Raw genomic sequence first — 144179 nt, 5'->3', positions numbered from 1 at the left:
TACTGTCAAGTATCGGAACAGGATAAGATAAATTATATCTACATTAATTACCTTTAACCCCCTTTAATTTATTGATATCTCACGAGGTGGACGGATTTCGGTGCTGTATGGATTTCGGTCCCACACGATAATCACATCGAAGACGCTCATTGTAATCATGGTAAATTCTCCGCTGAAATTGACATCCCTAGTTGAAAACATATTCAAATGAGTTTGATACTTAAATAGCTAGAGTGTATTGCCAACAAAATTGCTACCCCTTATACGATATCATGAATAAGATCGCAAAATTTGACTGACAGTCACAAAACGCCATTTATATTCAAAAGTGGACTAGACAGTTTTATATGGCTTGACACGTTATTGCCCTATTTAAATCATAGAAATATTCGATGTAAAGTACCTAGAACCCACTCTCAAATAAGTCAAGTACGCAGAAACATTTTTGAATAAACTGATTAGGTTTGGCACAGTGAAGCGATTTTGATAAAACTTGTACCGATATAATAAACCATGCAGTGAATATTCAAAACGCAAGTGTGCTTTCCAGCACAAGAAAATCTGAACATTTCTAGATTGTGTAGTTTGTCAACGAGCAATCGCGCATTCCTTCCACGAACCTGCATCCCGATTCGCTTTGCATATCGTTTACCAGTAGTGAAACAAAACATTCCCCGATTGCCAATAGTTAGCGTATGTATATAGAACCAAGCGAGGCAGTTTACATTTCCAATCGACCGGTTGAAGGTGACGTAAATACTGCAAACATTGCATTGTGTCGCTATGAGATCTCCGTTTCCAGAAGGTGCAGTTTGGGTTCGAAAGAAGTACCATAAACGTCGCACTTCATCGCCGTGATCCTCGCTGCGATTGGAATGCAACGAAATGTGCGCATGATTCATTACCGTCATCTCGTTGCAATGTACATACATTGCTTTATATTGTTTTTTTTGCCACTAAGTACGTACGACGCTGGTGATGAGGTTTTTATTGCTTTCGTTCGTCCAACTTTTCCGTGCCGTCTGTATCGCCTCGGAGTTTGAAAGTTCATTTTACGCTAGTGATCGATGGTCATCCACATCCAGTTGGCACTTGGCACATATAGGCACTACCATACACCGCCGACGAAGAAGTGAAAGATCCTCAACGTTATGCAAATGTGCATTCAATATCTACCTCTAAGCTCGGCAGCATCGCATCATTCCGCATTGCCAGCGGTTGTAGTGCCTAAACGTGCAAACTGTGTTTAGACTACGATTGTGTGATTGGTTGTGGCTAGCTTGAAACACGGGCAAAAAGTCGATCACCTATCCTACAGAATGTAAGACCATTGATTTTGGATTGGCACTGCTGGCCAGCGACGTGGCTCTGTCCGCGAGATAATGATCAGAGCGTGATTGCGGGTAGGACGGAATAAGCACGGAAACAGTTTAGCTCCAGGGCACCGGTATATTCTTGAACTTGAAGTTCAGAATGATAGTTCATGGGATACATGACGAGGGATGAGCAATATCATCCGCTTTGGCGGTGGTGATTTTCTGTTGGAATATACGTTTGGGTTCAATATCTACTTCCCCACAAATAGAATGTGTTCTGACTATCGAAACCTGCTATATAAGTCTAGATTAATTAGTCGGAATGAATCTCTCGAGCATAACGACGGAAGAAGTTAGACAGACATTGTATCGTTTTATGTAGTTTCTGCTACGAAATACCGTATGGGCTCGAGAACCATCGACCTTATGACTGTTATGTTATGTTAGATATATTTTTTTTACATTTTGGTCTTTCAAGTCCGAAAACTAATAACAAAAATCATTAAAGAAATCGGCATCCAGTCGACAATTGAAAGTGAATCGCTACAGGGCAAGGGACGGTCATGTTTTTGTTTCACATTCGAGTTCTACTGCAGATATCGAAGTGCTGCTTAGGTGTGCGGATGTGGATACCCCACGGTACTTAGCTTCGCATTCGAAGTAACGAAGCGTGATTTCCTCTTTTGACTGTTTTCGTCTGAAAATCGCCTTTGTAGACCGGCAATCAGCGAGCGCCTTTCTACCCTTGGGGTAAACTGCGCAGATAACACCAAACTATTTTTAACGATGACACCAACGCGATGGATGCCTGAAAAGAATGATAATTATCGAGGAGAAGAGCCGAAGAACACACGGCGGCGCTCGTTTGACTCGTTCTGAATTTAAATTCTTAACCGTTGTGTAGCTCTTTAGTTGTTTTTAATCCATATTTTATGATCTTTGATGGATTTTTTTTGTATTTGTGATGAATATTCACTACTTATTATTGAGCCATCGTTAAGAAAACGTTGGTACAAGGAGCATCCAGTCCAAGATGAATACACTACTAGGTGCTCCAATCTGCCCAGTTTATGGAACAGAAGACGGCGGGGTGAAAAGTTCAATTTCAGTGCAAAACGAAAACAAACCGGCTGGCTCTCCCATACTAAAATCCAAGATGGCTGAATCGTGAATTTGGCAGATTGGAACACCTAGTGGTGTATTCATCTTGATCCAGTCGATGTCGTGCAGTGCAATGTCAAAGAGTAATTTTCGTTAACCGCCAAACTCGATTTACAATTTTAATTTGCCTGCGGTAAAACATTATTTCTAATCCGATCGATTAGGTTGGATTTTCCCAATAGCACTACAATATGGCAAGGCTTGTTTGTCCAATGAGTGCAGGTAATAATTGTCTGTCATATTCTGTCAATACCGGAAAAAGAAACAAGTTTGATTTACCTGTTGTTTATTGCCTTTCGAAAGAAAAGGGCGTTGAAAAGTAAAAACTCGAATAGGAAGTGTTGAGTTTTAATTGACAAATGTTCAATAAAAAACGGAAATATGAATCCCTTTTTTTAAAATTGCAACCAATTTGCATATTTTTTTCCCGAAAGTCTCTGGAAATCCTCACTTGGAGCAGCATAGCGTAATAAACAAAAATCGTCATCATCATTCATATCTACATACCTACTCATCATTTTTGCAACAACCCTCTGAATAAAAAAAAAACAACTATGAAGCTCTATTATTTTATCACGAAATTCCCATCGTTAGACGAGCCGAGGAGAATTTATGGGAACGAAATGAATAATTAAGTAGTTAGAACCCAATTGATGTGTGCTTGCTTACTCGGGTACTTGTGTTGTTGTTAACTGCTTCCATAGATATGTACCTGTTTGCACATAGCTGTATTCTTCGTCCAAAGCATCGAAACAGTCAGAGGAAAAAGGTCATTCTTGAATGGAGTCATTCTTCGTGGACTGAGGTCTATGTGTACCACCCTTCAACAACATGACTACGTGGGGGAAGCACCTGCTTGCTCACTCATTTGGTTGCTTTTGCTTTTGTGACTTCTGTTTCAGAATGAATTTAAGCACAAGAGGAGGGAACCAGACTAGCAAGAGAATGTACCTCAGCAGGAACCTTTGGGGTGACGGCATTTAAGTTCCTACAAGAAGGTTGCTAACGATAATCAAGCAGAGCGAGACGTTTTATGAAAGGTAGAAAACGGAACGGAAGAGGGCTCGAGCGATTGACGAAATGCCGTAAACACTTCCTTCCATTTAATTTGCTAAAAAATGACTCATTGTCGTATCTGGTTGTTTTGTTTTAAATTCGATGAAAGCAGTGAATCTTTCCGCATGAGAGAGATTCGGGATGTGATTACAAAAAAGCAAGGTAGATGCCGTTGGATATGCAATCGTTACCTGATACCGTATTACTTTTTTAATTGCTTATTATGTCAAAGGGATGTTATTGTTATTGTTATTGAACGACATCATACTTTAATCAAAAGCAGACGTAAACGGTTATGGCGGAAAATTAAATTTGTGGTGAGCTTGATATTATCACATTAATAAAGTGATTAATTAAAATAGTAATTAATTTAGTTACAAAATAAAACTTTCAAAGATAAACATTAAGGTATTTCTCTAGGAAAAAGCATGTAGAACAAACAAAACAAAAATAAAAAGATCCAGTCGATTAATCAATAAGAAATCTATCTTTAGTCTCTGCCTGACTTGAAAAATGTGATTTCGAGGAAAACACCATTATTTTTTTTTTTTGTTTGCCTCAAAATATTGCGAAAGAAAGTGTTCCCAGATATAAAACAGATTGTCCCGTATTTTTCAAATTATAAGCCAAAATAAAAAAAATAAAACTGTATAGCTACCCCATACAGTAGACTTACCCCTTCACATCAATGATGTGTACATTCTAGATTTTTCTAAATTTACAACTGTTCCATAGATGGAGTCAATTACATTTCATGATCTTCATTCACCTGTAGAACCTGCCTTGGGATGAAAATCTCTTAAATAAAGGGTAAAAAAAAATCTATCCATGCAAAATTGATCTTCAAATTGTAGTCAAACTACATGCTTCTCATCCTTTTTACGGAGTGCTTGCTAGATTCACTAGATCAACCATGTCTACCTCTCATTTTTATAGGGTTAAGGCAGGCATTTTCGTCTTTTCGTCATAGTCTCGAAAACCAATAAAAGAGACACTTTTTTGACAAACTTATCCGTATCAAATTGTAAGCTCAGGAGATACGTTCTGCTATAGTGAAGTTCTAGCAAATGGACGTTGCTTTCGATGGTTTTAGCCCCTATGACGATGGACGGAAATACCTGCCGTGTCCCTATCCGTCGTACTATCAAGAGTCATATTATCGGGTCGTTGTCATCCGTCATCATTATGGCACATGTCCGACCCACTACTGCACAAGTCGTTCGGTTTTGCGATTCTGATATCAGTCAAATGAACATTTTGTAGATAGTTAATTTGGTACGATGAGGAACCCTATTCGATCGGAGAGTTTTGCAGAGTCCAGAGTAAATTGAGCAATTCTTTGCCACAATGCGTCTTCGTATTTTTTTTATGCTTACGTCGTTTTTGGTGGTCAATAGTGGGTCCAAGTGCGTACGCCTCAACTTTCCTGGTACTTCGCATGCACCACATGTACCCCAAGACTCTGCTGATTATGCCACTCGAATGATTGCAAGAGTCTTACAGGTACCCTGCAGAAGGTACCCCATGCTGCCATCTCACAACATAAACAGTCCTCATTCAGTATGGTGTTCACCCTGTCGTGCAACAAGGTGGCACCAATTGCCTACCAAGCCGCAGGCGATCCTGGGTTGGTGGCTCCAATGCCGCTTCTATCTCAGCTACGAGGCAGACCTTTTTCTGTCGCATATTTCTGAGGTTCCGCAGAAGCATCAACCCCCGACTAGGGGTTCCATTTTTCCCGGAAATCAACTTACCGGGAAACGGGAAATTAAATATTAACATCCCGAGATTTCCCCGGATCCCGGAAAATAAAACAATTATACGGAAATGACTAAAAGGATAAAAATATACATTTGACCTAAAGAGATTGATGCTTGCAAACATTGTCTTCATATGATCAGTGAACTGTTGAAAATTCTGAGAACGTTTTCTGATCAGTTCTGAAAAACGTTCGCCATGTCATGAGTATCAGTTGGCGAAGATTTGGTATCTGCTCTCGTTCAAGAATAAAATATGCTGTGTCCGGATGAGCTCCGCTATGTGCTACATTTGCATAATGTTCGCATTCATCCTTGATATGAAGAAAACGACGACATTGTGAGGATTTGTTCTATTATTGCCGGAGAGTTTCTAGCATCAACCATTCTGAAACTCGATCAACGGGCTTGGTAGTCATATGGCTACTGATTCTGCCTCATACGCAGCAGGTCGTGGGTTCAATCCCAGGTCCGTTCCATTATCCTACTTTATTTTTATCTTTATCTATATTTCTCATGTCCTAGCAATCGCTAGAACTGGAAATGGACTCCTATACCGTTTCCATTACTATCCATAATACCTTTAGCTTAACTATTCTAGCAGTAGCTGCTAGAATTGGAAATGAACTAAAAATCTCGTTTCCTACATCCAATTAAAAATTCCATCAGTTGCTTTCTCCTATCTTTTATCACATTGGCAGCACGTTAACCAAGACGGACCTATGCCTCTCGAACCTATTCCGTAAATTCCAATAATTCTGTATGAACTCGTGACAAGTGCAGAGGTATATTCGGCTTGCAGTGGGCGAGCCTGGTTCGTCGAGTAAGTAAGTAAGGATGTGATCCCTCTTTAAAAGTAGACGTGATATTTTAAGAGGGATCACATCTTTACTTACTTATTTAAAGGTTCCTTTACAATTCCGAGTGATGCCAAGGGCCGACTTGAAAGATCTTCATCTTGGACGATTTCCACATTCAACCAGCGGATGGCAATTTCAATACAGTTCTGCAAACGAACCTTGCCGAACCGAACCAAACGAACCATTTTCACCGGGTTATTTTCCGACATTCTGGCTACGTGCCCGGCCCACCGCAGTCGTCCGATTTTCGCGGTGTGAACGATGGATGGTTCTCCCAACAGCTGATGCAACTCGTGGTTCATTCGCCTCCTCCACGTACCGTCCGCCATCTGCACCTCACCATAGATGGTATGCAGCACATTCCTTTTGAAAACTCCGAGTGCGCGTTGGTCCTCCACGAGCATCGTCCAGGTCTCGTGTCCGTAGAGGACTACCGGTCTAATGAGTGTTTTGTAGATTGTCAGTTTGGTACGGCGGCGAACTCTATTCGATCGGAGCGTCTTGCGGAGTCCAAAGTACGTATGATTTCCAGCCACTATGCGTCTCCGAATTTCTCTGCTGGTGTCATTTTCGGCAGTCACCAGGGAGCCCAAGTACACAAATTCTTCTACCACCTCGATTTCGTCACCACCGATGCAAACTCGCGGTGGGTGGCTCACATTGTCGTCTCTTGAACCTCTTCCTATCATGCACTTTGTCTTCGACGTGTTGATGACTAGTCCGATCCGCTAGGCTTCCCTCTTCAGTCTGATGTAGGCTTCCTCCATTTTCTCAAAGTTACGTGCCATAATATCTATGTCGTCGGCGAACCAAATAGCTGGACGGACTTTTCGAAAATTGTACCACTCGTGTTAATCCCTGCTCTTCGTATTACCCCTTCCAAAGCGATGTTGAATAGCAGACACGAAAGATCATCACCTTGCCGTAACCCTCTGCGGGTTTCGAAGGGACTCGAGAATGCCCCTGAAACTCGAACTACGCACATCACCCGATCCATCGTCGCTTTGATCAACCGTGTCAGTTTATCCGGAAATCCGTTTTCGTGCATTAGCTGCCATAGCTGGTCCCGATCGATTGTATCATATGCGGCTTTGAAGTCGATGAATAGATGATGTGTGGGCACGTTGTTTTCGCGGCATTTCTGCAGTACTTGGCGAATGGCGAACACCTGGTCCGTGGTGGAGCGTTCGCCCATAAAACCCGCCTGGCACTGCCCCACGAACTCCCCTGCAATTGGTGCTAGTCGACGGCATAAAATTTGAGAGAGTACCTTGTAGGCGGCGTTAACCGTCAGCAATGTGATTGCGCGGTAGTTGCTACAATCCAGCTTATCGCCCTTTTTGTATATGGGACACACGACACCTTCCATCCACTCCTGCGGCAAAACTCCCTCCTCCCAACTCTTGGTAATGACCCAGTGCAGCGCTCTAGCCATTGCCTCACCACCGTGTTTAAATAGCTCTCCTGGTAGTTGGTCAACTCCAGGGGCTTTGTTGTTCTTCAGCCGGCCAATCTCCTCCTGGATTTCCTGGAGATCCGGAGCCGGTAGAATTATGTCCTGCGTGCGTTCCCCCAGGTCCATCACCATACCGCCATCTTCGTCTGCCACATCGCCATTCAGGTGCTCTTCGTAGTGCTGCCGCCACCTTTTGATCACCTCACGCTCGTTCGTAAGAAGGTTGCCGTTTATGTCCTTACACATATCAGGCTGTGGCACGTTACCCTTACGTGAACGGTTCAACTTCTCTTAGAACTTTTGTGTTCTAGCAGTTGCGGTGCTACCAATGGCGGATCGAATATCTCTCCAGCCATCTTCAAGAGACGCTGCGCCTAGCTGCTCTTCCGTTGGAAGTGCCACTTCCAGCTGCTGCGCGTATTCTTGGGCTAGTCTACCGTCTTGTAGCCGCCCAATGTTAAGCCGCGGCGTCCAACTTCGACGCGTGTTGTACACCGTCGAGAGTTTTGAGCGCAGGCATACTGCAACGAGGTAGTGGTCGGATTCAATATTCGCACTGCGGTAAGTGCGGACGTTCGTGATGTCGGAGAAGAATTTACCGTCGATTAGAACGTGGGCGATTTGGTTTTCCGTTTCTTGGTTAGGTGATCTCCATGTGGCCTTGTGGATATTTTTGCGGGGAAAGAAGGTGCTTCCCGAGTAGCACACTTGTCATATACCAGTGACTGTGACTTATATGCAACCAAATCCAGTCACATTTGAGTTGCTGCAACAAAATCTATCTGAATTGTGCTACTAGGGTTCGGACTACCATTCCGCGGGAGGCTGTGAAGTTTATGCATCGTTGGCCGTTGTCATTCGATACGGTGTGCAGGCTATCCGGTCCGATGACCGGTCTATACATTTCCTCCCTTCCTACCTGCGCGTTCATGTCACCGATGACGATTTTGACGTCCCACAGTAGGCATCCAGCTGTGCGTAGAACGCTTCTTTCTCGTCGTCGGGTCTCCCTTCGTGTGGGCAGTGCACGTTGATGATGCTATAGTTGAAGAAACGGCCTTTAATCCTCAGCTTGTACATCCTTGCGTTGATTGGCTGCCACCCAATCACGCGTTGGTGCATCTTACCCAGCACTATGATGCTGGTTCCCAGCTCGTTGGTGGTGCCACAGCTTTGGTAGAAGGTAGCAGCCCGATGCCCGCTGTTCCACACTTTCTGTCCTGTCCAGCAAATCTCCTGCAGCGCCACGACGTCGAAGTTGCGGGGATGTAATTCATCGTAGATCATCCTGTCGCAACCTGCGAAATCTAGCGACTTGCAGTTCCATGTTCCAAGCCTCCAATCGTGATCCTTTATTCGTCGCCTAGGTCTTTGCCGATTATATCGAGTCGCATTATCTCTTATATTGTTCGTAATTATTGGTTTTCCAGGCGGCTTATTGGGCCTGCGCAAACCTCCTGTCTCGCCGGAGGGCCGTCGTGTCAGGGATGTTTAGCGTCCCACCTAACACCAGGACTTGGGCTTGTGCGCTTTGAGCGGCACACGGTCGCTTTGGCGGAGCCTACTTGCGGATACATCCAGCTTTTTATAAAGGTTTAACAGGGCACACTGTCAACAGGGACATAGTCCCTGCTGCACATTAACCATCGCCTAATTCCGGAAAAACGCCTATGTACTTTCAAAAACGAAATCGCATCCTCTTCTTCTTCTTATTGGCTTTACAACCCCCATTGGGATATTTTCGCATTGCAGCTTAGTGTTTATTCAGCATTTCCACAGTTATTAACTCCGAGGTAGCTAAGTCAAGTTACCATTTTTGCATTCGTATACCATCAGGCTTTTATGACCTGAGAAGTCGAGAAAATTTCCAACCAGAAAATTTCCTAGATCGGGCCAGAAATCGAAACCAGTTACCTTCAGCATGGTCTTGCTTTGTAGCCACGATGCAAATTTGTAGAAGTACGCGTATTTTCCGTGGAAATTCCACTGGAGTGTCCGTTTAATTTCCTTATTGATAGGGATCAGTGTTGCTAGAATCATACTCAAATCTCAATCATCGAGGCTTCATTCACGAGTTAACTCGCTTGCAACTATGTACGGAGAGCATCGCGTTTGAGTTTCTCTGACAGAATCGCATCACTGCGCCCGTTCATCAAAAAATGATTTTGCTCTAAAAAGCGTTTAAGTGCACAATTCGGAAAATTTCGGGAAATTTGCCCGAAATGGACATACGTCGATAGCGTCGTCTGGCCGAACTGGTCACTTTATCGAAAAAGTTGTTCGGCCGAAATGGTCGTTTGGCAAAAACGGCCATCTGGCCAGACGGGTCGACAATTGTTGGCCATATGACCCAAACGATATTTATAACTAAACGACCATTTCGACTAAACGGCATTTTCGGCGTAATGATCTGTTAGGGCGAACGACAATTTCGGCCAAATTATCGGTCCGTATGTCGCTTTCAGCCAAATGACATTTTCGGTCAAACAATTTCCGACCTAATAACCCGAGTAACACACATGCTGTAATTAGATTTATGATACTCATATATAACCATTTTTGTTTATATATACGTTACTAGCGAAAAATACAAAGAACGTTACTAGCGAAAAATGCAAATGTCACATACTGAACTATTTGCAGCACCGCACTCTAGATCAATTTCCTTGCTATTGTTTTGTTTCCCTCAACCACTAGCACTGACCCAAAGTTGCATTCTACTGATTTTTCACATTTCCCCGTTAAATTAACCAACTTTTTGTACATACAAACCTTAAGGATCTCAAGACGAATCGATTACGGAGAAAATTTTGCGAACCGGTTAAACCGTTTGTGATTTAAATCATCAGGAAGGGAACTTAAACTAATTTTTATTTATATAGATTAGAATAAAATCTACGCGTATTGTGCTGCTATAGTGATCGTTTCGGCCAAATGGTTAGACATTCGTTTTCCCGTGTTATTCGGCCAAATAACATGTGAAAAAATGGCTTTCCGCTGAATGACTTTCGGCGAAACGATGGGAAGGACAGTTTGGCCGAAATTCATTCGTTTGCAGGCCATTTGGCCTGAAGTTGTTTGGCCTAATATATCATATGGCCGAACAAATCATTAGACCAAAATCCATCTGGCCGAAAATGTCATTCGGCCGAAATAGACAACTGGTCATTTGGCCGAAATGGTCGACTGACAGATAAGGATATTTGGCCGAATGAGTCTACAATTTTGGCCACATGGCTCGGCCAAATTACCAGTACAGTCATATTTCCTTTTGGGCCGTTTGTCGCCTTCGGCCAAACCTAATAACCGTTTCGACCAAATGGAATTCGGCTAGATGACTTTCGGTTTAACATGTTAATCGGATAAGTAGCATTCGGCAAACCGGCTTTTCGCCGAATGACTTTCGGCCAAACGACCCTCTTTAAGTAAAAATTAGCACTATACACATAGGTTTTTTATACACGGTTTGGTTTTAGTCGTTTAAGAGCTTTCCCTAGTAGTACAGTTCAGATCGATTTGGTTGCAGCAACTCCAATGTGACTGGATTTGATCGCATATGAGTCACAGTGACTGATATGGGACAAGTGTGCTACTCGGGTTAGCGTCAACGAAACAATGAGTTAACCCCATGAAAAAAATTACAAAAAATCAAAGAAAATTCATGGAGTATTTAAAAAGCTGTAAAAGTTTAGGTTAACCGAGAAATAAATGAACTCAACCGCGTAAAAAAAACATTAACATTTGAAATTTATTTCGTAACCACAGTTCTAAGCATAATTGTTTAATTAGCACCCGTCGCAATAAAATTGAAATCGTTGCATGAACATTTTTTTGTATAAAATCGACCAACATCGAAAAATTGAAACAAAATTTACAAAAAAATGAGTATTTTTTGTACTACACTTTCTGTGCCTTTTGTACAAGTTACTTTCGATTGGGAATTTATTCTATTTTCGCCAAGTAGTTTGCTCCGCTTTAAATGTAAAATAAGACAGCTAAGCGTTCAACGGTCGAACTGTTCCGCAAACCCAAATCACAGTTCGAAAACTTTCGATTTTTTGTATGGCCAAACCTCCATCCATGGTAACGAGGTCCGCCGTGTGGTAGCGACGCGGTGGCCGCGTCTCCGGGCAGGTTGTTTATAGTTGGCAAATATTTTAGCGCGCGCGTTCAATGGCCCCTGGCATGCGTGATTTTTTCCATCAGGTTGCGATTATGTAGTTTTCATCATCGTCGCGACGCGATGCCGCCGCCATAAATCATTTGACGAAATTTTTGAACCGATCGAATCGGGACTCTGCTGTCGTAGGTCAGAGCGATTTTTGTTTTCGTTCACAGTCAGTGGAAAGATGTGAAGTGATTCCAATCGGTTAGGTAATTGTCTGCAAGTTGAAAAGTGCGACTCATTAGGTGCATTTATATCGTTTTGCTGCGACTGTCTGTCTCGAAGTTTTATGTCGATTGCCGTCTGCGTAGATTATCAGTGAACAGCCTGTGTTGAGTCGTGTGTAGCAATTCGCTTCCTGATCCATATTTCTGCTGACCGCATTCCACGGTCGGTTTTCTTGTCGACCGTACAGCAGACTACAAAGTGAAACCATTCCCGTGTGAGATGGCGGTTGTAAGTAAGATTTAACACAAGATTGTTCATTGCATACGGAAGCAATGGAAGCTCACTAAAAGTCCGATTATTGTGGTTCTGATTTATCATTGTATGTAGGGAAGGGGAAAGAAATGATGAAGCAATCTCACTCTCCCAGTGCAAGCCGAATATACCACCTCTGCACTTGCTACGAGTTCATGCGGAATTTATTGGATTTTTTTTTGGGTTAGGTTCGGTTCTTGAAGATCGAGCCGTTAAAGTGATAGGAGAAATTTATTTTTGATTAAATTCTAATTGGAATCCATGACCTCCTGCGTATAAAGCAGAAGTATTAGTCATTTGACCACAAGGCCCTTTATAATTTTAGCACGGTATCAGAATCTTATTTTTTTATATTTAGAAAATTTGGAAGTTAGTTAGTTCGAAGTTAGTTCGAAGTTACCATTCTAAAAATATCAAGTTTGTATTCATAATTAAAGATTCACATTTGTAACGTTTTCTCAGCATAGTAAAAAATGATAAAATCTAGTAAAAAAGTTACTCAAATTTTAGAATTGCATATTCCGTAGCTCTCCAAACGTTTTAAGACAAAATAAGCAAAATCTTATGAAACGCAAAAATAAATAAGTTTTCTTACTTGTGATTATGGGCTTGTCTCATTCGCAACGCCAATGCATACATATCGCCTTCGCAACCGACCGAAACCATGAAACTCGAATTACAAAACGCTCATTCCTTCGCGCCCGAAAAAAGCAAAAGAATGAACCTACTCCAACATCAAGCAAGCACACAACAGGTTCCTCGCCCTTCCAGTGTGCGGCGAATTGAAATCCCTCAACTCAGTCTAGCAGCAAGAACCTGTCCCTCTGGCAGAAACTGAAAAAAGCAAACCACTAACAGTTTTCGTGTCGATGTGTGAGAGCGGCACAACATAATATGTTATTGTTATGATGCCTCCCCACTTCTCTTTCCTTCGTGAAAGTGCGGTTCCAGCAACTTGTTGCACCAAAGAGGATTCACGTCTTTTCATCTGCGAAGTCTGGATCGTTTCCAAGATTCCACTGCCGTAGCGTCATCATCAGTCATCATCGTTGATTGTTGTTATTATCAACGCTGGCTGGTGCCCTTTTTCTCCATCCCATCCCATGGTTGACCTCGCTCTGTGCCGATCCGTCGCACCGGAGTTTATTCTCTCCGGGAGTTGAAAGGTGTCCCCCGCAGTCCCACTAAACCATTCCACGCAGAAACTTCGACCGAAAACCAGTTCTGCCGATTCCCGTCGTCTGCAGTGTAAGTAATTGCACCGCGCCGTCGCTGCCTGGTAATTTACTCCGTCGCCGTTGTCCCATGCCCATTCACATGTTGCTAAGGCCCAGCCGACCAAGCCGGTTTTAGCCGCCGTCGTCGTCGTCGTTGATGGTTTAGGGGTGCCGGCAGCCACGCCGTCGAACCCACCTACAGTCAGTAAGTCAGTCAGCCAAAGTGCACCTGGCATGACTGCAGGCAGCCGAACTGTGTGCGAATGCGGAGATGATGGTACATAGAAAGAGTGGTTTAGTAATTGGCAATCACTAAAGATAGGGTGACCTGGGTGACAACTGATTGAAGCATGTTTTTGAACTCTAAGCTCATAAAGAAATAACGGCTTTGGCAGGATTTGACATGTTATTGTTAGGAGTTTTTAAGATCAATAGACTTATGCAGGGGTTCATCGAATTCACTCACCCGACGGATTTTGACATTTGAGCGGGTCGTCTTCTCGAACAAAAGTTCATTTTGCGTTCATTATGCGACCCGCTCAAACGTCATAATTTCTTGGGGGAGTTCATTTTGCGTTAGTCTATCATGAAAGAATTGAAAATAGAAAAACGATGCTTTATTTTAATAATAAACTGAACAATAAAAAATACTGTTGATATTTTAATAATATATTTAAAACATTCAAAATGTATTCTACTGGTCGAATTTTTTTTCACCTTGTGGGAAGCACCTTATTGCTTTTGGAACACACAGACACACGACCAACTCTCCGCGAATAGCGAGATATGATTGGTTCGTTCGGTTGATGGTTTGACTTTGTGGCTTAGAAAGGTAGCATACCAGCACTGTCGGGAATACTACTTAAGGTGGGTTCGAATGGTATGCTGTTTTGGAGAATGTCGTGCTGGTGTTGGTCTATTGAATGATTGAAGAAAAGTATTGTGATCAGTCTTTTTGCTGTAATTGACTATTTCGGTTTATTCACTGAAAACTTTACAAACAGAATAGAAAGCGATTCTCACTGAATGTACATGCTTTGGAGTTTTTATTAGTTCAAGACCAATAACGATGCCGGCCACATCCTCACAGTCAATTAGGATATTGTTAAGCTTGTACAACACGGCAGACTACCGTGGTTCTACACGTTGTTCGTATGCCGTTGTGAGTATGTATACTTAATTGATACTTGATGGGCTAAAGCTCCTCGACGAGCATACGCCGAATGATGTATACTTCTCCACTGGATTTGAGCCTAGGCCAATCGTTTCCAGTCGCCCCGAACGTTTAGCGCCCTCAGACCCTTTTTACTGCAAAAGCCATCGCGGCCTTTCACGAAGCCTCCGGCCTCTTGCGGGTTTTCTACTGAATATTATCTTCGTTTGAGGTATTTTCAGCATACGAACAACGTGTGCAGCACATAGTAGTCTGCCGTGTTGTATAAGCTTAACAATATCCAGCCCACTTTACACCTGGTATAACTCGTGATTCATGCGACGCCGCCAGATGCCATTCTCCTGTTTATCGCCGAGTATTGTCTGTACTTCCCGTGGCACCTATGAGAGGTCATAGAGCTCTCTGTCTCTTTCGCAAATAGTTGTAAAACTAACCACCCTTCCCCTTCACCAGCATTCACAAGGACGTGGCTGTAGAGTGTAGATAAAGAGACTTGATAAACTAAAAATAAAATATCTCGTCATATCAGCAGGTAGTTCAAAATTACTGGCATGCATGGATGAGATTTGAGAATTTGCGTTTTTACCAACACTGTTCCTCGGTAATTTTTGCACTCCAGTCTGTTTCTCCAGTCCATATTTTCGATATAATGTAGTGCAGGACTTCATAAAGCTGATAACTTTCATGTTTGAGAAGTTCAGCCAGGAGCTGGTCCTTCCCCGCAACATTATTGCTTTTCAGCTCTTTAATGGATTTTTAAGAGGTTAGCTCTTCTGATGTAGGCGGTCCAGTGCCCAGTCCATCGTCGCTAATATTTATTCTGTTCACCGTTCAACAAAGTCTCGAAGTGTTGCTTCCACCTGGCGGCCACCACTGCCTTATCTGTCAGCGAATTCTCTTCTTGGTCGTTGCACATGGCGGGAAATGGCACAGTCTTCCGCCGCAATGCATTGATTCTCATTAAACCTCCGCATAACACTCCGGTCCATTCTTTTCTTCGCCTCACTAATCATTTGTTATTCGTACTGATCTTCTTTCGTGCGATGGGTTCGTTTTTCGACTGTTCGACACCAACATTCGAAAGAATTTCATTCCCGTGAAAATTCGAAGGAATTTCTTGTGGGAATTCGAAGGAATTTCCCGTGGAAATTTGAAAGGGAAATTTGAAGAAATTTTCCGTGGAAATTTGAAGCTAATGCTGAAGAAGATTGTGAATCCGTTGAAGATTATGTTGACCAGTTGGTTACGGCGGCGGAAAATGATTTAGGAGAAATGTGTTTTCAAGTCAAAGACAAGTGGTTGGAAATTCGAAGCAATTTCCCGTAAAAATTCGAAGCAATTTCCCGTGGAAATTCAAAGGAATTTTCCATAGAAATTCGAATGAATTTCTCGTGGAAATTCGAAGGAATTTCCCGTGGAAATTCGAAGGAATTTCCCATGGAAATTCGAAGGAATTTCTCGTGGAAATTCGAAGGAATTTCCCGTGGAAATTCGAAGGAATTTTCCGTGGAAATTCGAAGGAATTTCCCGTGGAAATTCGAAGGAATTTCCCGTGGAAATTCGAAGGAATTTCCCGTGGAAATTCGAAGGAATTTCCCGTGGAAATTCGAAGGAATTTCCCGTGGAAATTCGAAGGAATTTCCGTGGAAATTCGAAGGAATTTCCGTGGAAATTCGAAGGAATTTCCCGTGGAAATCGAAGGAATTTCCGTGGAAATTCGAAGGAATTTCGAGGAAATTCGAAGGAATTTCGAGGAAATTCGAAGGAATTTTGAGGAAATTCGAAGGAATTTTCGAGGAAATTCGAAGGAATTTCCCGAGGAAATTCGAAGGAATTTCCCGAGGAAATTCGAAGGAATTTCCCGAGGAAATTCGAAGGAATTTCCCGAGGAAATTCGAAGGAATTTCCCGAGGAAATTCGAAGGAATTTCCCGTGGAAATTCGAAGGAAATTCCCGAGGAAATTCGAAGGAAATTCCCGAGGAAATTCGAAGGAATTTCCCGAGGAATTTCGAAGGAAGTTCCCGAGGAAATTCGAAGGAATTTCCCGAGGAAATTCGAAGGAATTTCCCGAGGAAATTCGAAGGAATTTCCCGAGGAAATTCGAAGAAATTAACTGAGGAAATTCGAAGGAATTTCCCGAGGAAATTCGAAGGAATTTCCCGAGGAAATTCGAAGGAATTTCCCGAGGAAATTTGAAGGAACTTCCCGAGGAAATTTGAAGGAATTTCCCGAGAAAATTCGAAGGAATTTCCCGAGGAAATTCGAAGGAATTTCCCGAAGAAATTCGAAGGAATTTCCCGAGGAAATTCGAAGGAATTTCCTGAGGAAATTCGAAGGAATTTCCTGAGGAAATTCGAAGGAATTTCCCGAGGAATTTCCCGAGGAAATTCGAAGGAATTTCCCGAGGAAATTCGAAGGAATTTCCCGAGGAAATTCGAAGGAATTTCCTGAGGAAATTCGAAGGAATTTCCCGAGGAAATTCGAAGGAATATCCCTAGGAAATTCGAAGGAATATCCCTAGGAAATTCGAAGGAATTTCCCGAGGAAATTCGAAGGAATTTCCCGAGGAAATTCGAAGGAATTTCCCGAGGAAATTCGAAGGAATTTCCCGAGGAAATTCGAAGGAATTTCCCGAGGAAATTCGAAGGAATTTTCCAAAGGAAATTTCGAAGGAATTTCCCGAGGAAATTCGAAGGAATTTCGCAGAGGAAATTCGAAGAAATTTCCCGAGGAAACTAGAAAACATTTCCCGTGGAAATTCGAAGGAATTTCCCGAGGAAATTTGAAGGAATTTCCCGAGGAAATTTGAAGGAATTTCCCGAGGAAATTTGAAGGAATTTCCCGAGGAAATTCGAAGGAATTTCCCTAGGAAACTAGAAAACATTTCCCGTGGAAATTCGAAGGAATTTCCCGAGGAAATTTGAAGGAATTTCCCGAGGAAATTTGAAGGAATTTCCCAGAGGAAATTCGAAGGAATTTTCCAAAGGAAATTCGAAGGAATTTTCCGAGGAAATTCGAAGAAATTTTCCGAGGAAATTCGAAGGAAGTTCGAGGAAATTCGGAATTTCGAGGAAATTCGAAGGAATATCCGAGGAAATTCGAAGGAATTTCCCGAGGAAATTCGAAGGAATTTCGAGGAATTCGAAGGAATTTCGAGGAAATTCGAAGGAATTTCGAGGAATTCGAAGGAATTTCCCGAGGAAATTCGAAGGAATTTCGAGGAATTCGAAGGAATTTCGAGGAATTCGAAGGAATTTCCTGAGGAAATTGGAAGGAATTTCCCGAGGAATTGAAGGAATTTCCTGAGGAATTGAAGGAATTTCCCGAGGAATTGAAGGAATTTCCCTGAGGAAATTCGAAGAAATTTCGAGGAATTCGAAGGAATTTCCCGAGGAAATTCGAAGGAATTTCCCGAGGAAATTTGAAGGAATTTTCCGAGGACATTCGATGGAATTTCAAAGGAATTTCGCGAGGAAATTCGAAGGAATCTCCCGAGGAAATTCGAAGGAATCTCCCGAAGAAATTCGAAGGAATTTCCCGAGGAAATTCGAAGCAATTTCCCGAAGAAACTCGAAGCAATTTCCCGAGGAAATTCGATGGAAATTCCCGAGGAAATTCGATGGAATTTTCCAAGGAAATTCGAAGGAATTTCCCGAGGAAATTCGAAGGAATTTCCCGAGGAAATTCGAAGGAATTTTCCGAGGAAATTCGAAGGAATTTCCCGAGGAAATTCGAAGGAATTTCCCGAGGAAACTCGAAGGAATTTCCCGAGGAAATTCGAAGGAATTTCCCGAGGAAATTCGAAGGAATTTCCCGAGGAAATTCGAAGGAATTTCCCGAGGAAATTCGAAGGAATTTCCCGAGGAAATTCGATGGAATTTTCCGAGGAAATTCGATGGAATTTCCCGAGGAAATTCGATGGAATTTCCCGAGGAAATTCGATGGAATTTCCCGAGGAAATTCGATGGAATTTCCCGAGGAAATTCGATGGAATTTCCCGAGGAAATTCGATGGAATTTCCCGAGGAAATTCGATGGAATTTCCCGAGGAAATTCGATGGAATTTCCCGAGGAAATTCGAAGGAATTTCCCGAGGAAATTCGAAGGAATTTCCCGAGGAAATTCGAAGGAATTTCTCGAGGAAATTCGAAGGAATTTCTCGAAGAAATTCGAAGGAATTTCCCGAGGAAATTCGAAGGAATTTCCCGAGGAAATTCGTAGGAATTTCCCGAGGAAATTCGAAGGAATTTCCCGAGGAAATTCGAAGGAATTTCCCGAGGAAATTCGAAGGAATTTCCCGAGGAAATTCGAAGGAATTTCCCGAGGAAATTCGAAGGAATTTCCCGAGGAAATTCGAAGGAATTTCCCGAGGAAATTCGAAGGAATTTCCCGAGGAAATTCGAAGGAATTTCTCGAGGAAATTCGAAGGAATTTCCCGAGGAAATTCGAAGGAATTTCCCGAGGAAATTCGAAGGAATTTCCCGAGGAAATTCGAAGGAATTTCCCGAGGAAATTCGAAGGAATTTCCCGAGGAAATTCGAAGGAATTTCCCGAGGAAATTCGAAGGAATTTCCCGAGGAAATTCGAAGGAATTTCCCGAGGAAATTCGAAGTTTTTTGGCATGCAGTCTTAGAAGGGAAGCTGAATGATGACCATTTAATCATCGCCGACGTTTCGATGTGGGATTTACACCTTCTTCAGGGCCTATTTATTGCATGAAAAAATCCTCAGAATTTTCAAAAGAGATTCCTACGATTTTTTGCAAGCGATTCATTCGAATTTCCAAGGAAATTTTATTTGCTAATTTTCCTTAGAAACTCAAATTCATTCGAATTTTCACAGGAAATTCCTTCGAATTTCCACGGGAAATTCCTTCGAATTTCCACGGAAAATTCCTTCGAATTTCCACGGGAAACCCCTTCGAATATCCAAGGAGAATTTCTTCTAATTTCCACGGGAAATTTCTTCAAATTTCCACGGGAAATTTCTCGTTTCTCGTTCGGTTTTCTTCGGGAAATTTCTTCGAATTTCCTCGGGAAATTTCTTCGAAATTCCTCGAAAAATTCCTTTGATTTTCCTCGGAAAATTCCTTCAAATTCCCTCGAGAAATACATTCGAAATTCCTCGGGAAATTCCTTCGAGTTTCCTCGGGAAATTCTTTCGAGTTTCCTCGGGAAATTCCTTCGAATTTCCTCGAGAAATTCCTTCGAATTTCCTCGGGAAATTCCTTCGATCAAAATCAGTCGATTACAATCATGGTTTTTCATGAAAGTTCGAAGAAATTTCCCGCAGCGGAAATTCATACAAATTTTATCATGGAACCCTAAATTTTTTTACGAACAAATATATTATTTATTCATAGAGTCTCGTTTCGACCGTCTTCCAGTGCGGTTGGTTTTTGCGCTCTACTTTTGTGCGGTGATTCGCCTAAAAGTAGAACAATAGAACCAGTGCAGTGACCGCGGTCGAAACAAATGTGTAGTGTATAAAAAAGTGCTGCAGATCCGGAAGACGTGCGCATGTTTGTGCTTGCAAGGGCTGATCGATTGTTATCAAGGGCAATGCCCTTGCTAATATTGCGATCAAGGCTATGTAAATGCTCAAACATGTTCAGCGTCAGATTTATTGAGGAGAGGTAAGGTTTTGATGATCCGTAAATTTAACACGCACGCACTCACACAAACGCACACACACATTCACATTATACACACATACATATACACAAATACATACATATACTGATGGACATGAGTGTTCGTCATGTTTTCATAGTAGCTCTATTAAAACATGACGAATACTTTTGTCTATCAGTGTAGACATAGAAACACACATACACACTCATATACACACATACACGCTCATATACATCATACAAAAAACACGTACACGATTTTTATCATATATTAGGTAACTATATTATTGGAAGCGTTTGGTACGGAAGGTCCACGCTTTCTTCCTTTCCCCTCGATTCCAAGCTATTGAGTGACTTTAGGTATTCCTGAAGTTGCTCAATATCTAGGAGTCATCTCTGCGGTACATACTGCGTAGTTGGCCTGGCCATATGAAAAGAAAAATGACGGAAATCAGAAACCGTCATTTTCCAGGATGCTTTCAAGTATTGGCTACGCATGTATGAGATTAGATTAGATTAGAACAAATATATTATTTATTCATAGCAAAGAGTATTAAAAATTCAACTGTATATAGGTGCTGTTTCCAACATACAAGTAAACATTCGTTATTCAATTGAATTTAATTTTTTAAGCTAGCCCAGTTTGAATTCATTTTTATTTGAATAAATGTTGTGTTTGGTTACATGCTTCAAAATATATTGTGCATGAAGATATAATTAAAACCACTGAATATTTTTATCCTTGTTTGTTATTTTCTACTACATATTGCCTCTCAACCACTAGTGTTAAGACATAATTTACAAAAAAAAAACTATTTGTACGATCTCACATAAGCGGAAATTACTTTGCCTCTATTTTCGAGATGCACGCAGGATCACGTGTAGGTGAATCGATCCTCCTCTCGGCCATTCTTTGCTCAACTCTCGTTCTTTCGCACCTTTTCCGCACTGTTGATCTTGGTGTTGTGTACATATCTACCGTCCACACAAGACACTACACCTTGTTGCTGTATGGCCACCTTCTTTGTCGTCGTTGTCGCCATTCACATTGCCCTATACCGAATAAGCCACCTTCGGGGCTGAACGCTCACAACAAGGCAGGCGCGCTGGAGAGCCAAAGCACCTACCCCGCTTGTTAATGGTGCTGCAGAAAATGAAGGAGAGCAGAAAAGAGCGCAACCTTTCGCAAGTCTTTCCCATTCCTTTCCGGGCGAGCGGGCGCAGATCAGTTTGGGGCGCGCACCGAAGAACATATTATTAGTCATCCGCGTTGATCGTTTCAAAGTCGACCAGTCGGATCAGGATTGGAATTTTTGGAGCTGGAACGGTGGTGAAGTGACGTCACACGATTGATCAATCCCTGGTGATCGGTGACCTGTGAGTGAAGGGTTATTTCCTAACATGTGTGGTTGGGTGAATTGAAGAAGCTTTTGGTTCAAACGGATATGCAAAGCAGCAACGTGATCGTCGTATAAGGTATCTTAGTTCGGGCTATTGTGTTACCACTTCCTTATAGACTGCCGTGCGAAACAAGTACCGGTTTGATTGACGGTCTTGGGTCGGTGATTCATATTCATAAGAGTGCATTCTTGGTGTACATTTTATTGACTGCCGTTTCTGTTTTGTTCTCCGTCTCCTACGCAGATTCAAAGTGTTGGTCACCGAGTAGTGCTTAGCGATCGAGATGGACGAGACTACGTCGTCCAGTAATGACCACTCGGCCATGGGGGATGGTTACGCATTCAAAAATGAGATATCGCTTTCAATTGGTGAAGACGATCACAACTCGGGCACAAATAGCACAGCGATCCCAACGCCTTCGCCGCGACACGTAGAAGTGCCAGTATCCACAGACGATAACGAATATACTGCGCTGAAAAATAGCCACCCGAACGGTAACGGAATGGCGGGACTAGATAATCCGGCATTCGAACCGGAAAAAGAGAAACGACCACTAAGTTCCTTCGGGCACTCGGGGGAAAAGTCATTAGGAGCTACCTCAATGAACGGGAAAGCCAACGGAGAGAAGCCCGTAGCGGAAGCAGTCAACTTGGAGCTGCTGAACATGTCGAAGCCTGCGAACGGACACCAGAACGGGTCAAATGCCCTTCCAGTAAAAAAAGACACTGAAGTGGACATCGGGGATCCGTACGATGAGTATTTTGTACCGGTGAACGAACACCGAAAGTTTATGAGGTAAGTCATTTTATCGGTTTCATGGTTACTTCAGGATACTATCCACCAGGTTTCCCGTTTCTGGACTTAATTTCCTTCAATTTGAACTCGTTCCTAATCTGTTCGTCTATGTCGACACATTGCAATCCAATCATACTACGGTCATCACCACTACCACCGCCACTACCACTACTACCATCATTACTACCGCCATCATCGCCGACTTCTTGAAATTGTGGTTTCCGTCGAATGCCTTAATATCTTTTACATGTATCGTAAACAATCTAGCGTCTCGTTCCAAAAACCTCGTCGGCACGCGTACAACCATCAAGACCGGGGTGTAGACTACACCGGTCACTCCGTCAATGAACCGGTGCAAGGAACTGTGGATTATAAACAGTGGACCAAGATTACGAGGTACCCCCTTGTTCCTTTTCCTCATTGTCTCAAAATTAGGGAACAACATGCATTAACCACCATCAATATAACGCAAACATATTTACCAAAAATTACTCCAAAACATCCTTCTAATATCGGAGGTATCCAAAAGGCCAAGGAACTGTGGCTAACACTCATAGAAAATCAGCCGCGTCACCGCACTAATCGTGGTCAAGAATCTTCGCTGTGCCGTTGGGGCGCGTGAAGTTTTCTTATCCAAAAACAGCTGTGTCATCTTTATGTATCGATAATGCCGGGGTGTACCTCGCCACCAATCTCCACCACAAATTCGTACGCTCTAACTCATGATATATAGATCGCTTAATCATGACAGGTAACGTCTCCACTCGCCTTTGAATGGCTTAGTTTCCAAGTGCATCCAATAGCGAGTATATATCAATAATGCTTCTTTGGTTCGCTGGAATTTGCAAGTACCGCATGTATGCACTTCCCTAAACGTATTTTTTTATATACATCGACGACGTACTAACCTCCGTAGATCGTTCCGTTCCAATTAGCAGTGATTTGAGTTCACAGCCTTTTTGGGACCCGCCTTTAACTACGACTCAAAATTTTCAAAACTCCTCGGGGTCATTCGAAAAATTGGAACATTCGATGCTCAATAAGGTTCCCAAAAAGGCCTGTTTAATGTACATACCATTGTCTCTGACCACATGTTAGTCGAAAATTGTAAATATCATTTGTAAATCAATTCAAATTTCGAACTTCACCGTCGTTCAATGCTAATCGAATGCTTTGCGGTTTATAGAGGCGAAAAGCTATATGTGACCAAGGACAAACGTGACAAGAAAAAGAAAAATTGGCTCTGCTGGGTGCTGGGTCTGGCCGTCCTGCTGGCGGTGATCATCGTTGCCATCCTGGCCGGATCGGGCAAAATTTTCAACGAGGACCCCACTCCGGTAGAATCGCGACATTTTGCCAAAGATAATCAGATTGCAACAGCTGGAGTCTTTGGTTCGGGATCACCAGACAACTCGGTTACGCGACCGCAGAACAAAACAATCGCTACGGAGTATCCTTCAACGATGTCCCCTCCTGGATCTACGGTGCCACCGATTCCACCAACCACCGATGAGAACATTGTGTACGTACCGAACACCTTGGAAGGACAGATTACGCTAACGAACCTAGAATTTCTGGACGACTATCGCGATCCGAATAGCTCAGCATATAAGGTGCTGGCAGCTGAGTTGGAAGAGGAAATTCGGGACAGCTTGGACGCTCCCGGATCACTCGACCAAATCTTCGTTAAGATCATGAGTTTGAAGTAAGATACTTATTGTAGAAGTCGAATATGTTCGTTAATCCTTTTCTGTTGCATTGTAGACCTGGATCCGTAGTAGTTGATTACCGTGTAAGCTGGACCGAAACCAATTCACTGAACGTCGACAGTATGAAGGAACGGTTGACCAATTATTTGGACGACAACCATAATTATTTGGCTACTTATATTGTACCAGCTAACACAATTCGCGTAGCTAGGCTTCCTGATCTTTGCTACACTGGTCCAGCCGAGATGGGGTATGATTTTAAATGAACTATTTTGCTAGACTAAGTTTAATAATGGTGTATTTCATGATTTCAGATGTGAACATGCCTGTGAGTTCAATGCCCGAGTTGGTGATTTCGTTTGTGTTTGCCCTGCTGGAATGTTGTTAAACAATGATGACGGAAAATCATGTTATCATCCGGTTCCTGCACCACAACCTGAGCCAACAGCTGAGTCGAAGCCGACTAGTGGATTGAATCCAGATAGTGAGCCAGAATCTGCTAGTGAACCTGAACCCGCTGGTGAGCCATCTAGCTCTCCTGAACCTGTTAGTGAACCTGAACCTGCCAGTGAGCCATCCAGCTCACCTGAACCTGCTAGTGAGCCATCCAGCTCACCTGAACCTGCTAGTGAGCCATCCAGCTCACCTGAACCTGCTAGTGAGCCATCCAGCTCACCTGAACCTGCTAGTGAGCCATCCAGCTCACCTGAACCTGCTAGTGAACCTGAACCTACAAGTTCCGCTGAACCAGAACCATCCAGTGAGCCAGAACCAGCAAGTGAACCAGAACCAGCGGGTGAACCCGAACCAACTAGTAAACCTGAGCCTGCCAGCGAACCAGAACCTGCTAGTGAACCTGAGCCTTCCAGTGAACCTGAAGCTATTACTGAATCTTTGAGCTCATATAAACATAATCCTTCTAGCGAAGCATCTTACATTAAGGAATCTTCCACCGCGTCTGCTCCATCTGGAAAATTAATCCAAGACCCTACTCCTTCAAGTGAACCTGAACCTACTAGTGAACCAGAGACTGCTAGTGAACCAGAACCAACAAGTGAACCCGAACCGGTAAGTGAGCCAGAACCAACCAGCAAATCAGATTCGTCCACAACAGAACAAACCAAATCGTCTTCACATTACTCGAGTGAACTCCAATTCGCACACTTACTGACATCCACTTCAGAACCCGAGCCAAAGAGCGAACCAGAGCCTACAAGTGAACCAGAACCAAGCAGTGAACCAGAACCAAAAAGTGAGCCTGAACCAAGCAGTGAACCAGAACCAAGCAGTGAACCAGAGCCAAGCAGTGAACCCGAGCAGACAAGCAGATCCAACCCAAAGAATGAAGTCGAACAGATAAAAGCCACTACCCTGAACCCGGCTAGTACTGCTGAACCCTCCGCGGAACCTGAACCATCTGGCGATGACGTATACCACTCTTTTACTGAATCGAGCCTAGGCAAGTTGCAATCCACCACGCAACTCGTCCACCATTCAACCGAAGAGCACACCATGCCAGATTTCATGATTGTTGATCAGGATGCAACCAGACATTCGACCAGCACCGAAACCATTTCTTCAACTTCGCCGCACTCGACAGCAGCAGAAACTCCGGCTCCTGTAACGGAAACTATCGAGGATGACGTTCCGCAGCCCACTGTGGGTAGTTATTTGATCACTTCCAAAACCACCCCCACCACTGAACCGATGAACGTATTCGATGCCCGATCACTGGAACATAACGCATCGACCACTGCCGCCGAAAATACCGTCTACGCAACGTCTAGCCCCATCTCCCTCGAACACTGGAGATCATCCACTAGCTTTTCGACATCAACGGAAGCGCTGCCACAACCAAAGGAGCACGATGAAGATATGTCACCCTTCTTACCCAACATTGAAACGTCCAGCGCCAAGGCTCGAGGAACTTATGCCGTAACAGAAACTGTTTTGGAAACGGAAACAACTCCGTCTCTGCTCACTCACGCAGATCAGTCCCCATTCTTACCATTCGACCAAAATACGAACTTGGTAAAGATCCTCCACGAGGGATTGGATCGTCAAGTTGATGGTGATGAAAGCGATTCGCAGCAGCAATATTTAGAAGTATTGCCATTATCTAAGGAAAATGACCGCAATGACTATAAAAAGCAACTGGATACTGTCACCAAGACTGTTTTCGTAGCAACAACTATACGCACATATATACCAACAACCGATTCGCTAGAAGATCTCATTACGGCCGCCAGTTCGAGAAACATTGTGGAACAAACTACAACCGTAGGCGATGACAAAGAAGAGATTACTACAGATTCCCTAAAAGACGTGGAGGAAACAACACTTGGAAAACTGAGAACCCTTGTGGCTACAACTGAAAAGGCGAGTGCACACCTTGAGCAATCTAAGGAACATGTTGAAGAGAAATCGTCTACTGACGCGGTGCTACTGCACGAACTAGTGGATGCGACACCGAAAGGGGAAGTTGACGAAATCACCACAACTGAAAGTGATTTGGAAGAGGTGACGACTGTAAAGATGCAAAAGATCAAAGAAGATTCTCCCAAAGGGGATGTTGAATATGTGGCGACAAATGATACAGCGGAAAAATTAACAGCAACGGAAGCAGAAGAACGAACAACCGAGAGGAATCTTGTGGAAACTACTATGGCCAACGCAAAGCTGGAATTGGAAGAAGAACGCGTAACTGCATCCAATGACGCACTCGAAGAAGTGACCGACGCAGTACGGGAAGATACAACCGAGAAGCAAGCAAGGGTACTTGCTGAATCCACAACCAAGAAAGACATCGAGGAAACTACTATCCACGCTAGTACGAATACTTCGACCACATCTACGGAAACAACCGCGAATGCAAAGCTAGTGGAACAGTCCACCGTTGAAACGAGAGAACCACCAACAACCAGCCGCTCAACGACGACAACATCTGTTGCTGCGAATGAGCCAACGACGTCAAACGCTGCCACCACTACCACCGTCGCAACCTCCAGCGTAGAAGCGGTCACCAAATCAACACTTCGACCGACAACTGACACAACCAAAGTAGACTTCTTGGAGAAAACTCTGCAGGACTTGGACCAAGATAATGACATTTCAGAAAACGACCTGAAAGTTCTTCCATTGGACCGAAAGCCGGACAAGTTGGAGGAATCGCCGCCACCACCAGACCCGTCAGCAAGCGCTCCGAAAACAACCGTTGACCAGGAGTCCAACTTCGAAACGACTACCGGTCATTTTTTAGGAGAAACGACGTTTCATTCGATTAGATCAGAGCGATTGAATGAAACGTCGTTAATTATGTCCAGATTTTCTGATGAAGACGACTTGAGCGAGTTGGTGGCTAGTGCCGGTGGAATGTTTACGAAGTGTGCAGTAGGGCAATTTGAGTGCGTGAATGGAACATCGATCAAGGACGGTAGCTCGTGCATTCAGAAATCGGAACGGTGCGATTCTGTGTCCCACTGTTCGGACAATTCCGATGAGCAAGATTGCGAACGTTTGGGCTGTCCTGGACATTTCCAATGTAAGGACGGTTTTTGTCTAGCGAGGCAGCATGTTTGTGATGGAATCGCACATTGCAATGACGGAAGCGATGAGACTGAGTGCGAGCAGTGGCAATGCAATTTCGATGAGATATCATGTGACCCGGACGGTCGGAAGGGGCCTTGCTTACCAGCTCAGTGGAAATGCGACGGCTTGGAACAATGCGCCAGTGGGTCCGATGAGAGTAACTGTCCGGATACGTGTACAAACGATGAGTACTTCTGCGTAGGTCAGCGTAAATGTATTCCCGAAGCTTGGCGATGTGACGGTAAATCGGATTGTACAAATGATGAAGACGAGCGGCTGTGCGACTGCCCGATGGACAATTTCCGGTGCAATACGGGTGGATGCGTTTCAAACGCTTATGTATGTGACGGCCAACCACAGTGTCCAGATCTGTCAGATGAGTGGGGTTGTTTTAAACTTGAAAAGGGTGAGCTGAAGGTTCGCATGGGATCGGAGAAACTGAATCCAGTTTGTGCAGATAATTGGACTGAGGAGGTATCGGATTCCGTTTGTGCCGAATTGGGCTATTCAAAGGCTAAGTCATTTTCGATCTCAAACGAAACGGATGGCGATGCGTTCTATCTATTCACGGGCTCGAATAGTACTAATCTGCTCAGCATGTTGTCATTAAACAACAGTTGCTCCACAGGTTTGGTGAGCATCGATTGTGAATTGTATCGTAAGTATCTGATTTAGCAGCTTTGGGACGTTGAACTAATGACTTGGACTCTACAGGTTGTGGTAGCGACAGTATTACGCCAATATCGGAACAACGGATCGACGGTGGACTTCAAACGGATTCAAATCAACTTCCTAGTCTAGCCTTAGCCTACAGCAATAAGGCAGCCATTAAATGTACTGCTAACATATGTAAGATTATTTTAAAATGATTAAGAAGCTGTTCTCGTGAATATAATCGAATTTATTCTAATTGCAGTGTCTCCACGATGGGCGCTTGCCAGTTATTCTTGTATGATGGGCAAAACCGAATTCATCGATAACCGAAACATTGCTGAAACAAATTGGATGTTGTTTGCTGGAACTACCCAGTTCAATTACACCAAGATCAACGGAAATAGTCATAACAGCTCGTTTCAAATAGCTGAAATTCAGAGAATTGTTCCCTATCCTCAGGTAGATGAAAGATTATATCACAGATAACAGATATTTAGACTAGTATCCGATACGTGTGTAAACACCCGCAACCGTTGATTCAAATGTATTGAAGATTATTAATTTATTTGGCAATCGATTAGAGATGGCGTGGCGATAATTATTGTGTAGAACGCAGCCGGAATGCGACTATCAAACGTATTGGCTACGTTGGACGGTTGCTAATCAGCTGTGTCCGTTATGTACTGCCAGCTAAGTAATTGGAAGTAATGAGTCAAGATTTTCAATAAAATTTGTTCTAGCCTCAATATCTGTTATATGTGATTATATTAACGAATTGAGCGTATTCTAATATAATTATCCAACAGGCGAAATACAAACAGTTCCTCTATTCTGGGGATGTCGTACTACTGCGGTTGGCACAGCCCCTGCAGTTTAACGAACGGGTAGGCAGTGCCTGCCTGGCGGATGATGTCAAAATCGAAGAGGATCAATTGTGTCTGACGGCCGGGTGGGGTGCGGATCCTTCGGCTATGACCAACACCGAGCAGTACCTCAAATATCTACCAGTGCCAACCATACCGGCTGCAAAGTGCAACTCTAGCGTGCACTACAACGGCTCCCTTACGGACGACGCCATCTGTGCGGGCTACCTCAGCAGTGGCAAAGCGACTTGCTATGTAAGTTTATTCCCTTTTCAATAGGATAGCAAATATTCTCTTTATTCCGCTGTATTACAGAACGATGAAGGGGCTCCACTGATGTGCCACGCCGAAACAACCGGTCAATGGCTGCTGAAGGGCGTTCTCAGTTACCATGGTAATTGTGGTAAGCGGCCACATCCAGCCATCTACAACTCGGTCACCTCAGGCATCTCGAGCTGGATTCGCAATACAGTGGGCAATGATCTGATGTTCATGAGCAGCAGTCGTGGTAGCGGTAGTCAACGCAACGGTACTGAGCCAAGCAGCACGCAGCCAACTACTCGGTAGGCGTTCCGAGTTTGACGGTTTTACCTGGCTGCGGGCATGCTTGTTTAAATGTAAATACTACGTGTAATATATGCGGAACTGGACTTGAATGATAGATTATGAGAAGAAATCGTCGCCGAGTGGGGATGAGTTTTGAAAAAATGTATTTATAGATAGATTGTAGTAGGTGTTTAGAAATCAGAGAGACAGAAATAATTCTGTTGTCTCTTCTCTGTTTTCGATTCATAAAAGAATGTCAAATGGAGAAAAACCTAGTCACAAAAGCCGATTGTTTTGTGCCAATACCTTAATGTGAAAATGAATAATATTTGCTTTTCATGTAATGAAAACCGCAATCGGAGCTAACACAAGCCCCATAATAATCATACATTTTCCCTTTATAAATTATAAGTTTGAATCGATGACTGTTTCATTTTTTATCGTTACCAAGCTGTTTAGTGGAAAATCCAAACAAATCATAGAGCACCCTTTCGGATTTTTTTGTTTGATTTTTAAATGTTTTTATATGTGTGTGTATGTATATAAACCATATGGTAAAATGATAAATACTTAAATTGCTAATAGAATATAATTTGCAATTGATGTGAAGAATAATCAAAACCGATGTAATTAGTATTTTTAGAATAAACAAGTGTAGATCTTTTGAAATTACAATTTTCAAACATAGAAAGGCAGAAACATTTTCAAATTAAATAGGTCATTCAATTGAGATGCATATTGAATGGACCATTTCAATGAAAAATGTGTCACACCATTAATTAGCACCCGGTAATATCCTTCTTTCAATAAGTGTATTGTGTTGTGTTTTTCCTCTTCATTTCAACAATACTCAATTAGGGAAGATGGGACCGAACGAAAGTCGATTTGTCATGGTAACATGAGAGCAGTGATAGAAGATCAATAAAAGTCGACAAATCGATATATTTTTACCCTATTCGTATATGTACTTTTCAATGTCTTCTTCGAAAACAGCCCTCAATCTATATTTGATTTTTCGTGTGCGGAGACGAGCCAGCCTAGGGCTGAAAGATAATAGAGATAATAAAAAACAAAAATTGTGTGCTCACCCACGTGATTCGAGATACACATTTAATATGTATAATCATTGCGATTCCAACGGTGTTTGGCATTCAAGTCACCAATTTTGAAAAATTTGGATTTGGGACTGCCCATTTCATTGAAAAAGCAAGCAGGTAGCAATCGTAGCAATAAATGAGAATCGTCTAAAAATTTGTTCTAACAGAAACTCCCAAACAGTGTCGTGCTGAATCATTATCAGACGATAATGATTGCAATATTCATGTCACAACTTTTCACGTGAAAAAGTAGGCGAGTTTTCGCCTGCGACAACTTCTCAAATTATGTACTCAAATGATAATAAACACAAAATTTTAATTTAAAGATTAATCTTTACTATGATCAGCTAATTGTCAACAGTTCCGTTATATCTTCTATTTGGCGTTATGGTTTCATGGTAGGGGAAGGAGGGGCAATATGCCCTAGCTAAGCATAGACTGAGTTTATGCCTTAGCTATAATGATTTTCATGGGTGTTTCTACCACACGCAACAGTTGAACAATATAGCTAGCTGATGCCATGTTAAAATTAGAAAAAATCTCAATCATATTGATAATATTCACATTTCAAAAAAGTGGTGATATTCTGTTGCCGGAAAACTCATGAGGCAAAACGCCTTTTAGCTGGCGGCTCCTAGGGAACAAAGTACCACGCGTCGGCGAATCAGCATTCTAGTATGGATAGTCCGTGGAGACGCAAGTACTTTGTAGGTTATTGCCACTAGGGCGTTTTGCCTCGCCAAAATGTTAGATGTTTCTTCAAAATGTGGAAATTTTCGGTTTTTCCGACCTTCCCATGCACTATTTTAAAACTTTCTTCGCCTATCCTACATAATTTTAGATCTAGTTTTGTTACGGACATCTTAAGGACGGCAAATATGAGGCAAACCACAAAAGGCGTTTTGCATCGGGGGGGCGTTTTGGGGCCTCTTCCCCTAGTAAAGAAAAAGTGTTCAAAATGTAACGGCAAGTGCTTCAAATCAAGATACGATTTTCAAACGACTCCTAATCACTGGCGAGTTTTTATCACTTTATAATTTAAAAGTAAGATCGCGGGTGAGTTTGATCATCCTAAATGTTTTGAAAATTTGATTTTTCCCAACCCTGCTCCCAAAGGTTCGAAAACTCTGATTTCAATTGAAGTATATTTTATTATTGTTTTGTTTATCGGCTTTATCAGTCAATCCTACTCAAAATATGAGAGAGTAGATAATCGAAAGATAATTGGAAATCAACAGATTGGAAGCCGTTCGCTAGAGCGTGAACAAGTATGAAGCGACAGAATGTGAAAGGGAGGAGAGACCATCTATTGAACAGAACAAGGGTATCAATATTCGAGCATCGCTTAACAATATACCCTTCGTCATCAGCAGACAAACTGACAAACGCACCTCGCCACAAGCCAGAGCCCGAACACAAAATGACAAGAATCATTTATCTTGCATGCTCTGATATTTCCGAGAATACGATGCTATTTTTTGTAAAGCAGTAACTGCGATAGCATAAAACCGAAGTTTGCTGTATGTTGCGGACAAAATTTTTCGGATCTTGGTCATTATTATCTCCGACAGGCAGGGTCAGTCCATCATGGCCGACGACCTGAATCAAGCCTGGGGCAACAGTCGCGGCAATCGAAACGGCACCATCTGGATCAACGACATGGAGGAAGGCCACTATACGATTCTGAGCACGGATTCCCACACTCGTCCGAGGTGGTCCGGAGTGCATGATACAATCGACCTGTTTATCACTAATATGTACGATCACATTTTGCAGCCAGTTGTCCACAAGGAGCTAAGCTCGGATCACTATCCGGAGGTGGCGGAAGTGGGCACCTTGGTCAATCGGCGTTAGCAGTCCCGGCGAAATTACCACCAAGCAAACTGGGAACGGTTCCAGCAGGTCTTCGATTCCAACATCCACTACGAGGCGCTTCTGGAAACTTCGAAGGATATATCGACTTGCGGCCGTGCTGCATCGAACAGGCGATTTCGATCATTGGCGGTCATCGATGGTGGAGCTACAAACCATGGGCGGCTGATCATCGTCCGAGTGACAGCGAGGGACTCTAAGTGAAACTGTGCACCATGGTTCACCGGGAATAAGGAGGAATGGTCCCCCGGAAATTTAGGGGGTTTGGTGTCAGGCCCTGCAAGCCAGCCTTAAAAAAAAGCAACGAACAATCAACAAGAGAGTACGGACCGGAACCATCGGCGAAGACCACTGCGACGAAATGGGACTAGCGATTGGAAACTCGGTTCGTGGAACTGCAAATCTCTCAACTTCACCGGGAGCACACGCATACTCGCCGATGTGCTCAAGGACCGTGGATTCGGCATCGTAGCGCTGCAGGAGGTTCGTTGGAAGGGATCAATGGTGCGAACGTTTAGAGGTAATAATACCATCTACCAGAGCTGCGACAACACACACGAGCTAGGAACAGCTTCCATAGTGATGGGCGATATGCAAAGGCGCGTGATCAGGTGGTGGCCGATCAATGAAAGAATGTGCAGGTTGAGGATCAAAGGCCGGTTCTTCAACTTCAGCATAATCAACGTCCATAGCTCACACTCCGGAAGCACTGATGATGATAAGGACGCATTCTACGCGTAGCTCGAACGTGAGTACAACAGCTGCCCAAGCCACGACGTCGAAATCATCATAGGAGATTTGAACGCTCAGGTTGGCCAAAAGGAGGAGTTTAGACCGATTATTGGAAAGTTCAGCGCTCACCGGCTGACGAAGGAAAACGGCCTACGACTAATTGATTTCGCCGCCTCCAAGAACATGGCCATTCGCAGCACCTACTTCCAACACAGCCTTCCGTATCGGTACACCTGGAGATCACCACTGCAGACAGAATCACAAATCGACCGACGTTCTGATTGATGGACGGCACTTCTCCGATATTATCGACGTCAGGACATATCGTGGCGCTAACATCGACTCTGACCACTATATGATGATGGTTAAACTGCGCCCAAAACTATCCGTCATCAAAAATGTTCGGTACCGACGACCGCCGCGGTACGACCTAGAGCGACTGAAGCAACCTGATGTCGCCACTGCATACGCGCAGCATCTCGAGGCAGCGTTGCCGGAAGAGGGTAAGCTCGATGGGGCCCCTCTTGAGGAATGCTGGAATACAGTTAAAGCAGCCATTAACGTCGCAGCGGAGAACAACGTCGGGTATATGGAACGAAGTCGACGGAACGATTGGTTCGACGAAGAGTGCAGACATATTTTGGAGGAGAAGGACGCAGCGCGGGCGGTCGCGCTGCAGCAAGGTACCCGGTAGAACGTGGAACGTTATAGACGGAAGCGGAGACAGCAGAACCGCCTTTTCAGGAGAAGAAACGCCGCCTTGAAGAAGCGGAGTGCGAGGAGATGGAACAGCTGTGCCGTTCTCAAGAAACACGCAAGTTCTACCAGAAGCTCAACGCAACCCGCAAAGGCTTCTTGCCGCGAGCCGAAATGTGCAGGGATAAGGATGGGAGCATCTTGACGGACGAACGTGTGGTGATCGAAAGGTGGAAGCAGTACTACGAGGAACATTTGAATGGCGCTGAGAGTACAGGCAGTGAAAGTCAAGGCAGCGGAGGAGATGACTACGTCAGTTCAGCGGACGATGGAAGCCAACCAGCCCCCACCTTGAGGGAAGTTAAGGATGCCATCCAACAGCTTAAGACCAATAAATCAGCTGGTAAGGATGGTATCGGAGCTGAGCTCATCAAGATGGGCCCGGAAAAGCTAGCCACTTGCCTGCACAAATTGATAGTCAGAATCTGGGAAACTGAACAGCTACCAGAGGAGTGGAAGGAAGGGGTTATGTGCCCCATCTACAAGAAAGGCGACAAGCTGGAGTGTGAGAACTTTCGAGCGATCACCATCCTTAATGCAGCTTACAAAGTGATATCCCAGATCATCTTCCGTCGTCTGTCACCATTAGTGAATGAGTTCGTGGGAAGTTATGAAGCTGGCTTCGTTGACGGCCGCTCGACAACGGACCAGATCTTTACTGTACGGCAAATCCTTCAAAAATGCCGTGAATACCAGGTCCCAACGCATCATCTGTTCGTTGATTTCAAGGCGGCATACGACAGTATAGACCGCGTAGAGCTATGGAAAATTATGGACGAGAACAGCTTCCCTGGGAAGCTTACCAGACTGATCAAAGCAACGGTGGATGGTGTGCAAAACTGTGTGAAGATTTCGAGCGAACACTCCAGTTCGTTCGAATCGCGCCGGGGACTAAGACAAGGTGATGGACTTTCGTGCCTGTTGTTCAACATTGCGCTAGAAGGTGTCATGCGGAAAGCCGGGTGTAACAGCCGTGGTACGATTTTCAACAGATCCAGTCAATTTATTTGTTTCGCTGATGACATGGACATTGTCGGCCGAACATTTGCAAAGGTGGCAGAACTGTACACCCGCCTGAAACGTGAAGCAGCAAAAGTTGGACTAGTGGTGAATGAGTCAAAGACAAAGTACATGCTTGTGGGCGGAACCGAGCGCGACAGGGCCCACCAGGGAAGCAGTGTTACGATAGACGGGGATACTTTATAGTTTAATTGGAGGGGTTTTAGTTAGATTAATTTGTTTATGACAAATAGATATAAAAGCTTTAATTGCCTATTCTTCAGTTGCTCATATAGGTACGAGGTGGTCGAGGAATTCGTCTGCTTCGAATCCTTGCTAACGGCTGATAACAATGCTAGTCGTGAAATACGAAGGCGCATCATCTGTGGAAGTCGGGCCTACTACGGGCTCCAGAAGAAACTACGGTCAAAAAAGATTCGCCACCGCACCAAATGTGTCATGTACAAGACGTTAATAAGACCGGTAGTCCTCTACGGACATGAAACATGGGCAATGCTCGAGGAGGAGCTAAAGCCGAAAGGGTACGATGGGCAGGGCATGTTGTAAGAATGCCGGACAGCAACCCTGCAAAGATGGTGTTCGCTTCCGATTCGGCAGGGACGAGACGGCGTGGAGCGCAGCGAGCGAGATGGGCAGACCAGGTGCAAAACGACTTGGCGAGCGTGGGGCGTATTCGAGGATGGAGAGATGCGGCCTGTTTTTATGTAGACTGAATAAATGAAATGGATGAAATGAAATCCGAGGTCCATTCACTTTGCAGAATAGTTGCCGTTAAACATAGCGTGCGACTTGTAGCCATGGACCGAGCCGAATGGAGAAAACTCTTATATACCGCACAGGCCACTTCGGCCTTAGTCAGGATAAATAAATAATAATCGAACTTGTTGCAAATTGTCAAGTACAAGTAATACAGATTTTTTCGATTTTTGCCGATTACTTTCAATTTGTAAAAATAATGTAACAAATAATGAAATGTTGAGAAACCAACTTGAAAAACATGAATGTTTAAAAAAAATACATTCCTGTTCTGACATGCAATTCTTATTAGATTTAAACGAAGCTGGAACATTTCCGACCAGATATTAATAATAAATAAGTATCGTGATTATCTAATTGCAATTTTGTTTTAATTCAAAATATGATTTTTATTTAAGTGGAGCGAAAATAACCGACGTCCTTCTTTTTCCGTTAGCCCTAATTAGTGCACGGCCCGCGCATCCTTCAAAATGCTCTCAAAAATCGGAATAACATACAATTATCATGAAATTGGGAAGAAAGTACCGCCCCTTTATTTAAATGTTTTTGAAGCTTTCCGCATATCATACAAACGTAAATAAAGAGATCCAAAAATTGCAAATCTGATTTAGAAAACCTTGTGCATAATTCATGAAAATACAATGAAATACACTCAAACAAAATACTATTAACGGACATCGCGATCAAGAATTCTAAGTCTACATCACTTCCCACAGGTGAACCAGTTAAGGGCTGAAAACCTCTATAATGAGGAATAAAAAAAAGTCCGTAGTCCGTACCACGCATCCCGGGGTTGGAAATGCGGATTCCAAAACGAATCGATTAGGGAGAAAATCTCGCAAATCAGTCAACCCGTTCGCGAGTTAAATCGTCAGCAAGAAAATCTCAACTTATTTTTATTATAATAGATACAATGAATATAAAAAATTGACACATATTGACTAACTACGTCGATTACAAAAAAACCGTTTAATTTTTCGTATATTGAGTGAATAAAGGTAATAAACTATAGAGGACTATACAACTATTGTGAACAATTGATTCAATGCATTGAACTATTGAAAAATTCAATTTCGCCGGCCAATGTTAAAATTGCACTTCACCAGTAAATTGCCTACAATTCGGAAATTAGCCATCCGACATGAACGAACAGGTGCCCTCTTTAGCCGTGCGGTATGACGTGCGACTACAAAGCAAGACCATGTTGAGGGTGGCTGGGTTCGATTCCTGGTGCCGGTCTAGGCAATTTTCGGATTTGAAATTGTCTCGAATTTCCTGGGCATCGTGTTAGCCTCCTGATATACGAATGCAAAAATGGTAACCTGCACACTTAGTTCAGCTCGGCATTATTTGATTCTTTTACCGAGATCCGCACAGCCGAGCGCTCGGTTCGTGACTTTCTGCTGATATCTCAGCTGAAAAAGCAATTTGTTTACTGCGGCACTCAAAGGAACCGCCGTAATCATACGTCCATTCAACCGATATATCAGCTAACGATCTTTAACCGAGATTTGCACAGCCGAGATCGGTGGAAAATTTTAAGTGTGTGGCTTAGAAACCTCGAAGTTAATAACTGTGGAAGTGCTTAAGGTCTGAGGGAAGGGTTTTCCGTTAAAAAAGCACGTGGTAGCACTCTCTGAGAGAGAAAATTGCCCAATTCAGCCCGCCAGAATGACGCTGGCAGTGTCGCCAAAATTAGTTCATCATTATGCAGTTTACAATTGCTTGAGAATTTGTCGTAAACGGAGAACAAAAGGAATTGGCAACAATGTGAATTGGAATTGGAAGAAATTTATCACTCATGCAGTGGTTCGGTGAGAGAACAGCAGCAGCGCCGACCAATCACGCAATGAGGAATTCAAAATAAACAAACTCCAGCTGGTTTTGGAAAATGAAAACATGAGCCGTTTCTAGAACAACTTTAGAAAATATCGTCAGAGGATTTTTGTACAAGGTTTCCACACAAGCTTTCAAAAGTATTTGGATGATAACAATGGTGCTGGTGTAAGTAAGACAAATAAGACAAATAAGACAAATACGACAAATAAGACAAATAAGACAAATAAGACAAATAAGACAAATAAGACAAATAAAACAAATAAGACAAATAAGACAAATAAGACAAATAAGGCAAATAAGACAAATAAGACAAATAAGACAAATAAGACAAATAAGACAAATAAGACAAATAAGACAAATAAGGCAAATAAGACAAACAAGACAAATAAGACAAATAAGACAAATAAGACAAATGAGACAAATAAGACAAATAAGACAAATAAGACAAATAAGACAAATAAGACAAATAAGACAAATAAGACAAATAAGACGAATAATACAAATAAGACAAATAAGACAAATAAGATAGATGAGACTAAGAAGAAAAATAAAGGAATTCCTTCCGAAGAGGAACTTCCGGAGGAATTCTTGGAGGAACTTCCGGAGGAATTCCTGGAGGCACTTCCGAAGAAATTCCTGGAGGAATTCCGGAGGAATTCCTTGAGGAACTTCTGGAGGAATTCCTGGAGGAACTTCTGGAGGAATTCCTGGAGGAACTTCCGGAGGAATTTTTGGAGGAACTTTCGGAGGAATTCCTGGAGGAATTTCCGGAGGAATTCCTGGAGGAACTTCCGGAGGAGTTCCTGGAGGAACTTCCGGAGGAGTTCCTGGAGGAACTTCCGGAGGAATTCCTGGAGGAACTTCCGGAGGAATTCCTGGAGGAACTTCCGGAGGAATTCCTGGAGGAACTTCCGGAGGAATTCCTGGAGGAACTTCCGGAGGAATTCCTGGAGGAACTTCCGGAGAAATTCCTGGAGGAACTTCCGGAGAAATTCCTGGAGGAACTTCCGGAGGAATTCCTGGAGGAACTTCCGGAGGAATTCCTGGAGGAACTTCCGGAGGAATTCCTGGAGGAACTTCCGGAGGAATTCCTGGAGGAACTTCCGGAGGAATTCCTGGAGGAACTTCCGGAGGAATTCCTGGAGGAACTTCCGGAGGAATTCCTGGAGGAACTTCCGGAGGAATTCCTGGAGGAACTTCCGGAGGAACTTCCGGAGGAATTCCTGGAGGAACTTCCGGAGGAATTCCTGGAGGAACTTCCGTAGGAATTCCTGGAGGAACTTCTGGAGGAATTCCTGGAGGAACTTCCGGAGGGATTCCTGGAGGAACTTCCGGAGGAATTCCTGGAGGAACTTCCGGAGGAATTCCTGGAGGAACTTCCGGAGGAATTCCTGGAGGAACTTCCGGAGGAATTCCTGGAGGAACTTCCGGAGGAATTCCTGAAGGAACTTCCGGAGGAACTCCTGGAGGAACTTCCGGAGGAATTCTTGGAGGAACTTCCGGAGGAATTCCTGGAGGAACTTCCGGAGGAATTTCTGGAGGAATTTCCAGAGGAACTTCTGGAGGGACTTCCGTAGGAATCTGTCTTATTTGTCTTAATTGCTTTATTTGTCTTATTTGTTTTATTTGTTTTATTTGTCTTATTTAACTTATTTATTATCAATTGTTTATCTTATCTCATTCCTATATTTGATTTCAATTTATATATTTGGTATCCTCGTGTTCACAAATAGGAATACGCTTCTTTCTTGTGTCACGCTAGATACAAAGTTGACAGACTTTCTATCGCTCTTATCGCTCCTTTCCTGCCGTGCGCCACAAGAAAATATGCTGTTGGCTGCTCTCCCGAAATGGTAACTTTTGTATGGAATTTAAAAAACTTGGTTGCAGTAAAAAGAGCTTCCTTCAAAATTTATTGCGGTGACATGTACTTTTTATTACATCAAAATGATCGTTGGAAAAATTGAAAACTTTTGTCAGTTGGGTTTTGCGAAATTCGATTCCTTTGTGCCTCAAATCATCGGAGAGAGGTACTGAGAAGCGAAAATTTCAGTTGTACAATAGTTTAGTATTTAGAGCTTTATTCAAATTTGGGAAATAGTAGGTCCATAAAATTTTGTAGGAACATTCCTTGATAAATTTCAAAGAGATTGTCAGTTGGGATTAGCGAAATTCGTTTCCAATTCCGAGTTATAGACATTTTAGTACGAAAATAGCGCTCTACCGCGAGAGAGCTTCCCTCAGACCTTAAGAGCCAGTTCGCGAGAAGCGCCACCCCTCTTGTATCGATATTCTCCGATTTGGATGAATTTTTCAGGGTTTGGGGAAGTGGGGTAAAACGGCCTTTCAAAACTTATTGTTCAAAAATCGCCAAAACCAAAAAATGCAATAACTTTGGCAATGACTGACCGATTTTGTTTAAATTTTGCACGCTTCTTCTACTCAATTAGTAATTTATACCAAGTGGTTTATATGGTTATAAAGTTGTTTACTTTAGGAGAAAATGGACTTTTTTGATAAAAAATGGTCGTTTTTCCAAAGGGAATATTTTTCACCAACAGATCTAGGATAAAAAACTAAACCCACAAGGCAATTAAGGAACTAAAGAGCTTTCATCTCATACCTATATAATTCGGAAGCGCCAACTCAAAAATTTCTAAGAAAATCGCAGTTTTCTGCAACACTGTTTATTCAAAAGCAAGTTCGCACAAATTTTGACCCTACTTATGTTGATGTGTTGATGAAGAAGAAGAATGAACGAACATACATAAAATGTTGATTATATTTTGCGTCCACTATCGCACTATACGTAATTCTACGTTCAATTGGGTCCTTAAATGAATATTCGATATTTGATTTTCCTTCAGGGAACGATGAAGCTAATCATCCTGAACGCGTCGTTTTTTCTTCTGACTCAAAAATCGAAAGGAACATCCTTCAATTTGGAATTTAAAAATAGATGGAAAATGCTTCTTCGGCATTTTCGGTCTTGTTTGACGTACGGAATAATATGATTCAAACGCACTAGCAAAACACCGCAGGGCACTTGACTAAACCTTTGACAGTTAATATACACTGTAAACCCAGCAATACTCATTAAAGAGTGAAAAAAGAACATTTTTTACCGATGTATGGAGCTGTCAAAATAAAGAGTAATTTATTTTTGATAATAATGCTTATTTTGTGCCCACTTTCATGTTCCTTGTTTTTACCCATTAATGAGTGAAAAATAAGTTAAGTTTCTAACAAACGTTTGGAGGAGCTGTTGGCAGAATGGTAAGTTTTTATTTTTACTTTTAATATTTGAAATAATCAAATAATCTATATTTCTATTCCAGTTAGAAAACGAGAAAGCAGATGCCTATTCGCCGACAACGTATTTGAAACACCCTGTGGCGCAGCATAAGGCTAGTAAACTGGTCCATCCTCGAATCAATTTTTGGTCGTATACATCAAGGCGAGCATCAAGGCTGGTGGGGATCATTTGGGGCCGAATCAGGAGATCCTGCACAGTGCTCAGTCGGCTGCCGTGGCTGCCAGTGGTCTACTACCGGAGAGGAATTTTATACGGTAATTTTGATACTTCCAGATAAATGCCTTTTTCAACTAACCGGTTCTTTTCCGCAGTAATCGAATAACGTCGGGACCGCCACTGCTGTATAGCCATCGATTCCAGGAATTAGAAGGACGTCCTTTGACTGATGGCGATAGGACCGGGAAAATATAATAAATGCAATATGATGTGCGATCCGGCGAGGCTAAACAGGCCAAAACAACAAATTTTTATCGAGTGTCAATTTTCACTGCTAATATTTGAAATATTAATAAAGATTTTTTCCATAAACCCCATATTAACGCGTTGCTTGTTTTAACTAAATTGAAATAATAAATGCTTTTTTAATTGCCAGCAAGAGTAAAAAACACCCATTTTCGTCAATTTCTAATTTCGAATAATGAGTAAAAGTTACTCTTGAATTTGACGTACAGTTACTTTACCCATTAATGAGTAAACGCTGTTTACTCTTTTAATGAGTTGAACTATTTAACTTCATAGTGGGTATTTTTTTACCCATTAAAGAGTACTTTGGTGGCACAGTGTATGGACCTGACGTTTTGGGCTGATGGTTCATTCTTTCTGATGTGTTGCCTTTTCAGCAACAGACGTTGCTCAGCCCAAAACATGTCTTAAAAAGTGTCAAACACAAAAATATCATTTCCACTGACTTAGACTATTATTAGAATTTATATAACATCGGTTCATGCATTCTTGACCGATGCACTTTTGTTTGCAACTATAAACAAAGTAGAGCTTTAGGACCCAATTTGCGGTCGTATCTTTAGTACAACCCTCTACTTTTTATGTTAACATAAACCACAAAAACAAAATATATAAGAATTACTGCACCAAAATCGGCCTGAGTGGATGTAAGGCGCATCAAGAAGCATAAATCGTTTTTTTTTTCAGGTAAGAGAGTTGATTTGAGACGATGTTTCTTCAAAGTAACAGCAAATTCAATGGCAATGATGGCGCTGATAGTGGTCAATTTATTCGCCGCAGTAGCGTCTGAGGCAATTCAGCGGTAGATATTTTCTATAAAATTTGGACAATCGTTTGTTTGCTGTTAATCATCAAGAAGCGTAAACTAAAACAAGCGGCTCTTATCAGGATATTTGTTTTCCCCCTAATAGTTATTGATAAAATTGTAGATTGTTAAAGTTCTTTAATCATAAGTAATGGCTTATATTATTATCACAGACGATTATTTCTTACTTATATTACAATCGTAAGTATTATACAATACAATTTTGGGACATATTCACACAGTTTATCACAATGATTGCACGTTTGTAATATAATTATCAACCGATTCCGCATGATAAAAATAAGTTTTTGTTGCTCTATTTATGATGATACATTTTTCTATGTGCTCCTTGGAATTTTTAAACAAACTTGATAGAACAATAATTAAATTGCAGTTTATTCATTTGAATAATATTTTTATATCCCTAGGTAAAGGGGCCTTAACAATTTGAAAAGTATATGTTACTACAGTTATGAGATTCCTAAACCATATTTCTGAACTTTTACTTTGTATGATCCTCTACGGACATGAAACATGGGCAATGCTCGAGGAGGAGCTAAAGCCGAAAGGGTACGATGGGCAGGGCATGTTGAGAATGCCGGACAGCAACCTGCAAAGATGGTGTTCGCTTCCGATTCGGCAGGGACGAGACGGCGTGGAGCGCAGCGAGCGAGATGGGGACCAGGTGCAAAACGACTTGGCGAGCGTGGGCGTATTCGAGGATGGAGAGATCGCCTGTTTTATGTAGACTGAATAAATGAAATGGATGAAATGAGAAGGTCCATTCACTTTGCAGAATAGTTGCCGTTAAACATAGCGTGCGACTTGTAGCCATGACCGAGCCGAATGGAGAAAACTCTTATACCCACAGGCCACTTCGGCCTTAGTCAGGATAAATAAATAATAATCGAACTTGACAATGTCAATACAAGTAATACAGATTTTTCGATTTTTGATTACAATTTGTAAAAATAATGTAACAAATAATAAAATGAGAAACCAACTTGAAAAACATGAATGTTTAAAAAATACATTCCTGTTCTGACATGCAATTCTTATTAGATTTAAAGCAAGCTGGAACATTTCCGACCAGATATTAATAATAAATAAGTATCGTGATTATCTAATTGCAATTTTGTTTTAATTCAAAATATGATTTTTATTTAAGTGGGCGAAAAACCGACGTCCTTCTTTTCCGTTAGCCCTAATTAGTGCACGGCCCGCGCATCCTTCAAAATGCTCTCAAAATCGGAATAACATACAATTATCATGAAATTGGAAGAAAGTACCGCCCTTTATTTAAATGTTTTTGAAGCTTTCCCTACTTAAACGTAAATAAAGAGATCCAAAATTGCAAATCATTTAGAAAACCTTGTGCATAATTCATGAAAATACAATGAAATACACTCAAACAAAATACTATTAACGGACATCGCGATCAAGAATTCTAAGTCTACATCACTTCCACAGGTGAACGTTAAGGGCTGAAAACCTCTTAATGAGGAATAAAAAAGTCCGTAGTCCGTACCACGCATCCGGGGTTGGAAATGCGGATTCCAAAACGAATCGATTAGGGAGAAAATCTCGCAATCATCAACCCGTTCGCGAGTTAAATCGTCAGCAAGAAAATCTCAACTTATTTTATTATAATAGATATGAATATAAAAATTGACACATATTGACTAACTACGTCGATTACAAAAAACCGTTTAATTTTTCATTATTGAGTGAATAAAGGTAATAAACTATAGAGGACTATACACTATGGAACAATTGATTCAATGCATTGAACTTTGAAAATTCAATTTCGCAATGTTAAATTGCACTTCACCAGTAAATTGCCTACAATTCGAAATTAGCCATCCGACATGAACGAACAGGTGCCCTCTTTAGCCGTGCGGTATGACGTGCGACTACAAAGCAAGACCATGTTGAGGGTGGCTGGGTTCGATTCCTGGTGCCGGTCTGGCAATTTTCGGATTTGAAATTGTCTCGAATTTCCTGGGCATCGTGTTACTCTGATATGAGATGCAAAAATGGTAACCTGCACATTAGTTCAGCTCGGCATTTTGATTCTTTACCGAGATCCGCACAGCCGAGCGCTCGGTTCGTGACTTTCTGCTGATATCTCAGCTGAAAAAGCAATTTTTTACTGCGGCACTCAAAGGAACCGCCGTTATCATACGTCCATTCAACCGATATATCAGCTAACGATCTTCAACCGAGATTTGCACAGCCGAGATCGGTGGAAAATTTTAAGTTTGGCTTAGAAACCTCGAAGTTAATAACTGTGGAAGTGCTTAAGGTCTGAGGAAGGGTTTTCCGTTAAAAAGCACGTGGTAGCACTCTGAGAGAGAAAATTGCCCAATTCAGCCCGCCAGAATGACGCTGGCAGTGTCGCCAAAATTAGTTCATCATTATGCGTTTACTGAGAATTTGTCGTAAACGGAGAACAAAAGAATTGGCAACAATGTGAATTGGAATTGGAAGAAATTTATCACTCATGCAGTGGTTCGGTGAGAGAACAACGGCGCACCAATCACGCAATGAGGAATTCAAAATAAACAAACTCACTGGTTTTGGAAAATGAAAACATGACGTTTCTAGAACAACTTTAGAAAATATCGTCAGAGGATTTTACAAGGTTTCCACACAAGCTTTAAAAGTATTTGGATGATAACAATGTGTTGGTGTAATAAGACAAATAAGACAAATAAGACAAATACGACAAATAAGACAAATAAGACAAATAAGACAAATAAGACAAATAAGACAAATAAAACAAATAAGACAAATAAGACAAATAAGACAAATAAGGCAAATAAGACAAATAAGACAAATAAGACAAATAAGACAAATAAGACAAATAAGACAAATAAGACAAATAAGGCAAAAAGACAAACAAGACAAATAAGACAAATAAAATAAGACAAATGACAAATAAGACAAATGAAATAAGAAATGACAAATAAGACAAATAAGACAAATAAGACATAAGACTAAGACAATAATAAAAGACAAATACAAATAAGATAGATGAGACTAAGAAGAAAAATAAAATTCCTTCCGAAGAGGAACCCGGAGGAATTCTTGGAGGAACTCGGAGAATTCTGAGGCACTTCGAAGAAATTCTGGAGGAATTCGGAGAATTCTTGAGAACTTCTGGAGGAATTCCTGGAAATCTGGAGGAATTCCTGGAGGAACTTCGGAGAATTTTGGAGAACTTTCGGAGATTCTGGAGGAATTTCCGGAGGAATTCCTGGAGGAACTCGGAGGTTCCTGGAGGAACTTCGGAGTTCCTGGAGGAACTTCGGAGGAATTCCTGGAGAACTTCGGAGGAATTCCTGGAGAACTTCGGAGGAATTCCTGGAGAACTTCGGAGGAATTCCTGGAGAGACTCAGATTCGGGAGATTCGGAGAATTCCTGGAGGACTTCCGGAGAAATTCCTGGAGGAACTTCCGGAGAATTCCTGGAGGAACTTCGGAGGAATTCCTGGAGGAACTTCCGGAGGAATTCCTGGAGAACTGAGAATTCCTGGAGGAACTCCGGAGGAATTCCTGGAACTTCGGAGGAATTCCTGGAGGAACTTCCGGAGGAATTCCTGGAGGAACTTCGGAGGAATTCCTGGAGGAACTCGGAGGAATTCCTGGAGAACTTCCGGAGGAACTTCCGGAGGAATTCCTGGAGGAACTTCCGGAGGAATTCTGGAGGAACTTCCGTAGGAATTCCTGGAGAAGACTTCTGGAGGAATTCCTGGAGGAACTTCCGGAGGGATTCCTGGAGGAACTTCCGGAGGAATTCCTGGAGGAACTTCCGGAGGAATTCCTGGAGGAACTTCGGAGGAATTCCTGGAGGAACTTCGGAGGAATTCGATTCGGAGCGAGGAACTTCCGGAGAATTCCTGGAGAGGAATTCTGAGAACTTCCGGAGGAACTCCTGGAGGAACTTCCGGAGGAATTCTTGGAGGAACTTCGGAGAATTCCTGGAGGAACTTGGAGGAATTTCTGGAGGAATTTCAGAGGAACTTCTGGAGGACTTCCGTAGAATCTGTCTTATTGTCTTAATTGCTTTTGTCTTATTTGTTTTATTTGTTTTATTTGTCTTATTCTTATTTATTATCAATTGTTTATCTTATCTCATTCCTATTTTGATTTCAATTTATATATTTGTATCCTCGTGTTCACAAATAAGATACGCTTCTTTCTTGTTCACCTAGATACAAAGTTGACAGACTTTCTATCGCTCTTATCGCTCCTTTCCTGCCGTGCGCCACAAAAGAAATATGCTGTTGGCTGCTCTCCCGAAATGGTTAACTTTTGTATGGAATTTAAAAACTTGGTTGCAGTAAAAGAGCTTCCTTCAAAATTGTGCGGTGACATGTACTTTTATTACATCAAAATGATCGTTGGAAAAATTGAAAACTTTTCAGTTGGGTTTTCGAAATTCGATTCGCCTCAAATCATCGGAGAGAGGTACTGAGAAGCGAAAATTTCAGTTATACAATAGTTTAGTATTTAGAGCTTTATTCAAATTTGGGAAAGTAGAGTCCATAAAATTTTGGGAACATTCCTTGATAAATTTCAAGAGATTGTCAGTTGGGATTACGAAATTCGTTTCCAATTCCAGTTATAGACATTTTAGTACGAAAATAGCGCCTCTGCAGAGAGCTTCCTCAGACCTAAGAGCCAGTTCGCGAGAAGCGCCACCCTCTTTATCGATATTCTCCGATTTGGATGAATTTTCGAGGTTTGGGAAGTGGGGTAAAACGGCCTTTCAAAACTTATTGTTCAAAAATCGCAAAACCAAAAATGCAATAACTTTGGCAATGACCGATTTGTTTAAATTTTACGCTTCTTCTACTCAATTAGTAATTTATACCAAGTGGTTTATATGGTTATAAAGTTGTTTACTTTGGAGAAAATGGCTTTTGATAAAAATGGTCGTTTTCCAAAGGAATATTTTCAAACAGATCTAGGATAAAAACTAAACCCACAAGGCAATTAAGTGATGGGCGATATGCAAAGGCGCGTGATCGGGTGAGTAGCCGATCAATGGAAAAATATTGCAGGTTGAGGGATCAAAAGTTGCCGGTTCTTCAACTTCAGCATAATCAACGTCGCATAGCCCACGGCCTCCAGGAAAGCACTGATGATGATAAGTGACGCATTCTACGCGCAGCTGGAACATGAGTACGACAGCTGCCCAAGCCACGAGACGTCAAAATCATCATAAGGAGATTTGAACGCTTCCGGGTTGGGCCAAAAAGGAGGAGTTTAGACCGATTATTGGAAAGTTCAGCGCTCATCCGGCGTGACGAACGAAAACAGCCATCGACGACTAATGTGATTTCCACTGCTGCTCCTGGGGAAGAATACCAGCGGCCGCAGTTCGCAGCACCTACTTCAACACAGCCTTCCGTATTGGGTACAATCCTGGAGATCACCACTGCAGACAGAATCCACAAATCGACCACGTTCTATGGAGTTTCCGATGGACGGCACTTCTTCCCGACATTATCGGCACGGCAGGACATATCGTGGCGCTTAAGCATCGACTCTGACCCGCACTATCTGGTGATGGTTACAACTGCGCCCAAAACTATCCAAATCATCAAAAACATGTTCGGTACCGACGACGCAGGTGACGCGAGTACGACCTAGAAGCGACTGAAGCAACTTGATGTCGCCACTGCATACAGCGCAGCATCTCGAGGAGCAGCGTTGCCGGAAGAGGGTGGAGCTCGATGGGGCCCCTCTTGAAGAATGCTGGAGATACCAGTTAAAGCAGCCAGTAACGAAGCTAAAGCAGAGAACAACGTCGGGTATATGGGGGACGAAGTCCAGACGGAACGATTGGTTTCGACGTAAAGGAGTGCAGACAAGATTCTGGAGGAGAAGCACGCAGCGCGGGCGGTCGCGCTGCAACAAGGTACCCAGTAGAACATTAAGAGACGTTATAGACGGAAGCAGAGACAGCAGAACCGCCTTTTCAGGAGAAGAAACGCCGCCTTGAAGAAGCGGGAGTGCGAGGAGATGGAACAGCTGTGCCATGTTCTCAAAGATACACGCAAGTTCTATCAGAAGCTCAACGCATCCCGCAAAGGCGTTTTCTCGTGCCGCATGAGCCGAAATGTGTCAGGATAAGGATGGGAGCATCTTTGACGGATGAACGATGTGGTGATCGAGAAGGTGAAACAGCGCTACGAGAGAACATTTGAATGGCGCTTTGAGAGTACAGGCAGCGGTGAAAAGCCAAAGGCAAAGCGACGGAGATGAATACGTCAGTTCAGCCCGGACGATGGAATGCCAACCAGCCCCCCACCTTGAGGGAAGTTAAGGGATGCCATCCAACAGCTAAAGACCAATACAGCAGCCTGGTAAGGATGGTATCGGAGCTGGAAGCTCATCAAGATGGGCCCGGAAAAGCTGGCCACTTGCACTGCACAAACTGATAGTCAGAATCTGGGAAACCGAACAGCTACCTGCGGAGGAGTGGAAGGAAGAGCGTTACTATGCCCCCATCTACCAAGAAAGGCGACGACAAGCTGGAGTGTGAGAACTTTCGAGCGATCCACCATCTTATAATGCCGCCTACTAAATTGATATCCCAAATAATCTTCCGTCGTCTGTCACCATTAGTAGAAGACGAGTTCGTGGAGAAGTTATCAAAGCTTCGGCTTCGTTGACCAGATCTTTACTGTACGGCAAATGACCTAGTATAGACCGCGTAGAAGCTATGGAAGATTATGGACGGAGAACAGCTTCCCTGGAAGCTTACGCAGATCTGATCAAAGCAACGGTGGATGATGTGCAAACTGTAACGCAGAAGATTTCAGGCGTAAACACTCCAGATTCGTTCAGATCGCGCCGGGGACTAAGACAAGGTGATGGACTTTCGTGCCTGTTTGTTCAACATTGCGCTAGAAGGTGTGCTCATACGGAAAGCCAGATGTAACAGCCGGGGGTACGATTTTTCAATAGACCCAGTCAATTTATTTGGTTTCGCGGATGACACTTGGATATCGTTGTTGTCGGACCCGAACATTAGCTTACCGGTAAAGGTGTCAGGAGACGCTGGGTAATACACCCGCACTGAAAACGTCGAAGCAGCAAAAGTTGGACTAGTGGTGAATGCGTCCAAAGACAAAGTACATGCTTGTAGGCGGGAACCGAGCGCGACAGGAGCCCAACCAGGGAAGCAAGTGTTACGATAGACGGGGATACTTTATAGTTTAATTGTTGGGTTTTAGTTAGACTAATTTTGTTTATGCAGCAACATGGATATAAAAGCTTTAATTGCCTATTCTTCAGTTGCTCATATAGGTACGAGGTGGTCGAGGAATTCGTCTGCCTCGGATCCTGATAACAATGCTAGTCGTGAAATACGAAGGCATATCATCTGTGGAAGTCGGGCCTACTACGGGCTCCAGAAGAAACTGCGGTCAAAAAAGATTCGCCACCGCACCAAATGTGTCATGTACAAGACGCTAATAAGACCGGTTGTGCTCTACGGACATGAAACATGGACAATGCTCGAGGAGGAGCTAAAGCCGGAAGGTTACGATGGGCAGGGCATGTTGCAAGAATGCCGGACAGCAACCCTGCAAGCGAACACTTCCAATCCGGCAGGGACGAGACGACGTGGAGCGCAGCGAGCGAGATGGACAGACCAGGTGCAAAACGACTTATCAGCAAAGTATCGACGTCATTTGTTACCTTAGATGGATTAAAGCAGGGTGATGCACTCTCGAACCTACTGTTCAATATAGCGCTCGAGGGAGCGATTAGGAAGCTGGTGTGCAAAGAAGCGGTACCATTATCACAAAATCGCATATGCTTCTGGGATTTGCGGACGATATCGTTTTTATCGGAATTGATCGCCGTGTCGTGGAAGAGGCTTTTATGCCTTTTAAGAGGGAGACAGCGAGGATTGGACTCACGATCAATACCAGCAAAACGAAGTACATGGTGGTGGTAGCGAAATGGTGCTAGATGGTGAAAAATTTGAAGTGGTAGAAGAATTTGTGTATCTTGGAACATTAGTGACGTGCGATAATGATGTTACCCGCGAGGTGAAAAGGCGTCTTGCAGCTGCAAATAGGGCTTATTACGGACTTCGTAACCAGCTTAAGTCCCGTAGTCTGCAAACGAAAACAAAACTCGCGCTGTATACTACTCTGATTCTTCCGGTGGCTTTATACGGCCGCCATGAGACATGGACGTTAAAGGAGGCTGATCGGAGAGCTCTCGGAGTGTTTGAGCGTAAGGTGCTGCGGACAATACTCGGCGGTAAACAGGAGAACGGTATCTGGCGGCGTCGCATGAATCACGAATTGTACCAGGTGTATAAAGGGCTGGATATTGATTAAGCTTATACAATGCGGCAGACTACGGTGGGCTGGTCACGTTTTTCGTATGCCGGAAGAACGTCAAACGAAGATAATATTTAGTAGAGAACCGGAAGAGGCCGCAGCCTTCGTGGAAGGCCGCGTACACGATGGCTTTGCAGTTGAAGAGGACCTGAGGGGCGCTCAATGTTCAGGGCAACTGGAAGCGATTGGCCCAGGATCAGAGTACAGTGGAGAAGGATACTCCATTCAGCGTAGGTTCATCGAAGAGCTGTAGCCCATCAAGTATCAAGTAAGCTACTCGGGAGAAGCGGTGTGCGAGGTGATGGAACAGTTATTGCCATTTTCAAGAAACGAGTTCTACGAAGCTTAACGCATCCCGCAAAGACTTCGTGCTGCGAGCCGAGATGTGCAGGGATAAGGATGGGAGCATCATCTGGGTGCGACTACAAAGCAAGACCATGTTGAGGGTGGCTGGGTTCGATTCCTGGTACCGGTCTAGGCAATTTTCGGATTTGAAATTGTCTCGACTTTCCTGGGCATCGTGTTAGCCTCCTGATATACGAATGCAAAAATGGTAACCTGGCTTAGAAATCTCGAAGTTAATAACTGTGGAAGTACTTAATGAACACTAAGCTGCGAGGCGGCTTTGTCCCAGTGTGGGGATGTAATGCCAATAAGTAGAAGAGGAAGAATGAACGAACATGCATAAAATGTTGATCATATTTTGCGTCCACTATCGCACTATACGTAATTCTACGTTCAATTGGGTCCTTAAATGAAGATTCGATATTCGATTTTCTTTCAGGAACGATGAAGCCAATCATCCCTGAACGCGTCGTTTTTTCTTCTGACTCAAAAATCGAAAGGAACATCCTTCAATTTGGAATTTAAAAATAGATGGAAAATGCTTATTCGGCATTTTCGGTCTTGTTTGACGTACGGAATAATATGATTCAAACGCAGGGCGCTTGACTAAACCTTTGACAGTTAATATATGGACCTGACGTTTTGGGCTGATGGTTCATTCTGATATGTTGCCTTTTCAGCAACAGACGTTGCTCAGCCCATAACATGTCTTAAAAAGTGTCAAACACAAAAATATCTTGATAAGAAAATTATTTTGAGCTTTTTAGTGGAATGTTTTCACCTGTCATAAGAGGAGTTAATACAATCCCATTGAATTCCACCACTTAATTGTATCTTGACAGATACGTATTTCGACCTCAACAGTAAGGTGGAATTCAATGGGATTGGGATTGTATAAACTCGTCTTAAGGTGAATCGCGTTAAAGTCCAATTAAAAATCGACACCCAAGCGCTCGTAAACGACAGGCAAAAGCGGAAGTAGTTTCACCTTTGCTCACTTGCAGCATACACGAAAAAAAATGGTTTACAGATGTGCTAACCGCTTACAAATATTCACATTTGTGCGAGCAAAAACGCGAGGTGAGGAATGCTGACGGCATTGTATTTTTGAACGCCGCCGTAACTTCTTAAGCGGGCTGTAATTGGTAAATTACCAACCGGTAATCATTACAGCGCCGTGAATATCAGCATTCGGACAGAGCATCATCCATCCCCGTACGACGACGTTCGTGAAGCACCTACAAAGGCAGAAACAAAACGGCTAAGTACCTATTCGCTTTGTATTGTTTGCATGCGGTGGAGTTGGGTACACTTTTCTCGACAGAAAGAATCGGACAGTGCAGAAAGAGTGGGCATTAGCCTGGTCCAAAAAATATTTTTTTCTTAAATAAATTTATTCAAGTTTTTTATCTTTGATACATGGACGAAGTGAGTGGAGGCGGAGCGCCTCCCAAAGACAATGTCGTTCGCACGCGATTTTACCAGGCCACATCACCTGGTCCATGGGTTGTTTACTTTCGGCAGAAAGTGAAAAGTATTGATTTTTAGGAATCAAACGTGACTTGACGCGTCGTTTTCCGAAAACTGATTTCATCAGATCAATCGGAACAAACTACGTGTAACTGCACCTACATACCAGGATGCAAATGCTATCGCAAAAGACCAGAACTATAATTTGGAATATTTGGTTTATGTCCCCTCGCGGGAGGTGGAGATTGAAGGCGTAATTAACGCCCCGAGCCTGACTTGCAAGGATGTACTTGCAGGAAAAGGCCGTTTAAAGAATGCTCTGCAGTCTACCGTGGATATTCTGGACTGCAAGGAATTGTATTCAGCTACTATGGTAGATGGTAAAAAAGTATATTCGAAGTCAGGTTCGCTACGGGTAACGTTTGCCGGTTCGATACTCCCCAAAAATATGTAGATATCGAAAATATGTTGTTTCCGGTGCGTCTTTTTGTACCCAGAATTTTCAATTGTACCAACTGCAAACAGTCGAGTCGAGTCAAGTACGAGACACTGAAGACGGCCTTACTGTTGAGGTCGAAATACGTATCTGTCAAGATACAGAATTAAGTGGTGGAATTCAATGGGATGGTATAAACTCGTCTTAGGACAAGTGAACTGCAAACAGTTGGGGCACACTGCCGAGTTTTGCGACAACAAGCCCCGTTGTGACAAATGTTTTGAAAAGCATAGGGAGGTCCTGCCAACAACAAGTTACAAAGTGCGCTTATTGTGGCATGGACCCTCCCATGGTTTGCAAGAATGCCCGGTGTACAAAAATCGCACCCAAAAAGTTAAGCGCTCGTTAGTGCAGCGCTCTAAGCAGTCGTATGCAGAAATGGTGAAGTCGCAAGACACATCCGCAACTGCCAACGCAACGGCTGCTATTTCAGCTGCCGTTCAAGTAAGTGATTTTATGATGTCATTTCCATAGACGAATCCGGACTCTGACGTAGCCGATATGGATGATTCTGCGGAGGTACACGTACCCGAAAAGAGGAAGAAACTGTCTTCCCAGGATTGCGCCGTAAGAAAACAAAAATCATCCCTAGAAGCTTGCCTAAATCTGATGGTAATGGGGATTATTTAAAATTCCGAAGCAACCTGTCTATACTGCTCCTTTTGACCCATGTTGCAGTAAGACATTCCGCCATTGCCTAAAACTGATGTTACAAAGAAACATCAGTAAAGGAATATCTCTGAGCAGAAAACTGCTACCCGCACTTCCAAGAAAATAATCTCGTCCAAGCGAGGATTGATATCGCTTCAAGGACCTTGTGGATCGTATTTTGAACTTATTCAATATTCCCGAATTCATTGAGGTCAATCATTGACCTCTTTATTCCAACAGTTGAAAGTTATCTGAAGCAATTGACTGTTTCATGGCCCCTTCTTTTGCAGGACTTGTATCTTTCGATGGATAATACGGCCGCATACAAGATACAATCACTGTGCTCTGATGGAACTGTCATAGTCTGAAACATAAATTTGACGTGTTTAAGTTTTAATTCGCAACTCCGATTGCGATATATTTACACTTTGTGAAACATGGCTTTCTTCTGAAGATGAAATCAACTACGATTTTAACATTATTCGCCAAGATCGGAATGATCATTATGGTGGCGTTCTTTTGGGAATCAAAAATGTCACACTTTCTACAGAATTCCCATTCCGACTGTTAATGGTTTAGAAATCGTCGCTTGCCAAGTAAATGTAAAGAATAAAGACCTTTGCATAGCTTCAGTGTATATTCCCCAAATGCCTCACTTAATCGTCGGCATCTTTGGGCGCAGTTCATCCCAGTTTTAATACTGGGTGATATGAATGCACATGGTATTGCATGGGGCGAAACTAGAGACGATAGCAGAGCGCCTATTTTTTATGATTTGTGCGACGATTTCAACTTGAATATTTTGAACACAGGCGAAGTAAATCGAGGTCCTACCTCAAGATCAGGAAAGTCGAATAGATCTGTCTTTATGCTCTAATTCACTATCAATAGATTGCACGTGGAAGGTAATCCAAGATCCCCATGGTAGTGACCACATGCCGATAGTCACCACAATCAAAAGCGGCTGTCAACGATCAGTGCCAGTTAATGTTCCTTTCGACCTCACGAAAAACATCAACTGGCAAATATTTGCATCGGCGGTAAAAATTGGTATTGAATCAACTGATACTCTTCCACCTTTGGATGAATATCGATTCCTTACTGAGTTAATTCATAAAAGCGCACTAGAAGCTCAGAAACGACGCGTTCTAAGTACGTCTATCATAAGAAGACCAGCCACCCGTGGATGGGATGATGAATGTACTAAGTTGTATTCCGAGAAATCTGATGCCTTCAAGGCTTTCCGTAAACACGGAAGGTCCGAGCTTTTCGAAGAGTATTTCAGGCTTGAAAGAAAGCTCAAAAATCTTCTCAAGGCTAAAAAACGTAGCTACTGGCGACGTTTTGTTGAGGGACTTTCACGAGAAACCTCAATGAGAACACTTTGGAAAACGGCCCGCAACATGCGGAACCGCATTTCCACCAATGAGAGTGAAGAATACTCCAATCGATGGGTATTCAACTTCGCAAAAAAGGTCTGCCCAGATTCCGTACCAGCAGAACCGCTATTTCGAGAATCAGTCACTGATCCCGGTTCTTTGGGTGGACCATTCTCAATGCTGGAACTTTCTATGTCTCTTCTTCTCCAGGATCTTCTCCGGGATGCGATAATATCAAATTCAATCTTCTAAAAAACCTCCCAGATATCGCTAAAAGACGATTACTTGACCTGTACAATTGTTTCATGGAGTACAACATCGTACCACCAGAATGGCGACAGGTCAAGTAATAGCTATTCAAAAGCCTGAAACCAGTGTCTGATCACAATTCCTTACCGACCGATTGCCATGCTATCGTGCATGAGAAATTATTGGAGAAAATGATCCTTTCAAGAATTGACCATTGGGTCGAAGCAAAATGCATTACTGTCAAATACTCAATTCGGGTTTCGAAAAGGTAAAGGAACAAATGACTGTCTAGCGTTGCTCTCTTCAGATATACAGCTGGCCTATGCGCACAAAGACAACTGGCTTCAGTTTTCTTGGATATTAAGGGCGCTTTTGATTCTGTTTCCATGAAGTACTGTCGGAAAATTTGCACAGTAGTGGATTACCCGTTATTTTGAATAATTTCTTGTACAATTTGTTGTCAGTAAAACATATGAACTTTACTCTCGGCACTCTGACAACTCTCAGAAATAGCTACATGGACCTTCCCCAAGGTTCATGTTTAAGTCCCTTGCTTTACAATTTCTATGTTAAAGATATTGACAATTGTTTGGAAGGACAATGCACGCTTAGACAACTTGCAGATGATGCCGTGATGTCCCTAAGAGGTTCATGTGCAAATGTCCTGCAAAGACCATTGCAAAATTCCCTAAATAACGTGACTGTTTGGGCCAGACATTTAGGGATCGAGTTCTCTCCGCAAAAAACTCAATTGGTAGTGTTTACTAAGAAGCGGTACCCAGCTCAACTGAAACTAAAGCTGTTGAAAGATGACATAAACCAATCTTTAACTTCTAAATACCTTGGGGTCTGGTTTGATTCCAAGTGTACCTGGAAAACCCATATTGATTATTTGTTAGAGAAATGCCGAAAAGGATCCATTTTCTCCGTTCTATCTCTGGAACTTGGTGGGGCGCTCACCGGAAGACCTCATCAAACTATATAAAACGACTATTCTCTCTGTTTTAGAGTATGGCTCTTTCTGCTTCCTCTCAGCAGCTGATTGCCACCTGATCAAATTGGAACGAATTCAATATCGTTGTTTGCGTATTGCCCTTGGCTGTGCATTCAACGCATAACATGAGCCTGGAGGTGCTTGCTGGAGTCACTCCTTTAAAGCACCGTTACTGGGAGCTCTCACTTAGAATACTGATTAAATGTGGAAAAAGTAACACACTTGTATTAGAAAACTTCGATAATATGCTTGAACTGGCTCATCGTTCAAGATACCTGCGAGTCTATCTCAACTACATATCGACAGATCTCTGTCTTCTATGTTATAATCCACCTCGAGTTCACTTCGTCAACGACAGTTCCTCAATTGAATACGATCTGTCCATGAAACACGCTATTCAAGGAATACCAGATCATCTTCGACAAATATCTATCCCTTCCATTTTTCTGAAAAATATGAACATGTCAATTGCAATAACAGATATTTCACTGATGGTACTCACATTAACGGATCCACTGGCTTCGGTGTTTTCAACGTAAGTTCAACCACCTTCCGAAAACTTCAGGAACCGTGTTCGGTTTATGTTGCTGAGCTGGCAATTAACTTCGCTTTGGGATAATTTCCAATCAGCCCGTAGACCATTATTTCATCTTCTCGGATAGTCTTAGTTCTATCGAACCACTCCGGTCGATGAAACCTGTTCAGCACGCATCTTATTTTTATAAGAGAACAGATGCGTGATTTGGTCGAAAGATCATTCAAGATTACCTTTGTATGGGTCCCATCCCATTGCCTAATCTATGGCAATGAGAAGGCGGACTCGCTAGCAAAGAGTGGGCGCACAGGAAGGTGAAGTTTAAGATAGACAAATCTCGAATTACGAGTTTTACCCATTAATCCGTCAGAGTACTCTTCAAAATTGGCAAATGATTTGGTCACACAATGAACTTGGACGGTGGCTATTTTCCATAGTTCCTAAAGTTTCTGCGCGAGCGTGGTTCAGAGGTGAGGACTTAAGTCGAGGCTTCATTCGCACGATGTCGAGGCTTATGTCCAATCACTATTCACTAAACGCACATCTCTACAGAATAAACCTGGTCGATAGCAACCTATGTAGGTGCGGAGCCGGTTACGATGACATCGATCACGTAGTTTGGTATTGCTCGGAAAATGACGCCTCCAGAGAGCAACTATTGGATACCCTTGTGGCCCGAGGTAAACAACCCTTCCGATATAAGAGGTGTTTTGGGAGATCGCGATGTGATATATATGCAGGCCATCTATACCTTCCTTTGCTTGGCTGACATCAAAGTTTAATGCCTATATTCTTCTCTTTCTCAGTTTTTTTTTCTTGTCCGATTCTGTTCCTCTGTACCATGTACCCCTAAGCTCTGGCCATCCGGAAGATGCTCCCTGACGAACCAAAATCGAGCACGACGCCACGCAAAACCGTTTTCAGCGTTCAACGTCAAACACCCGGATGAGCAGCTGAAATAACCTAAACCCAAATCCCTACCCCGTCCGTTCTGTGTTAAGTAATTTTTAACCTTGAGTCGCCACGAGTATTATGGTCTATGTCCCCTCCCAACTAACTGTTAAGATAAGATGATATACCAAGTAAAAATATCATACTTGAGAATTACGGCTCCGCAAAGTGTCACACACGACTGAGCCTACCAAATAAATGAACCGGTAAAAAAAAAAAACTCGTCTTATGACAGGACAAATATATCATTTTCACTGACTTAGACTATTATTAGAATTTATATAACATCGGTTCATGCATTCTTGACCAATGCACTTTTGTTTGCAACTATAAACAAAGTAGAGCTTTAGGACCCAACTTGCGGTCGTATCTTTAATACAACCCTCTACTTTTTATGTTAGCATAAACCACAAAAACTAAATATATAAGAATTACTGCACCAAAATCGGCCTGAGTGGATGTAAGGCGTATCAAGAAGCATAAATCGGTTTTTTTTTCAGGGAAGAGAGTTGATTTGAGACGATGTTTGTTCAAAGTAACAGCAAATTCAATGGCAATGATGGCGCTGATAGTGGTCTCAGCGGCATCAGTGATGGCAGTCTTCGGTGGTTGCTGTAGACAATTTATTCGCCGCAGTAGCGTCTGAGGCAATTCAGTGGCAGATATTTTCTATAAAATTTGGACAATCGTTTGTTTGCTGTTATTCATCAAGAAGCGTAAACTAAAACAAGCGGCTCAGGATATTTGTTTTCCCCCTAATAATTATTGATAAAATTGTAGATTGTTAAAGTTCTTTAATCATAAGTAATGGCTTATATTATTATCACAGACGATTATTTCTTACTTATATTACAATAGTAAGTATTATACAATACAAATTTGGGACATATTCACACAATTTATCACAATGATGATTGCACGTTTGTAATAAAATTATCAACCGATTCCGCATGAAAAAAATAAGTTTTTGTTGCTCTATTTATGATGATACATTTTTCTATGTGCTCCTTGGAATTTTTAAACAAACTTGATAGAACAATAATTAAATTGCAGTTTATTCATTTGAATAATATTTTTTTATCCTTAGGTGGAGGGGCCTTAATAATTTGAAAAGTATATGTTACTACAGTTGGCACGGCAAATGCTGGGTAAAGCGTACCATTGGTACTTCGCGTACCTGAAGGAATAAAATAGACCCCATCTCGCGGTCCTTAGCCTCTTACCCAGCAACTTCTATCCCTACCTCCCCGCGGTGCTGGCCGGGATACGAGCAACCTTAGGGAAGATCGGGTAACCAACCCCGGTGGGAACTATGGTCGTATGCTGACAGGGAAGGGGGGTTTGCTCCTCTCCGGAGGTGCAAATCTTATTGAGCGTCTGTTCTCCATGTCAGGATCGGCTCACAACAGCGTCTGTTCTCCATGTTAGGGGCGGCTGATCATCGTCCGAGTGCCAGCGAGGGACTCTAAGTGAAACTGTGCACCATGGTCCACCGGAAATAAGGAGGAATGGTCCTCCGGAAATTTGGGGGGTTTGGGGGCAGGTCGTGCAAGCCAGCCCTTAAAAATCATAAGCAACGAACAATCAACAAGAGAGTACGGACCGGAACCATCGGAGAAGGCCACTGCGACGAAAAGGGACTAGCGATTGGAAACTCAGTTCGTGGAACTGCAAATCTCTCAACTTCATCGGAGCACACGCATACTCGCCGATGTGCTCAGGACCGTGGATTCGGCATCGTAGCGCTGCAGGAGGTTTGTTGGAAGGGATCAATGGTGCGAACGTTTAGAGGCAATCATACCATCTACCAGAGCTGCGGCAACACACATGAGCTGGGAACAGCTTTCATAGTGATGGGCGATATGCAAAGGCGCGTGATTTGGTGGTGGCCGATCAATGAAAGAATGTGCAGGTTGAGGATCAAAAGCCGGGTTTTCAACCATGGCATAATCAACGTCCATAGCCCACACTCAGGAAGCATTCAGTACGATTAGGACGCATTCTACGCGCAGCTCAAACGTGTGTACAATAGCTACCCAAGCCACGACATCAAAATCATCATAGAAGATTTGAACGCTCAGGTTGGCCAAGAGGAGGAGTTTAGACCGACTATTGGAAAGTTCAGCGCTCACCGGCTGACGAACGAAAACGGCCTACGACTAATTGATTTCGCCGCCTCCAAGAATATGGCCATTCGTAGCACCTACTTCCAACACAGCCTCCCGTATCGGTACACCTGGAGATCACCACTGCAGACAGAATCACAAATCGACCACGTTCTGATTGATGGACGGCACTTCTCCGACATTATCGACGTCAGGACATATCGTGGCGCTAACATCGACTCTGACCACTATCTGGTGATAGTTAAACTGCGCCCAAAACTATCCGTCATCAACAATGTTCGGTACCGACGACCGCCGCGGTACGACCTAGAGCGACTGAAGCAACCTGATGTCGCCACTGCATACGCGCAGCATCTCGAGGCAGCGTTGCCGGAAGAGGGTGAGCTCGATGGGGCCCCTCTTGAGGACTGCTGGAGTACAGTTAAAGCAGCCATTAACGACGCAGCGGAGAACAACGTCGGGTATATGGGTAGAAGTCGACGGAACGATTGGTTCGACGAAGAGTGCAGACAGATTCTGGAGGAGAAGGACGCAGCGCGGGCGGTCGCGCTGCAGCAAAGGTACCGGCAGAACGTGGAACGTTATAGACGGAAGCGGAGACAACAGACCCGCCTTTTTCAGGAGAAGAAACGCCGCCTGGAAGAAGCGGAGTGCGAGGAGATGGAACAGCTGTGCCGTTCTCAAGATACACGCAAGTTCTATCAGAAGCTCAACGCATCCCGCAAAGGCTTCGTGCCGCGAGCCGAAATGTGCCGGGATAAGGATGGGAGCATCTTGACGGACGAACGTGTGGTGATCGAAAGGTGGAAGCAGCACTACGAGGAACATCTGAATGGCGCTGAGAGTACAGGCAGTGAAAGTCAAGGCAGCGGAGGAGATGACTACGTCAGTTCAGCGGACGATGGAAGCCAACCAGCCCCCACCTTGAGGGAAGTTAAGGATGCCATTAAACAGCTAAAGACCAATAAAACAGCTGGTAAGGATGGTATTGAAGCTGAGCTCATCAAGATGGGCCCGGAAAAGCTGGCCACTTGCCTGCACAAACTGATAGTCAGAATCTGGGAAACCGAACAGCTACCGGAGGAGTGGAAGGAAGGGGTTATATGCCCCATCTACAAGAAAGGCGACAAACTGGAGTGTGAGAACTTTCGAGCGATCACCATCCTTAATGCCGCCTACAAAGTGATATCCCAGATCATCTTCCGTCGTCTGTCACCATTAGTGAACGAGTTCGTGGGAAGTTATCAAGCCGGCTTCGTTGATGCCCGCTCGACAACGGACCAGATCTTTACTGTACAGCAAATCCTTCAGAAATGCCGTGAATACCAGGTCCCAACGCACCATCTGTTCGTTGATTTCAAGGCGGCATACGACAGTATAGACCGCGTAGAGCTATGGAAAATTATGGACGAGAATAGCTTCCCTGGGAAGCTTGCCAGACTGATCAAAGCAACGGTGGATGGTGTGCAAAACTGTGTGAAGATTTCAGGCGAACACTCCAGTTCTTTCGAATCGCGCCGGGGACTAAGACAAGGTGATGGACTTTCGTTCCTGTTGTTCAACATTGCGCTAGAAGGTGTTATGCGGAGAACCGGGTGTAACAGCCGGTACGATTTTCAACAGATCCAGTCAATTTATTTGTTTCGCGGATGACATGGACATTGTCGGCCGAACATTTGCAAAGGTGGCAGAACTGTACACCCGCCTGAAACGTGAAGCAACAAAAGTTGGACTGGTGGTGAATACGTCAAAGACAAAGTACATGCTTGTGGGCGGAACCGAGCGCGACAGGGCCCGCCTGGGAAGCAGTGTTACGATAGACGGGGATACCTTCGAGGTGGTCGAGGAATTCGTCTACCTCGGATCCTTGCTAACGGCTGACAACAACGTTAGTCGTGAAATACGAAGGCGCATCATCTGTGGAAGTCGGGCCTACTACGGGCTCCAGAAGAAACTGCGGTCGAAAAAGATTCGCCACCGCACCAAATGTGTCATGTACAAGACGTTAATAAGACCGGTAGTCCTCTACGGACATGAAACATGGACAATGCTCGAGGAGGACTTGCAAGCACTCAGAATATTCGAGAGACGGGTGCTTAGGACCATCTTTGGCGGTGTGCAAGAAGACGGTGTGTGGCGGCGAAGAATGAACCATGAGCTCGCCCAACTCTACGGCGAACCCAGTATCCAGAAGGTAGCTAAAGCCGGAAGGGTACGATGGGCAGGACATGTTGCAAGAATGCCGGACAGCAGCCCTGCAAAGATGGTGTTCGCTTCCGATCCGGCAGGTACGCGACGGCGTGGAGCGCAGCGAGCGAGATGGGCAGACCAGGTGCAGAACGACTTGGCGAGCGTGGGGCGTATCCGAGGATGGAGAGATGCGGCCTCGAACCGTGCATTGTGGCGTCAAATTGTTGATTCAGTGTTATCTGTTTAGATGTTAACTAAATAAATGAAAATGAAATGAATGAATGTTACTACAGTTATGAGATTCCTAAACCATATTTCTGAACTTTTACTTTGTATGTCATTTGGCTGACAAGATATACCCTACTCGCAGGAGATTCGGGTATTTATTTTTTTTTGATAGCAAGCCAAATAGGCCTTGGCCAATGTAGTCAACGATAAAACGTTCCTGGCAAAAGATAAGCAAAATAACAACGGCATTGCTGAAATGCTCATTCTTGCAAACCTTCTGCCAAATTTCTATTACAGTTAAACCTTTCCAAGATTTCAGGTTTTATTGCAAAGATCTAATTTCCTATATTGGTATTTCTTCAGGCTGCTGGTTTTTTGGAAGCATAATTTTAAGATAGCTGATGCAACTTTGAGTTTGTGCTAATTGACTAAACGTCAATAAATCTATCACAGATTCATCACTTCTAATGGCTGTCCTTTACTGTAATTTGAACCCTAATGTTTGGTTATTTACATTTCTCAACCTATATCTTCTGATGATAAGCAATCTTCATCTAAAGGTTCTCCTTGCATTGGAATGCACCCTAGCCAACCTTCAAGCACATTTTCTAAATATTCTTCATCTTCATAGCTGTCACGATTATTTGCTTCATCAACGTTGGATACATAGAAAGAGTTAATATCTACTGCTACATTAGAGTAACTACAGATATTTCCATAATTACCAGGCCATGTGAAACTGGTCTGCCTTTTCCCTATAACATGCATCAACTTTACTGAAGCATGTTGTTCAGTTTTAGCTATTTTCCTAATCCTTACACTTACAGTTAAACTAAGCTGTTCCTCCTCGTTACAGCATTGGTCGCTAATCTTGTCAGGAAGCCGGCAGTTCACGTTAAATATTTGAGTACCTCTGAGAAATCTGACCGGGTGATCTGCTGAGAATTCAAACTGAATCAATATCCCATTATAAAACTCACTAACAATTTCGTTACCGTTATTACCAAGAAGATCTATATTGGTTTTAAATTCGGACACACCGGTGCTACCTTGTTTGCTATCGTTGTCCGTTTCGTCCTGATCATAAATGTACCTTCCGTACTCATCGGCCGGTTCGTGTCCAGCATTCTGGCAGTGAACACACAATTCGACCCCTATAAGCATATCAATTTCGCAATATTACATGCCAACTTGCCATCAACGATTTCGAGTCTTACCTCTGATTTCAACCGTCTTGGTGCACCGAAACTCAACCGACAGTTGTAGCCGTTCTCCGCAGTAGAATTCGCGATTCCAGTTGTATGGAAATCTAATATCACAGCTCAAATCACGCATTTTTGTTACTTTTTTGGTGTAAAATAGTCACTGAAATTGTTGTGAAATTTTTTACTCAACAGAAGAACGCGGCTTTCCCGAACTGACACGTTCGTTTGCAATCACCTACAGTGGATGACTAAACGCCTCGGTGTGGCTAAATAACCGGCCGGCGCGTCGGCAGCATGGGATTTACTTTAACTCTAGAAAGGCATTGATCACAGACTGACAGACATAGTTCTGTATTCAAACGAACACTAATTTTACAAATAGTTCAAACATTCATGATTACCACCTCATCTCCATTTGTTTAGTGGTGTGCCATAGTTTTTCTCAATTGTTTCGTGACAGTCATCGATAAATGCTCAATCGTGCGTTGTGGATGTTTGCCTGTGGTACACGTGCATAATGCGAAGATGGAATTCAAAATAAAAGCATGAACGCATGCGCCAGTTTTAAAAAAAGAGAATGAAGAGAGCGCAGGAAAGTCCCATTCATAAACCTCGGAGATGTGTTAATGGCACCATGCTTGTAAACAAGCTTAGCGCGCAATTGCGTGCAAGATATCTTGCACAGAACAAAAGTAGTCGCTTAATTGCATTACGAAGTTCAAGCTTTTGAACTTATATGAAAAAGTGTATATTTACCGTAAATGGGGGTATCTTTGATCAAGGAGCTAGACTTTACTAAGGTGGCGCAGATCAGCGCTGCGTGTCACTAGTTATCTCTTTTACTCTGCCGTTGGTCTTATGCAACGCAATTAGTGACGTCGCTATTTGCGTTGCATAATATAAACGGGTGAGTAAAAGAGACAACTATAGTGGCACCCAGTGCTGATCTGCGCCACCAAGTCTAGCTCATTAATCTTTGATAACTCTGTATGAATTGTGTATTTAGTCCAAGTGAATCATTTGTTTGAGAAACTGCATAAGTCCATTTTACATTATTTCGAGAAAACAACAAAAAACTGTTTTTGAACAAACTTGCACCGAATCTTTTGATTTCTTCGATACAGATCAATAGTTTTTGGCAAAACTCAACACCCTGGGGCACTTTCAGTGCAAAAAATAAAAGCAGTACGCCACAATTGCGCTTCAAAGTACGTGGACAGATGTAGTTTCTCAAACAAACGAAATTTTTCCTACACTCCCGAACAAAATTTTTTTTCGTATTTTTTTCCAGAATACGTATTTTTGGACGAGGATTCAGAATATATAAAAATCTTATTTGGCCAAAAATGTTACATATGCAGTTTCTCAAACAAACGGTTCAAGTTTGTTTGCATGATGCTGATGACCTGGCAGCAAAGCCCACTTCCGACTAGATTCATTCGGATAATAAATTATGTACCACTGCACGGTGTCTTCTTCTTCTTCTTCATTGGCTCAACATTCCAACTGTAGCTCGGCCTGCTTTTCGACTTTCGTATTCTTATTAGCAATTCCTCAGTTATTTATTGAAAGCTTTCCTATGCACGCCATTGGATAAGTATTAAGGCCTATTCTTATTTTTATGCTGGGATTTTTGCTAGTTCACATTGCGCCGGGTTATCCCGGCCGGGTTAATGATTGATTACACGGATTACACACACGCTAATGTACGAATAGAAACGTCAAATTATATAAAACAAAAACAATACAGCACTCGTCGCACAGAAAGTTATTTATTTCGGTCCGCATCAGGTGAATTTAATAGCGTAAAATATAATAAAATATTTGTTTTAAGTGATTTAAACTTTCATTTAAGTTGATGTCTGCATGTTCTTCGAGATCGTCGTGGAAAAATATTATGGATTCGAAAACCCCACGAAGGCTATAGGCGTACGGAACGTCTTCGAAGGAGAACGTATAATTGCTGAAACAATTTTGCAGCCAAGACAGCCAACAGCCAAGAAATACCAGTGATTGACCGGATAATATTTACTATTTCTTCTCCTCCGTGGCATCTAAGTTGCAGTACCACCTAGTGTCTACTGCCGTAATCTGGAAAAGTGACGTAACAGCCATTTTACAACATGCATGTTTGCCATTTTTCTGTTAAAGAGCTCGATGAGTAGTACTCGTTAACACCATTTTTGGAAAATGGCGTATAGGTCACTTTTCTTCCAGATTACGGTAGTCTACTGGTCGTGTTGAGATGTACAAAATTCAGGATCTGAAACTCTATCCAGTTTTCCACGAGCGGTAATGGCCGCCAGATTGCCTGCGGGTCAGTCTCTGATTTGACGTTTCTGGAGGTCAACTGCACCCACCGCTCCGAGAATTTTGACCAATGTTGCATATAAGAAGGTGCTGATTCAGTGCACAATGGTCCCAGAGTCAAATCTAGCAAGACAAAAATGTTTGCGCCAAAACTATTAGTTTTCGATATATAGTGTCGTTGGGAAAAAAAAATTCATATTTTTTGACAACTTTCTTCCATGTAGTGAAATTAGGGTGGTACCTATATTTCATAAGTTCATAATATCAACTTTTTAATTTTTGACTTGTGCAATGTTCCACAAAGTTGTAGAGCAATTAATTTTGAGCAACTTTGCCGAAGAAACCATTTTTCTATTACTTATGGTTCACAGTTATGAGCTTTTTCAATAAATACGTTTGGGCGGTCCCCTAAAATCGGTATTCTTCACATAACTTTTTATACAATCATTTCTCGCATACATTTTGTTCCGAGCACTTTTTGAAGACGCACATTTTTGTTAAAAAGTTATTCGAGTTTTTGTATGAAAAACATGCTTTTTTCATATGCGTATATTTCAAAATGGAGCAAACCGATTTTCAATCTATTGGTTCTATTCAGCTCGCATTTTCTGCGTTTATGGTGCGAAAACTGAGAGAGCGTTTTTTGTTTAAAGCGTTTTATTTCATTTTGAAAAAAATATGTTTTTTTATCGAAAAACGGCTATAACGAGATAGGTCTATGGGTCTTCAACAAAAAGATGTGTCTTTAGAAGCTCTAAATGTGGTCCATACAAAGTATCCCTCAAAAATCAATACATAAAAATATATTTAAAAAACGGTTTTCGTAAGGAAATAAACGTTAGATCGATCAAAGTAGGCTGGTCGACAGAGAGTATGATTTTTTTTACGTACTTGTGCCTTGCAACAAAATTACAACTTTTGTGATAATTTTCCAAAGCTCTCATAGATGTGAAAAATTTCTCCGCAGTACAAATAGCACGTGCTATCCAAGCATTCACCGCCAGGATGCACAACGTGGCGGCCAAATTTTAAAAATATTGAAGTAGCTTTTTTATGTGGAGGTATGATTTTCTTAGGCGACTATCTGGCGCGTATTTTCCGTTGCGACAAAAAATGAGCGGAAGAGTTGTTTTTTTTTGTGAGCGGTACAGTAAATTCATTTACAAATTACATAATGCCGAAAAAGGCAATTTTCAACCCCTACCCACCCCTTTTTACAACTTTGATCTCTTCCATAACATTTCGAACTTTAATGCAACCACTGAGATTTTCCCACCTGATGAAGATTTGCTTTTAACCTAATAGTAATAAAAACATTTCAGTAGCTAACCACTGGTTATCTTCGCTTTCTACCACTGGCGATACCGAAAAAAAAAATAATCAAAACAAGGTAGGCTTGTAACAAAGACTATACTTCAAAAGTGACGTACTTATAACGCTACATATCAAACAGAAAACTAGGCCACTACCAACAATATGCATAGTAGCCTGATTTTCTGTTTGATGTTGAGCATGGCACACAAAAGATATGGCAGCCTCAACGCGTATGTAAACATTCAGTATGAATGAACCGGTGAACCGAGAAAATGCGCTATCTAGTTCAGCCTACTTTGATCGATTTAATGTTTATTTCCTTACGAAAACCGTTTTTTTAAAATATATTTTTATGTATTGATTTTTGATACTTTGTATGGACCACATTTAGAACTTCTAAAGACTCATCTTTTTGTTGAAGACCCATGGACCTATCTCGTTTATTTATCAAGTTATAGCCGTTTTTCGATTAAAAACTTTTGTTTTTTAAAATGAAATAAAACGCCTTTAACAAAAAACGCTTTCTCAGTTTTCCCACCATAAACGCAGAAAAGTGCGAGCTTTCGAATAGAACCAATAGATTGGAAATCGGTTTGCTCCATTTTGAAATATACGCATATGAAAAAAAACATGTTTTTCATACAAAATTCGAATAACTTGTTTGTTATAAGAGATAGATTCATGGTTTTTTAACCAAAATGTGCGTCTTCAAAAGCCCTAAAAGTGCTCGGAACAAAATTTATGAAGAATACCGATTTTTAGGGACCGTATTTATTGAAAAACCTCAGTGATAGAAAAATGGTTTCTTCGGCAAAGTTGCTCAAAATTAATTGCTCTATAACTTTGTGGAACATTGCACAAGTCTTTACCGAAAAATTAAAAAGTTGATATTATGAACTTTTGAAATATAGGTACCACCCTAATTTCACTACATGGAAAAAAATTGTCAAAAAATATGAATTTTTTTTCCCAAAGACACTATATATCGAAAACTAATAGTTTTGGCGCAAACATTTTTGTCTTGCTAGATTCGACCATTGTCGACCATTGTGCAGTAAATTCAAGTCGTCTTATATACCACATTGATCAAAATTCTCGAATGGTGGGTGCAGTTGACCTTCAGAAACGTCAAATCAGAGACTAACGCGCAGGCAAGCTGGCGGCCATTGCCACTCGCGGAAAACTGAATAGGAAATTAATTTCTGTTTGGGCAAATGAGCTGGATGTCGGTTTGAACCGTTACGTGTTGAGCACCAAGAAAGCGATCGAGAATGAAGATTCTGAAATGCCATCCGAGGGCGAAAAAACCGTAGTCCGAGTACACCGTTAGTGATTTATATGTTCACAAAACATGATAGTAGACTAATAAATGCTAAGTGTTATAAATAAATCTTCTACAGGAATTTATGAGGAATGGAGGAATTCTCGTAGGGATTCCAGAGGTATTTCCCGAAAGGATTTTTGTAGGAATTCTCGAAAAGATTCCTGGAGGAATTCCCGGTGTAATTCCCGACAGAACTTCCGGAGGGAATCCTGGAGGACTTTCCTGGAAGAATCCTGAAGCAAATCACGGAGCATTCCCTGGAGAAATTACCAAAGTAATTCCATGCGAAATTCTTGGAGGAATTTATGAAGAGATTCCTGGAGGAATTCCCTTAGAGATTTCTGCAGTAATCCCCGGAGAGACTTTTGGAGGAATTCTCAAAGAGATCTCTAAAGGAATTCCTGGAGTAATTCCCGGAGTAATGGAGTAATTGTGGGGCCCTCCTTAGCCGTGTGGTAAAACGCGCGGCTACAAAGCAAGACCATGCTGAGGGTGGCTGGGTTCGATTCCCGGTGCCGGTCTAGGCAATTTTCGGATTGGAAATTGTCTCGACTTCCCTGGGCATAAAAGTATCATCGTGTTAGCCTCATGATATACGAATGCAAAAATGGTAACTTGGCTTAGAAACCTCGCAGTTAATAACTGTGGAAGTGCTTAATGAACACTAAGCTGCGAGGCGGCTCTGTCCCAGTGTGGGGATGTAATGCCAATAAGAAGAAGAAGAAGAAGAATTCGGAAGAGATTTCTTGAAAAATTTCCGTAGGGATTCCTGGAGGAAGTCCCGCAGGAACTTCCTTCGGGAATTCCTCCAGGAATTCCTTCGAAAATTCCTCCGGGAATTACTTCGAAAATTCCTCCTGGAATTCTTCCAGGAATTCCTCCGGGAATTCTTCCAGGAATTCCACCGGGAATTCTTCCAGGAATTCCTCCGGGAATTCCTCCGGAAATTATTCCAAATAACTTATATTCATTGGCGTAACTACCTCCGATGCCTAGGGGGGGCTATAGCCCCTTTACATTTCTTCTCGTAGTTGACCCTCTTATTTGAAAATTCTCGAACATTTTAACATCTCATCAAGTTATCAGCGGTAATGTGACAACTGCAGTCCAACCACCTAAAGCAATTGCGGATCCATCACACTCATTCACAACTCACAGTCTATGTTTAATTGCGCTCGACTAGCGTCAGGCAGTGGATATATTTGCATACTGTGTGTGTGCTTCATCCTCTATCCCTCACCCAGCTGGGGTGTTGGACAAGCAGTACTGCGAATAATTCGATCAAATCTCATGCTCCGTAATGGTGCTCTTTTTGTTAATAACGCTAGTAATATAAAAGGATTCACTTCTGAAGCAAGAAAAGTGTCTTCAGAATGTGTAGGGGATTGGGATGTACTAGCTGTTCATAACAGGTACAGCAAAACATCACAAGGACGCCCTTATTCGCACTAACTACTCAGGGAATAGAAGGTCGAGAAGAGCCACCGTTGCCAACTAAAGCGTGAACCGGATACCTGGGACTCCCACAATATCCGCGGCGATAGCAGCAAACGATGCCCTGTACGTATTTAGTTGTTAATAATATTTTAGTTTATAAGCATCTGGAGCATAGGTTCCCATACCGTTGGTCGTAGGCAGATCGTTAATGAGTCACGAAAAACAAATTATCATTTGTTGTTTTATGGCTTCGAAGTGCCACATTCGATACTTTCTTCGACAGAACATGAGTTTCAGTTCAAGACTTATACATAAAGTTATCCTAAAATCATATCAAAATGTTTAAATAGAGTAATGCCTTTCAGTATAACTTCAACCTTAGAAACAGGATCAAACATTTATGAGGGTCAGTGAGCACAAGGTATGAAGCAGTTCATTATGATTTACTCAATCTAACGCGAATTCATGCCATATAACTCGAAATTTTGGGAACCTTTGATCAAGATGATGCACGAGAAAATAATTGGAACTTTCTCACCAATTTTATCGGCACATTTCGAGTCAGCTACAATCCTTAGAATTTTCCATGGGGGACCATCAGCGGAAACAAACGGAAACATGTCAACCATCACTGGGTAATAATTTCGCGTTCGTCAAAATCTTGCCAACATTCGGTAAAATAAAAAGAAGATCCCTTCGTTTCTTTATCACTTCTCACTAGAAACATTTTTTCACTAGAGGTTCGCCCACCCGTACCTTTCATGACAATAACTTCCAATAACCAACATCCGCCGCGGCGACACTCGGCCAAATTAAAGCCTATTTTAACTGGAATAAATACCGTTCACATTCGCACAACACGCAAGAGCGCCTTTTTTTGTTAAAAACTTAGCTCAAATCGCGTCTTTCAAACAAAATTCATGAAAATTCGGGAAAATTAAAAAAATTGAGACAGGAAAAACAGATTATGTCAACCGCACCCCAGCAGTGGATATATTTGCATACTTCATAAATATTCTATCTATCTCAAATGAAAAAAAAATAGTGCAACTTTCCATGGATTCCGCCGAGAATCTTCCAAGAATTCTGATGAGAATCCTTTAGTGATCCTGACTGGAATGTTCCAGGGACTCCGACAAGAATCTCTAGATATTTATTTCGACATGAATCCTTCAAGAATATCGATGGGAGCCTCCAGGGATCATGAAGGGAATCCACCAGAGATTTCAGAGGGAATGTTTCAGGAATTCCAACAGAAAAATTTCAAGGATTCCGACGAGAATGTACCAGGGATCCTTCACCATTCAGGAATTTTGACGGGAATATTTCCGGAATTTGAAGAGGAATATTCCAGGGATTTCGTCGAAAACCCTCCAGGAATTCCAATATGATGGTTCCAGGTATTTCATGAGCAATGTTCCAGGGATGAAGACGCATATCGTCGAAGGATTCCGAAGCAATCCGTCGAAGGACTTCGAAGCAAATCGTTGAGCGACTCCGAATTAATCCTTCAGTTATTTCGAAAAGAATCCTCCAGCGATCCCGAAGAAAATCCTCCAAGGATGTTGAAGCAAATCGTTGATGGATTCCGATGCAAATCATCAAAAGATTTCGAAGCAAATCGTCGAATGGTTCCAAAAAAAATCGTTAAGCTAAACAAAATCTATGAGAAATTCTGAAGCAAACCGTCGATATATTCCAAACGAATCGTCGAATGATTCCGAAGCAATTCTTCGCGGGATTCCGAAGCTAATCGTCAGCCGGATTCCTCATCGGCTAGAGATCCCAACGCAGATCAATTGTAAAACGTTGAGAGACTCCGAATTAAATCTTCAAAGGATTACGAAGCAAATCGCCGAAGAATTCTGATTTGTCAAGCAATTCCTAAACCAATCTTAAAAAGAATCTGGAGATATTCCGGAGCAAATCAACGAGAGATTCTAAAGCAAATCTTCCATTGATTTTAAAAGGTATTTTCACAGATTCCCAAGGGTATTGCTTAACAATACTGGAAAGAATCCAGTGGGAATTCTTCTGGATTACGTTTGGAATACTTCAATGAATCCGAAAAGAATTCTTTAAAGATTGAAGTGATAATTCTTCTCGGATTCTGATGAGAATCCATCTCGGATGCTGATGGGAATCTTTCTCAGAATTCAGAAACAAGCTAATTTTTCTTCCACTCATTTCAAGTATGATAGAGTGAATATGAGAGATAAATCTTTAGTCTTCAAACTTTTTCGGTAATTCATTATGCTATATGTTGAAAACTGATATCACTGCTAACTAACTTTTCAAATCCTAGGGGGGGCTAATTTTTTGACGTAAACTACGTCTAAGGGGAAGACTCAGATACAGGGTGTAAAACCGAAATTTCCAAATTCGAGACCGTCACGAAATTAGGATAGATTTCAAACGCTAGTAGCGTCTTTATCTTTCGATGGATTTTCGACATTTGCTTATCAATCGATTCAGAAACTCTCCAGCAATTTGCCAATTATATTGATACTATTGATTATCAACGTTAAATTATTGAAAATGTTGTTTCTTTCCAAACTGGGTGAAAAATTCAATTCCGTTCATAAATCTCCAACACGGACATCAGATTACAGTACGGTACGGGCCTTTTGATACACTGCTTCGTTTTCCTGTGTATAGAAAGCCCCGTGTTTCGCGTGCGCGTCATTTTCATTCTGGATGTCACGGAGAACGGACCAGGGTGTCCAGAAGCGGTCCCAGTGACAACGGCTGTCTCAGCGGATGAAAGGTTTTCGGGGGGTGGGGGTGGCGGTCGTGGAAGCAGCAGCACATCATTTTCATCCGTGTCCCATCTTCGGCGGATCTGGCAATCGACGGCGTTCGTTGAGTCGAATCATCGGATGGCGGTCGCGCAGCCCAGTGGCTGCTGTTAATAAGGCACATAAGTGGCAATTAATCGGTTCTTTTCAGGACCATCATTATATTTGGGAGGAAGGTTAAGTTGAAATAATTTTCCCAAAGTGCAAGTGCAATTCTTCGGTGAAATTTTCTAGCGTAATTCGGAGTTATATGATTTTAGTGATTGAGAATGTTGATATTAGACGAACTTTCTTCATAGAACAAAGCATAATTTGTTTGGCATCGTTAGCGGAATCATAGCATTAGTGCCGGTCCGAGCATAGGCTGTCATCGGAAGATTGCTACAGCAATTTATTCACTAATGTGGCGTTTGCAATGATTTGGATGTTGTCGGTACAACATGAAATTTCCCGCGAGACTCTAATTTTTTATTTTTCCTGTTGATGATTGAAAAAGAAATCGGTTCCGAGATGAACTTTATTCAAAGCGCAACGCTAACGTCGGTAGTTGAATCCCAAGCAAGTATCGGAAGAAGACCATGCAAACAATTGAATCGCATTATTACTGAAGAAAATTGTATGGCGTCAGTATTGATGCTTGCTACAGATTTTTGACGTAAACTACGTCTAAGGGGAAGACTCAGATACAGGGCTTAAAACGGAAATTTCCAAATTCGAGACTGTCACAAAAATTAGGATAGATTTCAAACGCTAATAGCGTCTTTATCTTATTTTCGACATTTGCTTATCAATCGATTCGGAAACCCTTCAGCAATTTGCCAATTCTATTGATACTATTCATTATCATTAATGCTTAATTTTTTTTCTACAACAAAAATGATTTTGAAAAAGTATCACTGGCGCGTGCTTACTCGCAATCTACATGCTGATACATTTACAGTTACATCAAACAACTGAAAACCGAAATACGCCACTCCAAAATTATGAGGTGACAATGTTAGAAATAGACAAAAGATAGGAAAAATAACACGGTGTGTAGTGCCTCCCCGAGTCACCTTAACGGAAGATATTTTAATTACGTAACGCAAAAATTGGGCATTTTCAACCCCCTCTCCCCCTTATGTCACACTTTTTGTATGAAGCATCTAAAAATTATGTATGGGTCGTCACACTTCGCCCAAACCCCCCCCCCCACTTTCATTGATGGTAGCCGATCGTTAGTACCTCATTTCAAATATCATATCATATCATAGCACATCAAAGAATATTGTGGCCAAATTTCATAAAATTTGGTCAACAAAAACCCCCCGAACAATAATAGAACGAAACCTGCCAAAACCGTCATTCCCCCTTTTTCGGACAAGAAAATTTAATCTGAACGCTGCTAATGTTGATGACGACGACCGCGCGACCCACACCATCGCCGGGAATAAAATTTCCGGTAGGAGCTCCGCCGATGCCGAAGGTGGTACCACGGTCTGCTCGTCTGCTCACCGCGACATCTCGAACGAAATGGCTCGCGCGCGCGGAAGAGCTGCTTTCTTGTAATCAATAAAGTTGAACCTGTAGCCACGCCCCTTTGGGGGGTGTGTGACGGTTACACAATATTTGCAGTCATACCGGACAACAAATAGGCGGGACTAATGAGCCATCTTTATTGATTATAAGAAAACCTCTCTCCCGCGCGCGCGTGGCATTTCAGCACCTAAAAACTCATGCATGAGTTTAATCATCGTATGTTTTCTGTATGTATGTAGAATCACGAGCGCACGTCAAACGGAGAAGCTGCAAAAATGTATTCGCATGGATGGCTATCTACTAAAATAATGTCTTTCTCTGAATCGTGATCTCGTGATTCAACAACCGACGGAAAACAATCTGACATCACCAAGCAATTAAGTTTTACTTTGATCAAAATTCATCTCGCCTCAAGTTGAGACTTAAGAGCTACTTTCATTGATGGTAGCCAATCGTTAGTAGGGAAATTACGGATTTGGCAGGTTTTGTTCTATTATTGTAAGGGGGTTTTCTGTAACTAATTATGCTTAAATTTGGCCTGAACATTCTCTGCATATCAAAGAATATTGTAGCCAAATTTCATAAAATTTGGCCAGCAAAAACCCCCTGACAATAGAACAAAACCTGCCAAAGCCGTCATTCCCCCTACTTCATAGAAGAAAATTTAATCTGAGCACTGCTAATGTTAATGACGACGACCGCGCGACCCACACCATCGCCGGGACTAAAATTTCCGGTAGCAGCTTCGCCGATGCCGAAGGTGGTGCCACGGTCTGCTCTTCGCAACATCTCGAACGAAATGGCTCGCGCGCGCGGAAGAGCTGCTTTCTTGTAATCAATAAAGTTGAACCTGTAGCCACGCCTTTTTGGTGAGTGTGTGACGGTTACACAATATTTGCAGTCATACCGGAAAACAAATAGGCGGGACTAATGAGCCATCTTTATTGATTATAAGAAAACTGCTCTCCCGCGCGCGCGTGGCCCATTCCAGTTCGAGACAGCAGCACGTACGGACGTGTTTTTTGTTCGCGCATTTTGACGTTAACTACGTCTAAAAGGAAGCCTCGGATACAGGGTGCAAAATGAAAATTTCCAAATTGGGGACCGTCACGAAATCATGTAAGATTTCAAACGGTAATGGCGACTTTACCTTTCGACAGATTTTCGAGATTTTGTTATTAATAGATTCGGAAACTTTCCACCAATTTGCTAATTGTATTAAAACTATTCATTATCAACGGCAAACTATTGAAAATGCTATTTCTTTCCAAATCGGGTGAAAAATTCAGAAACAATCAATCCCGTTCATAAATCCCCAACACGGACATCAGATTGCAGTAAGGTACCGGCCTTTTGATCCATAGCTTCGTTTTTCCTGTGTATAAAAAGCCCCGTGTTTCGCGTGCGCGCGTCATTTTCATTCTGCATTTCATGGAAAACGGACCAAGGCGTCCAGAAGCGGTCCTAGGGACAACGGCTGTGGTGGTGCGGATGAAAATTTTTGTTCGATAGTTGTGGCGGTCGTGGCAACAGCAGTACATCTTTACATCCGTGTTACAAGCAGCATTTTTGGATCTGGCAATTAACGGCGTGCGTAGGGCCGAATCATCAGATGGCTGTCGCGCAGTCCAGTAGTTGCTGTTGGTGCGGCACATCACCGGGAATGAATCGGATCTTTTCAGAACCACCATTATGATTGGGAGGAAGGTTAAGTTGAAATAATTTGTCTATAGTGCAACCGCTAGAAACTAGAAAATTTTTCAGTGAAATATTCTAGCGTGATTCTGAGCTCAATTATATGATGTTTGTCTAGCACTTAACTACTCTTCTTGCTGTGGATTTAATTTTAAACAATGATTCAGTGATTGATAAGTGATTGAGAAAGTTGATATAAAACGAACTTTTTTCATAGAACAAAGCATAATTGTTTGGTATCGGTAGCGGAATCATAGCATTACTGCCGGTCCGAGCGCGCGTCAGAAGGAGAAGCTGCAAATATGTATTCGCATGGATGGAAATAAAACCTTAAACAAGTAGCAGGCTACCTACTAGAATTATAATCTTGATGGGAAATTTCACTTGACTGTTACTGCTATCCACGCGAATAATTATCGGCAGCGTCTTTTGATTCTGCTACCGATGGAAAACAATCTGCCATCACCAAGCAATTAAGTTTTACTTTGAACAAAATTCATCTCGCCTCAAGTTGTGACTTAAGAGCTACTTTCTCTGATGGTTGCCAATCATTAGTACTTCAGACAAGAAAATTTAATCTGAGCGCGAACGACCACATGAACCACACCATCGATGAGAATGATTTCCGGTAGCAGCTCCGCCGAAGCCGATGGTGGGACTACGATCTGCTTTTCGCGACATCTCGAACGAAATGGCTCGCGCGCGCGGAAGAGCTGCTTTCTTGTAATCAATAAAGTTAAATCTGTAGCCACGCCCCTTTAGTAAGTGTGAGACGGGTACACAATATTTGCAGTCATACCGGACAACAAAGAGGCGGGACTAATGGGCCATCTTTATTGATTACTAGCAGACCCGACGAACTTCGTTTCGCCTAAAATTGATTTATTTTCTGATTAGATCTCGAGTTATGAAGAAATTAGTGTTTCATTTGTATGGGACCCCCCCTTTCCAAAGCGGGGAGGGGTCTCGAACCATCTTAAGAACCTTCCCCGGCCCCAAAAACCTCTACATACAAATTTTCACGTCGATCGGTTCAGTAGTTTCCGAGTCTATAAGGCACAGACAGACAGAAATTCATTTTTATGTATATAGATAAGAAAACTGCTTTCCCCGCGCGCGTGGCGTTGCATTTGAAATATCGCCGAGAGCGGTCCCAGCATCGGTAGAGATGCCGAAAATTAATCGATTCCTTTGATTAATCGATTACTTCCCAATAATCGACGAGAATCGAGAGTAATCAATCGGGATTTTACGACAACTATTCGATTTCGATTACTTCAATTAATCGATGCATCGTTATGATAATCGATTAATTTTGATTCGATTACTACTCAACGATGAATCGATTTAATAATCGTCAAGAATCGAGAGTAATAGATTAGTTACTAATCGATTAATCGAGATTTTACGAAATCTCTAAGCATCGGCGGAGTTGCTGAGCAAATTTTATTCCATATACACATGAGATATTGGAAAATCGTTTTTTTCGGGGCCTCCATTCTATACAAAGGAAGATTGAGGCGAGGCGAACTTTTTTCAAAGTGCAAATTAACCGCTTGGAGACGGCATAAAGTTGCCTGGCGTCCGTAGCAGAATCACGAGCGCGCGTCGGAGGCAGATGCTACAAATATGTATTTGCATGGATGATTCTTATTTTGTTTTGTTATTCCAGCCTATGGCGTGGGTTGTGTGGTCGTTAGTGATTCGAAATATGCATTATTGGTAATTAATCGATTCTTCTCATGGACAGCATTTTAAACATAGGAAAATTGAGGCGAGACGAATTTGTTCAAAGTACGACGTCGTAGCAGAATTACGTTGCCGTTCGTAGCAGAATAACGAGCGCGTATTGTAGAGAGCTGCTGCAAATATGTATTCTTGCACTGGCACTAGATTCTTCATTTCACCAAACTGTTTTACGTAGTTTACGTCGGGCGGTCGTGTCTTGTACACAACCCTTATGATTTTTTTCTAGGGAGGGCTAAGCCCCCCCCTAGCCCCCCCTTATTTACGCCAATGCTTATATTAACTTATTCTATGCTCCTAGCGAATGTTTTCTGTGTATAAAGTAGACACATAGGTACGTTAGGTGCGTTGAGTACGTTAGGTGCGTTGAGTTGAATTCATTGATATAAAAAATACAAAATTTAGTTGCAATCATGAATAGTATGTGAATTGAATGAGCTTATTAGGTTTGATCATTTAAGAAAGGATGCATATCGATACTTACATTCAAGGAGTGGCATGTCTTACGTGTTCGTGGTCCTTGTTTTCGTTTAATCGGGTTTGACAGCAAACGTGTAATGATGTTGGATGAATAACCAGGAGGTGCAATACCGTAAGTGGAACAGCGCGTTTGCAGTCAACGTTCCTAACGAGCACAAGTTAGTAACTAGTATTGTGCCCTTTGTATATATCCAGGCCCTTTCTGTTCCAGTTTTGACATTGCATCTCGTTGTTATTGATCCAGCGTCACTAGTTTCGAGCAGTAACGACAGCGACAATCTATTTTTGCGGGTTGATGTGGAACTTCCCAAACACATGCGACGCGAGACGTGACATGCCAGGTTTCACTGACGCTTCATTACCAATGCGACAAATTGTCGTTGTCGCTGGGCGACAGCTATGTTCGCTTCGCATCACGTGTGTTTGGTGGAGGCTTACAACCTCTTTTGTTTAACCTTGCCAAGGCCTTCTTAGCAAATATGTTTGAATCTATAGCCACTATAGTCTGGCGGATATAATGCCAGACATCAATTTGAGCACCATTTTTTGGATCCAATGGAACATAATTCATCATATAGTACAGTGATCCCCAAAGTGCGGCCCGCGGGCCGCATGCGGCCCTCCAAGCCTTTTCTTGCGGCCCGCGAAGAATTTCAGAGAACGCACTACATGTGGCCCATTGCACTATGGTCCAGGATACAGATTTACGCGGAAAGATGCATTTTACGCCAAAACTATATTTTTTAGAAAAAACTGTTGTTCTACAAAATTGTTCGAAATAGTAAGGCCATCATTATGGTTCTACCAAAAAATAAGGTGGCCCATCATATAGAAAAAGTATTTTTTTTTAATTTCTTGGAATATTGACATGTTATATTCTACAAAGTTGTAGCGTAGCTTATTCCAATCAATTTTGCTAAAAAAACTTTTTCTGTAGCTCTTAAGTTGGCTGATTTAGAGCAATTTTACCTAATTGGATTAGGGTGTACCTCAAAAAACAGTATTTTTGATCTACTTTTTTTGTTTTAGATTTCTCGAAAAAGTCGACTTCAGGTGACTTTTAGAGCTAAAAAATGCAACTTTTGATGGGTAAATATGCTCAATATCTTTTTCCGATCAAAAGTTATAATCGTTTTTCTGTCAAAATTACATTTTTTTCATAAGTTGATATATCCGGTTAGGGCAAACCAAAAAAATATATTTACACGGCATCTGAAAGAAAAAATAATATTCTTTATTATGTCAAAAAATTGGGGATTTGTTAATTTTTTATCACAGGTTTCACCAATTTTACTAAAAACATGTTTTTTTTAAAATAAATTGATATAACTCGACAACGGAAAAAGATACAGACGATATTCTTATAGCAAAACACGCGTTTTGAAAAGCCCCAAAAGTCTTCAGAAGAAGACATTTGTGAAAAATAAAAAATTAAATGAGCAGATCATAAATAAAAAAAATAGCTCAGCATACTTTCTGCCAACTGATTCGAAAAGAAGGTGATGCAAACGAATTATCTCCTGTCAAGTCTTAAAGAGCAGAAGCAGTAGTTTCGACTCATAGTTAGCTATGGCGATAAAACATCACTTAGTACTAAGCTTAAAATTTTTAATAGAAATGAAAAACAAATATATTGCAAATATACTACGGCCCGCTTCAACAGTTCAAAATTGCGATGTGGCCCTTGACAGTGAGCATGCTGGGGACCACTGATATAGTAGATGAAAATGCTGGAAAGCCTTGAAATCAATTCGGGTACAAAACAATTGAATAACACATATCTTTTCAGTTTTGATATGATAGCCACATGTGAAGTTTGCAGAAAGTCTCACATTCGTAGTAACTGGCTTCAAAATCTGTGATTGTTTGGAAAATACAAGAGTCACGAGGTAGCTTGAACATTTTACCGTAATGGCAGTGATTGTTTTGGAAACTGTGTGTTAAAAATCAAGCGATTTGTATTTGCCAGACTATAATAAAATGACTACAGCTGAAGCGCTTAGCGCTTAGATTAAGTTAACCCAAATCGGTTGCCGGCAAGTACGACATAGTTATCAGTAGTCTAATTCTGGCACTCGAAGTTAAACAAAAATAACTGTTTGAGCATTGTTCAATCCTAATCGTTTCATTCACGGCGTGTCTTGAAGATGAACATATTTTTATAAATTTAGAACGTAATGGTCAGCTAGTAATTAATTTAAATAGTAAAGAACTTAGCTTTGTTTACTGTCAAATGTAACTCATTGCGAGAAAACCGGTTAAGCATTAATATATGAATTGTTGGCTAATAAATTTCTGGTTCATATATAGCACTATGGGTCCCGACCCTTTTTTAAAGAGTTCGCTTTAGGAGTGAAATAATAGCGGTACATACAATTCTATTATTCGAAAAAGACAAAAATGTTGTTTTAGTATGTAAAGATTCACTCCAAACGGTATTTATTGATAGAAGGCTTTTAATGTTATCTACCAATTGAATCAGCTCGATGAATTGAAATGTATGTGCTGTGTTTGTAATGAAAATTCACTTGAACGATCATTGAGTTTTGAAGCTAGTATTCAATCACCTTTTCACATCATTTGGTAGTAAATATGTCATGTTTTTCATGCACCGAGTTCCGAAAATGTACTTTTATTCAATGTGGTTTGCAAAGTTAGACAAATACTACGAGTGCTGAATGATTAGGTTTGGCAACGTGTTGCTAATAACTCTTTTCTGTAATGACTATAATCATGTGTTGAATATTTGGATCCAATACAATTTTGTCTTATTCATACAATAGTCTCACCACATACTGAATAACATGTTAGGGGCCGTACACATATTACGTAAGCACTTATGGGGGGAGGGGGGTTCCGTCATTTTCTTACGCACCATATAAATAAAAAATCATTTGTATGAAAAAAATCTTACATGGGGGGAGGAGGTGTCATAAAACCCAGAAAAAATGCTTACGTAATATGTGTACGATCCCTTATTCAAATTATTAACAAATAAATGTTATCAAGATAAATATCCTATGCTGGAACAATTGAATTGCGTTTCACATGAAATAAGGTTAAATGTTCAAAACCCTCAGAGAGACATTAAAACTCAAAAGACGCAATGTTATTCAAACCTTCAGCTTAATCCTGCAAAATAAGAACTGAAGCATAGACAGCGCCCAGATGGCGGACGCCAGAGTCTAGCCTAACTTATCAGTCTCAAGTTGTTATGCTCGATGTAGAATCATAGATGCATGCTTAGCAGTGTCATTAAGATAGTTCAGCTATTATTAGCAATCATTCTAGTTTATTCTATCGTATGAGGGAAGTGATAGTTGTTATTGAGCTATTAACGATTACATTATGTAGCACTAATCTTTTCCAGTGCAAACTGGTGCGTTGCTAATCGGTGATGCGTTGGTAACTCACTTAAACATCTGGGAAATGATTTATTTTTCGCTAAGAACATGTAGACAAAAATTTCAAAGACATATTTTTAGGCCTTGCGGGATATATGCAAATTTCTGGTACAACAAAATAGCATTTCAATTTTTTTTCAATAGATTAAAAACCAACATGCATTCTTTTTATTCTTCTTCTTCTTCTTTGTTTTTATGCATTTACTTCTCAATTATTTCAGATGATTATGACATGATTTCAAAATGTTTCAGTAATGTGCGTTATTTGGTGTTCTTTCACGAGGAAATTCCGAAGAATTTCCCGAGGAAATTCCGAAGAATTTCCCGAGGAAATCCCGAAGAATTTCCCGAGGAAATTCCGAAGAATTTCCCGAGGAAATTCCGAATAATTTCCCGAGGAAATTCCGAAGAATTTCCCGAGGAAATTCCGAAGAATTTCCCGAGGAAATTCCGAAGAATTTCCCGAGGAAATGCCCAAGAACTTTCTGAGGAAATTCCGAAGAATTTCACGAGGAAATTCCAAAGAATTTCCCGAGGAAATTCCGAAGAATTTCGAGGAAATTCCGAAGAATTTCCTGAGGAAATTCCGAAGAATTTCGAGGAAATTCCGAAGAATTTCCCTGAGGAAATTCCGAAGAATTTCCTGAGGAAATTCCGAAGAATTTCGAGGAAATTCCGAAGAATTTCGAGGAAATTCGAAGAACTTTCCGAGGAAATTCGAAGAATTTCCCGAGGAAATTCCGAAGAATTTCGAGGAAATTCCGTACAAATTTCCGAGGAAATTCCGAAGAATTTCGAGGAAATTCCGAAGAATTTCCGAGGAAATTCGAAGAATTTCCTGAGGAAATTCGAAGAATTTCCTGAGGAAATTCCAAAGAATTTCCCGAAGAAATTCCGAAGAATTTCCCGAGGAAATTCCGAAGAATTTCCCGAGGAAATTCCGAAGAATTTCCCGAGGAAATTCCGAAGAATTTCCCGAGGAAATTCCGAAGAATTTCCCGAGGAAATTCCGAAGAATTTCCCGTGGAAATTCCGAAGAATTTCCCGAGGAAATCCCGAAGAATTTCCCGAGGAAATCCCGAAGAATTTCCCGAGGAAATCCCGAAGAAATTCCCGAGAAAATTCCGAAGAATTTCCCGTGGAAATTACGAAGAATTTCCCAAAGAATTTCCCGAGGAAATTCCAAAGAATTTCCCGAGGAAATTCCAAAGAATTTCCCGAGGAAATTCCAAAGAATTTCCCGAGGAAATTCCAAATAATTTCCCAAGGAAATTCCAAAGAATTTCCCGAGGAAATTCCAAAGAATTTCCCGAGGAAATTCCAAAGAATTTCCCGAGGAAATTCCAAAGAATTTCCCGAGGAAATTCCAAAGAATTTCCTGAGGAAATTCCAAAGAATTTCCCGAGGAAATTCCAAAGAATTTCCCAAGGAAATTCCAAAGATTTTCTCGAGGAAATTACGAAGAATTTCCCGAGGAAATTTCGAAGAATTTCTCGAAGAAATTCCGAAGAATTTTCCGAGGAAATTTCGAAGAATTTCTCGAAGAAATTCCGAAGAATTTTCCGAGGAAATTCCAAAGAAATTTTCGAGGATATTTCGAAGAGTTTCCCGAGGAAGTTCTGAAGAAATTTCCTAAGGAAATTCCGAAGAATTTCTCGAGGAAATACCGAAGAGTTTCACGAGGAAATTCCAAAGAATTTCCCGAGGAAATTCCAAAGAATTTCCCGAGGAAATTCCAAAGAATTTCTCGAGGAAATTCCAAAGAATTTCCCGAGGAAATTCCAAAGAATTTCCCGAGGATTCCAAAGAATTTCTCGAGGAAATTCCAAAGAATTTCCCGAGGAAATTCCAAAGAATTTCCCGAGGAAATTCCAAAGAATTTCCCGAGGAAATTCCAAAGAATTTCCCGAGGAAATCCCGAAGAATTTTCCTGAGGAAATTTCAAAGAATTTCGAGGAAATTCCAAAAATTCGAGGAAATTTCAAAGAATTTCCTGAGGAAATTCAAAGCATTTCGAGGAAATTCCAAAGAATTTCCGAGGAAATTCCAAAGAATTTCCCAAGGAAATTCCAAAGAATTTCCCGAGGAAATTCCAAAGAATTTCCCGAGGAAATTCCAAAGAATTTCCCGAAGAAATTTCAAAGAATTTCCCGAGGAAATTCCAATACATTTCCCGAGGAAATTCAAAAGAATTTCCCGAGGAAATTCCAAAGAATTTCCCGAGGAAATTCCAAAGAATTTCCCGAGGAAATTCCAAAGAATTTCCCGAGGAAATACCGAAGGATTTCCCGAGGAAATTCAGAAGAATCTCCCGCGGAAATTCCGAAGAATTTCCCGAGGAAATTCCGAAGAATTTCCCGAGGAAATTCCGAAGAATTTCCCGAGGAAATTCTGAAGAATTTCCTAAGAAATTCGAAGAATTTCCCGAGGAAATTCGAAGAATTTCGAGGAAATTCCGAAGAATTTCCTGAGGAAATTCCGAAGAATTTCCTGAGGAAATTCGAAGAATTTCCTGAGGAAATTCGAAGAATTTCGAGGAAATTCCGAAGAATTTTCCGAGGAAATTCCAAAGAATTTCCCGAGGAAATTTCAAAGAATTTCCCGAGGAAATTCCAAAGAATTTCCCGAGGAAATTCCAAAGAATTTCCCGAGGAAATTTCAAAGAATTTCCCGAGGAAATTCCAAAGAATTTATCGAGGAAAATCCGAAGAATTTCATGAGGAAATTCCAAAGAATTTCCCTAGAAAATTCCAAAGAATTTCCCCAGAAAATTTCGAAGAAATTCCCGAGAAAATTCCGAAGAATTTCCCGTGGAAATTACGAAGAATTTCCCAAAGAATTTCTGAAGAATTTCCCAAGGAAATTCCAAAGATTTTCTCGAGGAAATTTCGAAGAATTTTCCGAGGAAATTCCAAAGAAATTCTCGAGGATATTTCGAAGAGTTTCCCGAGGAAGTTCTGAAGAAATTTCCTAAGGAAATTCCGAAGAATTTCTCGAGGAAATACCGAAGAGTTTCACGAGGAAATTCCGAAGAGTTTTCCGAGGAAATTCCTGAGAATTTTCTGAGGAAATTACAAAGCATTTCACCCGAAGAAATTCCGAAGAATTTCTTGAGGAAATTCCGAAGAATTTCCAGAAGAATTTTTCGAGGATATTTCGAATGTAAATTATGATTTATGTAGGGTTTCTCACCCCATTCCCGGCCTAACATGCGCACGATTGCATTATTTAATTGATATTTATGACTAGGGGCAACTTTTCTGAATTTTGTGGGCCGTGTAATATTGCGATGGGGTTCACCTTTGCTTCAAAAATATCTATTCTTGCTAAACACCGCTTGAAAAAGCTTTTATTTGATTTAAATTAACATGGTGCAGCACTCATTTCAGTCATAGGCGATTGCTTATCCGGCATACCCCAAATCTCCTCGGCATACGCAATATTTTACTCAATCTCTCATCATCTTACTCTCATTCTCTCTCTCGGGACGGTAGAAAATGCGACGTAAACAAAAATATGCACGTTCCACGACAACAAGATGCCAGATGGTATTATTCATAATCATTTTTATTTGGTTGAGAAGATATATTTACTCATCCAAATTTCTTCCAAACACTTAAAACAATATCTTTTCCACCTTTTGAAATCGAGAGAATTATAAATAACATGATAGCGTCAACGTATTAGACAGTTTTCCTATTAACGATGAAGGATTATCTTCATACTAAAATAAGACTTATGGCCTTTTGGCAGCACTGTACAGCTAGAAGTTCTTGGGCCGAGGTGAATATTTATTCGGTTTGAGGATACATTTTTAAATGTATTCCAATATGTTTATATAAAATCTAGTGATACGAACAATTACAAAAGATTGAAGTGCGTGAGTTTAGCATTATTGTGTGGTGATAAACAGCCTGAAGCAATGGTTTTATCGAGCGCTGTGACGATTTTCAGGTAGGTGTTTATTTGATGATACCGTTTTGTAAAAGTGGAAAGAATCACTCCGGCTCAGTGGTGTTGCAACGAAGAGCAAAAGTTTGAAATCTACATTTTTATTTTCTACTAGTAGACCCGACGAACTTCGTTTCGCCTAAAATTGATTTATTGTCTGATTAGATCTCGAGTTATGAAGAAATTGGTGTTTCATTTGTATGGGAGCCCCCCTTTCCAAAGCGGGGAGGGGTCTTGAACCATCTTAAGAACCTTCCCCGGCCCCAAAAACCTCCACATACAAATTTTCACGTCGATCGGTTCAGTAGTTTCCGAGTCTATAAGGCACAGACAGACAGAAATTCATTTTTATGTATATAGATAATAGATAATTGGATGGATTAGGAGTGAAATAAATGGTTGAAAAATATTGAGTGTTGTGCGAGATAAATAGGAGACTTTTTTAAAATAATCAATCATAAACCTACGGCTACTAAACTGTATAAATTATTAGCTTTCTGTGCAGTGAGCCGGGAATGGGGTCCATAGGCCCAAGTAGTGATTTACCCTATTATGCCAAGAAGGAAGTCCTTTAAAAAATTGTGAATAAATTCTCGGAAATCATTTTCAATAAAAAACATAGTCACACCGATTCACGCCGTCGCTGCCACAAAATGCTGCCAATCCTAACAAACGCCAACGCCGATGATTTCCGCATCAATGCACAACTCTAGTTTTTGGAGTGAAATTATAGCCTTTCGGTACAACTTTGTAGGACGAGAAAAGCAGGAAACGTGACGATGGAAATTATTGGGAATATTGTCTCTATAACTTATAAAACCCCTCGTGATATATGTTAAAAAATAAGCAAATCAGTATCTATCGGGCTTTTTTGGATCAAGTGAGTCAGTGGTTTGAAGACACTGTTCTGCATTGTTGGATCAATAAAAGCTCTAAACCAGAATTGCCAATCAATTTGAATCTGCATTAGATCTCTACTTAATAACAATAAGTGTTTATCAATTGTTTTTCCTGTATTTCAATCTGAAGTCTTGTTAACAATTTTAACAAGAAAATATTTATGAAGTTACCTGGACCCCTCGATTTAAAGCTTCTACTTAGCAAAGCAATTAGATGGGTGCCATAATTTGAATTACATACCCTCTTGTAAAGTTTTTAAACCCTTATAGACCCCAGTGCAATTTTCAACGTATTCTCCATATTCCCCATTGCACACATTTTAAATTCGCTGGAATCGGAAATGTCGCTGGGTCAAATGTGGCCATAATCATTTTTTTTATCGAACTCTCTGAATGGAACGAGCAAATTTATTTTAAATTTGCACAAACTTCATGACTTTTAAAGAGCTTTTTGAATACGAGCCCTTCAGTTTTTTCTTATGCAACTTACCTTTTTGAGCCGAAATATTGCATGTAATCGCACAACCCGATCAAGAATGCATAACAAAATTATAACAAGGGGAGTTATTTATTTCAGAAAAATAATGTAACAAAATGTGTTATAAAATTGGCTGGTTAGTTGTTAAAATAACAAAAATTATATCAAAATTCCCTCTAGCCGTAACATAATTATATCAGAGGTTGTTACCTTCATTTCAACATTATAACAACCGTTGATATGATTATGAGGTACAAAAATCTACTTTCATGGTAATTGCCTACATCACGTATAAAAATGTGGTATGCTACAACGCCAGATTTCCATCCATAATGTAGGCAATTAACTTTGTACTAGCTATTAACATCGAACATTGATTCAAGTTATACTGGAGGTGATTACCTCCGTTTTTTTCCAATATCAAAAAATGTAGGCAATTATTTTGTGTAAATATACATAACTAATGTTGTTATAATTTTGATATGAAATAAAATTGGCCGAAGACACATTTTTATCGAATTATCTTATTATAACACACGTTGTTTTAAATAACAACCATTGATAGAATTGAGTTATAGTTTTGTTATGGATTCCTGATCGGGAACTGTCCCATATGAATAGGAAAATCAGCAAAGATGGGTTAACTATGCGGTTACAGGCGGAATAGTGGTTAGAACTAAGACAAAAACTTTTAACATATTGAGGTGGTAATCTAGAAGTATTCTTTGTTTGCTCTAGAATGATCATTAACTAATAAAATTGTTCTATTTCTTACAGGGCAATTCTTGATTTAGGCACCCCAAGGGATGGCGCCCTCGGAGGAGGCTAACCCGGCCTATCATACGATGCGGCGCTGGTAATCAATCATATATTTATTTTATTTTCGACTCACCTCACCTCAGTACGTTGTCGATATGAAATATTGACAATCGGAAATGACGTAACAGCGTATGACGATAATGGGCCTCTGTTGGGGATATATTACCTTATATAACCTGACCCATTTTTGCCCACCACACTAACGATATGCTGCCAACAGACAGGCCCTTGAAGTGTGTAAGGATCACCGATCACGATTGGAATGGGCATATGAGATCAAGCTAAACGAGCAAAAGGGTCTTTTTGAGATAATAAAAAGATGCACATCCAGTGTCAGACAATACTCACATGCTTGGTTTGGTTTCATTATAAATAGCCTATATTTATTGTGCTTTTTGTTGGTTTTCATTTCTACAGTATCGCGCTTATCGCCTTCACGCTTTTTTGTTTGCTTCGTAGAGAGTAAATGCTATCATCACATTAATAAAGGTTCTTGATTTTTTTTTCGCATTTTCTTATGGTTCATCTCGCACCGCATGCTCGCGAACCTCCAGTCATGGCAAATGCTTTGCGTTTCAACGAGATTAGATTCGCTTTTTTCACTTCTATAGCAACAAATCAGTAAGTAATGTTAAATGTTTTACGCGAAAGACATGTTCAGGAGGAGTTGCAAAAGAGTGCAAAACGACAATGCTAAAATTAATGTCAACTAATTTCCTAGCTTTGTTGCTACACTGAGCAGTATTTGGAAAAATCTGAGCTATGCGCAAATAGCTGACGCGTTTCTTCGGCTGATAGTCGTGAAAGCTCACGTGAATGCCAAATGTTTCTTTGGTTACCACGATCCTATCTTCCAGTACGTTTGACGTATTTTTGCATTACAGAGTATAAAGCTAGAACAAGTCTTGTGGGTAAATGTTTAATCTTTTGACTCAGTATAACTGCTATCGGTTGCGATTGAGACTCAGTTGTTTCAGCGCAATGGGAAATAGTGAATAGTGAAAATCCTATGAGTTATGAAACGTTAACTATATTTACATCCTAGTTAGGGGAACAAGAATGGCAGGTTTATCCATGCATTGGTCGTCAAATTGACCAATGCTATTGACATGGAGTTTTTTGTTATGACATCGTGTCCTGATAGGCCGGTCGAGCATCAAAACTGCCATACTGCGGTCCATATTGAGCCACATTGTTGGATTCCAACCTGAAAATATGTGTTTTTATTTACAGTTGTCTACGAGGAACAGGCTTTAGTAACTTACTCGGTGACCGATCGTGCCCAGTGACCTTGCTTACTGTTGTAGCTGTTGGTCAGAATCAGGCTGTTTGCAGATGGGCGCCACGAATCAATAGCAAGTGAATGCTGACTTCCTCGCCTGAAATACAAAGCATCAAGAAAACAGGATCAAATCAGTTAGTATTGTTAGCCTTGAATTGAACTTGTCCTTATTTGCAATGGGACCAGTGTTATTGCGCCAACGGACAGCATCAATGGCTGTCCGTTCACTGTAAACAACCGTGGCTACAATGATAAGGCTCTGTACGACTGACAAATCACTAGGTACTCGCACAACGAACGACGCATCCAAACGAAGTGCTCAATGAATATCCAATAATAATTTACGTACCCTCGAAAACTGATATCCAAGCTGCTGCTGCGGCTGCCCAGGACGCTGTCATGCGATATGCTGTCCTGGCTTTTGATAAGCGACTCAACCGACGAGATTTCTTTGTACTGCGATGGAGTCTTGTCACACATGATGAAGAACAGCAGAATGATGCCCACGATCAGCTCCAATCCGACGATGAACAATGTCGAACCGCGAAACCCGATGGCATCGAACAGGAGACCACTGACCGAGGGTCCAACAAAGGCCCCGAAGGCAAAGGTCGATGTCCACAGGCCGGATACAAGGCCGTACGTTTCGATGCTGTCTGGGAGACCTTTGGCACTGTTCGTGAGAAAATATGAAAAGTTTAAATCAGTAGAGTTTCTATATTAATACAAAATTGATAGCTGGGACTGTGAGTCTAACTTGAAACGTTTAATTAGTTTGTAATAAATTCAACCGGATTGCAATTTATCAAATTCAACATGTGGTTGTTTGGAGAAGTGGAGGCGAATTAATGTCAACCGCCTCAAACCCCTGGCAGCAGCATTGAAGCTGTGCAAATTAGAAGTCTGGGTGGTTGTCAACCGACACCTCAACATCAGCAAAAAGTATCAATCAAAAGTCTCAAACGATCAAGAAAGAAGAGTTTTAAACTAAATATTACCATAGATTTACTTTACTTTGAGATGTTGCAAATACATGGCGTCGTGCCGCCCACCTCCTTTCAACGTCCATGGCTCATGGCCGCAGAGGGCGACTGGACTAATCAACAATGTGTACCGTCGTCGGGGGTGACAATTGGTCAAATGGGGGGTGAGAATGGGTCACTGTTTTAACTACTTAGAATGCTAGTAGAATGGATTGAATGTATCTGAGGACAATAAGACTAAAATATAGGATACCTTTTTGAACGATTTTTCTCTAAGACCCCAGGCTGCCAGTGAGAAGGATGACCCATTCTCACCCCCAGACCCATTGTCACCCCCGATGGCGGTACTGAGCTAGTTCTGTCCGCGTCTGTGACGAGAAAGTCACAAACACCGGTAGGTGGATCAATCAGGGTTTTTATTCAATCATTCGTTTGAAAGGCTCAGTCATGTCAAAACACAATACAGAGCCGGAAAGAATACACTGGGTTCTGTTTTACACGATTTATATTTTCTCAATTTTGCACTCATCCAGAATATGTGACGGATATTAACTATCATGTTGTGATTTTTTTTATTTATTCAGGATTATTTGAAACATGTTGCAAAGATTTTGGTGGTAAATTGAAGTCACCGATCAAAAATACGAAACAAAATCTTGTGTATTGTACAATTTAGGTTTACAATTTTTTTTATCAATGTAAAAATCAAAAACCTTAAAATAACCATGCATTGCAGTTGCAATCCGAATTTTGTTTTTAGCCATCAAAAGCAGTGCTGCGAAATGTAGTGAATACTAGTCAGAATGTCAGTCGCCAAGGTGAAGCTTCATTGCCACTCCCCACCGTGACACTGCATGGCTTTTGCCATGATGCTGTGTCAAAAACCGCAGTGAGACAACGATGCATATTTGGTTACTATTAGAGATGTTGTGATTATGATGGTGATGGCTTGCAGCTGTGATCAGAAGCAAGATGAATACAAACCCTGAATATAAGAACCCTGATAAGAAGTTGTCTCTTATTCTCGTCGTCGACGTACGATTCTGTGTTTTATCTTCCTCGGGTAAAGTTGGACACGATAATACGATTGTTTCCATTCTCGCTGGATGCACAATCATTTCCGATACTAGGTGAGCTATTCTTCAATTTGTGTCGGTTAGTTTTATATCCACTTCCAATTTTCAACCTTTTGATCTTCACTCCCAATCTTAAGAGGCGGCTGGTGAGACATTTTAATTTATTTCTTGCTCGACCGCTATTTGTACCGGACACGTAAAGTCCAAACGCCTCTTATATTTTCTGTGTTTGAGATGTTCGTAATAAAACTAAATCTAGTATTATGTAAGTTAGACAAAAAGGTGTCTAAATAATCGAAAGGAAGGTAGGAAAACTGAAATTTTCCACATTTTGAAAAAACATCTAGCATTTTGGTGAGACTAACCTACAATATACAACGCGTCTCCACGTCATACTAGAATTCTGATTCGCCGAAGCGTGGTGCGTTGTTCTCTAAGAGCTGCTAGCTAAAATGCGTGTTATTGTGTCATGAGCTTTTTTGAAAAGGTTAATATTATTAATATGGTTGAGATTTCCTACAATTTGAAGATGGCATCAGCTGCCTATATTGTTCAACTGTTGCATGAAGAAAAAATACCCATGGAAATCGTTACAGCGAAGACAGTTAAACAGTCTTTGCCTAGCTAGGGCATATTGCTCCCCATCCCCCTTGCCCTACCGAGTATTTGCTCTAGCAACGGACATCTGCACATTTACCATTTTTCCCTTTGGTACACAGTTGAAAATTCTGAAAATTACACGCTATGGAGATATTTGAACCCATTTTTGAATACAAGCTCCATAGTAACGATGACCTGTAATTTTAAAAAGTGATGGAAAAATTAGTCGAATCGAACGGAGCCTTTTTGTTACATCATATATGCTGTAATATTTTTATACTGCGTACCTATAGCTAGATCACTCCGGAAGCACTGATGATGATAAGGACGCATTCTACTCGCAGCTGGAACGTGAGTACGACAGCTGCCCAAGCCACGACGTCAAAATCATCATAGGAGATTTGAACGCTCAGGTTGGCCAAGAGGAGGAGTTTAGACCGACTATTGGGAAGTTCAGCGCTCACCGGCTGACGAACGAAAACGGCCTACGACTAATTGATTTCGCCGCCTCCAATTGATATGGCCATTCGCAGCACCTACTTCCAACACAGCCTTCCGTATCGGTACACCTGGAGATCACCACTGCAGACAGAATCACAAATCGACCACGTTCTGATTGATGGACGGCACTTCTCCGACATTATCGACGTCAGGACATATCGTGGCGCTAACATCGACTCTGACCACTATCTGGTGATGGTTAAACTGCGCCCAAAACTATCCGTCATCAACAATGTTCGGTACCGACGACCGCCGCGGTACGACCTAGAGCGACTGAAGCAACCTGATGTCGCCACTGCATACGCGCAGCATCTCGAGGCAGCGTTGCCGGAAGAGGGTGAGCTCGATGGGGCCCCTCTTGAGGACTGCTGGAATACAGTCAAAGCAGCCATTAACGACGCAGCGGAGAACAACGTCGGGTATATGGGTCGAAGTCGACGGAACGATTGGTTCGACGAAGAGTGCAGACAGATTCTGGAGGAGAAGGACGCAGCGCGGGCGGTCGCGCTGCAGCAAGGTACCCGGCAGAACGTGGAACGTTATAGACGGAAGCGGAGACAGCAGACCCGCCTTTTCAGGAGAAGAAACGCCGCCTGGAAGAAGCGGAGTGCGAAGAGATGGAACAGCTGTGCCGTTCTCAAGATACACGCAAGTTCTATCAGAAGCTCAACGCATCCCGCAAAGGCTTCGTGCCGCGAGCCGAAATGTGCCGGGATAAGGATGGGAGCATCTTGACGGACGAACGTGTGGTGATCGAAAGGTGGAAGCAGCACTACGAGGAACATCTGAATGGCGCTGAGAGTACAGGCAGTGAAAGTCAAGGCAGCGGAGGAGATGACTACGTCAGTTCAGCGGACGATGGAAGCCAACCAGCCCCCACCTTGAGGGAAGTTAAGGATGCCATTCAACAGCTAAAGACCAATAAAGCAGCTGGTAAGGATGGTATCGGAGCTGAGCTCATCAAGATGGGCCCGGAAAAGCTGGCCACTTGCCTGCACAAACTGATAGTCAGAATCTGGGAAACCGAACAGCTACCGGAGGAGTGGAAGGAAGGGGTTATATGCCCCATCTACAAGAAAGGCGACAAACTGGAGTGTGAGAACTTTCGAGCGATCACCATCCTTAATGCCGCCTACAAAGTGATATCCCAGATCATCTTCCGTCGTCTGTCACCATTAGTAAACGAGTTCGTGGAAAGTTATCAAGCCGGCTTCGTTGACGGCCGCTCGACAACGGACCAGATCTTTACTGTACGGCAAATCCTTCAAAAATGCCGTGAATACCAGGTCCCAACGCACCATCTGTTCGTTGATTTCAAGGCGGCATACGACAGTATAGACCGCGTAGAGCTATGGAAAATTATGGACGAGAACAGCTTCCCTGGGAAGCTTACCAGACTGATCAAAGCAACGGTGGATGGTGTGCAAAACTGTGTGAAGATCCAGTTCGTTCGAATCGCGCCGGGGACTAAGACAAGGTGATGGACTTTCGTGCCTGTTGTTCAACATTGCGCTAGAAGGTGTCATGCGGAGAGCCGGGTGTAACAGCCGGGGTACGATTTTCAACAGATCCAGTCAATTTATTTGCTTCGCGGATGACATGGACATTGTCGGCCGAACATTTGCAAAGGTGGCAGAACTGTACACCCGCCTGAAACGTGAAGCAACAAAAGTTGGACTGGTGGTGAATGCATCAAAGACAAAGTACATGCTTGTGGGCGGAACCGAGCGCGACAGGGCCCGCCTGGGAAGCAGTGTTACGATAGACGGGGATACCTTTGAGGTGGTCGAGGAATTCGTCTACCTCGGATCCTTGCTAACGGCTGACAACAACGTTAGTCGTGAAATACGAAGGCGCATCATCTGTGGAAGTCGGGCCTACTACGGGCTCCAGAAGAAACTGCGGTCGAAAAAGATTCGCCACCGCACCAAATGTGTCATGTACAAGACGTTAATAAGACCGGTAGTCCTCTACGGACATGAAACATGGACAATGCTCGAGGAGGACTTGGAAGCACTCGGAGTATTCGAGAGACGGGTGCTTAGGACCATCTTTGGCGGTGTGCAAGAAGACGGTGTGTGGCGGCGAAGAATGAACCATGAGCTCGCCCAGCTCTACGGCGAACCCAGTATCCAGAAGGTAGCTAAAGCCGGAAGGGTACGATGGATAGGGCATGTTGCAAGAATGCCGGACAGCAACCCTGCAAAGATGGTGTTCGCTTCCGATCCGGCAGGTACGAGACGACGTGGAGCGCAGAGAGCGAGATGGGCAGACCAGGTGCAGAACGACTTGGCGAGCGTGGGGCGTATCCGAGGATGGAGAGATGCGGCCTCGAACCGTGTATTGTGGCGTCAAATTGTTGATTCAGTGTTATCTGTTTAGATGTAGACTAAATAAATGAAATGAAACCTATAGCTAGATGCTGGGACGGGACTTGCAAAGAAGAAAAAATGTAATATAATCTGCTGCCAGTCAGCCGCTGTCACGAGCTGTTTGATACTGCCAGCAGCTTTTTGTGTGGAAGTATTGATATCCCACATAAAGTATTTAACATGATTTCTGTTTTACGAAGACTTTTTCTCTTGGAAGAGCATAATAAAAAAGCCGGGCAAACGAACCATAACAACCAAAATTGGTTAATTGACACATATGGAGAGTAGAAAAACTTACGTATTCTTCACTTACTCACTCGTATGACACTGCGAACGATACAAACAGCCAGAGCTTAAAATATTCATCTTCATGAAGCAACTTCAGTCCGAATTTTGATAAACATCGCATGATTATTCAAAACATAGAATGACATAGTCAGACGCAGGGTTGTAAATTTTCAGCAGCACTGGATGAAGGTGATGTTTTTTTATATCATGTTTTTATTTTCTTCCTGCTTTGAAATCAACCTCACATTCCCGGAGAGGCAGAAAAGTAAACAACAGAACTCACATCACCCACTGCGCCGCGAAGATGAAATTTACCACCGCAAAATGTACACATTCACCCAGCAAATTGAAAAAATTCACCACGCGTTTAAATGGGCCACTCACAGTCATACGGTACGGCGCGAACTGAGCAGCCTGTCAGAGCGACTTGTGAGTGGCTGAATGCGAAATTGAACTGTCGGTGTTGGAAGTGATTTTTCGGCTGCACCCAGTCGCACTCGCCACGGCGGCGATGAGGGCGACTGCAGATTGTACTGAGATCCATGTTTTTCACAGCATTGACTGTGAAATATTTCTACCCTGGTCAGACGACTACTCCACCAACTCATTATTATTATTATTATTTATTTATTGTCAACAGGTGAAATAGACACCCCAATGACCGCTATCTTAAAATAAATACATTAACTACGTACATACGTTAGCTTATAGTCAAGAGCGAAAAATATACTGAAATTTACACTTATTTGTTTCTCGCGACACATTAAAATCAAACACAGAATAACACGTATTGAATAAGCGGGACATGCTTCGGACCGGCTCATGTAGTCCATAGTTAGTTCTGGCTGCAGGGAGATTGATGAACGAGTGCGATCGGAGATTACGGCGGCGAGTGTTGATGTCCAGCAAGCTGAGCAATGTAGGGCAGTCAATGTTTCCTTGTAGAAGATCACCGAAGAAGCAGGCCTTAGCCACGTTACGCCTTGCATCAAGAGAGTCGAGGTTAATAAGCTGACAACGGCTACTGTAGCTTGGTAGGTTGAGCGGATCTCTCCACCTTAGATGTCGCAGAGCGAAGCGCACGAATTTTCTCTGGATAGCTTCGATGCGCTGAGCTTTGTTTTGGTAATACGGAGCCCAGACAACTGATGAGTACTCCAGGATTGGGCGAACGGTTGCACAAAACAGTGATTTCAGACAGTACACATCCCGGAATTTCTTGGCAAAGCGAAACAGGAAGCCTAGTTGTGAAGATGCCTTCGAAACGATATATGCTACATGATCCTTGAATGTCATTTTCGAGTCGATCAAAACTCCGAGATCCTTGACTGTCGATTCGCGTTGAAGCTGAATATCTCCCAAAGCGTAGTCGAATAGGAAGAGCGAATGTTTGCGGCCGAAGGATATGACAGAACATTTTGCGACATTTAATGTCATTCGGTTTATGCGGCACCATTCAGCAAACACTTCGAATTGTTGTTGCAGAACCATTGCATCTTGAGGATGCTTTATAGAGTAATATTGCTTCATGTCGTCGGCATACGACAGTTTAAGGCATTTCAGCACAAAATTAACGTCGTTCATATACAACAGGAATAAAAACGGACCCAAATGGCTGCCCTGTGGAACGCCAGAACAAACCGGAAAGGGCAGTGAAATGTCATCTCCGATTTTAACCGCCATACTCCGTCCAGTTAAATAGGATTGAAGCCAACCGAGCATGGAGTTATTAATGCCTAATTTGTCAAATTTCGCAATGGCGATCTGATGATTCATCTTGTCGAATGCTGCGGAAAGGTCTGTATAAATGGCATCCACCTGATGGCCACTCTCCATTTGTCGAATTACAAAGGAAGTGAAACACGTTAGGTTAGTAGTCGTCGATCTTTTAGGCATAAACCCGTGTTGGTCGTTCGATATGTAATGTGCATACTTTTGAACCAATTCTTTGAGAATAATCAGCTCAAACAGCTTAGAAATGGCGCTTAGCGCAGCTATTCCCCGGTAATTTGAAACAGTCCTCTTGCATCCTTTTTTTCGAAAAGGATTTCCGAAATTCGGAAACAATCCGGTAGTCAATGAGAGGTTTAATACTGCAGCTAACGGCTCACGACAAGCGTATCAGCGCAGCGTTTCACAATAAGAGACGGAATACCATCCGGGACGCATCCAGTTGAGGTTTTTAATTCCTTACTAGCTGTTATTACATTATCGTCGGTAACGAAGAACGGCTGCTCAGCGGCTTCAAAACGGGGAATATTCCTGGTAGCGTTGGCTACAGCCTGAGGGTCGAGGTGCTCATTTGTAAAGACACTACTGAATTGGGAACGAAACAAATTGACCATGTCGTGGGTAGTTTCGGCTTCGCATAAACCATCTGTCATCGAAGAGGGCAGTCCTGATTCCTTTCGTTGGTCGTTGACGTACCGCCAAAAACTTTTAGGGTTAGTCTTGAGTCGACTTTGTAGACGATTTTGAAAGACGTTATAAAGGTGGTCGTTGAGTTGCTGATAGTCAGAGTTTGCCTTCAAATAACTGGCTCTTGTAGAATCAGAACGATACTTGCTATGTTGTCTGAGAGCCGCGCGTTTCACTCTTTTGAGGTTTTTGAGGTGAGCATTAGACCAGGCTGGCTTAACCGGTTTGGATACGGATTTCAGCGGAACGAACTGATCAATAGCGTACAGTAATATACTTGACACAGTCGATGCAGCGAGATCGGCGTCGGAGTCTTGAAGAATAGCGTCCCAGTCAACGTGTGCAAGAAAATCATTCATTCCGTTGAAATTGGCCTTATTAAAGTCGTACGAAACGCTTTCAGACGGCTCGTAGAAGCGACAGTACGGATTTATCTTAAGATGTGTCAGTATGGGAGGATGATGTCGACCGATTTTAACGAGCGGAGATGGAGCCTGTATAATCGAACAGCTCTCGCGCAGTTCGTCGCTAACGAAGCAAAGGTCAAGTATTCGATCGTTTTCATTTTCGACTGCATTCATTTGTTTCAATCCTGCTGTGCTGTACGCGTCGAGTAGCCCACGAGACGTCTGGCCAAGCAAGGATCTTGAAAGGACCGGAAACAGAAACCTCAATGTGTGGCGCTGCCAAGTGATCGAGCTCAGGTTAAAATCACCCAGAATAATAAGGTTGTCTCTTGGTCCCAATTGTGAAACCACCCAGTTAAGTGAATCAAGGTGCCTTTCGACCAGGACTGCGTCGTTAATTCGGTCGGGGGGATGTAAACAACACAGACATAGAGAGTGCCATCAACAGTAGATACGGCGATCCATAATTGCTCTACAGATGTATTGTTAGGAGGACTGATTAGTCGGGATTTGAAACTAGAGCGAACAGCTATCAAAACCCCTCCTCCAGTGCGTTTGTTGCTATTGAAAAGTGACCTGTCTTGTCGATAAACGGAGTATGAGTCGTCGAACAGCTGATTTGTAGAGGTCTTATCGTTGAGCCAGGTTTCGGTAAACGCGTACACGTCATAGCAGCCATCGCACAAGGCCAGATGGTATTCGGCAATAGAGCTATTGATTCCGCCGACGTTTTGGTAGTATACCAAAATATTCGAAGATACTGAGGCAGCAGTTCTTACATATTTCATTCATATATCATTCATTCGACTGTCACTGAATGTGCTTACTATCTGCAGAAAAAAACATAATTTGCATTGTTCATATTGATGTTTACCGTTGAATGTGCCTCGTGGATGAAAATCAGATTCAGTTCTATGTGATAAATTACTTTACTCATTTAAAATGCGTTCAGATTTCAGATAATTTATCAATTTGTAGAATGTGCATAAATATTCAATGACTAATATTCAACCGAATATTGACAGTCCAGAGCCGACTATTAATGTGTCTGGAAGTGAGCTGACAAATGAAGAGAGGTGGACGTCACCAAAAAAGTTCGATTATTTTACACTCTGCAAACAGCACCTACATTTGTCGTTGACCGAAAGCCATTTGACCAAAACGATTATTATGCCGCAAACGGTTTTGCCTGAAAATGACAACTGGCCGAAAAGAACATACGACTAAAAGAGACATACGGCGGAAATTGTCGTTCATCCAAACTGGCCATTCAACCGAAAACGTCATTTGGTCGAAATGATATGGTGAGAATGAAAAGTAACAAGTAAGAAATGAGAAATATGAATTGAGGTAACTTCTCATTTCTTATTTCTCACTTCTCACTGTGGAAAGTGAGAAACGCGAATTAAGAAGTAAGAAATGAAAAATGTGGTGAGAGGTGAGAAGTCAGACGTCTCACTTCTTACTTATCATTTCTCTCGTTTTACTTCTCACTTCTCATTGCTCATTCTTACTTCACACTGTGAGAAGTGAGAAATATGTATTGAGTAGAAACAAACGAGAGGTAAGTAGTGAAAAGTGCGAAATAAGAGGTAAGTGACTGCTAAGTTACTGTGCGAAATGAGGAGTGAGAAATGTGAAGTGATGAGTAAGGAATATAAATTGAGAATACGAAATGAAAATTATGTGAGATCTTATGTCACTTCTTACAAGTTAATTCTATTCTCATTTTTCCCTTCTCATTCTAACTTCTTACTATGAAAAGTTAGAAAAAAGAAGTGAGTAGTAAGAAGTGAGATTAGGGACTTCTCACTTCTTACTTCGTACAGAGATGAGAATGAGAAATAATAAGTGAGAATTGGGTCCTAAAGCCCTACCTCGTTAATGGTTGCAAACAAAAGTGCATCGGTTAAGAATACTTGAACCGTTGTCATATAAATTCTGGTGATAGTCTAGTTATATTTTTATGTTTAAGACATTCAAATGTCGAATGTCGACATCGAAAATGTCGAGGAAGCATTTTCTATCTATTTTTAAATTTCAAATTAAACAATGATCCTTTCGACTTCCTAATCGAAAAAAAAAATTACACGTTCAGATAATAAGCTTTATCGTTATCTAGAAGCATTACGAATTCTTCATTTTAAAATTCTATTGATAATGAGAATATAACAAGTGAGAAATGATAAATAAAACTCAAAGGTGCAGCCCAATCGGGTTGTACGCAAAGGTGACGTAGTCTACGTAGCTATACGAAATGGAGGGTATTTTTCATCATAATTTGTATCAATTTATTAGCATTGTGCAAACTGCTCATCGGCCGCATCGCCACTGAAGCCACTCGTCTATCTTTCAGTGGATATCATCAGAATCCTAGAACACATTATGCTCAAAAATGTCCGGAATAAAGGAAAAATAAGCAGAATCGATACCGATACGATATATCGGGCTCCGATTAATCGATATTTTGTATCGAATTTTTTAAGTTTGATATTTGACCGTATCGATTTTTTGATGTGTGATTCGATGATCTAAAATGGGAAATCTAAAGTTTTCTATTTTTTTTTTGCTCGTGCTTTTAATTTTATCGGAATATCGATGTTTCAACGCCGCATCGATATTTCAATAATAAATACGAGAAGGAAAAAAACATCGATTCGGTAGTATCGATATTTTTCCGCAAAACGCCCATTCCTAGCGTAAAATCTTGCTCAACCGCTCTCTGCGAAATCCCAATTAAAATGGCTCGCAAGCGCTTGAAAGCAGCTTTCTTGTATTCAATAAATTAAGCCCGTTAGCTTCGCCCCTTTGTGATCTGATATAAGTTTAAATATAATGTGCACTCATAACGATTAACGAAGAGGCGGGGCTAATGGAATTACTTCATTAGATATAAGAAAGCTGCTTTTCGACGCGCGCGAGCCATTTTGATCGGGATTCCGCAGACAACGGACCATTCCGAGAATGACAGATTCTGAAAATCCTATGAAATTTTTTCGCAAGATTCTGAATTTGGTTATGAGATGTTGGTTATCTAAGATGCGTATTGTTGCGAGCTGGGAGGTTGCGAGGAATAACAACAGAAATTTGACTCAAGACGAAGTTTCTTCATATTACAAAACATTGTCTCAAGGCATTTGACTGTCCGAGCGACGTTCATCTATGGGTGGTTGCTATAGATAGTTTCCATTTTATTTTAAGCCATCATTTTATACAAAAGAAGGTTGATCCGACTATCCGAAATAAATCTTTCTTCAAAGTGCAAAACTCAATCGTAAATAGCGAATTTGATAGCGCTTCGGAGGGAGATGATGTAGTAAATTTTAATGGATGGAATCACTAACAGCAACCAAGCTACCACGCCAAACCCGATGCCACCGAAACAGTCCATTTTCGCAATTAACTCTTTCTTTTGATCAAATGTTGGTCCTAAGAAGAACCAATTTTCTTTTCCCAATTCCCATTCCAATAACTAACTGCATCCAATCGCTTGTCGACACCTTGCGTTGCAACTGTCTGACCGCCACTTGATTTTTCGCTAAGTCTCCAAAGGTTGAAATAATTTTTCAGCGTTGCCACACTGCCACCCACTCCTTCGAAATGGCTAACGCGCGCCGAACAGCAGCTTTCATGTATTTAATAAATTAAGCCCTTTAGCCCTTTCCGCGGACCGTTCGGAGGATGACAAATTCTAAGAATCCTATGAAATTTTCTGGCAAGATTCTGAATTTGGTTATGAGATGTTGTTTACCTAAGATGCATATTGTTGCGAGGAATGACAACATAAATTTGACTCAAGACGAAGTTTCTTCAATTTACAAAAAAATATATTTCGGCATCTATCTGTCCGAGCGACGTACACTGTAGATAGGTTGCTGTAGATAGTTTCCACTGAGGTGGCGTCTTCATTGATTTTATACAAAACCCACCATTTTATACAAAAGAAGGTTGATCCGACTATCCGAAATAAACTTTCTTCAAAGTGCAAAACTTAATCGTAAATAGCGAATTTGTTAGCGCGTCGGAGGGAGATCACTAACAGCAATCAAGCTACCACGCCAAGCCCGATGCCACCGAAACAGTCCATTTTCCCAATTCACTCCTTCTTTTCATAAAATGTTGGTCCTAAAAAGAACCAATTTTTCATTTCCCAATGCTCCTTTCCAACTAACTGACACCACAATTTGTAATAAATTTTCAGCATCGGCACTGGCGGTGCGGGATCGCCACAGTGCCATTTTTATGGTCAACCCTTTCTTCATATGAAATGCTGGTTCGTTGAGGTTGAATGATCTGCAGCAACACATCGAGCACCACCACCAATGCGATGGATTTCCTTTGAAAATGTTACTAGCGCCTCCGTGATGCTGTGTCCGCTCCGCTGCGATCGCTTTGATGCGTCTGCTCTGCGTGAAACCTTGTTCAAACTGAGGATTAGATCCAAACCCGCAAGTGATTGATTTTTGATGTCTGTACTAGTGATGCATGTACGTGATTGGTTGGTTGACCTATTTCTAAACTTTTTATCAATTATCGATAATAAATAGTTAAACATCAGTATTTTCGAATAAATACAAAGAAGCGTTGACTCATCCTTGATCGAATGGTCAAAAAAATTGAAAATCCATCGAGAAACGGCTTAGATATTCAAGTTCAAAGTCTATCATATTTTCGTGACGGTCCCTGATTTTCGCAATCTTATAGTGTACCCCAATATAGAAAACACAGACGTAGTCCTACGTCAAAAAGTGAGACGTTTCACATATCATTTCTCACCTATCTTTTCGTACTTCTCTCTCTTCTCTTTGAGAAGTTAAAAACACAATTGAGAAATGAGGAGCGAGAAGTAAGAAACGACAAGTTCCATTTTTGACTCCTACTTTTCATTTCTCAATTAATATTAAGCAATTCATTTCCGGTCATGGTATCTGATCAGCAAACGGCTTTAGGGTCGTATGACGTTCGGCCAAACGACATTTTCGGCAATATGACCTCTTCAGCTGTTCAGTCAAATGATATTTGCGGACAAACGGCCCTTTCTGCCAAGCGACCATTTCAGTGAAATTAGCCATTCGACCAAACGACTTTTTCGGCTTGATGGTTCGTTCAACTTCATAATGGGCATATTCGGCCAAACAACTTTGGGTTTCATGACCTTCGGCCTTCGGAGACTCAGCCTCAGCCTCCCTAATAAAAAAAAAAAAAACCTTCGGCCAAACGGCTTTCGGTCGAATGCTTTTTGGCGAAACGGCCCTTTCCCCAAGGCCCCGCTACATGCAGAGATGTGAGTGCAAAATAATATTTTTTTACATATGTGTATAAGCTTTTTTTTCGCGGTGTATAAAAAAGTGCTGCAGATCCTGAAGACGTGCGCATGTTCGTGCTTGCTAGGGCTGATCGATTATTATCAAGGGCAATGCCCTTTCTAATATTGCGATCAAGCCTATGTAAATGCTCAAACATGTTCAGCGTCAGAATTATTGAGGAGAGGTAAGGTTTTGAAAATCTGTAAATTTATTTAAACACGCATGCATCCACACAAAAACACACACACATCCACATATATACACAAATACATACATACACTGATGGACGTGAGTGTTCGTCATGTTTTCATAGTAAACTCTATTGAAACATGACGAATACTTTTGTCTATCAGTATACACATATAAACACACATACACACTCATATACACACATACAGATATACATCATCAGGGTGGCCACTAACCCGGGAATCCGGGAAAACCGGGAAAAAGCCGGGAAAACCCGGGAATTTGATGAAGTCGCCGGGATTTTTTCATATCATCTATATAATAAAAATGAGTTGAGATTTCCTTCCTGACTCGCGAACGGGTTGACCGATTTGCAAGATTTTTTCCCTAATCGATTCGTTTTGAGATTCGCAAGGTTTGTATATACAAATAGTTGGTGAATTTAACGGGGAAATGTAAAAAATCATCAAAACACAATTTTGGGTCAGCTGTAGAGAAAACAAAACAAAAGCAAAAAAATTGATCTAGAGCGAGGTGCTGCAAATAGTTCATTGTGACATTTGCAACACACGGGCAAAGCTGGGTTTTTTCGCTAGTATTTATATAAAATTTATAATCCAAAAATATTTTATAATATAGCAGATCTGATTATAACTTTAAAACACTTGAATTCGAGGCTGTATTTTTGAAATGAATTATGAGAAAAAAGCATCTACAAACCAGGACTGGTTGCGATTTGGGCGTAACTTATTTTGTAAACAAACATTGGAAGGCAAACAATGCCGTCCTACATTTTGTGCAAAAAATTCTGCTCTTTGATTTTACGCCATTTAGACGATTATATATTCTTAATCCATTAAGTGCAACTAATAGAGAGATATTTGAATAAAAATGTCATATCAATCTGTCTAAAAAATGCAGGCCAGAGCCGCAGGAGCGTGCGTAATGCTAGTAATGCTATGTCTTATTATTACTATCGTCTTTATTAAAGAGGTTTTCAGCCCTTGGCTGGCTCACCTTTAGTATCAGAACGTGCTATGTCTAATAATTTTATAATTATTTATTTATTATTTATTAAATATTTTTCTTAAATTGTATCAGCAATCCTTACTGCTTTTACAATAAATATTCTGATACAATTGCGAAGCTTCCATATTTTCAGGAACTTTTATGAAGTCTATTCGAATTTTTGGAATTTCTTATGAGCTTCCTCCAATTTACGCAGATTTCCGGGTACCAGTTTATGGTTGCTTGTCGCTTAATACTGAAATTTGATGCATTTTTGACACACTAAACTGTTCAACCTTCCTACTTTTTCGGGGTTCAGCCAAATCGCACCAAGCGGCTTTTTGACTGACTGTGTTATTTTGTTCGCAAAAATAAAACATCATTCCATATCAATTTATACGTACATTTGTTGTAGGATATCCCCATTTATGAGATTGAGGGATATCCGATACGATTTGTGATCAATTAAATGTGCTAGCCGAAAATTTGAGTAGAAAAAGGAGTAATTTTTTGTTGGCACTCAGTGCGATTCGGCAGAACCCCGACCATTTCATAATATTTTTGAAATTAAATAATGGACAGTTCAGTTCAGTTCAAGTACTGCAAAAATATAATATCTACCGAGTACAGAACAGTAGAGGACCCTTTTTAGAAGATCGGTTAACTGCAAATGAAGTCTTAGCTTGCCTTTTACAGCAAAAGACTGTGAGATCGTTAATTTCAATGCTAGAAATTAGAGAAAACATTAGACATATGAACATTCTTTAGGTAAACATTTTTTTAATGGCTTATCAATGAACCATTTTGTATTCTTTTAGATATTTTTCCCTATGCAGCATTTCACTGCCGTTTTTTGACACTTGGCTGCCTAGAAAAGTGTCAAAAAACGGAAGCCATTACCGCGCGCGAAATGCTGGATATCAACGGCATGACTTTTGATGCATTATGAATTTCGACCTGAGTCTTTTTCAAGTGTTACTTTATACTGTTTTCAGTGCTATGCAATCAAAATGTCAAAAATGAAGTATTTTGAGTTGTGCCAGTATTGCACGAAACCGTCGATATGTGCAATCAATATCTCAAAAGCTTTTCGGACAAAACAGCAGTTAGAACTTGAAGCCTTTTACAGCGAGTCATGAGACTGTTAGAATGTTAGAATTCAATGCTTATTATCAAATAACTGAATTGATAATTAATCTTGTATATTTTATACACCAAGAAACTATTTTCTTTGTTCAAATAAAATACATTGTTTTACATAATCCAAACCCTTTCAGACACTTTAAAAATTACCGGGAAAATTTTGAAAAGCCTACCGGGAAAACCGGGAAAACCGGGAAAAACCCAGGAATTTATTTTGTCGACTAGAGTGGTCACCCTGATCATACATAAACACGTACACGATTTTTATTATATATTAGGTACATATATTATTGGAAGCGTTTGGTACGGGAGGTCCACGCTTTCTTCCTTTCCCCTCGATTCCAAGCTGTTAAGTGACTTTAGGTATTCTTGAAGTCGCTCAATATCTAGGAGTCATCTCTGCGGTACATACTGCGTAGTTGGCCTGGCCATATGAAAAGAAAAATGACGTAATTCAAAAAACCGTCATTTTCCAGGATGCTTTCAAGTATTGGCTACGCAAGTATGAGATTAGATTAGATATGTGTATAAGCTTTTTTTTTCGCGATATCTGTATAAGACCTTAAATTTTTTTTTGTATACGATTCTAGAAATTTTTGGCATATAAGCAGTTCTTATACAGATTCTGGTAGCTTCTTGTACATAGTTGTAGGAAAATCTAACATCCGCTGGTACGGTGTACTGAATATTATTTATCGCTGGCTTTTTGTATGAAATAAATTATTAATTGTAAATATGAGAAACAAAACCGGCTCATCCGACACCGCCAAGCTACGATCGCTATCTTCTGCTTGTCATATAGACCGCTATTTTAATAATCGATAACAATCAAACTATATGCAAATGCGTTATACTCACATTGAAGTCCTGAGCGAATCGGTAAATCCAGAAACTAGCACAGCTGCAATTCCAAGTCCATGGAGTACCAAACCAACGACTACTACTTCAAGAGTGCTGTAGTGAATGAATGGTATTATTAGTATTCAAAAATTAGAAATCAATACCGCCTAACTTACGTCTCAATTGGCAAGAATGATGCTGGTCCAACTATCAGAAAACCGGCTTCAACAAAAAAGCAGCCCATTGTAGAGCACACTTTGGGGCTCAGAAATTTGTCCACCATGCATCCAAAAATGGGCGCTGTGAGGGCATAGATTCCACCGTTGATCACAAATACAACCCCTGTTGAAACGAAATACATTATGTTTCTCTATTACGCAATGAGCAATAATGGGCTCCAGCCATACTCACCCAACAGAATTGGACCCAGCTCAAACTGCCGCAGATGTGGTTCCAGTGTCGCGCTAAGAAAACCGATTGAAGCACTGGTAGCACAAATCGCTAGCGAACTCACTAAAACACCCGGAATCTTCAGAACTCCCCACATGGAAGTTCGCTTGTCATTCTCCTCGATGGGTTGATTCGGGTGTTTGGGAAGGATGCACAGCGTAAGGATTGCGGTAACGAACAGCGCCGATCCGAGCACTACAAACGGTAGGTAGTACCCACCAACGGAGTATAGGGCTCCACCGACCATGGGGCCCACGATCAGTCCCAGTCCGAAGCACGTTTCCAAGGATGCCTACAAGGTGAAGGTTATCGTAATTAGGACATTGAGAACCCGATGAAATCCGTGGGATACGTACAAAAGTGGTGGCCACATTATTCGGGAACTCTTTGGCAATAATGGCGAAGGATGCTGTCAAGAATGCAGCGTTACCTAGAGCTTCCACGATTCGGATAATGAAAGCACAGGTGATAAAAGGTATGTGATTTGGTATCCGATCCAGAAGACCGAAAAGGATAGCCGAGGTTCCGGTAGTGAAAATCCCACTGTTAAATAATACTTTTGGCCCTATCCGGTTGATGCACTGTCCGTAGATTGGGGAAATTATGAACACTACCAGCTCGAAAATTCCAAATACTAGACCGTACTCTGTAGCTGTGGCACCTTTTCGTTCTGCCTGTGAAGTAAAAAGAAAGGGAAAAATCCGTCAGAAAACGAGACTGTCACGCTTCAATTATAAACAACCCATACATCCCCTATCGCACATTTCCATTTACGGCACAATTTGTTTGCCACTGTTATACGTCCCGCCTTAACCACGTAACAAGCGCCAGGATCGAATTACGAATCATTGCGCTCGTGAGGAGTACTGACGAGACACGCGGTTACACCCAGATCGAGTCAGGGCTCGATGACCAAGGTTAGTAGGCACAATTGATAACAACCAATACGAGACGCAACGTGAGCCGTTCCAGGTGGATTCCTGGTTATTATTATAACCAGAGCACCAGAGCAGGTATCTGAGTAAGTAAATGCTATGAAAACTATCAAAGAGAATCAACAGTCTTGGGTTGGGCGATGAAACGCGGAAATTGATTCGGGATCATTGACTGCTACCAGTGAAAACGGTTATTATTTTATTTTAATTGATGGCCATTAGCGTGTGATTTGGCTTAGCGGTTTGTTATGTACGGGTAAGGAGAGATAAGCATTCGTTTAGCCATGAGTATGAGTAGACGTTTGTGATTAGAAAAAATAACGAAACGATCTCTGGTTGAGACGGCACAGTTTCACTATCTTCTGGATTTTTACTGTGATCGGCAGACGCTACCTTGACATTGAACTGATTAGAGTCATACAATAAACATAGGTTTTAGTTTATTTAATTGAACAAGCTATTAAAAACTTGGTCAAATACTGTACTTGCTTAACGACTGTAGGTTCTTTAGCTTTAGGAATTTTTTTTCGGCCTTGACAGTTTGTAAAAGGAGCAAAAACGAGTTTGTCTTTACATCCGACGGTTTTGGTTTTGTATTAAACCTTCTTCAAGGAGCCTCTATTCCTTGAAAAAGGTTTAATATAAAAACGAAACCATCGGATGTAGAGGCAAACTCGTTTTTGATGCTTTTACAGACTGCGAAGGCTGAAAGAATTTCCTAAAGCTTGGTCAAATTGTTAAAATGTCTTCGGTTGTTGTTATTTTGATTTCGCACTATTTTTGAAATGTATTTTAATTTCAAAGTAGGGTTTAGAATTGTTTTTGCTTGTTAAAGTTCAACACTTGCATCCAACAAGATAGTGCCACGTGCCATAACATTTCCAGAAAATTATTTAAAAACGATAGGCTCTTACACAAAATTGTGTATGAAATTCTAACAATTCCACAATATTTGTATTCCTATGTCATTTGGCTGTATATCGCTTTCTCTTTCACACCCTATTCAACATCGTATACAATTAGGATTTTCAGTCTACCTACGATTGTACCCCGTTTGGCATAAAGTCATTTGGCATAATGCCGTTTGGCATAATGTCGTTTGGCATAAAGTCATTTGGCTTAATGGCCGTTTGGCATAACGGTCGATTGGCATAATAGTCATTTGGCATAAGGTCATTTGGCATAATTGTTATTTGAGCTGTGTAATGGATAAGTAAGATTTGTTGAGCCATTCAGCTACGTGGTTTCCTTCATATGGCAATAATTGGGAACGGAGTTGTACGGCATGACAGAATAAAGAAGCTTCCTGTCAAAACGGGACCATTTGAAATGTTGACGCACCTACCAGCAAGATAGATCAGCATTAAATTAAATTGACATTGGATTTTTTCTGTCAGGGCAAGCCTGAGAACTTGAGCAAACGGTTTCTAAGAAAGGCTCATATCTCCCCTTGCATTGAACCGAGCGAACCAAATGCTTGAATTGAAAGAAGGAGTTACATCCTCTCTGGCTTCTGCTGGGCAAATGCATCCTTTAAAAAAGGGATCATTATTTCTTTTTCCTTAAGCCGAGCGAATGCCTGAATTCAAGGAAGAAATCATATCGTCTCTTGCTGTCTGCCGGGCAAATGCACCTTTTGAAAGAAAGGAAATATCTTCACGTGTCTTAAACCAAGCAAATTCCTGAATTCAAAGAAGGAACTTTTTCGACTCTATGACACTACCCATATATCCATTACCCATAATGCCATTACCCCAAAGGCCACTATCCCGAACGCCATTACTCCGAATGAGCCAGTACCCCAAGTAGTCCTGATTTCAAATTTATTGTTTATTTCAGTGAAAAAAAATAATGAATAGAAATTTATTCATAATTGATGTAAATAATTACTACTTGTTTTACGACTTAAGCAATAGCAGGGCGACTCCAGTTGAGTAAATAACAATTTTTACAAGAATTTGAATCGTTGTTCCTTACTTATTTTTCGATCATTTTACAAGGCTCACCGTGTTGTACTCGCGATTCGTTTCATCAAACTCGAACTGTTTGAAAACAGTATAGAACGAATAGTTCTCGGTCCAAAAACTCTCATTACATATCATGTGCTACCTTTGAAGACTGTTTAAACTGAGGTGAGAATTTCGAAGCACGTTCTCATGCTCAATCCGGGGAGCTGGAGGAAATTTCAGCCCACGGGGACTGGGCTTGAGACGGCTCACGAACATGTATTTAAATAGAAAAAGTAGGGGTAGAAAAAGTTGCTTCTGAAATTTGCCGGCGATAAACCTTACTGTGACAAGAAGAGCATGACGACAAAAATCTCTTCTGTTCGTCGAATATGCTTGTTCCTCCCGTGGCAAGGAACAGGCATAGTTTCGTTATACCTTGCAAACCCTTCTGATCGCCTCATACCGGGCAAACGCGTTTTTTTTAAACGCAAGCATTTTCAACTCTGTTTGCTTTAAACCGAGGAACTGCGTTCATTAAAATAAGGCAACATCTCCTATGTTCGCCTTACACCGGGCAAATGCGTTCATCTAAAGAAGGCATTATCAACTATGTTTGCCTTAAACCGGGTAAACGCGTTCATTTGAAGAAAGCGTTATCAACTCTGTTCGCTTTATATCAGGCGTATTTGCGTTCATTAAAAGAAGACATTATCAACTCTGTTCGCCTTAAACCGGGCCAACGCATTCATTTAAAGAAGGTGTTATCTCCTATGTTCGCCTTATACCGGGCAAATGCGTTCATTAAAAGAAGGCATTATCAATTCTGTTCGCCTTATATCGGGCAAATGCGTTCATCTAAAGAAGGCATTATCACATGTGTTCGCCTTAAACTACAGTATCCCCTCGCTTATCCGGACCTCGCTAATCCGACGATTCGTTAGTCCGGATCTCGCTAATTCGGAATTTTCCGGATTAAAAAGTATCAACACCCATTTAAACACATTATGCTGTCAGTTTTCAAATTTGTGCTGTGATTTTGTTTTGGTTCATTTGTATGGATTTGACAGTCGGATTACCCCGTCGGAGTCGGAGAAATCCCGGTAATCCGGCCATACATTTGTCGGATCAGCGGGGGTATACTGTATTATCCTCTGTTTGGCTTATATTGGACAAATGCGTTCATTAGAAGAAATATTATCGTTCAAGCATAGGGGAGCGAAAAAGTTCAAATTTGAACCACTTTAAGCTCATGCACAAACCAGTGACATAGGCAATCAAATGAATTATCTTATAATCTGTTTTACGTAGTTTACATCGGGCTGTTGTATCTTGTATATAACCCTTCTGATTTTTGTTGGTCGCATAAGGGTTAAAGAGTCACGAAAAAAAGCGAATCTTACGTGTGATAAGGTAAATGAGCATATTCGCATCATATTACTAATTCTGCCAAATTGCAATCCTTTGTGCAGTAAATTTCTATCTAATATAATCTAATATATTAAGCGAATACCGTTGAGATCGATAGTCCAATAAACACTTATTAAACCTGCAATACAATAAGAACAAGATTAAATTGGTTCCTAATCAGGTTGGATCGATATGACATATGCTATTTAGGTTTGCTGTGCGATCAAGCATAATCGCAGCGAGCCGAGTTTCTTTTTTCGGAGCGATCTTTAGCACCAAGTGGATGATTATTCCAGAGCTTATGGATTCAGGTAGGCATTGCACTACTGCCCTAGTAACATTTTGGTTTTATACTAGTTTTATAACACTCTTGAAGAGTAAATTCTTGTGGTCTTCAAGAGCGTAATAAAACTTAAAATGTTACTTGGGTGGTGATGTAGTATTCCACAAATTCCTGGATATTATGTATGCGGACAGGCAGATGTTAAGTTCATAGCTCAGATGACAGGAGGACATTAAGAGATTCACATATATATTTATCAAATTTAAATCACATGAAATTTTAAGAATAAAAGAGTAAATATAGATTAGTAGAAAACATATGGCTCTTGCTCGAAAAAAAAGAAAGACCGGGAGGTAATGGAGTAACAATCCACTTATGTTTCAGGCCGCATCGTGCTTTCGTGCTGTGCGGTTCTTTTCTATCTTTGCGGAAGGAAGTTTTTAGTACTACCCGAAGCTATTTTAATTTCAACAGTGCTTCTCAGCGCTATTCGTACTCACTGATCCCGTTACGATCTTTGCAAGGACCTGTGCCTTCGTTTCACATTAGACCCGTTTGCGGAAGTAAAATTCCGACAAGCGGTGGTAATCCTGCAGGGACACCGTTCTGAAAAAAAAACCTCTTAGAAGGTCACGTCTCCACGCTCAGCAATGAGCATTAATAAAAACAAGAGGAAGAGGGAATCTCTGAGTTCTTCACTTCCTTCTAAGAAACAAGGTTTCAAGACCGTCCTGCCAAAGCGCGGAAAAAATAGAAGGAAGGAATTAGAGTCAGATATTCATTCTAACTCTAATAGGGGAAGTGCACCGGTTTTGGCCAACTTAGTGCCTAATTTGGCCAACCCTGAAAAATACATATTTTTCCAAAATATTCGATCAGTTGAAAGCAGCGATGAAGCGTGAGGGATATATCTCTTGTTGGAACTAATAAAACCCTTGCGAATTGCTTTATTTTTGGAGTTATTTGCAAAATTGGCCATATTAGGAACATGGTCAAAACCGGTACAGTTTCCCTATCGGAAATAATTCTTCTCCTATCGAACTGAGCAATCATGCGAAAAAGCAAAGGATTCCGCCAATTATGGTATCTGTTTCTGGCTTTAGGAATGAGATTTTGAGTAGGCGGACAATTTACTGTCAAGTTTGCTAAAAGTGGTGTCTTCATAATTATTTCCAGATTTTGAGGTCAAAATCAACAGAGATGTATACAATTTACTCAAAGATCGAAAGTTCAAGTTAAAAACAGGTGCCTAGTAAAATATCAGCCAAATCGAATCGCTACGAATCGAGATATCGATCCTCAATCATGATGAAAATGTATGAAAATCATGCTTGTCTTTATACTTATTTCCGGCGGTATATAAGAATTAGAATTAGAAGCTTGAACAAAATAAGTAATGATATTGTAACAAGGCGTGATTAGTGTATTTTTTTATAAGGTTACAATCCTTAATTTGCTTCTTAAAAACTTCTAGGTGCATTTGCAAGCGGACTGGCTCAATATGACCCCGTGAAGTAGTTTTGATGAATCGTAAAACATAGGGTAAATGATGTATTTTGCACTTTTGGATATATTTTGTGTGTTTTTTTATTTAGCTTGTTTTAAATATATAGTATTCATATGTCTATTCTGCCTCGTTTATAATCACATTTCGAACCATATTTATGTAAAAAAATAAACAAAATATAGCCAAAAGTCCAAAATGTGTTCAGATGTCCAAAATACCATCGTTACCCTACTCCCATATTCCCAGGGTAACAGTCGGAGCGAGTAACAAACTCGCCGTTCAACAGAATGGGAATCATGCGACCCTGTCTGTGTGAATTCATTGATACAATATATTCAGCATTTCCATGACATTATTTATGTTTTATATGATTGTTATGTATGTTATTGAATTCCACATTCCACGTCGAGCATCCGTGCGAGACGGTTGTAAGTCCGCGTACGGTCTGCTTCTCATTCGGTTTTTTTCCTGAAGTACAGGTAGTGTTTTTTTTTCCGAAAGTGTTTTGAAGCATAGTGCTTGAGTGGAAGTGGTGCTTAGCTGTAGCAGTTAAGTAGCCATTTCGTTGGTTTTGCAACTACGCAAAACTTTGCAGTTTATTCGGCGTCCATCGCAGGCATCATCGTCCCACGCCGACAGTCATCATCCATCGTGCGTCTCCACCAACACAGACGCTGCCGTCCTGCCACCATCCATCCACCCAGTTGCAGTGTTGGGTGCGGCGAGAACACCACTAGCGTGGTTCGCTTCGACCGCACCACCGGCGAGTGTCCATCGAGCTAGTGTGTGCTGCCAGAACTGTTAGCCGGCAACACAGCAGTGTGAACGCAAGTATTTAATTGAGCTCCCTCTCATTGTTCCCCTCTCTTCTCCATCTTATTGGAATAGTTTTTTTTCTTTCTTTTTTACTCGTCTTCCCCTCTGTCCCAAATCATTATTTTGTTTGTGTGTGTGTTTTTTCTGCCCTTGTGATAATTGTTTAGTTTTAAAAGAGATTGTGCCTCGCTGCAGCGGCGCATTTCGTGTCCGCAATGCGCGAAGGCGAACTTGGCGCGGGTACTTTGTCTTCCATGTCAGATGTTTCGTTGCATTCGGGTGTTCCAAACCAAAACGAAATGGACACCAGCAACGCTAAAATTTCCTCTACGAGCCCCCGTCCCAAGGTCTACCCTCACGACTCTGGTGGGCCGTATGTTGTTTTCTTTCGACCCAAAGGCAAACGTTTGAATATCAGCCAGATTAGCAAAGATCTGGAAAAGCGATATTCGTCTGTCACGACCATTGACATGGTTGGGTCCAGTAAACTCCGTGTCACGGTCAGTGATCGCAAACAGGCCAACGAGATTGTCACCTGTGAGCTTTTCACTCTCGATTATAGGGTGTATTTACCGTCAGTAGTGTGTGAGATCGCGGGGGTGGTGACGGAGGGAAGTATGACATGCGACGATTTGAAACAAGGTTTCGGTCGTTTCAAGAACGTTTCTTTGCCTCCTGTTGCGATACTGGATTGCAAACAAATGTATTCGGTGTCGCAGGAGGGAGAGAAGCGGAGTTATTCCCCGTCTGACTCTTTCTGCGTCACTTTTTCCGGGTCCGCACTGCCTGACTACGTAGTAATTGGCAAACTTCGTCTACCTGTTCGGCTGTATGTACCGAAGGTGATGAATTGTGTTAATTGCAAGCAGCTGGGCCACACCGCTCAGTACTGCTGCAATAAACCTCGCTGTGCATCATGCGGAGAGAAGCATGTGGAGGGCGCGTGTAAGACGGCACCGAAATGTGTCTATTGTAACGAAAGCCCTCCACATGCTCTTGAAGCTTGCCCAACGTACATACAGCAGCGAATCCACCAGAAGCGGTCTTCTCAGCAACGTTCTCGGCGAAGTTACGCCGAAATGTTGTGGAAGGCCGCTCCTCCACTCGTTTCTGACACCATCTACTCATCTCTTCCTTTGGACGATCAAGGTAGCTCTGACTCCGAGGTTGGAAATGGGGTTCCCTTTGTTTTCAATGGCTCAACGAGGAAGAGAATAAAACAGAGCCAGCGACCCTCGAAAAAGCCTAGGAAACAGCCTCAAAGTGAGCCTCAATCCAACATGGTCGAATTCAAAGCGGGTGGAAATACTCAAAACGTTCAACTTTGTGGTTTCACATCGGGATGATCGAGAGTTTCCACCGCTTCCGGGAACATCTAAAATCCCAGATGCCCCATTTTTGCGATTTCTCAGCCAGAAAGAGAGCATTCAGAGCGAGCAGAAGAACTCCTGAGCGCTCCAATGTTCACACTTTCTGGCATCGTGGAGCTCATCCTCAACTTCTTTGATGCTTCCGACCCCGTGAAGAACATGGTCAAAACTGTTCTTCCTATTCTGACTCCTCTCCTGAAGCAGCTGGCTTCGAAAATGCCCCTCCTCGAGTCATTTGTATCCTTCGATGGCTAACTTAGTCAATAAGGGTAACATGATTTCGATTCTACAGTGGAACTGTCGAAGTATTCTTCCAAAATTAGATATTTTTAAATTTTTAGTTAACAAATTACAATGCGATGTTTTTGCTTTATGTGAAACATGGCTAACACCAGATGTGAACCTTCATTTTCCTGATTTCAACATAATCCGCCGCGATCGGGCAAATCGATATGGAGGGGTGCTTTTAGGGATAAAAAACAGCACTCCTTCTATAGAGTCGATCTTGCGCCGATGTCTGGCACCGAAGCTGTCGCATGTCAGGTGACTATTCGAGGAAAAGACCTCAGTATCGGAAGATATATTCCTCCAAACACCGCGATATCTCGAAGAGATCTCTCGCACATCTGCTCGGTTATGCCCGAGCCACGGTTGCTCCTGGGAGATTTTAACTCCCACGGCACAGGCTGGGGGGAACTGTACGACGACAACCGTTCATCAATGATATACGACCTCTGCGACGACTTCAATATGTCAATTTTGAATACAGGAGAAGTTACACGAGTGGCTCCTCCAACAAGAGATAGCCGTCTAGATCTTTCCATTTGTTCGAGCTCATTATCGTTGGACTGTACTTGGAAGGTGGTCCAAGATCCCCATGGTAGTGATCATTTGCCGATCGAAGTTTCGATTTCCAATGGACATAAGCAATCTGCTTCCATCGATCTTTCATATGACCTCACGAAGCACATCGATTGGGGCAAATATGCGAACGCCATCAGCGATGGCATACAGTCGATAGAAGCACTTCCCCCGCGGGAAGAGTACAAGTTTCTATCGCAGTTGATTCTTGAAAGCGCTCTTCAGGCACAACGTCGGCCGGTGCCAGGAGCTTCGGTTCGTAGGAAACCCTACAGTCCGTGGTGGGACATCGAGTGTACGCAACTTTATCGCGAGAAATCCGCCGCGTTCAAAGAATTTCGGAAAGACGGGGCGATCGTTCTTCACAAACGATACACCGCGCTCGAAATCCAGTTCAAGAAACTGGTCAAAGTGAAGAAGCGCGGATATTGGCGCACTTTTGTTGAAGGTTTATCGCGCGAGACTTCAATGAAAACTCTGTGGACCGTCGGAAGAAGAATGCGCAACGCGTCGTCCGTAAACGAAGATCGTGAAAGCTCGTCGCGGTGGATACTTGACTTCGCAAAGAAAGTTTGTCCGGATTCGGTACCGGTGAGGCAAGAGCTACGTGATGCTTTTGCAGACAGGGATGATATGGATCGTCCCTTTTCGATGATTGAATTCTCACTTGCTCTCCTTTCATGTAACAATTCCGCTCCAGGGATGAATAGAATCAGGTTCAATTTGCTCAAAAACCTCCCAGACGTCGCAAAGAGGCGCTTATTGAACTTGTTCAACCAGTTACTGGAGTGCAACATTGTTCCGGATGATTGGAGGGAAGTGAGGGTGATAGCCATCCAGAAGCCCGGAAAACCCGCGTCGGATTGTAACTCGTATCGCCCCATCGCGATGCTGTCATGTCTTCGGAAGCTGTTGGAGAAGATGATTCTCTTCCGGCTAGACAAATGGGTTGAATCGAATAGTTTGTTGTCAGATACACAATTTCGTTTCCGCAGGGGCAAGGGAACGAACGACTGTCTTGCGTTGCTTTCTTCAGAAATTCAGCTTACTTTCGCTAAAAAAGAGCAAATGGGCTCAGTGTTTTTGGACATTAAGGGGGCTTTTGATTCAGTTTGCGTCGATGTCTTATCTAACAAACTCCACGAGTGTGGACTTTCACCAATTTTGAACAACTATTTGTACAATTTGTTGTCAGAGAAGCGTATGAGTTTTTCTCATGGTGACTCGGCAACTTCACGAATTAGCTACATGGGTCTCCCCAGGGCTCATGTTTGAGCCCCTTCTTTACAATTTTACGTCAGAGACATTGATGAATGTCTCATGCCAAATTGCTCGTTGAGACAGCTTGCAGATGATTGTGTTGTATCCGTTTCGGGGCCAACATCGGTTGATCTGCAAGGACCGTTGCAAGATACTCTGGACAATTTGTCCACTTGGGCTACGAAGCTGGGTATCGAATTCTCTCCGGAGAAAACTGAGATGGTTGTCTTTTCAAAAAAACATAAGCCGGCAAAGTTCCCGCTGCGTTAGGATGTATGAATTCGACACATACGATGAGCTTGGAAGTACTTGCGGGAGTACTGCCACTAACAGATGGTTTCGCGGAATTATCGCTCCGGTTCCTCATCCGCTGTGAGGTTCTCAATCCATTGGTCATTGATAACTTCGAGAAGCTGCTCGAACAAAACCCTCAATCTCGATTCATGAGTATTTACCACTGGTACATAACGCTGGAGGTAAGCCCTTCTTCGGTAGATACCAATCGTGCTAACTTCTTAGACTCTTACAGTTCCTCTGTTACTTTTGATCTGTCCATGAAGCAGGAGGTTCATAGAATACCAGACTTTCTGCGTGCGGAGGTCATACCTCCATTATTTGCAAGCAAATACGGGCATGCCAGTGAGGAGAGAAGCTTTTTTACAGACGGGTCAAAAATTGATGACTCCACTGGTTTCGGTGTTTTCAACGTTTTTCATAGCGCCTACTTTAAGCTCAATGAGCCTTGTTCCGTGTATACTGCTGAGCTAGCAGCTATACACTATTCACTCGAGCAAATCGCATCCCTACCTCCTGACCACTTTTTCATCTTCACCGACAGTTCCTTGGAGGCTGTTCGGTCAATGAAACCGGTTAAGCACTCAGCGTATCTTCTAAATGGGATACGGAAAGCTTTGAGTGCCTTATCACAACGGTCTTACACAATCACCATGGCTTGGGTCCCTTCTCATTGCTCGATCCCGGGAAATGAGAAAGCGGACTCTTTGGCTAAGGTGGGCGCTATGGAAGGTGATATTTACGATCGGAAAATCACCTTCGATGATTTTTTTACATTAGTTCGTCAGGAAACCTTGAACAGCTGGCAACAGAAATGGACAAATGGGGAGTTGGGTAGATGGCTGTATTCAATTCGCCCGCAGGTGTCGAAGCGTCCATGGTTCAAAAAATTGAATATGGGACGAGACTTCATTCGAACCATGTGTCGTCTAATGTCCAATCACTACACTCTAAATGCACATCTTTTCAGAGTGGGGCTCTCGGCGTTTGCGGCGTTTGTGTTTGCGGCGAGGATTATCAGGACATCGATCATGTCGTGTGGACGTGCGAGGAGCATCGTGGCCCCAGATCTGCGCTAACTGAACATCTCCGGGTCCGAGGAAAACAACCAAAGCCTATTAGGGAAGTGTTGTCGGGCCTTGATCTCGAGTACATGTCCCTGGTTCACCAATTTTTGAAAGTTGCTGATGTAAAACTGTAATCATTGCCTGCCCATTCCCTTGTCTGTCGTACCCCATATCGAATGTCTTCCTCTTGTTGTACATTTCCATGTCTGTCGTTAATCCCTTCCGTATGTCTTCCTCTCGTCGTTGTCTCCCAAAAAAAAGTTTGTTTGTCCCGTTACAGATGTAAAAATGCGAGGAATGTCAACTTTGTGAACATCAGCATCGTAATTACTTAAGCACCCTTAAATCCTTTCCTTTCCTACTGTATTATTGTATTCCCTAACCTCGACTAAACCGCGAGTCTTTCGGTTCCCCAAAACTAACACTATGTATAAGAATCAAGCAATGTATTGTTAAACTTGATTTCGGCTCCGTAACGCTTCACGGCAAATGAGCCTTCCAAATAAACGAAAGATAAAAAAAAATATGTTATTGAATTATTTAAATTACTCGCAACATTTATAATATTTTTATTATACAATGCGAATTAATGCACAGAATTTTCACTTATCATAAGACGAGTTTATACAGTCCCATTGAATTCCACCACTTAATTGTATCTTGACAGATACGTATTTCGACCTCAAAAGTAAAGCCGTCTTCAGTGTCTTGTACTTGACTCGACTTGAAGAAAATGATCGCAGCTTACACTATTTATACTACGCGTAGGTATAATAATTTATCTAGGTACTTATCTAGTTACATTTACTACGGGGCTTACTTCTACTCGCTTGTTGCGACTGTCAATGGGACTGTATAAACTCGTCTTATGACAAGTGAAGACATTCCACTAAAAAGCTCAAAATAATTTTCTTATCAACATAGAATTTTGTTCAATGGGTTTGTTTGGGGTAAGAAAGGCGGGTTCACTTTTTTAGTTCAGTTTTAGTTTTTAGTTTTAGTTTTAGTTAGTGCACATAGATTACATCAGTAATGGCAACAATTCCGCGAATTCAACTCTTTATTATCCTTCTTACCATGCACGTCATATAAATTCGAATGCACACAGAAACAGTTGTAACAGAAATAATAATCCGATTCTGTATGGAGTTATCTGCCTTAGTTTTGTTGATAATGATCTTTGCTTAGTCTCAAATAAAAAAAAAAAAATTCGTTGATACATTGTCGCCCCTTCGCAGTAAGCATTGCGTTAACTTTTCACTCCAAATTCAATTTATCAATCGCTCCCTTTGAGTGATTGATTGTTTATCCTTAAGATGGATGAACAACTCGTATTCTAAAAGATCTGATAAGAAAATGTTAATACTGTTGTATATAAAAATATCCATATTAATTGGCAAAATAGAAATTGGATAGGTCACATCACTTTCCATGTGAATCCTGATCTATGTTATTGATCAACATTATAGAGCTGCTGGAACGTGCACTTCGAGAATAGTTGGTAAATCCCAACCACTATTCACTTGGATCGAAGTGCAATTCGCACCAGCTCTGACCAATCACGGAGTAGCAACCATTGATATGTACAGTCAGTCTAAGCTAAGCTAAGCTTTAGGAATGAGATTATAAGTAACATACAGGGGATCAAGGTTTCATTTCAGATTGCCAGGAAGGGGGTCTCCCGCGTTTTGCCGGGACCCTTTGACGATCGCAAACGTCTTCTTCAGTATTTAAATGAGAAACACCATAAATTCTTCACATACGACGACAAAACTGAGCGATTGTTCAAAGTCGTATTGAAAGGTCTCCCCAGTGATGATAAATTACTGGATGCGATTACAATTGAAATTTCTCAATTACTGGGATTTTCAAAATCTCGCTCTGGTACTTCCCAGAGGGGTGTTTCTCAAGAATTTTATTTAGTGAAGTATGAAAAGTTTAGAAAAGGCCTGTATTTTGTCCCATGTCCGTGTTACATGGGAACATTCCCGCAGCCCTGGGGGAAATTTCCAAAACCCCACTCAGTGCCGTAAGTGCCAAAAGTGGGGTCACGGAACTAAACATTGCCACATGGATGCTAAATGCAGGATTTGTGGTAGAACCTCTCACGCCGAGGACACCTGTCCTGTGAGAGAAGATTCCAATAAATTTAAATGTGCCAATTGCGGGGGCAATCATAAATCCAATTTCTGGGAATGCCCTTCACGCAAAAAAGTTTTGAATTCCCGGGCAAAATTGATGATGGGAAATTCCAATAGGATCCCAGGCAACCAGTGGAGAATGTTGAAAGCTTCCAATATCTTGGTAGCCAAATGGCGTCAGACGGAGGTACCACGATCGACATAGGAGCACGGATCAAGAAAGCAAGGGCTGCCTTTGCGAGTTTAAGAAATATCTGGGAAAACAGGCAGATGTGAACGCACCAAAATACGAATTTTTTAACTCTAACGTGGAATCTGTGCTGTTAGCGAAAAACGAAACGCTAGCGAAACATGGTGTGTATCAGTGGAGAACACCCAACGGCTGCAGGTGTGCATCAACAGAGGCCTGCGGTATATAATTCGGACCTGGTGGCCTGACAACTTAATCTAAAACAACGAGCTCCATCGTCGTTGTCACCAGAGGCCGAAAGTAAAGGAAATTCGGGATCGGAAGTGGGGCTGGGTCGGTCACACTCTACGTAGGGGCGGAAACGAAATCTGTAAACAAGCATTAGACTGGAACCCAGCGAGACATCGCAGCAGAGGCAGACCCAGAGGGTCATGGCGGCGAAGCCTCAATAAGGATATAAAAGAAGTCGACCGAAATCTAACCTGGCGACAGGTTAAAGCGATAGCTGGGTAACGCTCAGGATGGAGATCTTTCAAATCAGTCCTTTGCACCACCGGAGGTGTACAGGATCCATAAATAAAACAAAAATCCCAGATTCGCATGGTAAGCATATTTCAAACGCTCAGTATCCGCAATCATTTGCCAGTCGAGCAATTCATACCCACCACAATCAACGAACAAATTTTGCTCCTGCCTCTAACCGGGTAACGAGCAGTTCGTAGAATTCTAATTTTTCAAACACGCCCACCTATGCAAGCATCGCTGCAGGCAGACAAAATTTAATCTCTGAAAATTTACCGACGATGAATGATTTTCATACCCATTCATCAACGGAAAATAACGTTCGTTCTGACGACTCAGGTAGCATGTCTGCTTCCGACTTTGATTTTCTAAATGAACAATTGCATCACATGATTGACGTCAGCAAATGATTGTTCAAAGCAAATACCAAAACTGAAGCTGTTCAGGTTGGTATCAAATTTTAAGAGTAAGGAAGATGAATTATTCAACTTCCTATCAGTTCATAATGTACACATTGCCATTATAACTGAAACATATTTAAAACCTGGTCTTTTCATCAAAAGAGATCCAAATTATTTCAATTACCGAAATGATCGTCTTGACAGCGCCTGTGGTGGGGTCGCTGTTGTCATTAATGGACTTATCAAACATAAATTATATTCTTCGTTTGAAACCAAAGTTTTCGATACTTTGGGAGTTTCTGTTGAAACAAATTTTGGACAATACTCTTTTATTGCTGCCCACTTGCCTTTCCAGTGCAATGGGTAGCAAAGGAATTTGTTGAGAGCTGATCTTCAAATTCTAACTCACAAAAAATTCAAATTTTTCATAATTAGTGACTTCAATGCCAAACACCGTTCATGGAATAATGCTCAAAGTAATTACAATGGTAAAATTTTATTTGAAGATTGTTCTGCGGGATATTATACTATTCAATATCCCAATGGACCAACTTGTTTTTCTTCCAGTCGAAGTTCTTCTACAATTGATTTAGTTTTAACGGATTCAAGTCAGCTGTGTGGCCAATTGGTAACTCATGCTGACTTTGACTCTGACCACCTTCCTGTGACGTTTGAAATCATACAAGAAGCCATTATGAATTCAATCAGCTCTACTTTTAATTATCTTAGAGCTTATTGGGATTTATATAAAACGTGTATCGATAGGAATTTTGATGTTGATTCCTCTCGATACCAAAAGTGATATTGATAATGCTCTCGTATCTTTGACAAATTTAATTGTCGAAGCAAGATGCATTGCAATTCCTAAATGTGAAATTAAATTCAACTCCATTATTATTGACGACGATCTTCAGCTACTGATCCGTCTTAAAAATGTGAGGAGAAGGCAAAACCACAGAACTCGCGATCCCGCGTTGAATATTATTTGGAGAGATTTGCAAAATGAAATTAAAAAACGTTTCGCTATTCTGAGAAATACCAGCTTTGAGAATAATGTCTCGAAGTTGGATCCCAGTTCAAAAACCTTTTGGAAATTAACGAAAAATCTTAAAAAACCTCAAAAGCCTGCGCTTAAAGAGGGAGAAAAATTTTTATTACAAATGGCGAAAAGGCTCAAAAACTTGCTCAGCAGTTCGAGAGTGCCCATAATTTTAGTCTAGGTCTTACTAGTCCAATTGAAGATCAGGTTACACTGAGCTTCGAAGACATTCTCAATCAAGAGAATGTTTTCGACCCTTCGTTGGGAACTAATTTGGATGAAGTGAGATCTATTACTAGAAAATTTAAAAATATGAAAGCCCCGGGTGATGATGGTATTTTCTACATACTTATCAAAAAACTTCCTGAGAGCTCTTTATCCTTTTTGGTTAATTTATTTAGCAAATGTTTTCAATTGGCATACTTTCCAGATAAATGGAAAAACGCCAAAGTTGTTCCAATTTTGAAGCCGGACAAAAATCCAGCTGAGGCTTCTAGTTATCGCCCAATCAGTTTGCTTTCTTCAATAAGCAAACTGTTTGAAAAGATTATTTTAAATAGAATGATGGTTCATAATATTTTGTTGATGAGCAATTTGGTTTTCGCCATGGGCATTCAACCACCCATCAGTTATTAAGAGTAACGAATTTAATTCGGCTCAACAAATCTGAAGGATATTCGACTGGAGTTGCTCTTCTTGATATAGAGAAAGCATTTGACAGTGTTTGGCATGAAGGTTTGATTGTAAAATTGATGAATTTTAATTTTCCTCTGTACATCATTAAACTGATCCAAAATTATTTATCAGATCGCTCACTTCAGGTAAACTATCAGAATTCCAAATCTGATAGATTACCTGCAAGGGATGGTGTTCCCCAAGGCAGCATACTGGGGCCCATATTGTATAACATTTTTACTTCTGACTTACCTGATTTACCACCAGGGTGTCAAAAATCTTTGTTTCCAGATGACACGGGCCTTTCAGCCAAAGGGCGGAGCCTTCGTATCATTTGTAGTAGATTGCAAAAAAGTTTGGATATTGTCTCCACTTACACTTACTCAGAGCTTCTTATTTCTTATTTAACCTTCTACACTGAACGAAAACTTCCACCTTAAATCGACTGATTTGTAATTTCTCTCATTGAAATAACAACTCCTCCTCACTTGATCAGTACTGTTGCTGATGAAGAATGTGTACAGCCGCCAGACATTCTAAATACTCACGCTCCTCTAATGTGAACGTGTACTATACACATGTGGTAGTGTTGGCTTGAGAAATGGATTGCGAGTGATTTGACTATGCGTCCAATTTGGGAATCTCGAGCTCGTTCAGTAGCCGCTAGGTTGCGAAGGCCGACGGAGGTCCTTCGTAGCTTAGTTGGTTAAAGCACCAGTCTAGCGTACTGTAGGGTCATGGGTTCGAGTCCCATCGAAGGGAAAGTGGTTACCTCCAATACATTTTTCAAATCAATATCTTCCACATAACGTACATATTCACATATGAGTTTCCATAACATTGTAAATTAACGTCCAAGTCGGGTGGTTTAATCCCCGGAAATAGGCAATTAACTTTGATTGAACCCAACTCCTCTTGTTTTCATCTGATGAACTGGATTGAATGACCCATCATAATATCATCGGATGTACATCATACTTACAATAAGCGGATGATTGCGGAGACGAGCCAGCCTCGGGCTGAAAGTCTCCTTAATAAAGACACAAAAAAAAAAAAAAAAAAAAAAAAAAAAAAAAGCGGATGATTTGCCATACTTCTTTCGAATGAACCATCACGCGGTTGACGAATTACACATCAAAGAGAGAAGAACCATTCGCTTTTCGAATGATTTATGTTTTGATCTTGCCCTATTATGAAAATCATCTGAAATTGAACTGATTTGTTCTCAATTTTCATACTGATGTTTTCTTGTTTATTTTTTCTAATGTAACGATGGTGCACCATTTTCACATTGGAAGTGTAAATGGAAGCCAGATAATGGAATTCGTGATTATAACTTCTCGAATCAATTCATCTTATTGTCATGGTAAGTAAATTAACGGATATCAATGTAAAATTATCGCGAATTATATTATTTGTGACATTATTTTTATGAATCTTTGATACGAAATCATGAATCGCAACTGCAACAAAACATATTACGAACGCCTCAGGAATATGTGTATGGATCACGATGAATTCGGAATTTCAGGATGGCTGTTACTCCTAGAACTCCTGTTACTCCGGAAATCTGTTTTAAAGATGGTAGGAGAACACTCATATCCGAACAGTGCCTCCAGCAATTCATGGCCATATAAACGATGCCGAATCCATACCTCATGTAATCTTGGGATTTCACACTGGTGTTTTAATTACTTTTCCGTATTATAGTATCGATTGAGAAGTTTTTTAAATAATTTAATGAAATCAGCAAATTGCATTTTATTTAAATCCAATTTATTCCTAAGCTTCTTCCGTATTTTTCACTCAAATATTCAATGGCATCCATTTTAAATTAATAATAACATCATCTGGTTTCCACCATCTTTTCATTCATATACTGTGTTTGACATCATTCGGTTGTTGGATGATTCGCATACGGAGGATTGTCATCCGTACGGGTATGCAACCGAGTGCGTGTCATCAAGAAAGTGAACGACAATCGTTAAGAGGCGAGAGCGAGTCAACTATCAATTAATATAAAGAGGATGTTTGGGTTCAGTGTAGCAGACATATTGTCACTATGAATGGGGTTCCAATTAATTGGTCTAGCGAAGCCAAATACTTAGGACTTCTGCTGGACCAAAAACTAACTTTTAAAAATCACATTGAAGGCCTTCAAGCCAAATGTAACAAATATATTAAGTGTCTATATCCACTTATAAACAGAAAATCAAAACTTTGTCTTAAAAACAAACTTTTGATTTACAAACAAATTTTTAGACCTGCCATGTTGTATGCTGTGCCAATATGGACTAGTTGCTGCAATACCAAAAAGAAGGCACTCCAGAGGATTCAAAATAAAATTTTGAAAATGATTCTGAAGTTGCCTCCGTGGTATAGTACCAATGAACTTCATAGAATTTCTAATATTGAGACATTGCAACAAATGTCCAACAAAATAATTTCCAATTTTAGACAAAAATCGTTGCAATCTTCTATTGCAACGATTAGTTCCTTGTACCCTTAGTATAAATTAGGTTAAGTTTAGTTTAAGTTGAAAATTTTGTAATTCCTACATGGTTCAATTCAACCAGAGAATATCCTCACTGTCAGAGGCAAATGACATGTATTAATAATAACTAAAGACGTAACATAGCAAATAAGGATGATAGTGTTAAGAAAACACGGAACACCTAGTCTAAGAGATGAATGCATGTATTAGATAATTAGCAAATAAAATTAGTTAAAAAAAAAACTTATCTAGCAAGCATAAAATCATTTCGCAACATAGACGATCAGTTTCATGGCAAAATTTTCTTTGTTGCCAACGTAGTCATATATTTTTAGAGCTTAATGAGCAGCGTTGCGAAACTGGTTTCCACAAAAGTGACTGTTTTCATAGCAATTTTCATACAAACTTCAAACTGCGCGTGCTCAGTCTAGTTACATCCAAATTAGCTGAAAATTTAGGAGCATTAAAAAAACAGCAAGTGCCATCGTTTAAGCATAGAGGAGCGAAAAAGTCAAAATTTGAATCACTCTAATGTGCATTTAGCTGCTTTCTGGCTGAATTCCGAATTCAAAGCTCATAAAAAGAGCTCTCATGATACTGCATAATGCTCAAATTGTACATACATCAGAAATTTTAGAAGTAAGGCACTAAGAAGTTTTTAGTCATGTGGCAATGTCTCAGTATGTGTTTATAATTTTAAACATAAATTCTAGTCTGGCTTAGTTCATGTTTAGCTATTGTGTCTCCATAAACTTGAAATCAATTTTGATTGTATTTGACTTGACAGCGACACACTGAAGACGACCTTACTGTTGAGGTCGAAATACGTATCTGTCAAGGTACAATTAAGTGGTGGAATTAAATGGGATTGTGCAAACTCGTCTTATGTTAAGTGAAGACATTCTACTAAAAAGCTCAAAATAATTTTTCCTAACAGTAAAAAATAGCAGCTAAAAAGTTATTCCCTGTTTCATATGCATTCTAGAATGCTCCTAAAGACATCTCATGAACAAAATAATGGAAGAACCATTGTATAAATTGTTAGATTCGGATGGATTACGTTGAACTGTCTAAACAATATTTTTCCTCAACCTTACCTCATTGGGAAAGAATGGTGCTTGTAAACTGACGCAGATTGCGTTGCAAAAATCCGCCAACCCCATGATAATCAGTGTGAGCCACTGGCGCCTGGTAAAGTCCAATGCCATGATTGTCTGCCGCTGGTGCTGATAGGACACCGCTATTCAGGATGAGAATGATTGGCGCGGTTCAAGATGGATCAGCTATTATCTTCAAGCCGCGTTGCGCTTCGATTTGTCTCCCTGTTGCACTTTGGCACTTTTGACACCACTAATTAGAAAGCTAGGATTAATTGCATTTGATAACACTGCTTCGACTGAAGATTCGTCCTGCCGATCTGGGACGAATGGCAGCAGAGTAGAACGCGCAATTTTATACACCACTTGCCGCTCAGTACATACTCGTCATCTATATGTACTGGGAAATATGTTTGCGAGATCATTCATTGGTAACAATACTTCGATTCGCACCGATAGTTGCCACACTTTTGCCAATACTGATCTAATGTGTTTTCTTCGAACAGGAATTTGTTTTGTCTAACGCACTGACTGCCAATTGTCGTTGAACACAATCACTATTCCGATTATTGGTGGTAAATTAATATGAAACTTTCCACGACTTTCTTGTTTCGACGATGTAGTATTCAACACAAAAGTGAAAATCAGTTCGCTTTGGCACAGATTAAATGCATATCTAGGCTCTGACTCTATGCAACACAGTTGAAGCCGGATTCAATGAACTTCGTAGACCCACGGTATCTCTTAGAGCTTGGCGAAGCGAATACTGACAGCGCGGTGTGAACTATCTCTTCACCGGGTCGTAGGTGCCGATAGACACTCGACCTGTGGGTATTCTGTGATCATGGAATTTTCACACATTTTAACCACCAAAAGACAACTTCTGTTTTCAACCACGAAAAAGCTTTAATCTAAGCCAATGCAAAACACCAATGGCCGCTATACTATGCGCTAGACACAACCAGATTGAACCGATCCTTTTTTGGGGTACTCTCGACTGGACTCGTTGTGCATTCCGCACCGACGCTCGAATCGAACTGAGCCTTTCCGGGCCGGTAACGATCATCTCTACCCGAGTAGAACTCAAATCCGACCGATTCGCGCACATTCTTATCGATCGGGACTCTGTCATCATCTCGCAGGCAGTCAGCTGGCTGATGTTGATGCTACCTACCGGAGAGCAAATGAGAGTACTTTCTTCGGATGATTGCACCCTCCCCTCGGGTGCATACTAACTTTAGTAGGTAGGTAGGTGAGTAAACAACTGACAGTGAAGAAAGTGTGTAAATAATTTGGTTGCGACTTAAAGATTTGGAAGAGGTACGCACTTCACGTGCAGCGGCTTTTTCTTATCAGCTCGTAAAGATCAACGATGACAAGTCATTATAGGTTGCGATAGGGATACCTTTCTTTGTACCTATCAGGACACACTGTACATCTCTTTTTGTGTGTGACATGAATAGTAGCAGCAAGTTCATTCATGCATAAAAAAACGGTTGAAATAGGATAGGTGCAAGTGGAATATTTCATGATGAGTAATCTGCATGCCATTTATGTTAATAATGTCTTCGAATGCTGAGGGAAACTGTTCTATTTTGAAAAAAGTGCTTGCTAATCGACCGGTCAACCGAGATTCATATTATTTTTAAGGCATGTGGTAAAATTTTCAATACACACTAAAATTCAAATCTAATTACTTCCGAACTGGGATTGAATCCAGAGAGGAATAAAAAAATCACACTTTTCGTCGCGTTTTTCGCAAGTTGAAATGATAATCAACTGATTTGAAGGAATATAGGGTATTGGCCGGTATTACCAGCGCTTTGACACACCCATCTAATGCCGCAATTGCATTTTTAACCCGTGTCGGTCTGGGTGAAGGAGAACAAAAAATCAAATTTCAGCCATTTTATCATTTTTCGTCGTAATCGAAATCCGTACACTTAAGCACCTTAGTAAATGAAAAAGTCATTAGAAAATAAGAATCGAATGTTAATAAAACATTTGTCGTTGAGACAGGAGCATGAAGGCTTTTACTTTTGAAGTGTTTCACTTTTACTCATTAAAAACTACATAAAACATGATGAAATAATGAATAAAATCAACTACTCCTGACTCGAAATCCGTCCACCGTGGACGGATTTCGAATCAAAGTATCAAAATCCGTACAGCTATTTTTTAACTAAATATTTAAATTGAAACAGTCTGATTGACTAAACTACCACTGTAAATAGTTCGATGCGCATCTTGAGAAGCGATCCCTTCGATTTGTATGATTTGCAATTAGAAATTAAAACACAGCTTCTTTTAGTGCAATTATGCTTTACCCGAAAATAAAATGGCGGCAAAACGTCCGTGTTTGGTGGGTGGCGATTTGTTTTTGATTTTTGTTGTTTTAATTTCAATGCCTTTTTTCCATTGTTATGCCCTAAAAGCTTACTGCCAAGCATCTGATCAGGATAAGATAAATTATTGCTACAATAATTACCTTTAACCCCCTTTAATTTATTGATATCTCATGAGGTGAACGGATTTCGGTGCTGTACGGATTTCGGTCCCGCACGGTATTTGCCTAGTTTTATCACTGTTCTGCTCGTACGGATCCTAGAATTCAGAATACATGTTGTGACTTGTGATGTTGTATTCCTACTTGGAATTATTCTGATGGGTCACTGGGTTAGACGCAATAAATTTGACCACAACTTCTTTTTTAGGCGATATAAGGGTGAAATCCAACAAAAGGTCGCTTTTGACGCAATCTACGTCTAAGGGGTGTAAAATAAAAATGTCAAAATCGGGGACCGTCACGAAATCATGTAAGATTTGTAACGTTAATAGGTCCTTTATCTTTCGATGGATTTTAAAGATTTATATAGGGTTATGCGTTAATTCATCCATGGCGCTAGTATCCGTCATATCAAATTCTAAATCACTAAATACTCGCTAATCGTAAACTAACATAATGAACTAATCATCTGCCGAGATAGAAAAAAGTGTACACTACGATTTACATTCATTTAAATAACATTCCGGTGTTACTTACTTGAAATACAGTAAAATTTATAATTATATAAATTAAAATTTTGAGTTGAAAGCCTCCTTAATAAAGAAACAAACAAAAAACTTTGAGACTGAGACTGCACAATTACCTACGTTATCCATGCGACGAAGAAAAATCTAGTTCGTTCACTGCTGCAGAAGACGCGCAACATTGTCGCCAAAATCAACGATAGGTCACAGATAGGTCGTCCAGTTATCCAAGAAATGGCTTAAGCTCTATAGTCAGGAACGAAGATTTGCAGTCCTGTTTTAAGTATGGTACATGCTCCTTGTGGTACAGAGAAAAGATATGGTAGACAGCACATGTTATTGGTCATCCAACAAATCCCTGGAGTAAGGCCTCTCGATCAACACGCGTAACTAAAGATAATTTTGCGTAAGTCTAAAAGGGTACATGTGCTCCTAGGTAAGCATGTCACCCAGACTGACAACCAGGAGCTGAGAGCCATCAAGAGCATCTGGTCGGTCAGCTGTCAAAAGCGCAAGTGAGCACCGTTGTTGATTGATTTTGTTGCTGTTTGATTGGAATGACGTCTTAGTTCAATTGACAATTCAATAGTTAAATTACTACACGTAGAACAACGCTTTGTTTTGTAGGATGCGTGGTTTGTCTTATATCCATTTGAAAAAATCAGTAAAACAAGTTTGGCCGCTTTCAAAAGTTGGTCTAGATCAAATGTGAACATTTGTTTGTAAAAGTTCACGTTTGTTCTACTTGTAGTAATTTAACTTTATTGAACTATCAATTAAAAAAGACGTCATTCCAATCAAACGACAACAAAATCAATCAATAACGGTGTAGATCATTGGTTACGCGTGTAGATAGGAAGGCCTTCACTTCAGGTATTTCTTGGTTAAATGTGAACGCCTTACATACGCAGATTCTGTTATATTACAGGGATTCCTTGGATTACCATGAACATCTTAATGTGTCTGGAAGTGAGCTGACTAGTGAAGAAAGGCGGACTTCACCAAAAAATTTCGATTATTTTACACTCTGCATATACATATTCAATTATATGTTTCACATTGGACACATGCAACGTTCAAAGGCCTGTAGATCATTGGTTACGCGTGTAGATTTGAAGGCCTCCACTTCAGGAAATTCTTGGATAACCGCGAACATTCTCCATACACATTCTATTCTATTCTATGTTCCACAATGTACACACAATATGTTCAGAACAGGTCAATATTAAATTAATTTATGTAATTTTGATTCAACACGGTAACATACCGCATAAAAAACTAATTTGGTGTACTTTTCGAAATAGCAAACCAAAACTAATAGATTTATTTGACAGCAATCCATCGAATTTTGGAATGGACGAATGAAAATTTTCATGGAGGTAAACAGATTTTCGTAAGACAAATTAAAAAAAAAATGAAGGGTATTTTTGATTGCCGATTCTCGATGAACCATGATTTGTTCATTGTGCTAATACTACGCAATGAAAACTAGAAAACCTAAAATACATGTCAACTACAACTTAGTTAGAGTCAGTAGCTGGGTTAGCGTATAAATTAGATTTGAAAACCAAGCACTACCTACTACGACGGGAAGCTCACTACCCTATCAATCGATTTGCAAACTCTCCACCAAATTGCAAGTAGGGAGAAAGACGGCTTTGGCAGGTTTTGTTCTATTATTGGCAGGGGGGATTTTGTCGACCAAATTTTATGAAATTTGGCCACAATGTTCTTTAATATGCAAAGAATGTTTAGGCCAAATTTGAGCCTAGTCAGTCATAAAAAAAAACCCTGCCAATAATAGAACAAAACCTGCCAAAGCCGTCATTCCCCCTAGTATTGAAACTGTTGATTATCAACGTTAAATTTTAGTTATTTCATGCATCATGCATCCCCTACACCAGGGATGCCAGGGGATACTTTCAAATGTCTTCACAGTCGAGTAAAAATGTTTTCAAATGTCTTCAATATCAAAATTATAATTACCCTTGTTTTATGTATCGTTTAATTTTTAACACTCAAATTGTTAGAATTCAAGAGAATTTTCTTTTAAATCTGCATGAGTAAGGAAAATGACTTTCCCTTGGATTTTCTAATGAGTCTTTAAATATAATTCCAACGGATTTTTCTAACTGAATTTCCTTGTGGAATTTATTTTTGAAGAATTGCCTGTAGGGATTCGGAAAAATTCACCGTGAAATACCTGAAGAAATTTCCAGAAGAATTTCTGCAAAAACTTCAGGAATTCCTGATGGAATTTCCAGAGGAATTGCTGTTGGAACATCCAAAGGATTTTCTGAAGGAACTTCCGGGTGAAAATCCGGAGAAATTACAGGAGAAATTCCGGAGGGATTTTCTGGAAGAATTACTGAAGGATTTTTCTGAAGAATACCTGAAGAATTTTCCTGAGGAATTCTTGAAGGATTTCCTGAGGAATTACTGAAAGGGTTTCTGAAGAAATGTCTGAAGAAACTGCCGGAGGAACTTCTGGATAACTTTTTTAGGAACTGCCTGAAGTATTGCTGAGGAATATTGCACAGGAATTTCCGAAAAAGTTACTGGAGGAAAAAGCAGAGAAATTACAGAGTATAGTTCAAGAGGTATTTTTGGAGAATCTTTCGGCAACATTCTTGGAGCATCATCAAGAGGAATTCCTGGAGAAACTTCCGAAGGGATTCTTAAAGGAATTTCCGAACGAATGCCTGCAGGAGCTTCGAGAGCAATTCCTGGAAGATCTGCTGGAAGAAGTCGTGAAAGAAACAAACTAAGGAATTTCTGAAGGAGCGACTGGAGGAATTGCCGACGGAATTCTTGGAGGATCTAACGGAGAAATTTCTGGACGAACTTATGGAGGAGCTGCTAGAGGTATTTCCAAAGGAAACTCTGGAGAAATTTTCTGAAAAATCTCTGAAGGAATTGCTGGACGAATTCCTGGAGGAATTTTGTGGGAAGTTTCAGAAAGAATTCCATATATGTATTTACTGGAGAAATTCTTAGAGGGATTCCCAGTTGAAGGCTGCCTTACACCTCGGGAAAATTTGCCGCTGGTATTTGGTCCCCGTGTATTTTAAAGGGGCCGGGATTTTTATTTTCCATGCCCAAATTCTGAAAACATCGTATATGCAAAAATACATGGGGGAAAAATCCGCGGACCAAATTCCCAAGGTGTAAGGCTGGAAGAGTGCCCAAAAATATTTCTTGGAAAAATATCAAAGGAATTCAAGGAAGAATTCAACAAGGAACTGTAACGAGTTTACCCGGAACTTTTTACTGAGTCCTTAATAAAAACTCTGGCTATTTTTTTAGGAAAATCCTCTGATTTTTTTTCAGAATATTCTCCTGAACAAATTAAAAATAATTAAATTATAATTTAATGATTAAAAAATTTTTTTCTGAGAAAATGAAAATAATTTCCTGTGAAAATTTTCGTAAAAATGTGGTACATGGGAAATCCGAAGAGACATCCCTTAACCCTTAAATGCGCAATGTTGTTTTAAAACAACAAACCAAAAATACGTTAATTGTGCATGAATTTATTAGTTATTTACGTTAAAAATATTTTCGGCGATTTCTAAAAAAATAGCCTTGCGCCTTTAAGGGTTAACTTTCAAATACAAATCCGGAATACATCCCACGAAAATTTAGACAAATTTCTTGGACATAAACATTTATTTAGGATATTTACATTAAATTTATTCGAAAACTTATAAAGGAAAATATGTCTGATTGGAAACCAAACATTTTTTGCTCCAGATAAATCTCTGTTGTAGTAGGGTTATGCGCTAATTCGTCCATGGCGTTCATATCCGTCATATCAAATTATAAATCACTAAATACTCGCGAATCGTGAACTAAAATAATGAACTTATCATCTGGTGAGATAGAAAAAAGTGTACACTACGATCTGAAGACATTTAAATTACATTCCGGTGTTTCTTTCTTGAAACACAGTTCAATTAAACTTTGCGACTGAAACGACTGAGTTTATTTGCACAGTTTCCTACCTTTACCGTACGACGAAGGAAAATCCAGCTGGTTTACTGTAGAGATGGGCAAAACAGATCATTGCAGTGAGCGGATCTGATCCGTTCAGCTCATTGAAAAGAGTCAGCTCCTTGGAGTTCTTTAATGCTACATATAATAAAACATAATTGTTAATATTATTATTTTAATTATCGTCCAAAAATTTAAAAAATTTATGTCGTTCATTAATTTATTCATTCATTCATCATTCATCTATTTACCTTTCTTTGAAATTTTTAAAATGTTAGGCTATAGTGAGGTTATGATTTCTATTGAAAAACCGACAATTTTAAACTAATAACATTTATTACGATTTTTCTGACCGTCTAGTTTTGAAGTCTAGAAGTTCATTTAGAACCATCACATTTATTTCTATACAAAAACTAACTCAACATTATTTTCTATTCATAATTCTAAGTTACATTTTGTTGATAATGTTTCTGAAAATAGTTGATTTGAATAATTCAGTCCCTAGTGTCTGATATGTATATGAACCATATCACGTGTCATAAGTTTTCTCTTCATACTCAAGGGCCTCATACGCCTGTCACTGGCGAACAAAGCTCGTGTACTCTGCATCGAAGCTTAGAACCGGTGTTAGGGCGCAATCGTTAATGTGAACATTTTTATATCCGGTTAGTTACTGCAAATAAATTATTTTTCGAGTCCCTATAATCAAGCAGGTATCTCAAGCATACCACATCGTTATATTGCTGCATGATTGAGTGTTTAATTTTGATAAAATATCGAAAACAAAAGTGTGCATAAAAATTGCCTCAGTTTAGAACCAAATCCAGATGTCGCACATGTTGGGGTAGGGATTCAGTGCTCCACCTTCTCCCCATCAGCTCAATGTAAGGAAGCGAATCTTTGGAACGCCCATCTCTAGTTTACTGCTGGAGAAGGCACGCAGCATCGTCACCAAAATCATCTTAATTCGCTTTTTTTTTTTTTTTTTTTTTTTTTTTATTTAATTTTATTTGCTAATTATCTAATACATGCATTCATCTCTTAGACTAGGTGTTCCGTGTTTTCTTAACACTATCATCCTTATTTGCTATGTTATATTTTTAGTTATTATTAATACATTTCAATTGCCTCTGGCAGTTAGAATTTTTCCTCTGGTTGAATTAAACCATGTAGGAATTACAATGTTTTCTACTTAAACTAAACTAAACCTAATTTATACTAAGGGTACAAGGAGCTAATCGTTGCAATAGAAGATTGCAACGATTTTTGTCTAAAATTGGAAATTATTTTGTTGGACATTTGTTGCAATGTCTCAATATTAGAAATTCTATGAAGTTCATTGGTACTATACCACGGAGGCAACTTCAGAATCATTTTCAGAATTTTATTTTGAATCCTCTGAAGTGCCTTCTTTCTGGTATTGCAGCAACTAGTCCATATTGGCACAGCATACAACATGGCAGGTCTAAAAATTTGTTTGTAAATCAAAAGTTTGTTCTTAAGACAAAGTTTTGATTTTCTGTTTATAAGTGGATATAGACACTTAATATATTTGTTACATTTGGCTTGAAGGCCTTCAATGTGATTTTTAAAAGTTAATTTTTGATCTAGTAGAAGTCCTAAATATTTAGCTTCGCTAGACCAATTAATTGGAACCCCATTCATAGTGACAATATGTCTGCTAGAAGGTTTCAAATAAGAAGCTCTCGGCTTATGTGGGAAAATTATAAGCTGAGTTTTGGAAGCATTCGGGGAAATTTTCCATTTTTGCAAGTAAGTGGAGAAAATATCCAAACTTTTTTGCAATCTACTACAATGACACGAAGGCTTCGTCCTTTGGCTCAAAGGCCCTTGTCAACTTCAAACTATGACTTTTGACCCCCTGGTAGTAAAGCAGGTAAGTCAGAAGTAAAAATGTTATACAAAATGGGCCCCAGTATGCTGCCTTGGGGGACACAAGCCCTCACAGGTAAACTATCAGATTTAGAATTCTGATAGTTTACCTGCAGTGAGCGATCTGATAAATAATTTTGGATCAGTTTAATAATGTACAGAGGAAAATTAAAATTCATCAATTTTACAATCAAACCTTCATGAAACAAACTGTCAAATGCTTTCTCTATAACAAGAAGAGCTACTCCAGTCGAATATCTTTTAGATTTGTTGAGTTGAATTAAGTTCGTAACTCTTAATAACTGATGAGTGGTTGAATGCCCATGGCGAAAACCAAATTGCTCATCAGCAAAAATAGAATTGTCATTAATATGAACCATCATTCTATTTAAAATAATCTTTTCAAACAGTTTGCTTATTGAAGAAAGCAAACTGATTAAGGATAACTAGAAGCCTCAGCTGGATTTTTGTCCGGCTTCAAAATAGGAACAACTTTGGCGTTTTTCCATTTATCTGGGAAGTATGCCAATTGAAAACATTTGTTAAATAAATTAACCAAAAAGGATAAAGAGCTCTCAGGAAGTTTTTTGATAAGTATGTAGAAAATACCATCATCACCCGGGGCTTCCATATTTTTAAATTTTCTAGTAATAGATCTCACTTCATCCAAATTAGTTCCCAACGAAGGGTCAAAAACATTATCTTGATCGAGAATGTCTTCGAAGCTTCGTGTAACCTGATCCTCAATTGGACTAGTGAGACCTAGACTAAAATTATGGGCACTCTCGAACTGCTGAGCAAGTTTTTGAGCCTTTTCGCCATTTGTTAATAAAATTTTATTTCCCTCTTTAAGCGCTGGAATTGGCTTTTGAGGTTTTTTAAGAATTTTCGTTAATTTCCAAAAGGGTTTCGAACTGGGATCCAACTTCGAGACATTATTCTCAAAGTTGGTATTTCTCAGAATAGCGAAACGTTTTTTAATTTCGTTTTGCAAATCTCGCCAAATAACTTTCAACGCGGGATCGCGAGTTCTTTGGTATTGCCTTCGCCTCACATTTTTAAGACGGATCAGTAGCTGAAGATCGTCGTCAATAATAATGGAGTTGAATTTAATTTCACATTTAGGAATTGCAATGCCTCTGGCTTCGACAATTAAATTTGTCAAAGATACGAGAGGATTATCAATATCACTTTTGGTATCGAGAGGAATATCAACATCAAAATTCCTATCGATATACGTTTTATATAAATCCCAATCAGCCCTATGATAATTGAAAGTAGAGCTGATTGGATTATAAATGGCTTCTTGTGAGATTTCAAATGTCACAGGAAGGTGTTCAGAGTCAAAGTCAGCATGAGTTACCAATTGGCCACACAGCTGACTTGAATCCGTTAAAACCAAATCAATTGTCGAAGGATTTCGAGTGGATGAAAAACAAGTTGGGCCATTGGGATATTGAATAGTATAATATCCCGCAGAACAATCTTCAAATAAAATGTTGCCGTTGGAATTGCTTTGAGCATTATTCCATGAACGGTGTTTGGCATTGAAGTCACCAATTACGAAGAATTTTGATTTGTTGCGAGTCAGAATTTGAAGATCAGCTTTCAACAAATTCTTTTGCTGCCCATTGCATTGAAAAGGCAAATAGGCTGCAATGAAGGAAAATTGACCAAAATTTGTTTCAACAGAAACTCCCAAGGTTTCAAAAACTTTGGTTTCAAACGAAGAAAATAATTTATGTTTGATACGTCTATTGATGACAATGGCGACCCCACCACAGGCGCTGTCAAGACGATCATTTCTGTAGATAAAATAGTTTGGATCTCGTTTAATGGAGAGACCTGGTTTTAAATAGGTTTCAGTTATAATGGCAATATGCACATTATGAACTGTTAGGAAGTTGAATAATTCATCTTCCTTACCCTTTAGAGAGCGGGCATTCCAATTTAGAACTTTCACACAATTATTTAGATCCATTGAAACGGAGTCCAATAACAATTTTTGTGTGTACTTTATACCAACCTGAACAGCTTCTGGTATGGTATTTGCTTTGAACATTGCATCAATCATGTGATGCAATTGTTCAGTTAAAAATCAAATCGGAAGCAGTCATGCTACCTGAATCGGCAACATGACCATTTTTTTCCGTTGGGACATGGGTATAAACCTCATTTTGAGAAGAGAAATTTTGTCTTCCAGCAGCGATGTTTGCATACGTAGGTACATTCGAAAAAAAATTGGAATTTACTGAAGTGCTTGCTACCCGTTGACGAGCGACAAAATTTGTTTGTAAATTGTGGTGGGTATGAATTGCTCGACCGGTAACTGGTTGCGAAATTTGAGCGTTTGAAAAATTTCTACCCGTCGAATCTGGGATCCGATTGGAATTTCCCGTCATCAATTTTGCACGGGAATTCAAAACTTTTTTGCGTGAAGGGCATTCCCAGAAATTGGATTTATGATTGCCCCCACAATTTGCACATTTAAATTTATTGGAATCTTCTCTCACAGGACATGCGTCCTTGGCGTGAGAGGTTCCACCACAAATCATGCATTTAGCATCCATGTGACAATGTTTGGTTCCATGACCCCACTTTTGGCACTTACGGCACTGGGTAGGGTTTTGAAATTTCCCCAGGCCTGCGGAAATGTTCCCATGTAACACGGACATGAGACATAATACAGGCCTTTTCCAAACTTTTCATATTATTTAGTTCACTTTTGTTAAAATGAACTAAATAAAATTCTTGAGAAATGCCCTCTGGGAAGTACCAGGGTGGGATTTCTTTTCATCTTAATTACTTGGACTGGTCAAAATCCAAGTAATTGAGAGATGTCAATTTTAATCTCATCCAGTGATTTATCATCTCTGGAGAGACCTTTCAAGACGACTTTGAACAATCGCTCAGTTTTGTCATCGTATGTGAAGAACTTATGGCGCTTCTCAGTTAAATACTGAAGAAGACGTTTGCGATCGTCAAAGGATCCAGGCAAAACGCGGCAGTCACCCTTCCTGGCAATCTGGAATGAAACTTTGATCCCCTGAAGGTAACTCAAAATCTCATTCCTAAAGCCAGAAAACTCTGCAACAGATACCACAATTGGCGGAATCCTTTGCTTCTTCGCATGAATCGAATCACCTGGGCTAGAGGTATATTCGATTTGCTCAATTACATCATTAATCAAATCGAACTGATTGCTCAGTTCGATTGGAGAAGAATTATTTCCGATATTGGAGTTAGAAGGAATATCTGAATTCTCCAGCTTCCTTCTATTTTTTCCGCGCTTTGGCAGGACGGTCTTGAAACCTTGTTTCTTTGAAGGAAGTGGAAAATTCAGATACTCCCCTTCCTCTTGTTTTTATTGATGCTCATTGCTGAGCGTGGAGACCTGACCTTCTAAGAGGTTTTTCCCAGAACGGTGTCCCTGCAGGATTACCACCGCTTGTCGGAATTTTACTTCCGCAAACGGGTCCAACGTAAAACGAAGGCACGGGTCCTTGCAAAGATCGTAACGGGATCAGTGGGTACAAATAGCGCTAAGAAGCACCGTTGAAATTAAAATAGCTTCGGGTAGTATTAAAAACTTCCTTCCGCAACGAGAGAAAGAACCGCACAGCACGAAAGCACGATGCGGTCTGATCTTAATTCACTAGTTTTCACTACACTTTTTCACATATATTTCCCACTAAGCACTAAGAGCAAGATAACCGGTGGTGGGTTTAAGCCGTTTAGAAGCGCAGTATCATTACTTGACACTTTATCAGTCGCTACTAAATGCGCTGCTTTAACAGTGGCGCGACTGACAGGTGACAAAATTTGGTAGCGTGATAAGAGCGCTACTATTTGATGAACTGTCAACTGTCAAACGTCACCGGTGCGGAATACGGCAACCAAATTGAGAGCCGAAAATAGTGACCGATACTGAAACGAGTGACGAAACTAAAATAAAAGCGCTGCGCGGGTTATTTACCCAACTGGAGGTTTAATTTACTCAATTTTGAGTTCGGCAATACACTCAAAGTCGGCTTCCTGTATTAAATTAGCGTCGTTGGATTGTTTCGCTCATTTGTTTTTGACAACAGAAGAAAGAGTGGATGAAAGAGAAGAGGAAAATAACTAAAAAGTAAGTTGAAAAAAACTCAACGTTGGAATTATTATAATGACACACTGGTGGTATTCGTATCATGCTACAAGTTGTACCACTAGTGTGTCACCTTGTACCACGCTGGTACAACATGGAAAACCATAGTACAATATGTACTAGGCTATATAACCGTGCTACTTGTACCACAAGTATGTCTTTAGTATAAGGTATGGAAATCCATATTTTGTGTGCGTGCCTTTCGTGTATGGCAAAAAAGCTTTCACTACTACATTCGAACGAGCTCCCATACGAAGCCGTGTAAATTTGTACGTCATCATTTGCTCTTTACATTTTCCACCATCCCCTTATACCCCTTATACTAAGGACGCCTGTGGTACTTGTACCATGGTACAAGAGGGCAAGAAAATTATTCCAAGACTAGCTTTGATAAAGACAATAATTGGTATGGTACTCATTTCAAGATTCTTGTACCATGGTTCTTATAACACCAGTGTGTCATTAATATAATACACTTGCATTTGGTCTTCTTCCCCACCTTCTATCTATTCTTATTGGGTGAAGTGATCATCACGACAGTCAAAATTACACGGGTATGACAACATCTGCAAAGTTTCATGCTGGTGATCACAGGCAGATCATTCATGCTGGTGATTACAGGCAGAAGAAGTGAAGACATGGTGAGTTTCCCAGAGCTAGTTGCTAATACTAATGACACACTGATGGTATTCGTACCATGGTATAAGAATCTTGAAATTAATGCCATACATATTATTGTCTTCATTAAAGATAGCCCTGGAATTATTTTCTTGTCGCCTTGTACCATGGTACAAATACCACAGGTGTGTCCTTAGTATAAAATGTCACTTTCATGGTTATCGTTACACCAAGCATGTGAGTTCCACATTTGAGCATCACAATTGAGTACTTGACACATGACCTGGATTTTGTTATTGTCAGGCTTTGTATGACTTCAACGGTGACACTTTGCAGCACTGTCCAAGACATTCCTGGTGTAAGGTCTTTCGTTCTACACGCGTAACAAAAAAAAAACATTTTGCCCTATTCAACATCTTTCATACGCAGATTTTGTTATATGTACCACAATGGGTACATTACATATTCAAAATAGGCCTGTAGATCATTGGTTACGCGTGAAGATCAGAAGGCCTTCACTTCAGGTATTTCTTGGATAAACGCGGACGTCTTCCATACGCAGATTCTGTTCATTCATGTACATTACAGGGATTTCTTGGATAACCGCGAACATCTTCCATACACAAATTCTATTATATGTTCCACATTGGACACATACAACGTTCAAAACAAGCCTGTAGATCATTGGTTACGCGTGTAGATCTGAAGGGCTTCACTTCATGATTGTTTTTGGATAACCGCGAACATCTTCCATACGCAGATTCTATTATATGTACCACAATGGGTACATTACATTTACAATACATGCCAGTAGATCGTTGGTTACGCGTGTAGATTTAAAGGCCTCCACTTCAGGAATTTCTTGGATAATCGCGAACATCCTCCATACACATATTCTAGTCTATGTTCCACAATATACACACAATATATTCAGAACAGGCCAATATTAAATGAATTTATGTAACACGGTAACATACCGCATAAAAAACGAATTTGGTGTACTTTTTGAAATAGCAAACCAATACCAACAGATTTATTTGACAGCAATCCATCGTATTTTGGAATGGACGAATGAAAACTCTCATGGACGTAAACAGATTTTCGTAAGACAAATTTAAAAAAAAAATAAGGGTATTTTTGATTGCCGATTCTCAATACACCATGATTTTTTCATTGTGCTAATAGTACGCAATGAAAACTAGGAACTCTAAAATACATGTTACATACAACTTAGTTAGAGTCAGTAGTTGGGCTAGCGTACAAATTAGATTTGAAAACCAAGCACTACCTACTACGACGGGAATTAGCTCACTACCCTATTGTTTATTAATTTAATAATATTGAACTAGAATTTCTAAGGTAAGATAAGGTTATTCATGCAACTGTTTTCTCAAAATATCTTAAAAGGAGGACATTTTAGTGCAAATGGAGGACATCTGATTTTTAATGAAAAAGGAGGACATGTCCTCCTTTAGGATACCATATGGTCACCCGACATTAGGCCTACTTTGATGGTTTAGAAGCATTTGAATATTTGCTTTGTATAGTGAACGGCAAGTGCTGTTTCACTGCCACACGCCATCCTAAAAATAACTCATCACACAAAGGTAATTTTTCTAGAGGCTCTATATTACTGTAAACTGTAATCAGGATTCGTGTAAAAGGTAATCAGGATTTTGGAATTCTAACGAAATCAGCTTTTTATTAATACATAATCACAAAGTCATTCAACCAAACCAAACAATTTAATAGGTTAAATAGGTAAATTGACCAAATAAGTAAACACACTAGTGCTATTGAATTGATGTCTTCATTTGATATTTAGAAACACTAATCTGTCTAATGTTATTTATATTTTCACCAGTGCTTTGAGCCGATGAATGTATGCTCGGAAACACAACCGGCATTTCCAGGATGCTTTTCAAAACTGGCTGTGCATGTGCTTAGGCAACACAAGACAAGTACTTTAGCCGATGGATGTAGTTTTTCAATTTATTCACGTTCACCCTTTAGTAACGCGGTAGTTTCCAGCTTATCGCCCTTTTTGTAGATGGGACACACGACACCTTCCATACACTCCTGCAGTAGAACATCCTCCTCCCGAATCATAATAGTTACCCAGTGCAGCGCTCTAGTCAGTGCTTCACCACTATGTTTAAGTAGCTCGCCTGGTAGTTGGTCAACCGTAGAGGCTTTGCTGTTTTCCAGCCGGCCAAGCTCCTTCTGGATGTCCTGGAGATCTGGAGCTGAAAAACGTATATCTTGCGCCGTACTTCCAGGTTCGTACCATATCGCCATTGTTGTCTGCCACATCGCCATTCAATGGGGTGGAATAAAATTTACGTAGGTTTTCAAGGGTGTTTTACCTCGACATACTACGGGTGGGTGCACTAAGGATCCACCGGACAGTCCCAGGGATAACTTTCTACTCATTCATAAGCATTAAATCATCATTCATGTGCTACGCGTAGTGTGCTCAACACACTACGAGTGTTATGAGTCTGATGAGGACCATCTACTAGACAAGTGTAAAGGCTTTTGTTACAATAGTAATTCAATATCCGCCATTAAGCATTTTTGTCAAAGGTACCCCCCAAGACCAGAGAAGGTACCCCTGGGGTGCAGGTTGAGAAGCGCTGGCCTTGGTAGTTAGTAAACTGCTCTTTTCCCCACCGTGGGAGCGTGTAGCAGCTGTACCCGTGGTGTCTGTGATCATTTTTATCTTCTTCTTTATCACCGCTTCCTTCATGGTTGGTCATCACCGATTTGGTGACCCTGGTCAGAGTAGTAATATCGATAGGCACTTTATTCGACCCACCCGGTTCACACTATCGCTTACCCCCAGCTACTTTTGGGGTTACCTGTCCAGCTGCGCGAGTGTGTGAAACAGTTCGATGGATATGATATAGATATGGATTATTTTTTGGCATGTACGATCATGTGAGTGAACCATATGGATATATTTCGGTCCACAAAATTCCCATGGAGTCTCGTAGTTTGCCGCATTTTGCTGGTCTCGCCACGTCCTGGTTCTGCATAATAATCCATTAAATCCATATTCCTGCATTTCTGTCATTAGATAAGCCATGCCAATTGCCAATTCACCTTCAATAGGGTTCTACGTATTTAAAATTATCTGCGTGATTTAGCCATGTGTTTGTCTAAGCTAGCGTTAATTATGGGATCATTAATGCCATCAGACTGCCCATTTAGATAGTGAATTAGCATTGGACAGTGCTTTCAGTCGAATTCTGGTGCAATTCTGCCACAAAATTAACGGCGCAACACGGTATTTAATTAACAGGTTAACGGTTGATGGCCAGACGCGCTTTTAATCCTGGCTACAGCGCACTATCGTCGGTAATAGCCGAAGGTCGCCCATGCATGAATGAGTACTGTTGGTCACGAGTTTCGGGCTGAGCCAGGAGCTTATCACTTTTTGTGTCGAAGTTTTGAATGAGGAACCACATCGTGTTAT

The 144179-nt window shown here is 41.1% G+C and overlaps 3 protein-coding genes across 9 annotated transcripts in view; 1 reads left to right on the top strand and 2 right to left on the bottom strand.

Annotated features, from left to right (window-relative positions):
- Positions 1 to 30785, top strand: part of LOC134220208 (uncharacterized) — a 189533-nt gene extending 158748 nt beyond the window's left edge. For 3 of the 6 annotated variants that reach the window (XM_062699195.1, XM_062699198.1, XM_062699194.1), the window contains 9 exons: positions 21919 to 22470; positions 22738 to 22866; positions 23657 to 24175; positions 24235 to 24429; positions 24494 to 28425; positions 28482 to 28616; positions 28684 to 28880; positions 29228 to 29539; positions 29600 to 30785. In XM_062699195.1, coding sequence (XP_062555179.1) covers positions 21959 to 22470; positions 22738 to 22866; positions 23657 to 24175; positions 24235 to 24429; positions 24494 to 28425; positions 28482 to 28616; positions 28684 to 28880; positions 29228 to 29539; positions 29600 to 29851 — 6183 coding nt within the window. In that variant the 5' untranslated portion in view covers positions 21919 to 21958 and the 3' untranslated portion in view covers positions 29852 to 30785. Of the gene's footprint in view, positions 1 to 21391; positions 21751 to 21810; positions 21833 to 21918; positions 22471 to 22737; positions 22867 to 23656; positions 24176 to 24234; positions 24430 to 24493; positions 28426 to 28481; positions 28617 to 28683; positions 28881 to 29227; positions 29540 to 29599 lie in introns of those variants that run through there. The other 3 variants (XM_062699193.1, XM_062699197.1, XM_062699199.1) reach the window with 3 other exon arrangements.
- Positions 30786 to 61893: 31108 nt separating this feature from the next.
- Positions 61894 to 63906, bottom strand: LOC134221527 (uncharacterized). 2 transcript variants are annotated; one of them, XM_062700718.1, is made up of 3 exons: positions 63689 to 63906; positions 63467 to 63625; positions 61894 to 63409 (listed from the first exon to the last, which is right to left on the bottom strand). In XM_062700718.1, the coding sequence occupies exons 1-3, from the start codon at positions 63804 to 63806 to the stop codon at positions 62991 to 62993; spliced, it is 696 nt and encodes a 231-aa protein (XP_062556702.1). In that variant the 5' UTR covers positions 63807 to 63906; the 3' UTR covers positions 61894 to 62990. The 2 variants fall into 2 exon arrangements, with proteins under 2 accessions (XP_062556702.1, XP_062556703.1); XM_062700719.1 differs by having other exon boundaries at positions 61894 to 63406.
- Positions 63907 to 88205: 24299 nt separating this feature from the next.
- LOC134227376 (MFS-type transporter SLC18B1-like) lies at positions 88206 to 128085 on the bottom strand. Its single transcript, XM_062708794.1, has 8 exons — positions 127021 to 128085; positions 107069 to 107386; positions 106674 to 107004; positions 106439 to 106604; positions 106281 to 106376; positions 89481 to 89804; positions 89115 to 89228; positions 88206 to 89056 (listed from the first exon to the last, which is right to left on the bottom strand). The coding sequence occupies exons 1-8, from the start codon at positions 127129 to 127131 to the stop codon at positions 88972 to 88974; spliced, it is 1545 nt and encodes a 514-aa protein (XP_062564778.1). The 5' UTR covers positions 127132 to 128085; the 3' UTR covers positions 88206 to 88971.
- Between the last annotated feature and the right edge of the window lie 16094 nt (positions 128086 to 144179).

Source organism: Armigeres subalbatus, chromosome 3 (assembly GCF_024139115.2).
Source record: "Armigeres subalbatus isolate Guangzhou_Male chromosome 3, GZ_Asu_2, whole genome shotgun sequence".
Lineage (NCBI taxonomy): Eukaryota > Metazoa > Arthropoda > Insecta > Diptera > Culicidae > Armigeres > Armigeres subalbatus.
This window is presented reverse-complemented; position numbering and strand designations above follow the sequence as displayed.

Coding starts and splice junctions, on each gene's coding strand:
- LOC134227376 (XM_062708794.1), bottom strand. CDS start 127,131: ATGGCATTGGACTTTACCAGGCGCCAGTGGCTCACACTGATTATCATG. Junction 107,005..107,068: donor ATAATGTGGCCACCACTTTT/GTACGTATCCCA, acceptor TTCACCTTGTAG/GCATCCTTGGAAACGTGCTT. Junction 89,229..89,480: donor TTGGATATCAGTTTTCGAGG/GTACGTAAATTA, acceptor TTTGTATTTCAG/GCGAGGAAGTCAGCATTCAC.
- LOC134221527 (XM_062700718.1), bottom strand. CDS start 63,806: ATGCGTGATTTGAGCTGTGATATTAGATTTCCATACAACTGGAATCGC. Junction 63,626..63,688: donor CAAGACGGTTGAAATCAGAG/GTAAGACTCGAA, acceptor ATATGCTTATAG/GGGTCGAATTGTGTGTTCAC. Junction 63,410..63,466: donor AGATCTTCTTGGTAATAACG/GTAACGAAATTG, acceptor TTGAATTCTCAG/CAGATCACCCGGTCAGATTT.